This window comes from Talpa europaea (genome assembly GCF_964194135.1).
Source record: "Talpa europaea genome assembly, chromosome: 15".
Taxonomy (NCBI): domain Eukaryota; kingdom Metazoa; phylum Chordata; class Mammalia; order Eulipotyphla; family Talpidae; genus Talpa; species Talpa europaea.
The window spans coordinates 53,052,758-53,196,936 of record NC_140083.1 but is presented as its reverse complement, the minus strand read 5'-3'; the positions used below and the strand labels follow the sequence as shown (position 1 = coordinate 53,196,936).

At 39.7% G+C, this 144,179-nt stretch overlaps 1 protein-coding gene and 1 pseudogene across 10 annotated transcripts; both read right to left on the bottom strand.

The window, feature by feature from the left end:
- Positions 1 to 52,777: 52,777 nt before the first annotated feature.
- LOC311185120 (GTP-binding nuclear protein Ran-like) lies at positions 52,778 to 53,400 on the bottom strand (annotated as a pseudogene). The gene has a single exon. The product of its transcript is annotated as a GTP-binding nuclear protein Ran-like (transcript).
- A 31,663-nt stretch (positions 53,401 to 85,063) lies between these two features.
- BCAT1 (branched chain amino acid transaminase 1) lies at positions 85,064 to 143,975 on the bottom strand (the record flags this gene model as incomplete). 9 transcript variants are annotated; one of them, XM_084255601.1, is made up of 11 exons in its annotated part: positions 85,064 to 85,105; positions 95,427 to 95,501; positions 98,610 to 98,750; positions 101,491 to 101,576; positions 106,304 to 106,446; positions 113,965 to 114,128; positions 129,089 to 129,208; positions 131,727 to 131,837; positions 134,422 to 134,622; positions 142,609 to 142,680; positions 143,757 to 143,975. In XM_084255601.1, 11 exons carry the CDS (start codon positions 143,973 to 143,975, stop codon positions 85,064 to 85,066), a joined length of 1,374 nt encoding a protein of 457 aa, XP_084111727.1. The 9 variants fall into 9 exon arrangements, with proteins under 9 accessions (XP_084111727.1, XP_084111732.1, XP_084111728.1 ...); XM_084255606.1 differs by having other exon boundaries at positions 143,781 to 143,852; XM_084255602.1 differs by having other exon boundaries at positions 101,491 to 101,573; positions 143,757 to 143,798.
- Between the last annotated feature and the right edge of the window lie 204 nt (positions 143,976 to 144,179).

Here is a 144,179-nt window from a genome sequence, read left to right as displayed (position 1 = left end):
GACCCAGGAGACTTGCATCTCCTACCAGCATCTGTGATACTATGGCAAGCTATCTTGAATGCTTGCAAGTGGGGTAAAATCCCAGCCCCTTCACAATGCTAGGCAGTTTTAGAGATGAGAATGGGATGCTGAGAAAGTTTTATGTCAGAGGAAGGGTGGGGGGCATCAATGATCAATTAAAGGGATTTAAGGGACGTTCATTCAAATCAGTAGTGAACATGTTGGTCCAATTTTCCTGGCATTAATGTTCCTCTTCTTTATTGCTTGTTAATGAGAAGGCATTTGGAAAGTGATTGAAGGCTGAATAGGAAGTAGTTCAAAGACAATTGTTGCCAACTGACCTCCAGGTTGAGGGTTGAGGGGATGGGAGTGAAGGACTTCATTTCAAATCTGGGGTCAGCCTCAGGTTCTCCATGTTGTAAGAAATAGCATGAATATTCTCCCATTGTACCCCCTTTCGAACAAGAATTGCAAAGACACCTACATTAAGCATGAAAGGAGGGGAATTTTTTTTTATTTTTAAATGTATTTTTTTTCACATTTTATTTAAATTTTATTTTTTATATTCCCCATACAATTACAACCCCCTTATTTTGACCCCAAGCCCTCCTTTTCCCACCCCTCACCCCCCTTAGAGTGTCTCTGGTTCATAGTTGTTTGTTGATGTTGATATTTTCTTTCTTACAGTTATTCTTTTTCCTGGTCCCTTATTTAAGTTTTCTAGATTCCTGCTATGAGTGAGACCATCTGATATTTTTCTTTTTCTTTCTGGCTTATTTCGCTGAGCATGATCCCTTCCAGCTCCATCCATATTGCTGCAAATTGCATGTGCTTATCTTTTTTGAATGCTGAGTAATATTCCATGGTGTATATGTACCACATCTTCTTGATCCAGTCATCTATTTTTGGGCATTTGGGTTGTTTCCAAAGCTTAGCTATTGTAAATAGTGCTGCTATAAACATAGGGGTGCAGGTGCTCTTTGAAATTGATGTTTCTTTGTCCTTTGGGTAAATACCTAGGAGTGGAATTGCTGGATCATATGGAAGCTCTATGTTTAGTAGGTCAAGAAATCTCCATACAGCTCTCCTTAGTGGCTGGACCAGTTTGCACTCACACCAACAGTGCAGGAGAGTTGAAAGGAGGGGAATTTTTAACCACAGATAGAATCTGGGCCCATCATTAAAATGTGGGCTGCTATACTTAGGATCTGAGAATACAGGGTACATAATACCTTTTAAGGAAGAGAATGGCTACAGTTGTTTCCTCTGATGGCTCACCTTCTGCTGTCTTGCCAACCTTAAATCTAGTTGGAGATGACAGAAACTTCCTCAGAGTTTTTTTTTTTTTTTTGTGATAGGTCCTGGTTGATAAAAGGGATCTCCGGACCATTTAAGGAAGTTTCTCTGAGACATGATTCTTTTTGCCATAATAGACTTTCAAATGCTATTAAAGGCTATCACTAGACAGTGAGAAACTGATGCCTCTGAATAATCCACATCGATTCTTGTTGTCAGCATTTTTGCCTTGGAAATCTCCTCCAGTCCTTAGCATGGACCTGGGAAGAAACTAGAGATATTTTCTTGGTAAGAGCCAGCAGCTATTACTTGCCCAAAGTTAGTGGATCCTCAGGGAAGACTGATGCTATGTAAGGCAAGCCCGACTCACCTAAAGAAAGCCAACCCTCAGCCCTGATTGAGAAGCAATATGTCTGTGGCTGCAGAATCAAGGGGTCCTCAACACTGAAATGCAAGTGACTATTAACAGTGGGCTTACCACTTCACACAGGGCTTTCAGTATAGCAGACACATGAGAAACTTTTTTTGGTTGAGCCTTTAACTCAGCCATAAGCTACAGGTAACATCTCCCTTCAGAACAAAAAGCTTGCATATTTACTGTCCATTATAAAAGATCCAGTTCTCCGCATGTGAGCTTCCTTCCTTTAACAACCTGCTGGGCTGAAGTTATCATCTAGCCTTTCTTGTGTTGTTGAAACAACATGCCAGTTCTCTGGCTTCTGGAAGTGTGAGTATAAAATGGTCTTTCATCTCTGACACCAGAGTGTTGTGTCTTCTGCCAGCATATATACAGTTGTGATGGGCTAATGTGTTCACCTGCAAGTAGAGTGAACTCCCACTTCCTTGTAACTCTGGACACCAAATCTATGGCCTGTAAGGATTTATGAATTTGAATAGATTCATGTTTCATGGATATATTCTATTCTGTTGTTCAGGAAAACAAACAAAACAAAACGAGATATATTTTGTGAAGATAAGTAAAATGGCCAGAGGGAAAATGACCGTGGAATATAGCTTTTCTCTTGGAGTTAAGGACTTTCTTGTTCCATTGCCTTACAGTCCACCATTGCATTTCCCTCTTTTTAGGTTAAAAACAGCAACTGGTAAACATAAGTGTTCCTGAGAGTGGAATACTAGGCTAACTAGTAGTCATTCACACTTCAGGATAATCAGAACAATTTTCTCTCCACATCCAGTTGGAATCATTACCCAGAAAGAGTGATAATCTGATGCGTTATAGGGAGTGGGTGAAGGGAGGCAGAATAAAAGGAAAAGAGTGAAATGAGAATCATATCGAACCTGCATTACCCAGGGTTTGGGCAGCCAGATTGCTGCATGACTGTAGGTCACAGTGAGGGAAATGAGCAACAAGTGATGGTGGAGGCTCACCAAATACAAACTACTTCCACCTCCCTACAGGTAATGCAGAGAGTGTAGATGTAAAGTGGCTGGAAGGTTCAGTGACATAGATCTGCCACCTTCTCATTGCTGCTCCTAAAACCATTTTTTACTTCTTTTTGAAGATGAGTTATGTAGTAAATTTGGTATCCACATTTTTTCTTAATCACCTTCAACCTCACTTTTAAAGTATTGACATAGTCAAGGGGTTCCATTTTTAGAAAAGTTTTAATGAACTTTCTTTGGAAAGACCAGACTTAAGAAGCCACATTTTGACAGTTAAGGTAATACAAACTTTGTGAAATTAAATCTATAAGTACAATTGCTAAATGAGTCACTTAACTGTTTTCCAGCTGAGAAGACATAAAACAGTATTGCTTAGAGACTTTGAAAGATATTACTAGAAGGAATAGGTTTATAGATCTGTTATACACCAGTCTTCTGTAACTTGTAGCAAAAATATTTCTTTCAGATCATCATAAAATACAGTCTGTAAAATTATCTTTTAAACATAGTACCTCATTGGGGCCTCCCTGGTTGCCCAAGGGATTAAGTCTCAGCAATATCCAGCTATTGCCAGCAACTGCAACATGAGTTCGATCCCTGCCAGAGAACTAACCCACATATGGTGCAGCAGACCTCTCCTGTCTCGCCTGCTGTTCCTCTCAGCAGTGTATTTTAGTAGATTTGCCTGTTTTGCTCCCCACTCTGTCTCCGGTGAATCCTCTCACCCCCCCATACCTTTGGCCTACAGCCAAGTTCTTATATGCATAAATAAATAAAAATAAATCTTTTTTAAAAAATGAAAAAAAAAAATAAGTAAACTTAGTGTCTTGTTTTCCCCCAGAGATCAAAACATTGCTTGGCACATAGAAGACTTTAGTAAATATTTGCTGATTTAAATTGAAAGCAATTTGGTGTACATTAGATCATGTACTTTTCTATTCTACATGCCCTCTTTTAATGTGTTGCCTTACCAAAATAAAACTATATAAAATTTCCTTGGTTAGTGACTTCCTGGAACCTACATGTACTACTTTGTTATCTAGGATCCTTTAGCATTGCTGTGGATTTGATGCCTGCCATGTCAATAACTAAAATGAATATTCTCTTGATTTCCAGAAAACCTCTATTTTTAAGTATAAAAATGTAAATATCTATGTAAGTATAACAGATATGTGTATGTATATGTATAAAATTACATATATTAAGCCTCTCTTATCCTTTAAGGTAGAATGAGCTATTTGAAGTAGCCAAATCTAGGAAAGAGTGGCCAGGTATAGAATATGGCCTCAGAATGCTCTTTAATTTCCCTGACCTTTACATTAATGCTGCATCTCTGAAGATACTGGCTGTGGTCATATTGTAGAGTGGCATCGTATGGGGGGAGGGGAAGGAAAGGAGGGGAGAAATATTGAGAATCAAAAGTTAAGAACTATAGGAAATAGTTTGCTCAGGAAGCCCAATGAATGTCCAGATCTTTTACTCTTCCTTCTTATGCCATGTGGCCCTCAGTGACAAAACTTCATCGGGGTTTTCAATTCTACCCTTTAATGCCACAGACCACCCACTGCAAATACACAGACAGCCACATGGGCACATGGAAGACACATAAAGACATAAAATTGCCTCAGGAATACTTTCCTACTACAACAGGATGTGAAGTGGAAGGACTTTTCATTGTCCAAAATTGGAGCTCAGGTTCAAAGCTCAGGGTAAGGCAGTAAGGTAGCCTTCAGTCCACAGATCGCTGCCTCGAAGCATCCAAAAATTGGGGTCAGGTGTCTCTGAAGAGACCAACTAGGCCCTACTACCAACAGTCTTCACTAACCCCACTCCCTGTGCTGAGTAAGAAAATACCTGAAGATAAAGTGAGAGTATGGACAGTCACCTCATGGAGAGAGCACACTGGTGAAAGTTACTTCTTCCTTTTCTCACGTCCTCTTTACTGGATACAAATTGAAGGAGCTCAACTGGGAAGAAGAAAGAGCATCTAGAACCACGACAAGCCTTCCTCTCTACTTTAAACTCCTGACATCATAAATATAGGCTGCAACCAGGAGGGAAAGGACCTTTGAATTGGATGTGAGGTTGAGATTTCAAATAGACCTAGACAAATTGTTAACAACTGTAATTGATTGGTAAAATTGTACAGCATACACACAAGATCTTAATAGAAAGGGGGAGTTGCTATAGTATAGTGGAAGCAAGATCTGGTAAGATGACACTTGTTTATATGTATACCCTAACAATTTAAGGCTTTTTAATCAGCTATTACACATTTCAGGTGAGTCAAAAAATGTACTAAGTGTTATATTGGCCCCAGTTACTACACTCACAGAAAATGTAAAAGATATCTGAGAAATAGGATCAATTCATAGATGCATTTCTCTTCCTGCTGCTGTTGAAGCATTTGTCTAAGCCGTGGCTGCTGTTTTTATGAGGATGCTAAGAACTAGAAGATCTTTCTCTTTTATGGTTTCAACTGAAGGTGGGGCAAGAGCATACTCATCTGCACATGATGGGGCTTGAGCGAACCAAGGAAAGAGGAAACTGAGGTGTAGACATTTAATCTTAAATGTAGACATTTAATCTTCAAAATGCCATAGATGTATAGGTAGATAGATGATAGCCAGACAGATGATAGGTTGATAGGTGATGATAAATCATAGATGATAAATAGACAGAATTGATTACTAGAATTAAATATCAAAATATCAGCTGAAAATATTCCACTATGGAGAATTTAATTTTTTCAAAACAAGGACTTTTTAATCTGACACTTTTGTGAATATAAGAACTTTCTGGGCCTCCCCAGTGGCACAGCAGGTTGAGTGCAGTGCTGTGAAGCTGTCCACAGCCTCTGCAGCACAGGTTCAATTCCTGGCTGGCCAGGAAGATTCCCACATGGCGTGGCAGACCTCTCCTGTTGTGCCTGCTGCTCCCCTCAGCAGTGTATTTTGGTCGTCTGCCTGTTCTGCTCCCTGCTCTGTCTCTGGTGAATCCTCTCACCCTCCTGTGCCTCTGGCCTGTACCCCAGCTCTTGTATAAAAATAAATAAATCTTTAAAAAGATTTTTTTCCACTATTCTAGTCACATAAAACTAAGACATGCTGGCAGAGCCACTTACAAAGACAAGTATGAAACTGGCATGAAAGAAACATCTAAGTTCTATTTCTCTTTCTTGACAGTTTCCTCGACTAGAAAATGATGGGAGTGGGCTAACTCTCTGAGGGATATTCAACTCATATAGTCTAAGATTTTAAAGGGGAAGGATAAACTAAAAATGTTGAGTTGTTTGTACAAAGCAAATCTTAACTACCCGGGTCTAAGGTTATGTCCACACAGTGTCAATTAATCATTTGAAAAGTGAACATTTCCGCCAAACTGTAGGTGTGCAGTTGTTTAGTAGACCAGCGGCACTACAAAATAACAAACAAAACAAAACAAAACTACCCTATTTTGCACTTTAAAAAACTGTATGTAGATATGACCTAAAATCTCTGAGATTTCTCAAGTCCCACAGTCTTTCCGATAATAAACAGTTCCACAACAAATTCCCTTCTGGGGTGCAGCCACTGTACAGACCAAGTGGCATTTCCTCTGGACCCTTTCCCTGGGGAGCCCTTTGAACTTCAGCAGTTGGGGATTTCACCAGCCTGGGTTAAGCCCATGCTATGTTAGGGCTTCAAGTAACTGACTTCTAACTCCTTCTTTTTAAAAATGAGAAATCCAAGGCTCAAGGACTCATTCCCTCACAGGCACCAACACTACTTCCAGGGAAGCTTGCCATTCCATTTTCCTCTCCTGAAGATAATTCCCTCAGAAAATCCAAAGTACATTCTGTTTCTTCCACTTAAGATACTTCCACAAAACTATCACATTTATTTTTTTAAAGACTTTTTTCCATTAAAACCAGAAATGATTAGTTGCAGTGGAGGAGAAAGATGTGGAAAGAGGAAGCATGATAAAGAGTAGAGAGGGGTTTTTGGTGGTTTTGATAAATTTCTCATCAGGTGATTTGTCATTTGTTGAGCTGAAGGCAATAGAAGCATAATTTCAAACTCCTTTAGGCTCCACATTTGACTTAAAATAAACCAAAATATATTTGAAAACATAAGTTCCTGAAAGGATACTTTGTTCTTTCCCTCTGAAGTGAGTCCAAAATCAACAACAACAAAAATGAAACTTCTAAAGGATGGAATGTCTTAATCTGGATTAGTTTGGTCCCTGTTTAATTCAATTTCATTTCTCTCAACAAACATATTGAATATGTGCTGTGTGTAATGCGCTGTCTTTTTTATTTTCTTGTCCCATTACTATGTATTTGAACTTTCGAAGTTAATTGAATGGGAGGGGACAGAGTGTGTAAATTAGAGTTCAGGATTATATTTGGCCCTTAAAAAACTAAACTCTGTATTATCTTGATTATCTGGTTCCTCATGGAGTTGTGTTGCTGGAAAAGTATGTGGCCACCCCAAAAGAAAGGCAGTGCTGTTAGTGATGTTGCATTACTTATACTTTGCTGAGTGAATGACCCTGTCTTTTAGTATTCCAGTAGGATTAGAATATATGCACATGTGTATGAGTGGCGATGATGGTGTTGGGGTGGGGAGCCCATTCTTTTTGTTGCTTCAGAGCCATGGCTCAAAAGCTACATCTAAGTTACTCAGAGAAAAGAGAATCACTTCCCATTCGTGTGTGCAGTGCAGTTTCATGTAAGTGTTCCCACATTTATAGGAGAAGAAGCACAAATTATCCTTCCAGTTCACTCATCTTACTAAGGCTGGAAAGTCTTTACTAAGGCTTTAAAGTATTTAAAGGCTGGAAAGTTTACATGCCAAGCACTCTAACTTTGGGTTTACAAACATAAGGCAAGAAAGGCAAAGAATATTCTTTTATTCCTGAACTTGCAAGTTTGATGTTTATCATGTATATTTTTTTTTATTCATTCATGTAGGTGAGCAACACTATCCAAGAAACCATTGAGTTAGAGTTTTGCATTTTACGTGAACTCACTAATGAAATAGAATTTTTTATAAAAAGTTAAATTTAGTTAGCACTTTTTTCCTCCTAAAATATCCAAAGGCTTTATGGGATTGGCTAGTTAAAGCTCACCTAGCCACTGAAGCCCAAGAAGACCAAGGAAGATTGGTCCTCATTTAAGAGATGGAGAAAGAGAACCAAAAGACGATGACTAGTCAGGCCTGACAATAAGCGGATAGTGCATTATAGAGATGCTTGGGAACAAAGGGAGAAAGCCCAAGTTCCCTACCGCAGCACACTGATGCTTCTATCCCCACTGAGTGTCCAACCCTATGTCATTGTCTCAGGTTCAAGAGTTCAAACTGGGGTGGGGTGGGAAGTGTCAAAGGACCTAGTTGGAACTAGTTCTTACCAGTTTGGTGCTTGCTAGCACAAAAGATAAGGACAGAGGAAATCTAAGGCTAGTCTTAATGGCACCATCAACAATTTCCTCAGTGTCCTGTGGGGGTGCCACATCCTACAGATGGGGCACCCAAATATGAGGGGGCTTTCTTTGGATGAAAGACTCTCTCAGCTGTTTGGTGCTAGTGTTATTAGTGCATACAGCATCATGCAAAATAGAACTCAGAGTCAGAGAAACAAACCAAATCTTGGTTCTGTACCCTAATAGCTGTGTGATATGGTAAGAGATACTGCCATAGCAAATTTGTTTCTTTATCTGAAAAACTGGCATAATAAATCTCATGTCACAGCATTATTATGAAGATCAAATGGTATAAGATTTTTTAAAAATTTGGAATATAACTAAGAAAAATTTTTTTCCTTCTAAAGTAAGAGACTTTTTTTTTTTAAGATTTATTTATTCATGCATACAAGAACCAACTGGGGCATAGGCCAGATGTGTGGGACGGTGAGAGGATTCACCAGAGACAGAGCGGGGAGCAGAACAGGCAGACTGACTGAAATACACTGCCGAGGGGAGCAGTGGGTGAGACAGGAGAGGTCTGCCATGCCATGTGGGTATCTCCCCAGCCATCTGGGATCGAGCCCATGCTGCAGAGGCTGCAGACAGCTTCACAGCGCTGTGCTCAACTGCCTGTGCCAACAAGGGGGCCCTAAAGTAAGAGACTTTTTTAGGGGCATGGGGTAGGACAGGCGGGGCTGTGTTTGTGTAACTGGTTTGGTTGTCTGTAATTGAATTAGCAAATTCATCTGTGAAAAATGCCACAAAGAGGTACACTTAGTTCAAAAGTCAAAAACTAGTTCAGATCATTAGAAATGCAAAGCAACTCACCGGGAAATGTCCTTTGTTAGCATTACTAATTGAGAGATTATCCTTAAGCCCTGTGGCTCAGTTCAACTGGAGCACCAGTCAAGGGGAAATTGCAAGGTTTTCCCAAAAATTCAGCATCTAAAACCCAAAGTCAAGTTATGAAACATCACACAACAGATGTCACCAAAGGGAGAATATGCTATTCACTGTAGTGTCCACACCCAGAAGGGCTCTCTCCACCAGTCACCTCTTTCTCAACTGAACTTGGTTTTCATTCAAAAGTTTGGGCATATCACTCTCTGCCACACCTCATCTGCTATTTCCATGTCTTTTCACATAAAATAATCTTTGAAGTAGAAATTACCATTCCCCAGTCCTTTGTTATTATTATTTTTTGGTCATTTACCAGCTCTAGAACAGAACACAATTATTATGGGAAGTCAGAGAGAACATCAAGAGGTTATCAAAACTTTAATTTGTATTTTTTAGCTTTCATATAATTCACAATTTTGGAGTTCATTCCAAGGATTAGAGGTATTTGAAAATTGCAGGGGGAAAATGTAGAATTTCTAGACTGTAAACAGAAAATACATATTCCTTGCCACAAATGTTTTCAGAAAAATGAAAATGAATTCTGAACTCACCTAAATATCTAGTAACACAATTCTGATGGCAACTAATCAAAACAGAAAAATCTTTCCACTGTCCCATAACTAATATTCTTTCTTCAGGACAGGTGCTCAAACTAACGAAATCATTATTTAGGTTCACATGATAACATATCTCAATGTTCTGGTAGAGTTTTGGCTCATTAGTTAAAAGAAAAAACACAAAAGAAACCCAGACGTGCTCAGATCTGGCTCAAACAAACTCCCTATGTTTTCTTTGAAATGGTTTAAGTTCAGTTTACAGTTCAGTTAAAAAATAACAATAAAGTCAGGTTCACATCAGGTTTAGCAAACTTTGCAATTTTTTATGGTTTGGAATTGAAAGGTATGTTCAGGTCATGTCTTAGCCTGGGAGTTTCATTGAAATGGGCATTCAGCTTTATCCAGTGCCTCTTAAACAGGGGTGATAGGAGTGTGACCATCAGCTTTGTGGGGAGGAAAAGAAGTGCCTTCTCCTCTATCATTTACCCCCAAAAGTCACTGTACTGTGAAACCTGAGCTGTTGGCAGTCGAACCAGTATTGTCAAGGGTTGTGTAAAGGAAGAGGACGGTGGTCAGTGGCTTTATTTCTTCTCTTTATAACTCTTCCCACTTTGCACAAGATGCAAGATGCACATCCAAGATGCACATCTATGTCTACCTGTCTCTGGGTGGAGTCCTCTCCCACCCCCACTTGTGTCTTGCCCAACTCAACTTAGGGCCGCTTATCGGAGAGACTTCCCTGACATTAGATCCCCTTATTACGCATGCTGGTGTCTCCCTTTATTTTCCCCCCATTGCTCTTAATATTTTACAGTTATAATAATACTGGTATGTTTATTGTTCATGGGTGGTCTTATTCCCTAGACTGTTTGCTCCATAAAGTTAAGAAACACCATGTGCTTTTGTTCCTCTGTTGTCAGCCCTGTAGAAGAGGGTTTGGTAGGTTGTAGGTACCCAATAAACAATAACTGAACAGCCAGTTCCACTTGCAAATGTCAATCCCACTCATGAACTGCTTCTTCTATCCTCCAATCACATTTTATATCCTAAATACCTTTAGGGGGGTTACATCTTTAACAGTTAGCAGAAATAATAAAAGTTGTCACTTCTTGAGGACTTACAGGGTGCTGGATATGGGACTAAAGATACCACAGACATTTGTTCATGTTATCTCAATAGTAAAGTGCAAAAAATTATCAGTTCTAAGTTATAGGTAAAAAAAATCAAGGCTGGATTAAGTCGAGGGGCAAGGTACATCTTGGTGTGGAGTGTGGAGAGAGGTGAAAGAGATTTAGTGAAGACAGGAGCGTGCAAAGGAACACTCGTATGGCCTAAGCCACTCAGAGTCTGTCTTGTCTAGGCACTTCATAGCTGTTGCCCATGTGCATCACTGCTATCTGCAGCATTAGACAAATATCCCATAGTCAAGCCCTTTTCCCAGTGCTCAAAGGAACTGGAAAAGAGCAGATCAAAGGAGAAAGCTCAAAAGAGATTTGACCCTGCGACCCTTATTGTTTAATATCCATGAAATATGTTCTTTCCCTCTGCATCTAAAAAATTATGGCTGAGACATGGGTGGTCAGAATAGATAAGTCTCTGGACCTCGTCCAGCCCTGTGATGTACACTTCTGTGTTGCCATCGTGATTTCCCCTATGTTCTATCATTGGGCTCTTCCGTTCAGACTGAAGGTTTATCTAGCAAAGGAAGTCAGTCCCAACAACACCTAAAAGGCCTAAACCTATGGTGTCTCAAAGATATGTTTTTGGTTTCTGTTAATATGCTTCCAAAATAAATAATTAGGCACATGGCAGTTAACAAGTTAATTTGGTCAGTGGTGATGGACACACACCATGGGTATTTAGTTCTGTCTGAGCCTTGATGAGGAACATCCCTCTGGGTCAGTTATGTCCCATGACTCTTCAGGAACAGTGGGTGGGCACACAAGATTGTAAGATAAGCCCCCACTTCAGCCTCTCTCTTCCTCTTCTCACTACCCCATTTCTAGGGCTATTCAAACTATATCGATAAGGCAGTGCTTGAAAGGTTGACAATGATTTGTTTTATTGTACTGTAACCTTGCAAGAGTGGGGAGTTTCTGTTAATGAATGGAAATTAAGAAGTGTCTCAGAGAGTTTTAACTAATCAGTTAGTAATTATTTGGGCATAACTCAAAATTTTTGAATTAGAGGCTGAGTTGAGGCATGAAGACGTTTGAGGAATACTAACAGTAAATTTAGGTTTGTAGGTAGAAAGAGATGTGTTCTTTGAGTAAGGCCCACAACTCCTGAGTTTTCTAATTTGTATGGAAAAAAACTGATGAGGACAATAGCTACCTTGTTCAGGTGAAATGTGCCTGTTAGGAGAGAGATCTCAAAGTTCTCCTACTTCTGTCTCAAGTCACTTACCTATCCCCACAGAGAAGTAGAAAAGCCTAAAACTATTTTTGCAAGGGTCATATGACAATCTCTTCTCTGTCATTTTGCAGTATATTCCTCCTGTAAACCTCTGCTTATTTCTTTTTTTTTTAAAGATTTTTTTAAAATTTATTTTTATTTATTTATACAAGCACTGGGTACAGTCAGAAGCGCGGGAGGGTGAGAGAATTCACCAGAGCCAGAGCGGGAAACAGAACAGGCAGACTGAAGATACACTGCCAAAGGGAGCAGCGGGTGGCAGGAGAGATCTGAGCGCCAAGTGGGACCCTCACTGGGTGGCCAGGAATCAAACCAGCACTAGCCTCGCAACCCAGTGCTCAACCACTGCACCACTGGGGAGGCCCAACCTCTGCTTATTTCAATTGATATGTTTTAGTGAAAGAGAAAAAAAGAAAAAAAGAAATTTTGTATTATAATAATACACAAATATTACATCATCATATCTGACTTTGCATGCACTTTGGAAAACAAAAATCCATAAATGTGTCAAAGGAAAAGATTAATGGACAAATCACTTCCATTTTATCCATCATGACAACTAGCACCCACCCACCCACCCACCTGTACCTGCTCAAAGAACAGAGAATGAATTAAAAGTGAAAAAACTTGCAAGACATATTTGCAATATTAAATTCAATAAAAGTATCCAATAAACCAGGACCCTCAGGCTTAAGTGGGCTTCTTTAAATATTTTTATTTCATTATTAGTATTTAATCCAAAAATAATAGTTTTAGCACAAATTCCACTTTTCAAAGCTCACACGGCTCCAACACCAAGGTTATCTTGTTTGGCATTAGAATAGCTCATGTCTACATTAAAGCTGGAATCTTAGAAGTGACATAAACAGGACTTTTTCTATAAAGATAAAAGGCTAAGCTTTGAAGGATTTTATATTTATAGACAAATGTTTCCATAGTAATCAGTACTATAAAACTTGCTAGTGTCAGCAATCCTTTGCATACAAAAATGGCTCATATTAAAATGAGCTAGATTCAGAGAATCAAATGTGTATTCTTATGCCTTATCAAAAACAAACAAACAAAAAGATGCAAACTTTTGTGAAAAGACCAGAACTCTCCGTGGATCTTGAGATTTTTGGTCACATGCACCTACCACCCTCATGGAACACAACAGGAGTGGAGGTCTGACCTCACGAACAGCATGGATCATGATGAAAAGTAATTCGAAACAACACAATATTACATCCTCAGATGACGAGCTTGCAGCTATGCATCTTAGCGTTTCCTTGGGGCTGAGGTCAGTTCTGTCTTAGGAAGAAAGAAAGTTCAGGTAGAGGGAAAACAAAGTTCAGGAGGCAAGATTAAAAAGAAAAGAATGCATCTTGAATTGCTTTAACAATAAAGTCAGAATGCCTGCATGGGATAAATATCACCCAGAAGGTAGTATAAAACAGGTAATATGTCTGTTTTGTTGGTTTTTTTTTAAATTTTTCTGTGTAAAGGCTAAAGTTTTTGTTATTTTTAAATTTTTTCTCAAATTATATTTATTGAGGTGAAGTAGGCTTGCATCTTTGCATTTGCTCAGGAGTTACAGGTTCAAACCTTTACAAAAGTCTACTTTATACCCTTCCTTCTACCAGTACCCAACACTCCTTCACTGTGATCCATTGGGTCCCTTCCTGTCCTCATGCCCCATCACCACCTTTCTCTCTGTTTTGAGCATGTATACAGCAGCAGTAGAAACATAGGTACACCAAAAGGCATGTTCAAGAACATTCATAGCAGCCCAATTATAGCCTCAGACTGGAAACTCTCCAGGGCTCTACTCACAATAGAACAGAGCAGGAAGTTGAGGTGTATTTACAAAATGACATTCTGTAAAATGAGAATGAGCAAACTGGTGCCACATGTAAATATATAGACATAAGGTTGAGTCGAAGAAGGAAGAAGCCACACAAAAAGTACTTACCGTCTAAGTCTGTTAATGGCAAGTAAAAAAATGGACAGAATTACTCACTCGGCCAGAAGTCTCTCCTGGGGGCAGGCAGTGATTGGGAGGGGGGACATGGAGGTTTCTGGGCACTAGTTATTCTGATGTGTTCACTTTGTGCACACTAATGATTTATGCATTTTCTTGAGTGTTTGTCACCCTTGAATACAGAGAAGTGCAACTTTGAGGTGGTGTGAGCATTGTCCTATAATATTGCAAAGTTTTCCATGTCATTTTGGATACCACCTCATTTCTATTTCTGTTGGCCCAAAACCATTGGACAGTCAGACGAGATGATTTGTTGTTGTATTGACAACTCCACACTGACAAACAGGACTTGTGGAGCAAGCTGTACAATGCAGGATGCTGCCGAAAGAGCAAGATCCTGGCTTTTTATTGGTAGAATAATCACAAAGCATCAGTTACAGGGGTTAGGAGATCAAAGAGAAAGGGTGGGTGAAAACTGAAAATGTGCTTTTCTCATCTAGGGCTTCAGGGGGTGGTGAGTCTGCTGACCATATACTGATAATCTGGAATTGTATTGGAAACCATACCCCAGATTCCCACCAATAGCTCCAGTCCTATCAACAAGACATTCCACTTATCAGTCTCTGGGATGCATGGTTATACATCAGTCAATGGTCTCCAGGGCATTCCCAGTCATACTTCATGATGCATACCTGTTGTTCCAGGATGATCAAGTGTCCTGCTCTTGTTTAAATTGAAAGGAGCCTTGTAAGGTCTGATATACTACATTTTTTAGGTCAGATAACTAATTGACCAGGCTGTTCTAACCTCAGTATTGGAATGTAGAACTGCACATTACCAAGATGGTGGCAGAGCAGGCCATTTGAATCTAGCAGAACCACAACTTGACTAGGGTGAAAAATGTGTGTGTACGCTTAAACACCAGTTATCCACATATGTATCATATCTTTGGAGACACATATTCATTTGTTCTCCTGTGCCAGAACCACCCAAGCATGGGGCTTTGTGGGACTCTAAAGCAATTTTTAAATAAATAATGAAGCTATGTCTTATGAGAAGGTCTTGTCTAGGAGGGCTTTGACTTCATAAGGGTTGTCCCTGAAGCCCACAAGCTCTGAGGGTAGGTGGGGAGGTGGGGGTCAGTAGGACATTGTTTTATTGGCTCTCCTAGTGGGAGACTTTAGTTGGCCGTGCTCATGAGTGTCCAGGTGACACTCAAATATCTGGTAGGTGGAAAATTAATTAAAAAATTAAAGAATACTCCATTCCAGAAGTTTCTACACACATTCTCATTCTATAGGACTTTTGAGTGAGAGGAATACTCTTAAAAATATTCAAAATGAGAGCCTCCCTGGTGGTGCAGGTGGTTGAGCACAGCGCTGTGAAGCTGTCCGCAGCCTCTGCAGTATGAGTCTGATCCCCGCCGGCTGGGGTGATACCCACATGGTATGGCAGACCTCTCCTGTATCGCCCACTGCTCGCCTTAGCAGTGTGTTTCAGTTAGTCTCCCTGTTCTGTTCCCTGCTATGTCTCTGGTGAATTCTCTCACCTTCCTGCACATCTGGGCTATATCCTGGTTCTTGTATAAATAAATAAATAAATCTTAAAAAAAATATTCAAAACGAGAAGCAGCAAGTTACAAAGGGGGAAAGTGAAGGTGCAGTAGCAAAGGACACAGAATGAGAGCTCTAAGTGACTGAGGACCTCATGAGTACTGCTTCATCTCCAGGAGTTGGGAAATGGGAAGGATACTAGAACATTCTTCATGAGATCACCTTGGGATTAAATTAGAAGATAGAGTCAGCAGGGCATTCTGGCGTAGGAAGTGTGTGGTACATATTAGCTGTTGTGGCTGTTATATTGCTGCTCTTGAGAAATGTTCAATTTTTTCCATTGCATGGGGGTCTATTAAAAAAAATGGGATCTCCATTAAAACTTTGCCAAATACCACGTACAATCACATCCTTCCAGGGACACCAAGTTTGCAGGCAGTTTTTGTCATTGGTGAGAATTGAATCATAGGTATGGAGCTGCTGTGACAGTTGTTATATGTTGGAAGCAATCTGCAAAAAGACCACAGGATGGGCCTCCCTGGTACCACAGGGGTTAAAGACAGCATTATTGGGCTATCACCAGGCAATGCAAGCATGAGTTCAATCCCCCAGCCAGCCAGAGAGCTACCCACATGGTGCAGCAGACCTCTCCTGCCTTGCCCACTGCTCCCCACCAGCAGTGTGTTTCAGTAGATCTGCATCTTCTGCTCCCCATTCTCTCTGGTGAATCCCCTCACCCCCTGCACCTCTGGCCTGTACCCCAGTTCTTGTATCTTGTATGCATAAATAAATAAATCTTTAAAAAAAAAGACCACAGGAAAGGAACCTTCAAATTGTGGCTTTCCTTTGTTCCTCATCTTGTTCCTTGTGGTCTCTCCCATTCTTCCCTCACATCCCTTCCCTTTTCCCCTCTGTGCTTGCTTCTTGATGTTGGCATACATTTAGGAGTCAGATTGCCAGGGGAATAAAAGACTGAACTTCCACTGAAGGGGTTAGTTGTGAAAGGAAGGACAGATTAGGGACCAAACGCAGGGATGGTGTATCAGCTGGATTCATTCGTGTGCACACATAATACTTTTGGACGGTCTCCTGAGATGGGTTGCATGGCAATTTTGCTGCCGGTATTCAAATATATTTAATAGTCCTCATCGCATTTCTAATCACATGGCTCACAGGGGAATTTCTATCCTGAGACATGACAGAGACACAACAAGCATAAGGAATAAATATGGGCAAAACAAAGAGTAAAATATTTTACCTGCAACACCAGCCTTCACCTTTGACAAAAGAAAAATAAAACAAAAAGCTGAATGTGGCCAGAAGTCTCCTTAGATCCAAGAAAATGCTCATCACTAGGCTGGTAGTTTTTCCAATGTTTCTTTTCTTGTCTTTCTCCATTTCCTTTCCTCAAGTGATGTAAGGAGTGTAAGTGCTGAGTTCCTTAATGAGAAAGTTGGGTATTTTCTTTTCTTTTCAAGTCACATATTAAAAGAAGACCAATAATGGCTGGAAAACCATGCTGTATTTTCAGGCAGCTCTTTCCTCCACTTGTAGTGAGTCCGTGACTTTTGAGCTGCTCCTAAGATCCGACTGTGAGGGAGTTAACGTTTGTGAAGAACTTGGTGGTGGCTGACACTCTGCAAGCCCTGGGCAAATGACAACAACTATATTGTGACCTCCACTGAGGGTGACTTGGCTCAGTGATCTCCCCACAAGTCTTTACCACAAAGGTACCACTTGATCCAAACCCAACTGTTCTACTATCTCGGACACCTGAATGGACGAGAAAGCACAATTAAAATCCAAAGGTAGGGCCTCCCCGGTGGTGCAGCGGTTGAGCACTGGGTTGCGAAGCTGCCCGCAACCTCTGTAGCACCAGTTCGATCCCTGGCCGCTGGGTGAGGGTCCCACAGGAGAGGCGCGCAGACCTCTCCTGCTGCCCGCTGCTCCCCTCAGCAGTGTACTTCAGTCCTTCTGCCTGTTTGGCTACCCGCTCTGGCTCTGGTGAATTCTCTCACCCTCCCGTGCTTCTGACTTTACCCAGTGCTTGTATAAATAAATAAAATAAATCTTAAAAAAAATTAAAAAAATAAAATCCAAATGTAGAGAAGACCCTGAAATGACTTGAAAGTAAGCCTTTTGCCCTTTGTCCAAATGAAGGATCGAGTTCAGTTGTTTTTTTTTTTTTCAAAGATTTATTTATTTTTTGCATACAAGTACTGGGGTGTTGACCAGGGGTGCAGGGGGTGAGAGGATTCACCAGAGACAGAGTAGGAAGCAGAGCAGGTGGATCTACTGAAATACACTGCTGAGGGGAGCAGCGGGTGTGACAGGAGAGGTCCTCTGTACCATGTGGGTCAGCACCCTGGACGGCCTGAGATTAAACTCATGCTGCAGTGGCTGGTGATACCTCGAGTTCAGTTTTAAACAAATGAAGAAAGTTATGTTGACTACTGAGTTTAGAAATTGAAATTTTGTTGAATATAGAGTTATTTTAAAATAAACTTAGGAAATCACAAAAGCCAGAGATTCTGAGTGCCCCCAGTCTAGTAGGCTGGGTTTTACAGAGGGTGGAGAGAAATTTTCCTGGCATCTCTGCCTTTGAAGGCAGGTCCACTGAGTATTCCAGACTCAGAAGGGTAGAATGAGGAAATGAAAGATATATTTACATTTTCTTTTTTGGAATATATAGTTGAGTTACTTTCTGCTCGTTCAGAGGAGGGGTATGACCTCTTGCTGACATCACCACTGACCACCATGAGTCCCAATTCAGCAGACACTTTGCAATCCTTGACATAGGCAATCTTGCAACAGTATTTGTTACAGGTAAATACTGCCTCCATCCTGAAATTTTCTCTTTTCTTGATTTTTGAAAAACTACATCCTGATTTTCCTTCTATTTTCCTGGTTATTCTCCCCTGTTTTCTTTCCTGGTTCTTTCTCCTATAACTGCAATCAGAGCTTAAGGCTCAAATGGGCAGCCTCTTGTCTTCTCCAAATAATCTGCTTGGATAGCTTATCATCCTCATGGGCTTTAAGATCACTTTAATTCTGCAGACTCCAAAATGTTACCTCATTTCTGAAGTTCATACACACAACACTGATTTAAGTAGGATACTGTACAGATATTTCAAACTTCACAAATACAAAATGGAATTTTTGGTTTTTTTCTTCAATCTGTTCTGGCATCATTAGCCCAGTCTTATCAGTAAATGGCATCACCATCTCTCAGTTGCTTAAATGAGAAACATAGGGGGTCTTTAGGCAAAGGGGGTCATCCTTGATTTCTCCTTTTCCCAATGTCCCACATCAATAAAGCAAGTCTTATCAGCTCTAGCTCCAGAATGCATCTTTAAAAATTCATTTTAATTAAACCAGCATTGGTTTATAATATTATCTAGGCTTCAGGTGTACAGCACTATAAATCAACATCTGCTTGTGCTACATGCACCATTTCCTCCCCCCAGAAGTCTAGATTCCACCTATTACCATGATTCACCCCTGTTATCTGATGTGCCCCCCTTCCTTTCCAAACTCTTCCATTCTGGTAACCACTATTTCATTCTTATAATAAAATTTTTTTTATTTTATTTTGTAATTGTACCTTACTACATGGATTATTTTACATGGACTATTTTAGATTTTATTGATCTACATCTTCCATTTTTATCCTTTATCAAGGATAAAGGATAATATCAAGTTATGCTCAATATGATATTATTCATTCATTTATTTTGTTTATCTACCATATGAGTGAAATCATATGGTTTGTTTTTCTCCATCTGGTTTATTTCACTAAGCACAATACTCTTTGGTTCGATGGATATTATTGCAAATAGAAGAATTTCATCTGTTTTTTTTTTTTTAAATAAATGAGTAGTGTTCCATTTTGTATAACACCATATATTCTTTATCTACACCTCTGTCAGTGGGCCCTTAGGTTTTTCCACCTCTTAGCTTTTGTGAATAGCACTTCAGTGAACATGGGGATACATATTTTTTTAATTACTGTTTTTGAATACTTTTGATAAACACCCAGAAATAAGATTGCTGGATCATATGGTATATTTCTGCTTTAATTTTTTTGAGAAATTACCATACAGTTTTCCATAATTTTCACACCATTTTACATTCCCATCAATAGTACACATCCTCACCAAAGGTTCTTTCTTTTTTGTCTTTTTGATGATAACCATTTTCATGGGTGTGAGGAGAATAATGATATATTACCTCCAGAATATGTTTTAATCAGTTCATTTTTCTTTTTTTTTCTTTTTTTTTTTAATCAGTTCATTTTTCTACATCTCTTATCTTTCCCCTACCCTTAGACTAGTTCACGGTATCTCATTACATAGACTATTTTAGTTTTAATTGATCTACATCTTCCCTTCTTTTTTCTTCCCACATCAAGCTCAATATAGCAACGATCATTATATTAAAATGTAAATTTTGTTTGAAGATTGTTTCAGAGTCTTTCCCTTGAAAGGGGACCTTTGAGGGCCTACCCAGTGGCACAGCAGTTGAGCGCTGGGTTGCGAAGCTGCCCGCAGCCTCTGCGGCACCAGTTCGATCCCTGGCTGCTCCCCGACCACTGGAGGAGGGTCCCACATGGCACACAGACCTCTCCTGCCGCCCGCTGCTCCCCTCAGCAGTGTACTTTGGTCCTTCTGCCTGCTCTGCTCCCTGCTCTGGCTCTGGTGAATTCTCTCACCCTCCCGCGCTTCTGACTGTACCCAGTGCTTGTATGCATGTATGTATAAATCAATCAATAAATAAATAAATCTTAAAAAAAAGGGGACCCTTGAAACAAAATCCATAGCTCCTATGATCTATAAGGTCCTGTTTGCCTCCTTCCTCTCAACTCATCCTGCCTCAAACTTAGTATGTGCTAACCACTCTAGTATCTCAGTTTGTTTTTGTTTTTGTTTTTTTAATATAGAGGCATGTTTTCTTTCTTTCTTTCTTTCTTTATTTGTTTGTTTTTGTTTATACATGCACTGGGTACAGTCAGAAGCGCGGGAGGGTGAGAGAATTCACCAGAGCCAGAGCGGAGAGCAGAGCAGGCAGAAGGACTGAAGTACACTGCTGAGGGGAGCAGCGGGTGGCAGGAGAGGTCTGCGCGCCATGTGGGACCCTCCTCCGGTGGCCGGGGAGCAGCCGGGGATCGAACCGGCGCCGCAGAGGCCGCGGGCAGCTTCGCAACCCAGCGCTCAACCGCTGCGCCACCGGGGAGGCCCTCAGTTTGGTTTTTGATGTACCAAGTCCTTCCTGCAAGTACTTCAAATGGTTGCCATCTCTGCTGGAATGTCCTCATTCTCTGGGCTAAATATCACCTTCTTTGAGCTTTCCTTCTTGATCGCTCTTATTAAAGTAGGTCTCCTTATTTTCTACCTTAAGCACCTTTCCCTTACCTTCTTAGTACTGAAACACAAACTGTAACTATTTTGCTTATTTGTCTGTTTGCTATTTTGTATTTGTCTCCTTCTCCAGAATATAAGATTCTCCAGAACCAAGTCTTCATGGATTTATATATGTATTGGTGTATGAGAGTGCAAGATCAACCCTAATGATAATTTTCTAATTTTCCTTCTTCCCATGATATTACTTTCCTTTGGATATGAAATTCACTATAAATAATTTTCAGAAAATTTCCCACCATGCTTAATGAAAGGGAAGACCACCTGTTACCATCTAAGAATATATTTTCTGTGTCTCCAATTTACCAGTAAGGTAAAGCATGACCATCATGTTCCTTATTATTTTCCCAGAGTTTACACAGGGCCTAGCCCATAGTAAATATTTAAAAAATATCTACTGATTAATTGGTATTATTATAAAAGAAATCAAGTTTATATCCTCTTGCCTTTGCATATGTATATGGATGTTTGTGTAAGGGAGAAAAAGAAAATTTTGTACATACATAAGCATACACATTCATATCCAACAAGATAGGGACTGTAGTATATGCACCTTTTGATATAAAGGTGATACAGAGATAACATGTACAGATATATCCTCTGTATCTACCTGTGAGACTTGTTAAATAATGATCTCCAAAGTTCGTCTTTCTGCCTGTATCTCTGAAAAAAATCTTTAAAAAGTTTTGCCAACCTTATCAAGTGAATGACTCATTGTGACCTGATAACATGCCATACTGTGGTAGGAACTCAATTATATATATCTTTAGTGGATTCCTAAAGGCTTTGTTTTTTTGTTTTAAATTATCTTTTTTTTTTTTATTTTAAAGATTTATTTATTTATTTATACAAGCACTGGGTACAGTCAGAAGCGCGGGAGGGTGAGAGCCAGAGCAGAGAGCAGAACAGGCAGAAGGACCAAGGTACACTGCTGAGGGGAGCAGCGGGTGGCTGGAGAGGTCTGTGCACTATGTGGGACCCTCGCCCGGCGGCTGGGAATGGAATTGGTGCTGCAGAGGCTGCAGGCAGCTTCACAGCCCAGCACTCAACCGCTGCGCCACCGGGGAGGCCCGGATACCTATAGGTTTTGAATGTCTATTTGAATTTTAGTTTTTCACTTGACTAGTTTCATTTGGATATGGCTTACTTATTTCAAATTTTGAACTAAGTCTTCATGGATTTATATATATGTTGCTGTATGAGAGCACATGATCAACCCTGATGATAATTTTCTAAATTTCCTACTTTCCATGATATTACTTTCCTTTGGATATGAAATTCACTATAAATAATTTTCAGAAAATTTCCTACCATACTCAGTGAAAGGGAAGACCACCTGTTACCATCTAAGAATATATTTGCTGTGTCCCATGACAGGTCCTAGAGTGGTGTCTGCAGCCAGTTTCCATACCTAACCTTCTTTGGGAATGTCCCATCTCAACACTTACCCTACTCGGTTTATGTGATTTTTACCTTTATGTGTCATCTTGGCTGAGTCATGCTACACAGATATGTGGCTCCACATTATTCCAGATGTTTCTATAAAGGTCTGTTTAGATGAAGTTAACACTTAAATCAGTAGCCTCTGCATTAAAGAGATTACCCTCCATACTATGTATGGATTGGTCTCGTATACTCAGTTAAAGAGTCTTAGTAGGAAAAGATTACCTTCCCCCAAAGAAGAGAGAATTCTTAGAGCAGACGACCTTTGGATTCAAACTACATTACCTCCAGGTCTATATTGCAGATTTTGGACTTGTCAGCCTCTAGTTCCATGAACCAATTTCTTAAAATTTCTCAATAGATTGACAGAATCATAGGTAGATCTACTTATACACACACGTATTCTATTGGTTCAGTTTTTCTGAGGAGCCCTAACCCTAAATGGGTTTCCATCACCAACACATTTTCAATTTACTTCCCATTTTTAACAGTATGGTAGCAGCTACTAACAAGACTGAGACTCATTTTCCAGGTTTAAACATTTACAGAAAACAAGAATAGCTGTGATTGAGATAAGTAGAGGGACTGCTGTGCAATAGAGGTCATTATTCTCTGTGGCCTCAAGTCTCACCCTATCACCCTTCACACCAACTCGAAGGTTTTAGGTTCTGTAAATGCTGTCATGACTGAGAGCTTGGCTATCCAGGCTCTCAGCTCTCTGCTTCTCTTTAGACCAGCTCTATTGACTTTGGTCAGGTGAAAAGCTTTTCACCACTTTAGTTTCCCCATCTGTTTGTGTAATGCTTATTCCTCCAATATTTTCAATTCCTTCCATAAGCAGGTGCCCCAGAAAAGCAAGTATGGTTATTGATCTGGTGCTGTCCCCAGAGAGGCTCAAATAACACATCTCAATCCATTCCCCGCTTTGTCATATATTAAAAAGCTGCAGATTACCCATATTTGGTTTGGGTTGTCCTTTGAAAGATATGACTATAACCACAAATATGCACAAAGCACTCACAGAGGACTCTTGAATCAGAAAAGGTAAGTCCTTCCCTCTTCTTGCCACAATCTTTGATGGCAATGAAGAGTGTGTTTACTCAAGTTCACAAAAGGGAACTGGGTTTGCTCTGTTTCAGCAACAGATTAGGATTTTCAAAGAAATACTAGCAATATAGGTCATTTTTATTTTTTTTTTGAAAGAGCTTTGAAGCCAGGCTGAAATCTTATCAGTGTGTCAAGATTTTAAAATTCCCACCTACACATCTCCCTCCCTCGAACTCTTGAGCGGCTGCCGTCTCCTCTGTTTGTGGATTATGTGTGAACAGAAGCAGAGCACACACTCAGCCCTAGGCACTAGAACCCAGTAAGTCATTTCCATCTCCTTGTGGCCTATCTGGTAGGTAGATTCAAAGCAAACATGAATTCCTAGGGATATATTACAGATATATTACGTGATTAAATTGTGCTGGCTCACCTGCAGTGGATTTGCACTCACTCTCTCTCATAGCGCCCATTTTTCCAGCAGTAATCTTCCCAAAGGGAAGCCCTGCTCACTGGGCTCTTGTTAAAAGGCGTGCAAATCTCAACACTGCAACCATTTGATGCCACAAATGTGATTGTAAAGAGAGCACAAGAGAATGAGAATATTGTATTTTCATCACTCATCAACAGAAGGCTGATACGTGTAATATACCCACTGCAGTCCGGTCTAGTGTGCATATTCATCTGTTCAGGAAACACATCAAATTACTCCCATTACACAACCACGTAAATCAGGTCACAAATCAGCTCGGAAAGTAAGGTATGAAGAAAAGGTCCTCCAGAAAAGAATATGCCTCTTGTTCTTTTGAGCATCATAGTCTGACTTTTCTAATTTCTACATAAACCAACCAAAAAAACTCTGGTTTTTGCAATGACAACTCACTCCTATAGGATGCTTACATGTGGGGGCATTCATGGAGCATGCGTGCAGTCCCATTGTAACTTCAGAGCCTTCTTTCGGCTGAATAGGATTCTTCCCCAGCTCTCTTCCCATCTGACCCTAAGGGGCAGGCTGCTGAACTTCATGCCCCATGCCAGCACACTAAAACCAGAGAATTAAACGCAGAGAGAGTCACTCAGCAGGGCTGGTGGACAATAAACTTAAGTCACACCTCTGATCTAACTTAATGTCTTCATATATTTTCAAAAGGGCAAATTTTGAGCAAGCATGGAACATTATCTGCCCCCTGGCCCACACTGCAGTGCTTCTCTTCTGCTCTCCTGGAAAGTTGGAGCCAATTTTTTTTTTTACCAAATAACACCCAAGAAGAACTTGCTGTCTACGTGTTATTTTCCCAGCTCAATGTCACAATTATTTAGTGTGTGGAGCACTATACGTCTTTTAATTTCCTATAATCCCTACCCATAGTAGAATGTGGAATTCCATTTATTCTATTTTAAAAGGGATGAAGTCATCCAGGGTGGAAACTATGACCTGATTCAAAGTACTGAAATGCAGCTATGTCTCAGACTGGGCTCTGGCACATGGAGAAGTATAAATTAAACTCTTCTGCAGACATTTGATCTCTTGCTATGAAAAGGAATATTGTGTTTCCTCTGTTTAACAGTCTCCTCTGTCCACTGTGAAAAGAAGCCTGTTTGCTTAAAAAAGCGTGGCATATTTTTTCCACCACGAGTGGCATTGCCAATGAAATCACAGCACCCACCTAATGTGGTTCTGCGAATCTATCAAGAGAAGCCAATGTTGAAATCGTGGTCACTTAATAGGAGACAAATAATGTAATTATAGGATGACTGGTCACAACCACATCTCTGGATGCCAGAACTGGCAGCTTTTGTTCTGTGCTCACTACCTGCAGACAGCGCTACGCAAAGCAAGTGAAACAGACAGCCTTGCCTCCTTGTCCCAGTCCCCCTGGCTGCACACCAGAGGCTGCCCGCACACAATGCTGGGATAGCACCACTATCCACATTTTCCTGGAAGTGCCTGCTCACTCTATCAGTTAAGCAGAAATATTCTCTCTTCTTTTGCTGTCTGCAGATCCTGTGTACGTTGTTAACATCATCATCACTCTTTGATAAAAACTCTGAAAATTTCTATGCTTGCCTACAATGAAGATGCCCTATGATAAACCTTTGGTTGGTACCTGGTATGGGGTAGGGTCTGTGTGACTGAGTGAAGCAACACTTTTATCCTGGAGGAAAACTCTCGCAGAGGCTTTCACACTCCGTTCTGCCCTGTGGAGGTGTTTTGGGAGTTACCAAAATCTCGTTTTTCATATAACATCAGCTCTTTGTTACTCTCTTGCCTTGAACTATCCTCTCCTACCCCCAGGGAAGCTGGTGAATTACGAAGGTGGAAAACCTCATAAACATCTACCTCGATCCCTCTAGCCCCTGTGGAAAGCATTGCTGCTCCTCTTCCTTTAAGTACTGGGCTTTTGGTGTCTGACTGCTAGAAATATAGTCTGAAAACCATTGCTGGCAAGCATGTTTAGTGCCTTCCACATATTTTATTTTTAATGACTTTTATGCAGAGATGTTATAGATGAGGAAGAATACTTGGTGGGTACCACATACCCCAAAGATGCCCTTCATTATCTCAAGCATGTAAAGTCTGTTGGAAGAAACAAAGGATGTATTTTTCTTAACTAAAACACCAATAAAAATTTATTTCAATTTGTAATGAAAGGAAAATATAGGCTGGCCCACAAGTTTGTTTTTTTTTTTTTTACCCCAATCTAATTGGCAATACTTTCTTTAGTAAAGTGATCTGGAGACCCCATAAAATATTTGGCACTGTTACTTTTTATATTGCAGTCATTCCGTATGCTGAAGGGGCCTACAAAATGATAGAATATGTAATCACAACTATTTTCTCATTATTTTCATGCTAAGTTTCTGTATGATAGTGTCCCTCTTAGAGCTTAATAATCTATGGTGAGTTGAAGAATGATGCCTTGCTCAGTTAGCTCAATCATTTTTGTGATGTTTCTCAAAGTTCCTTGAATATCAAGAACATCTGGAGCTTTTGACAGAAACAGATTCCTAGGTCCAGAACCACACCCATCAAAATGTATAGGGGCATGTGTCATTATCTGCCTACCTAACAAGCACCCAGGATGATTGTGAACCTCGTAGAAGTGGGGAGAAATAACTGGAGCCTGGCCTCAGTGAATACGTGCACCCCCCATTCCACCCTCTCTCCCTTCCTCCCATCGTCCCAGGGACGATCCTACTCAGTCTTGGCAACTGCACACAGCAGTCCTGCCAAACCACCAGAATAGCTGAAGTGATCAGTTTAAGATCAAAAGTGAAATACGTTCCATCTGAGTGACATACCAGATATGTAAAGAAAATGTGCTTTTCCCATATAAGTAACTATAAGAACATTAGCATCTCCCAGATAGCCCCTTCATCTTAATGCATTTTAAAGAGAAAATAACTGCAGGGTCTGACAGCTGAGATGGGGGAGCCTACGCTGTGTTTATCTAGATTTTGAAAACTTTCATTGTGCAGTTTTGCATTACCCCCACGACTCTGGGGGATGTTTCTGAGTTTTCTTTAAATTCCTCATAGCTACTACTCCCCAGATGCTAAGGTACTGGAACGATCACATACTTACCCTTTTGAAAGTCCTTCAATGAAAAGATTGGTGTGTGTCTTTGGGGGTGACAAATGACCTTGCTCAATAAATGAGGCACTCACTTTCCAAGAAAAGTGAAATATTGAGTGGCTATCTGGTGAATTCAAACAGTGTAGACAATGAAGTGAAGAAAGGCAGGTCCAGAAAATATATATTACCAGTGTGATGAGATTCACTTTGGGACCCGAAATGCACAACCGATTCATCACTTTGGACTTGGAATTTGCAGACTGGTTAGTGCTCTGCCTGCCCACTGCTCAAAACCCTTTAGAGACTCACAGTCTCCTACAGGATCAAGTCCAAACCACTTACTGCAGCACAAGAGATGCTCTGTGGATCCAGCTTTCTCTCCGCCTCGACCTTTTTGCAGCCTCAACCTACATTTGTTAAGTCAGCCTCTCCAGATCCTGCTATTTTTTTACCTTTACTGGTAGAATCCCTTCTATCTGGAATTGCTGTTGCTGCCCTTGTCTTTAAGACACAGCTTAGGGCTTGTCTTTTTAGGAGTCAGTCCATCCTTGAAATCATCAGTGTCATGATAATGTCCAAGTACTAAGATGTGAGCATTGGGAGCAAGGATCAGAGGTAAGAGGAAGCTGGTGGCCTGTGTCTCTCAATGTCCAGTGCAGTCTGGCCCACAGAAGGTTCTAAAAAAGATCATTATTGACTCAAAGGATGTCAGTCAGTCTTGCGAGTGTGTGTACATAGTTAAAACAATGAGACTAGATTATTCCTGCTAATATTGTTTTTCTATTGTCTGATGTCCTTCAAAAATGACCACAGTAATTTTTTTATTACATCCTTGGGAAGAAAGCCAACATTTCAAAAAAAAAAATCATTCCATTCATTTTGGATATAATGTATTTGTTTGGTATGCAATGCAATTCTCTTTTTGCCTATTGAATGTACATGTAAAAAATTAGTTGCACCTTTTTCTCTTGAGGTGCTTAGTAACCGTGTTGTTTCAGATACAAAGGCCTACAGAGCAATGCCCACTGCCCCGTCAATGGGGCCTTTGTTCTCAGCGCTGTTTTGGTAGGAAATGGTTGCTATTTAGGTCTCCAAGAGGGAATATAAACTATGCTCACCTAATCAAACAGACCAGTAAATACAGCAGTTAATCTGACAACTTCAAATTCCTGAGTTGCATTCTGTGAAACAATTTAACACCAACAATCATTTAAAGCCTATGTAAATCATAAGCCTTTGGTTACTAAGAAGTTTATTGTATTTTATTCCATTTCATTTCATTAATTACTGCAAATGCCTGGTTCTAAATCATATTTCGGCATGGAGATTTCTTGTTGGTGGAAAAGAAAAGAAATCACGCTGGAAAATACAGCATTAAAGCTCAAAAATAAAACATGGCATCCAGATGTCAAAGAGAGGAGGGAACAGGATGGATAAATATATGAGAGCAAAACATTACCCTATCATATTGGAATGCTAGAAAGATTCTCGATCCCAGGACAGGAGAAACCCTACTGTAGGTCTACAGGGCTAATGAGCTAGCTTGTCCATTGTTTTCATCTCTTCAGAGTTACTTCAAACAAATCTGTGGCTGTGAAATAAAAAGCAATACCTGTTTGTTCAAGGTATTAACAGGTTTACAATGCCCTCACCAAGTCACCTTGAAGGGTTACTTAGCACTTGAAGAACAAAAGTACTGAAACAATACTTGCATGAAAAAAAAAGTTCCACCTAGTTCTGAAATGCAATATATAATACTTTAAACCCAAACAAAAACAACCACCAGGGGTAGAAATACCACCATTTAGAGCCTACCCAGCTGTTCACAATGGCAATAGCCTCTTAAAACTATGTCCTTGCAGTTTATCAGGGAGCAGAGCCCAAGTACACACAGCATGTATTAAAAGCACTATCTGAACTATTCCTTTCCTCTTGAAAAAAATCTAGTGTTTCTGGTTTTTAAAGGCACCATTGTCACTTGTGGATGAATGTTTATTTTACTGTCTCCCATACAGTGGAGGGAATTCCACCTATAGTGACTGTAGAACACTGGGACAATTTGAATACTCTCATCAATGATCATTAGAGTCAGAATAAATAAACTTTTATGGCACCAGGGTTCCTACCCTTCATGGAAATTATTGTTAATTTATTGAATCAATAATCTTAAAACAATAAATCATGATGTCTTTTGTTTTACTAAACCTCTTCACAGTGTGTTAAAAAGCAAGGACTTTATAAATATTGTAACAGGCTGGAAGGAGATTTTTTAACCAAGTCTTTGTATGTGGTCAGTTATGCAAGAGATTAGACTGGAGAAGTTAAAGGTGTGTTTGCTGGGGGGGAGGGCGTAGACTTGAATATGAATAGAATGAGTAAATTCTTAAAAAAAAAACAAAACAATTCATAATAATCCCTATACCATTTAAAGTGGCTGAGCCAGGAATCTGGATTCTTTCTCTCTTTAATTCTGCCCCTGCTTGAGGTGATTTGTTTTTATTCTTCAGTCGTCTGAGAATTATTTCTTCTACAAGCATATTTATTACCAATCAAGGAGAAGGATTTTTGGTGGATACAGGCTGGAAGCTGGCTGTCCAGGAGGAATACTTGTTCTCAATATTTTTCTCTTACCCACATTCTCATGTTTAATCTGTTCTCCACCAAAACCCTTTAGGAAAAACAAAACTTGGAGACTCATTTTGGATTTCAAACCTCCTAACTCTCTTGATATCTTAAGGATAAGATCCAGTGCCTATAACAGTGTTTGGCACATGGCTGCTTCTAAACCAGATATAATATTCCTTCTCTGGAGCCACTAACCCCTCCCCTCTATCCCCCCACAACACACAAGCTGAACAGGTCATGAGAATTGTATCCTCGAAATCTTTATTAGTTTTCTCATTATGTTTTTACCTTTCATAGCCATCAAAGTATCTTTTGGGTACCTATTCATCCTGTTCCGAAACTGTACCCAAATGCAAACTCTCTGGCTTTAAAAAATAAAATATAATGGAGAAAAGTGCACATTTGGGGTAATATCTACAGATGAGACATTACTGTAGAAGCGATGTCCCAGAAGCACCCACTATCCAAAGCTTTCTGTGTAGATTAAGCTCCTCTAATGGCTCTGCAGCTACTATCTACAATTATCTGCACGCTAACAGCATCCCTTAAAACATACGTAAGGGATCTTTGAAGTCGAGCTCTGCATACCTTAATTACGGAACCAATTTGGGACACTATTTGTTCCAACATTTTTTTAAGGCCTTCCCTCGATTATAAGAACACATCTAATTCAGGTTTATTTTTTTGTGCTTGGAGACCACACACTTGAATGTAGGCACTTGGAATGGGCCCCTCAGGCACCAGTGTTTGCCCCACACTCTGCTGGGGGTTTTACAGTTTTTGTTACAGGACTGACCTGAAACCAGAAATATTATGCCCTGAAGCTGAACTGGTAACATATGGAACTATAATAATTTAGTACCTAACGGACCCGCCAGGGAGACTAGAAGTCAGTCATTCATGGGATTTCCACCAATCATTTCCAGCAACAACTCTGAGGAATTCCCTATGGGTTCAGTAAAATCTCGAGGACTCTTCCAGGGATTCTGAAGAGTTCAAGAGATAAGCCTGGACCACAGATAAGTCAGGAGATCCAGTGTGTACTGAGTACCTGCAATATGCCATCTCTGACACAAGGTGAACTGAGTCCTCCAAGAGCTGAGCCTTTGGCAGTCACCCTCAGAGATCCACTTGTAAGAGATTGCTCCACCCAAGGAAATTCTTGGGCCTGCTTTCATTTACAGGAAGACTGGCTAAAGTAATGATTCTAATTCAGTGCTAGCCCCCCAGATGTCACAAAGCAGCTCCAGAGCCCTGGAATCTGGCTGCGGAATAAGGAAGAGCCAATTCTATGAGTATTAATTACATTCAACTGCTGACAAGACTCATTAGGATTTCAGGCCCTCTGTGAAAACTGTCTCTAATAAACATAAAAGCTGGCTACAGGAGTAAAGAACTGGCAACTATGTGGTGAGCACTGGCTTAGGAGACACACATAATTTCATTTTGAGTTCTTATAACAGCTATAAGTAAAGTGTTGCAATTTAGATTTTAGAAATGAATAGAGCTGCAGAGGAGTTTAGGGATTTGCCCTCTCATAAAGAATCAATACCCACTATGTAAGCACAAGTTTCACAGAATTCATTCATAAATTGGAAGCTTCGATATTGATTTAACATTAGTGGATCTATTAATATTAAAGCTAATTAACTATGTCCAAATTTAGTCTTTTAATGTTTATGCTCATTAGAATAGATTCTGTCTTCAAGTTGAGATTAAAGCTACCTCAGGAAATGAGAGGAAAAGATGTTATATAAATATATACACATATATATATACCCACTTATATATGTCCATCTAGATAGTTAGCGAGCTGGTGTCTATTAATGTGTGTATCTGTCTGTCTGACATTTATCTATCCATCCATCCATTCATCCAAAAGTGAATCTTAGGGAAATCCAGCAACAATCATATATATGGTTTTCACACAACTTAAAAACATGAACGATCTAAGTCACCTCTAGAAATTGAGTTATTTTGTTGTTTTGTGTTGTGAATACCAGTTTTCAATGTTCAGACACTCTTTTAGGAGTGAGGCTCTCATCCTCCCACCCAACCCTTGTATGTCTGGTCCTGATGTTTGATAATTGAGACCCTCTCTAAGAGTCACCACTGACAAAAGGGAGCTACCTTGCCCAAAGTTCCACACACCCTAGGGGAGGTCCTCATGAGGTTGGGCCCATGGCTCCATGCACAGGTACAGAGGCTCTGCCCCTGTTTCACTCAGTCTTGGCTTTGGGGGGCACTTCCAGCTCCAGGGCTCCTATCAGATCAGATGAGGACCTGTTCTCAGATCCAACTGAGTTCAGTCTCTGCCTAATACTGCTTTTCTTTCTCCATTACAGCTGATTTCCCAGGAAACCCTTCCCACCAAACCTCCTAAACACAAATCTCAGAGTCTGTTTCCAGAGACTTGAACTAAGACCCCTCCGAAGGCACAGAAGCTGATGAACTCTTTCCTGTAAGTCACTTAACCCTGCTCTGCCTCTGCTTCCTCTGTTCTTGTCAAGGCCAACCAAAATCATCACCCTGAACAAATGCAGTTTCTTTCTGTCTCATGGCTTCTATTTGTTATGGCTTCTGCATACCCATAACTCAAAGCTTTAATTTTCTCTTGGTCCTCCATGGCTTACCCAGCATCTGCCTTGGTCAGGCAGTTTTGGTTTAAAGTAGACCATCATTCTACATGTCACAGGTCATACAATGGATTTGGTTAATTTGGGCTAAGTTGTCTGCCAGTCTTTGGTATGTCTAGTTGGAGGTGATCTAAGGTATAAAATATGGCCAGCCTTCTTAAGAAAATGAATTTTTCTTAGTAAAGAGAACCACATATGACATTTTTTCTTAAAGGAGCTGGACTTGGCTGGCCATGTAACTAACCTATCCAGTGCACTTGCTTTGGATATTTGTGTCTCCCAAAAAATGCATACATTGAAATCTGAACTCCCAGTGGGATGATACTATAAATTGGGGCCTTTGTGGGGTAATTAGGTATTGAGGGAGGAACCCCACAAATGGGAGTAGTGCCTTTCTAGAAAGAGGCACAAAAGGCTGCCACTCTCTCTGCTCTCTGCAATGAGAGCGTGGAGGAGAAGATGCCCATCTGTAAAGCAGTGAGCCCTCCCTAGATATAAGAAAGTGAGCCCTCCCTAGATACAGGGTCTGTTGCACCTTAATCTTGGTCTTCAAAACCTCCAGAACATTGAGAAAGTTACAGTTATTGTTTAAACCTGCCCATCTATGATAATTTGTTAGAACAGCCCAAACAGGCTGAACCAGCATTCATAGACCAAGTCTAACTCTAATCAATATATCAGATATGTAGGAATTAATTCAACAAGTACTTATTGAGCACCTATTAGTTAGGCTCTATTTTAGGTAAGGCAATAGAGCAGTAAACAAAATGACAAAAACTGCCCTCATTGAGTTCACATTATAGTGTAAATGATAGAAAAAAAAAAAGTAGTTGAAATCCAAAGGGAGTAACAACAAGCAAGTCCAATCAATTTATACCTCTTCACTGAGAAAACTTCCTTCCAAAAGAAAAGGCAAGTAAGTCAAGGGTACCTTCTACCTTCCTCTACTCATCCTTTCCTTAGAGTATTAATGGGCAGGGAATAGAAAAATAGAGGTTAAAAAAAACCCCACAAAGTCTTAAATAATCCACTTCACTAATAAAGTTATCTGGTATAGGACAGTAATAAAAATCTTAGCCTGAGAGAATTCTTTTGTCTGTATTCAGACCATTTTAGCCAGTCATTTATAATTTTTAGCAACATTTATATAGCATTTTTATGGTTTAGAAAGCATTCCCCTTAAATCATTCATTTGGTCACTCACGCAGTAAGAATTCATCATTTAATAATGTGTGTCAGGCCTATATTTCATCTCCTTTCTTCCACATACAGCTCTGGGAGGAGAGTAAATATTATTAGCATGCATACCTGTGTACCAGATGAAGTTGGAAGGAGAATAAAGCCCTCGGATAGATCACAAATAGAATAGAAAAACTTAGGCTTTAGAGCCACTCTGACTTAGACTGTATTTTTCCATATTATATGTGCCTATAGGGCTATCCTTGCACATGCAAAACAAAATTTTCCTGAGGTCATGGACAAGAATGCATGCAGCATAGTAAGGTGAAGTGAGACAAGTGGATTCAAAGAAACTTAGGGAGGAAGGATAAGGGTAGGAGGAAAGCTGAGAATAGGCAGCAAATTCAAACACAGGTATGTATGTTAAGTGTGCTAACAAGAGCTTTTATAAATACTAAAGTTGGGCTTCAAAACTTTTATGAACTTTGTGGCTATTAGGGAAAAGATGGAAACAGAAAAGAAAATAATTGTTTTTCAGTGAATACATTGCAAGACAGGAAAAGAAGGAAAGAGGTAGAATTTATAGGTCAAAAGAGGATTAGAGACACACTGTGTATACCCTTCTGGATCCTGACATAAGCAAACCAACTGTAAAAACCAATTTCTGAAACTACAGGGGGGGGGTGGTTTAAAAAGATTTATTTATTTGTGCATATAAGAACTGGAGTACCCGCCAGAGGTGTGGGGGTGAGAGGATCCACCAGAGACAGAGTGGGGAACAGAACAGGCAGAGCGACTGAAATACACTGCTGAGGGGAGCAGTGGGCGAGTCAGGAGAGGTCTGCTGTGCCATGTGGGTCGCTCCCTGGCCGGCTGGGGATTGAACTCATGTTCAGTGGCTGCGGATAGCTCCATAGGTTGTGTCTTAACCTCTTGTGTCATGAGGGAGGCCCCCAATTGGGGGGATTTTAAAGTGACATCTTATTAACTATTAAGAAGCTGCTAAATTACGTGTGATGATGGTATTAAGCTGCTCTTTTTAAAAGAGGTGTCACCTTTAGGATACATACTGAATTATTTACAGTGGAACAGAAACAAAAAAAAGAAGGTTCCTGTTCACATTTTTGCTGTTACTTTGTGCCAGTTACCTTATGTTTTTCTCCTATAAACTGAAAGAAATGCAAGCTATTGCCTGCATTTTTTTGTGAAGATTAAATGAGACATGTACAATTGATCCTTATGATTTGTGAATTTCCCTACTCACTCTCCTTCCAATTTTCATACTGTAAACACGTGTCCTTTTCATGGTTGGTTTAATGTCATTTTTTTTTAATTTTGTTGTTTTTTTGTTGGTGATCTGACTGTTAACAATGGCTACATGTGTGATACTGAAGTGCTAGCTAGCGTTTCTTAGCACAAGAAGGATGTAGTGGGCCTTCCAGAGAAAATCTGCATTTGTTTCTTTTTCTTAAGCTTTTTTTTAATAGAAGAACTGGGGTGTACGCCAGAGATGTGGGGGTGAAAGGATTCCCAGAGACATGATGGGGAGCAGAACAAGTGGATTTACTGAAATACACTACTGAGGGAAACAGCAGGCAAGACAGGAGAGGTCCGCTGCACCATGTGGGTAGCTGCCTGGCTGGGGATCAAACTCAAGCCATAGCTGTGAGAGCACTGAGACTAAATCCGTAGGCCAACAGGGAGGTCTGAAAATCTGTGTGTTTAATAAGCTTTGTTCTGGCTTCAGTTGTGATACTGTTTACTGTGAGTTCAAGGGTAGAGAATCAGTATAGCTTAAATAAGGTGTCTTTAAACAGGAACACACATAAAACAAGGTTTTATGTATCAGTAGACAAGTTGTGGCCAGAGGTTCATCAGAACTGAACCTTGTATTTCTCCCAGGAGCAGTTGTGCAGTATTCACTAATTCAGTATTCATGGTAACTCTATAAATATAACTACCATTGATAACAAAAATAACTGCATACCTAAAGCTTAGGTCCATGCCCACTTAGAGCAAGTATTCCACAGATTTTTTTTTACCTTTTCTCTTATGTGATGGAGATCAGCTCCAAACCCCCTTCTTCAGACTCATTTCCTGGTTTCTTTATTCTTGACTTAACCTCTAAGACTGTGAGTAAATTGTCATGTGTAGAACACACAATTTGATCAAATCAACCTTTATCTAGACATAAGTTTTCCAACCTTTAGTCAAATTTTCTTTCTTGGGGGTCACCCTGGTCAACAGAAAATGCACTGGATTTGGGGTCAGAGAGCCTGCACCTATTTCTTGCTCCTCAATGAACTGTGTGACCTACAGTGATGTCTTATACACCTAGTAATTCTCAGAGATAATGACGTAAAAGAAAATAGAATAAAACTCCATGCTCTTGTCGGAGCTTGGGAAGAGAAACTTAGGGCACACATGGAAAGCAAGTTTGAAGCTACCTTCCTTGGTTCTGCATCATTGAATGTTGCCTGTTCCCATCATAGGGGAAAGCTCCTAAGCAAGTGGAATATCCCTCACTATGATTTCAAAATAAGCATTTGTTTCTGGGATTCTGAATGAGTATGTCAGGACGACTCAACTATAAGATCAACATGCTGCCTGGCATAGCTATTTACTACAATGTTCACTGAGAAGAGTAGGTTAAAATAAAATGTACTCAGTAATCAATCCAAAGTTCTACTTAGAATGATGTTGTTCACACTTTTGGTATTCCATGGCTCCTCCTTGAATTTCAACCAGACAGTGAAGGGCAGTTCTCATGTAAGTTGATGGCATCCTAGCCTAAGTGAGTGCCCACTGTATCTCTCGATTTTCTGCCACAAGCCTTTTCCCTAAACCTCAGGAGCTTGATCAAGCTATGAGTAGAGGAGACCCAGAAGTGCATGCAATTAATGCCTGGGCAGAATCCATGTCTAGCAAGTCATGAGTGCCTAGCTCCCTGTCCTCCAAGGCAACAGTTCTGAATAGCAGTATACATGCTTCCTTGGAGGGTTGAGCTCTGGTTCCTATAACAGTAAGTAGCTCAGTGATTTATCCTTTATTGAATTTTCACCTTCCTGTTTCATTCTCCCTACTCTCACCTTCCCAATAAACTCCCTGTACCCAAATCCTTGTCTCAGGCTCTGCTTTTGAACGTAAGGGGAACCACCTGGCTGGAAGAGCAGACTTGAGCTCCATTGGCACAGCTGTTTACATTAAAACAATCCCATTGCCTGTTTATAGGCACTGAACTGATAACAGATATGTGATAAGTACGAGGACAAAATGCTCATGTCTAAATTAAATCAGATGTCAAAAAAATTTTTTTATGGTAGCTATGTTGCCCTAAACTCCCATCTATTCTTCTGTCTGATTAAGGATCTTGAGTGAGAAAAAATAAAATAATTCTAATCTTTATCATCAATATTTCTCACTCCCATAACCAATCAGGAGTTGACTGTTACTGAATGACACTGCCAAGACATATAAACTGTGTCTCAGCAGGTGGGGCTTGGAGGATGCTTTAGTGTTTAGCTCACTTGCTATGAACTTCAAGGGAATCCATGTCATGAGGAGAGTCTGCCCTTCTTGTCAGGCAAGAGAAATGGGAGACTGATTCAGTGACCTGGATATAGTCACAGTACAGAAATAGAGCATAATCAACACATTAACGTATTAACACAGAACACATTGACATAAAATTAATTTTCTTGAAAATCTGATTTAAAAAAACTTGTATACACTAGGTATGTTGCTGTTATACCTTGGAAAATTTCAGGAACTGCTTCTTTAAACATTACTACTACAGGGCCTCCCCAGTGGTGCAGCGGTTGAGCAATGGGTTGTAAAGCTGCCCACAGCCTCAGCAGCGCCAGTTCAATTCCCCTGCCACCGGGCGAGGGTCCCACATGGTGTGCAGACCTCTCCTGCCACCCGCTGCTCCCCTCAGCAGTGTTATGTCGTCAGTCTGCCTGTTCTGTTCCTCGCTCTGGCTCTGGTGAATTCTCTCACCCTCCCGCGTTTGTATAAATGAATAAATAAATATTTTTTTAAAATTAAATAAATATTTAATTAAAATTAAATAAATAAAAAATTAAATAAATATTTAAAAAAAATTACCACTACAATGAAGGTCTTCTTAAACATGAAAAATACTTGTTACATTCAAATTGGATAAATATATGTATTTGGATACTCTTTCCTTAGAAAAAAGGCAGATATACTGTTGTTGCTGCTAGGTGAAACTGAAGAAAGGAGCTGAATAAAAGGAAATTAGTGGCTGATTTTTAACTTTTCAAAAATATTTATTTATGCATACAAGAACTGGGGTGCAGGGCAGAGGTGTGGGGGTGGGGGGGTGAGAGAATTCACCAGAGACAGAGTGGGGAACAGAACAGGCAGATGTACTGAAATAAACTGCTGAGGGGAGCAGTGGGAGAGACAGGAAAGGTTTGCTGTGCCATGTGGGTAGCTCCCTGGCCAGGGATTGAACTCGTGCTGCAGTGGCTGTGGATAACTTCATAGGTTGCATCTTAACCCCTTGCGCCACCCTGGAGGCCCTGATTTTTAACTTTTAGTAATGTCACGAAAGATCAGTTTATACCTATTAAGAGATTCCCTAGGATGTCCTGTGCTAGACTCTAATCGATCACCCTTCAATTGATAGTATAATATCAATTGCTTAAAATATAGTCTTCTCTGAGTTTTATGAGAGAGTTGCAGTGCTGGTTTTGGCATGGAGATCTAGGTTGCTTTCACTCTACTGAAGTTCAAGAAAAGCTGAATTGTTTGTACAAGACTTCCATCCTCATCCTCGCTGGCTTGGATTTTGTTTTGTTTGGAAAGGGGTGACAAATAAACAAAACCCTCTATCAAAAGCAATGAGGAAGTCACAGTTTACAATATATTCTCTTTAAAAATGTACCATCATAGCTTTTATTCCTTATATGGCAGTGATGTGTCCATCCCTACATCCTCTGAATGTGGAAGACACGGTGGTGAAATCAGTTCAGCTTCCTATTGCCAAGATCAGGCAACACATGAATGGCCCAGTTAGGAGTATATTGCATGTGTTCTGTGAGTTTATTGTAAGTTGGTGCTGGATTGGTTTTGTCCCCTCCTCTTCTAAAATACTAGAGACTGATCCCAAACACTGCTTTTTGATGACCCAAAAAAAAAAAAAAAAAGTGTGGCTATGCTGCTTTTTCCACTCATCCGTAGGTTTCTTCTAGCATGCTCTGATTTTATGCAGTGTCTAAGCAGTGGCCTTTCACAAACCTGGAGAATGGAATAGGTGACATAGTCACCACTACCTACATGCACCTGCTTTACATTCCAGTAGTTTCCTCCATCACCAGAAACCCAGACTCCTTGGCAGCAACTCAACTGACTGGTCCAGGAAGAATTATATAAATTGTTTTGGCATGACTTCTCCTTCTTTAAAATGAGGGAGAAGCCATCTGAAGTTCAGTGCTTCAGCAAGGATATGTCACCCACACTGATAAACACCTGAGCATAAACACATTGCTTTGTGAGTGAAAGCAGTTTGAAAATGGTAATGTATGTTCCATGTAAATGTGCTGATAATTTTACTTCTGGAATGTTTCATTGCCCATTGGTGGTCAGGCCTTAAAGTGTCTTGCAGGTCTGTTTGATGTGAATTGGTGGATAGTTGTTCATGAACCCTTCACATACCTCCCTCTGCTAAAGGCAGTACCAAGTTTTCCATGTCAAATTACTGAGAGAATAGTTTGATGGCAGAGTGACATTATGCATTATACATTTTTTTAAAAATAGGCTTTTACACAGAATTCAATGAGAATTATAGTCTAATGTAACACATTCATTCCTTCATTGACCCATTCATTGTGCAAACATTTACTCACCACCTACTATGTGATCCACACTCTATATGCCCTGAAAATTCAAAAGCATCTAAGATAGCTTTTTCTTTAACAACTCATGGCCTAACAGAATAAGATGATAAGGGCTCATATAGGTGTACAGAGGGCTAGAAGTATGGATGATGGATGGTGCAGCAGTTGTATTTTATAGTTCTGTGAGAAAATCAACTTGCTTTTCATTGCCTCAGATCCACTTGGCCTTCCTTAAAATATCTTCTCTGTAAACTAAGAGAATTCAATAAGAATTTCTGCCTTTTAAGACACAGGTGCCCTAGCGTAGGGAAGAAAAGGAATATAATCTATTTTTGCACACATGGCTGCTGGATGGGCCATTGCCGTGGTCAGAGTAAAGTCTGAAGCATAAATCACCGTTCTTTCTGCAGCTGCACCTAAGCATCTGATGCTCACGTGGGGAAGCAAAGAGATGATGAAAATCTCTTTCTAGCTGAAAAGTAGGAAAGATAAGCTTTCTCTAACTTTAAACTTATTTTCCTTTTTTTTTTTTTAAGTTTTTTTATTTATTTATACAAGCACTGGGTACAGTCAGAAGCGCAGGAGGGTGAGAGAATTCACCAGAGCCAGAGCGGGGAACAGAACAGGCAGACTGAAGAAATACACTGATGAGGGGAGCAGAGGGCGGCAGGAGAGGTCTGCACGCCATGTGGGACCCTCGCCCGGTTGCCGGGGATTGGACCGGCGCTGCAGAGGCTGCGGGCAGCTTTGCAACCAGGCACTCAACCTCTGTGCCACCAGGGAGGCCCCCTAAACTTATTTTCCTTTTTTGGCAAATTCTAAGAAGAATGAACTATAGTCTTCTCAAAAGGCATTATTATGCAGAAAGAGCATGGAAGAAAGACTAAGAGAGTGAAGAAGGTAAGGGAGGGAAGCAAGGAAAGGTAGCAAAAAGGGAGCAAGACAGGGAGAAATAAAGACTTGCAGGATAGGTACAGTATTTATAATAAGAGAATTTTTTTCCTACTATAAAAAATAACCACAAGTCATATTAATTAACACAAGAAGTAAAAAAAATGTTGGAGAATAAAAACCTAGCCCACAGTCCTTCCTTAAATCGACTTCATCACTGGACACTCATCTATTATTAAAGGTACTGGGTCAATCTTCACTTGCCTGCCTGTCTACCCATTAGCAAAAGCTGCATGTTAATTTTCCTGCATCTGATTCTGGTGTGCAGAGCATGCTGGCCCACTGTAATAATAACTGGGTCTTTGGAAGCAGAGAACTAATGACCACAGCATGTAGTTCTCCTGGAGTGCAGAGCACAGCTCACAAAAGCGGCAGAGTGAGACACAATCACATGAACTCCTGGTAAGGATTATAGAGGTCCAAAGACTATCTCTGAAATAAATCCCTTTCAGAATACACCTCCCGTCTTCAACATTCTCTTGCATCAAAGCATTTCTTGACTATAGTCAAGCAAACAAAAATTAAAAGGGCATTAACATGCTCTAAGGGAGATTCTAACTCTATTAAAATAAAAGACAGGTCTCCTTTCTTTGCTTAATATTTATTGAATGTTTCCTAAGACATGCAATTTGCTACAATTCTCTCAGGTTTGTCACAGTGATGAATTAATACAGTTGTTAAGCACATCAAATAAGATTTTTTTTCCTGGAGGGAAATCACAGAGGAGGAGAATTGTCAGGAAACTGTTCTTGAAGCTTATGCTAAATTAGAATCATTCATTGTTGCCATGCAGTTAAATCATGAAATTTAAATGGTAACAACTTCTCAGTATTTTCTTTAAATTGGTATTTTATTTTGGAACATTATCTCTAAGTAGGAAAATAACAACAATCAGTCATTCAATCAACATTCAATCATTATCAATGACCCACTATGTGCAACTCGCTGTTCTGGGATCTGGGGAACAACAGTGAGTAGACTGTGTGGAATTGACTTTCAACAGGGGGAGACGGACAATGCACAAACAAATAAGTGATGATAGAAGGTACATACATCTAAAAACTCTCCCAAACATCTAAAAGCACTGAGAAGGCATTAAAATACAGCAATGGGATAGAGAATGGCTGAGTCAGTGTGGGACATGGGGGTCAGTTTAGTGTGTTAAAGGAGACCCCTCTGAGCTAAGACAGGATAAAAAGAAGGGAGATGTGTAAAGAGCCTGGGAGTGAGGACTTCAGACAGAGGGAACGGAAGTGCAAAGGACTTGGTGCAGTGAAGACATTGATATTGGAGTGTGTTCTGTGTGGCTCGACAGAGCTCAGGCACATGCATGTATACTGTTTCCCTCAAGCCTCACAGAAAGCCTGGAGCAAGGGTTCTGCCAGTGGCACTATTCTCACCTCACCTATGACAGATCAAACACCTAGTGGAAGATCAGATGAGGTCTGAGATGCCAGTGCTCTCGGACCATGTGGATGCTTCTCTATGTTTCAGTGATGATGAAAGACACACTCAGCATCTGAGCAGGTGGTTTCATGCCATGACCAGCTCCATTTTTTCTCTCTTTCCTGTATACAGTGGATAAAGTTTGAGCTCTGAGTCCAACAGATCTTCATTTTACTCCAGCCCTGCCTCAGTTTGGTCCCTTCCTGCCAGTTAAATAGATTTGTCCATTCTCCCATTAGAGCCAAACCCTCCACTTGGACACTGGGTCACAGTCCCTCCTGCCTACTAAAGAGATGTTCTCCCCTCTCCCCTCCACCATAAGGTTTTCTTTCTTTTTTAAAAAAAAAAAAATTATTCATGCATACAAGAACCAGGGTACAGGCCAGAGGTGTGGGAGGGTGAGAGGATTCACCAGAGACAGAGTGGGGAGCAGAACAGGCAGATTGATGGAAATACCCTAATGAGGGGAGCAGCGGGCGAGACAGGAGAGGTCTGCCATGTCAAGTGGCTGTCTCACCGGCTAGCTGGGATCGAACCCACGCTGCAGAGGCTGCAGACAGCTTCACAGCGCTGCACTCAACCACCTGCACCACCAGGGGAGGCCCCACCGTAAGGTTTTCCCCCTCAACTGGGTCATCCCCACCAACCTGTTTACATGTGGTTATTTCTCTCATTAGAAAGAATATTCACCTGTCTCCATATCTCCTGTGATTAGCTTGCCATTTTGTTGCTCTTCTCTTCATTATTTATGCTCCAAAGAGTTGTTTATACTTACTGTCATCAGCCCTTCTCTTCCAATTTCCCGTAGTCTCTGTATTCCCACTGATCAGGATGAAAACCTTAACTCTCTCATATAGCTCTTACCTAATCTGGCAAGAAATTTAATTAGTTCTACCTTCAAAACACATCCAAACACTTCTTACCATCTCCATAGTTACCACCCTGGTCCAAGTCCCTTATCTTTCACTGGAATTATGGAGAGTTTCCCACCAAGCCTGCCTGCTGCTATGTTCTGTACCTGGTAAAGCATCCAGAAGGATCCTTTTCAGAAGTAAGCCAGGAGCAGACTCTTCTACTGAAAACTCTCCAAGTGGTTCTCAACTTGCTCTGATTAAATCAGAGGCCTCACAAGAGCTTATGAGATCCACTAGATCTAGGTCCCGCACACCCCTCCCGTGACCTTATTCTTATTTCCCTCCCTTATTCGCCCTGACCCCTCTGTTGGAAAACAAATTCCGCAAAGGCAGGGGTCTTTGCTCAGTTCACTCATGTAACCCAGGATCCTGGAGCAGTACCTGGCACAGAATAGACATTAGTGATGTACCTGTGGAATGAATAGTTCTGAATAGTCCCTACCTACCTAACACAAAGTTGGATGCAGATTTGCCTTCTGAATATAATGAGTATATAGAATTTCCTCCAACTCATATCACATCTCAGTTACTGAATCACTTTTTAAAGACATAAAGATGCAAGGTACAAACTTCCATTTCACTCTTGGCCCTTCATTAATATCTTTCCTATATGGAAAGGCTGTTACTTTGGCTTAGTATAAGGGTCCTGTCTACATCGAGAGGAAAACTACTTCGTATTTTTCAAATTGCAAGTGCACCAGTTCTCCAAGGCCTAGAAATAGGAATCTACTCAATCTACTATTGAGTTTCTTTTTGAGTCAGTGAAAACCTCCATGAGAACATACTATATTTCTTAATTCATTCATGTAAAATAGAAAATGTTTCCTTATAATATAAAAACTGAAATTTTCCTTTTAACATACTTTGTGGTTTAGTAATTGGATTAGGATTTTCTGGATTCATGAAAAATCTTTGAATACACATCAGTGACGATGATGAACACTGGGGTGCTCAAGTTATACCATCATTTTGCAAGATATGCATAAATTATCATGCTTTACACCTGAAATTAAGCAATATTCTATGTCCCTTCTATCTCCATTTTTATTTTTAAAAAAGAAACAAGGGTTTTTAAATATAGGCATGGTAGAGACTAAAAGTAATGTAACTTAGTCAAATAAAAATATGCAGAAACTAAAGCCTTCAGCTGAATCATCAGACATCAATCTCAAAAATATCATTGCTCTGAAGTGTCCCAATTCTTTAATTCAACAACAAAAACTGTTAAAACAATGGTATTGGGGTGGGGGGTTGGTCTAATGGTCTAGAGTTAAGTGCACATTATGAGAACTTCCCTATCTCTCCTGTCACTCACATGTCTAAGATTATTTTTAAAAAATCAATTTATTCTCAACATGTATTTTACCCACTTCAAAATTTTTCTTCTTGGAATGCTCACAACTTTGAAAACTGGTTATTAGTCCTGATACTGCCCCCATTTCATTCTCCTGCAAGGAAAGAATGAGTAAGGAGATCACAGACCCTGGGTACAAGGCAGATCTTCCACAGCCACTACAGCTCAGCAGCTTTTTAGTTCCAGGGGTGCAGCCTCCTTAACCTCGAGATCTCTGCAGGGGTTGCTTCTTTTGCTGTAGAGAGCAGGATTCTCCATTTCCCACAATCTCTACAGAGGTTGTTACAATTGGGGATCGAAGGAAACCCCCAACTGATTGTCAAAGAAAGATTATGGGTGATCTAGTCTTCATTCAATTCCTTACAGCTCAGTCCTACAAATATATATCTGACTTGCAGACTTGGCACCAGTACCAGTGTGCTGTGCTGTTCACTCAACCTTGCAATTACGAGGAAAGATCTGGACACACTCACTCCTAGACCGACTTTCAAACACAAGTGAGGTATAAGAGGGTGGAAAGGGCATTCACAAACTTCATGAGTCCATTTTTAATGATTTAGTTAAAAAAAATTAGAGAGAAGGGAGTTTGCTTGATATGTGGTATGTTAAAAGATCCTGGATTATCTGTGTAAGTTTATTTTTGTTTTGTTCACCTTTGCTGAATTAACTTGGGGTGTGGTGTAGGCACATATTTAAAATACTTGATTTAATTTGCCTCCTATGGTATAAACTTCTTCATAAAAACATTAGTTACCCTGATCTGAGTTTCAAGAGTATAATTAATATATTCTGGATTAAAGTAAAAATGCATTTGAACTCAGTTAAAAGACATTTAGTTTAATAATCAGTTTAAAAATTTTGACTGTGTGAGATTTTTAAAGTGAAGTATTCAACTTGAGGATTGTTTACCAATATTGGAAGAAATCCTAACTTTTTTAAAAAATGAGGCCTGGATTGCAATTTCTTCAGCCCTTTGTTAGTTTGTCTTCCTTCATACACCCACTGTGCTTATTTCTATAACATATGGAACTTTATACATTAAAGCAATGCTGTGTTTGTAAAAAAAAAAAAACTACTCGTTTTAAATTCCAGTTTTTATTCCACGTATGCTATACCCTGTTATAAAAAAGTTACAGATCATTGCTATTTTTGCCTAAATTTCACCCTACAGACGTCTCTTTATTAAGAAAGGAGAGTTAATGAAAAGAAAAGTAGGGCTTCTGTTTATATGGCTACAAATATCACTAGGGAAATATTTCATGTTTACATTTTGCTGAACTATTTATAGCGAGGACACATACTACAGTAAAACCCTCTTTTCCCCATATAATGGATATCTTTGTGCCTGAATTCTATATACTTATATGGTTTACATTTTTATCCAGTCTGACCACATTTCACTCCACATTACTTTGTTCTGTAAGCCCAGCTATATTATAGCAGCACCTTCTGGCAGAACTGAGACACTGGAAATCTGGTGAAATAAAACGGTGTCTGCCTAATGGTGTTTTGAATGATTATCAGGGAACTCAGACTAAATGTAGCTATTTAACAAATCTCTCACATGGATGTTTAGGGACTTCTTGTTTACCCCCACTGGTGATAGGTGAAAGCTCTCAACTTTAAGTAGCTGAATTTCTTCCTCTAAATTAATGGCTAATACCCATTGCTGTATTTTAACTACTTAGCTTGGTGTGTTCATAAGTGTAAATCTTTGATATGTTTTTTGACTGAAGTACAGTATCAGTGAATGAACATTTGAGTCCCTCTCATGGTCATTTAAATCGATGTTAATGAAACTGGTTTCTCATAACCTCTAAGCCCCCAGCCTCACCCACTCTGCCCCACCCCTAAGCATCATGACACATAATTCTTCACCCAGTCCTATTAAGTAGATAAATTCAACACAAATAATTTCTATACATTCTAACATCGGAGGATGAGAACATTTTTGCTCCTGACATTAGACTAATTAAATGTTCTCATGTTCTATGGCTCTGCTGTAAGTTGTAATTATTGCCAGCTTCCATTTCCTCCATGGGCTCTGATAGCTCTGCCTTCTCCCTTACTTAAACAGACTGCAGAAGTGAATTTTTAATTAATTTATTTCTTCACTTGCCTGATCTATGATGACTTCTATTTCTTTTTGGTTTCCTGATTGAGTCCCTTTAAATGTTCCTTTAGTTTCACTAATTGAAAAGCCCAAGCAGAAAACATTTTATTCAGAATACACAGTAGCTTGGAGGTTCCCTGTGCAAGTATACTGTGGCTCCTACATCTACCTACTTAGGGATGAAGTCTTCCCATGACTGGCCCTTGTGTGAAAGAGGAGGCTTTTGAATAGACAAAGCCTTGAATTGTTCTTAAAGGTGATTAAGAAGTTATTTATCTAAACAGAAATGAGATGTCTTTTTCATATTATAGGTTGTCCCCTTGACATTTCTGCTATTATTCATGTTTCTAGTTGATGATCTCAGAATTTCAGAGCATTGAACGTCCAGCTCCCACACGTGTGTGGTTTTTCTGCATACAGACGTATCATCTGCTTTCACTCCCAGTAGAAAGATATTCATTCTTAAGGACTTTGTTTGTTTCTGTGCAGAAAATGAGTTTATTTAATTTGCTATTTAGAAAAGGAAAGGGATGAAAGTTGTGATTATACTGATATTAAGATCATAGAGTGCTCCTTAATCTTCCTCTGAACACCTCTGAATACATAATTTTCCTCTTGTTCGAATGGGTTTGCTTGAGTATCAAAGTGCTACGTTATGCAACACTAGGACCCCAGGTGTTACGCATATTATTATATTATACTGAAGAGAACTGAGTACAGAGCTGTAGTCCAAAGCATGATCACAACACTACTCATGCTTTAAAAAATAATAATAAATATAAAAACCTACATCACACATCCTTTAGACTATCAAAAAAAATTGTCTAACAGATGTAACCTTGTCCACTAGGAGCTAAATATAAATAGCTTTGCATTTGTCCAAAGTCAACACTAATAAGAAAACATAGAGTGAATAATGTGCAAGAAAAACCATGAATGGCATCTTTCACTGCCTTTCTTAAGTGTCACACTACACCACCTATGAAAAACAAGCAACAGTGCATAACCTCGTTTGCAAGTATCTTTTCCCTGTAGTTTCTTTAAGTCACTTTCATATACTGTGTGGCCTCAGGGTGCTCAGTGCTTTTGAAGGGGGATTAAAGTTCACATTTTAATTTTTTAAGGAGATGTAAGCAATTTGATATACGAGATAGAAAGTATGTTTCGTTGTTCTCTAAATTGTTAATAATAGTTACTTTTGAATTAGAGCAACCAAATCTTCTATGTCCTGGAGTTCATCATGACTGATGAAGGTTTTCTGAATCTCAAACTATGTGATTTGTAGACTTTTCTTGAGTAACTGTTTCAACCGTTGTCATATGGTCCTAATTATTTTAAATTGAAGGATCTGGCTGACAAAACTAGAAACGTGGATGCTTAGCACCATCTATTGTTCAAGAACAAAACAACTGTATGATAAATAAAGGGGAAAGTCACTTGAGAGGCAGGAAGTTTAACGAGAAGATTCCTATTCATTTTCTGTGACTGCTGTAACAAATTATCATAAAACTTATTGGCTTGAAACAACATACATTTATTATATTGAGTTTTCTAATTTCAGATCTGCAGCAAGACTCTGTGCTAAAATAAAGGTGTCTGCAGGCCAGCATTCCTTCTAGTGCAGAGTCCACTTCTCTGCCTTTCCTAGCTTGTTGAAAACATCACTTTTAGAAGCTACCCATATTCCTTGCCTTCTAGCTCCCTTCCTTCTCTGTCAAAGCCAGACACATTGCATCTCTCTGACCTCTGCTTTTAAGTCACATCTCCTCTGATTCTGACCTCAGCTAGGAAAGGTTCCCTGCTTTTAAGGATTTATGTGATTAGGTTGAAGCCATTCACTTTGTCCATCCAGAACAATATTTGAATCTCCAGGCCCTTAACCTATCTGCAAAATCCCTTTTTCTACATAAAGCAACCTATTCACAGGTTCTGGGGATTAGAACCCAAACATCTTTGAGGAGACATTCTTTTGCCTGCCACAGAATCTGAGAGAGCATTAATTAATATCCAAAATTTAAGTCCTTGACTTTTGGGAGAGGCCGTCCAATAGTGGTGGTATGTTATTTGTCACGGGAATATTCCAATTGCAACATTTGTCATGTTTAACATTTTAGTTCTTATGAACTCAGGCTACAGTTTGTTAATTTTCTCTTACTAATGCATATCATGTAAGCAGTCTTAAAGTGACCATCACTTAGTCTTCTGGATAAGTTTAATATACCTAAAATAGTAAGTCCACAATAAGTCCTTATTTCCTCCTAACTCCCAACACCAACCTTTGCTTCTCACACTTTATCATTTCTTTTTTTTTTAAAGATTTATTTTTATACAAGAACTGGGGTATAGGCCAGATGCGCGGGAGGATGAGAGAATTCACCAGAGACAGAGCAGGGAACAGAACAGGCAGACTGACTGAAATTCACTGCTGAGGAGAGCAGCGGGCGAAACAGGAGAGGTCTGCTTCGCCATATGGGATTCTCACCGGCTGGCCAGGATTGAACCTGCGCTGCAGAGGCTGTGGACAGCTAAAACAGTGCGGAGCTCAACTGCCTGCGGCACCAGGGAGTCCCCCTTTATCATTTCTTGACCTGGTCACCAATACAGATGTGTGCACGCACACACAGGTATATACCATCTATACATATCATTACACCCAATAAGGATTGTTATTTTTCTAGGGTTTAGTTTCTGTTCTATCAAGAGATTCTGTTTTGAATGTCTCTTCTAGAACATAAAGATAACTTTCCTACCTGCCTTGTTACACCGAAATGCCACTTGTCACTATTCTTATTCATTTTCTTTAGCAATGCTATTAATATGTTAGAGTACTCAACTTTCAATTTTATTGTATCTATGACAGCAATATAAATACATGCTCTGTTGGGCTCTCAGGATGTTGCTGGCCTTTCATGGCTAATCTAGAAGGAAAAAGGACAGGCATTAGAGAAATGCCCAATAGTCTTGCTCTACCCTAACTAAACCCTCATTTGGAAGGAGATCTTGGGTGTAGTTGGAAACATGATGTCATCACTTGTCACTGACCGGCAACATCATTCATAGTCTTCATTGTGCTGACCCTTAAATATCTGTGGGGGGACAGAAAATACCTTAAATATCTGGGGGGGGGACAGGAAATGGTAAGTTCTGGCCAAACTTGGTCTGGGATGTGTTTGATATTTCTCACTTTGAGATGGGAAGAATTTTATAATGCCTCAAATGTAGTAGTAAAATTAAGGAACTAAGTTTTTGAAAGGCCTTGAAAACTTATGTCACCATTCACATCTATCAGATCATCACTCGCAAAGTAACTAGAATGTATATAAAGATTATAATTTATAAACCATGTTCCCAACCATCTAACTTGAGAAGACACTAACCCCCAGAGACAGTTATTTGATAGATGAAGAGACTAATGCTCACATCTAATTGACTAGGATGCTAAAAGAACATGTTTGCTGACAAGGACAAAGAGAATTATCACTATGATATAATGCTGGTGGTAGAAGACTTGTTTTTTTCTTCTGTCAAGTATAGCCAGTCAGGTTTAATGTCAGTGCCCATCTTATTAGTAAGTAAATAGTAATTTTATGGCTAAATCTGAGACTCCAAGCAATGAACTTATACAAGCTGGAAGTCTATTTCTATGACATGGGTTGGCTCTGTTTTGGGTAAATCCTGAGCCAGGGTGCTGTCAGCAACACAGGCTCCTTCCATGTTCTGCTTTCCAGTCCCTAAGACAATGGTTCCCAAATTCTACTGCACATTGGAATCACATGGATTTTTAATAACACTGATGTCTGGTTCCCATCCCAGGTTATTGATTGGTCCATAATGTAAGCAGAGCTTTGGGAGTTTGAAAAGCTCCCTAAGTACTACTAATGTGAAGCAAATTGATCCAACTTTTCAGAGGGCAGTTGACAAACAAAACACTGAAACATGTTTTTTAATAAAAATTTTTGTTCCATCTTAAATAACTAGAATTACATAGTAATGGAATATGTGTGTCTATTGGGCACTGCACAACTTCTCAAAAGCTAGAATCGTATGGAACATCACCCCCCTGTTTCTTGTTCTATATTGATTTTCATATGGTACTTAATTTTTATTACTGTAATCACTGAAAACCCAGCTTTGCAAAAGTATGACATCATCAACAGGAATGTAGCACATACTAATGTTGTAATTGTAACTGCCATAGCTATAGTTTATGATGGATGCCAATGGAAATAATGTTTCTTGAGAATGCTTATAGTAACTGTGGCAACCCAGGTGTTTGCTACAGTGCACAGGGGTGTCTTGGCACATAGTTTGGGAACCATGAGTCTAGGGGAGGAGCCAATGTAAACAGGGATTTGAACTTAGTTGCCTAACTCTTGAGCCTGTATTTCATATGCTTAATATAAATCTTTGATATAAATTTTATACTGTAAATAATGTATTTTTAAGGAAAAGTTTAAGATGGTGAACAAAGGTTGAAGTAAATATTCATCTGAAAGTTGTTTATGACAGCAATAAATTGTAAAATCTATGGCAGAAATGGCAGGATATTCAGCAAAATCTATTTCCCCTGTTTCCCTGGACATACACTGGTTTGCATTTCCCAATTTTTCTGCTGATAGAGAGGATTATAAGACTGTGTCATGGGTGATGGAATGTGATCAGAGTGACAAACATCTTCAGGTTCTGGTTCATAAATACTTCCCATGTGATCCTTTGTGCTCTTTTATCCTGATTGGTGAGATACCAAAAAATCCACTGAGGAATCTCAAAGAACTAGATGATAATAAAAGAACCAGAGGAAAGAGCGGGGTCCTTCCATGGAGTGACCATGTGGAAGACTATACCCCACCAGGAACATACATTCTACTTTGTGTGAAAAGAGATAAAATTTTACTGTGTCAAGACATTGAGATTATGGGCTACAGAGCTAGAGTTGATCCTAGTACATAATTTGGATGTCTAGTAATAGCTAAAATAGTCAAAATTAAGTGACTTTCTTGCAACATAAACTTACTTTGATGACTTGTTGATCACAATCTGGGCAGTAGCTAAACCAGAGCAGATATAAAAGTATGCAGTATTTATATTCTGCTGTATTATTCAATTGTAATCCCAAACTATTGAGTGAGTGCAGTACAACTCAATTTGATCGCAACTTTTGTTGCCTGACTTGGGATCATTCTGGTTTAAATCTCTGGTTTTGACCCTATAAGTAGCAAATTAAAAAAAGAAAAAAGAAATTCACCAGGAACTAAATCCTTAAAAAAAATAAAACTACGCATCTTGACCAGTGCCTTCCCATGGAAGCATATATTTGTAGAATTAAGATGAATTAGGGGCTGATTAAGCCAATCACTTGGTGGCTTGAATTCTAGACACAATATGCAATCAAGGAGTCATCCATTTTTTTCTTGAACATCTCCAATTCTGGGAACTCAGTGAAAAGAGGCTAAAAAGCAACTTGGGCTTTCTGTATCTATTTTACAGAACTAATAATAAAGATAAGAAGATAAAAGTGGGCCAAAAGGAAAGCTAGTATTTACTCAATGCACTTTGACTAGGTCCTGTAATATCCATATATATTATTCAATCTTCACAGCAACCCTATAGGGTAGAAAGAGAATGGTTTGCAGAGTGTGAGGAAAGGCAGTGAAACTCTTTTAAAAATAAATCCTATGGGATCCATGTATAGCAAAGCTGAGAATGGTGTTGGTGTTTGAGGTGGGATATGTGGAACTTCGTAACAAATTTCTCCTCTGCAAGAGCCTAGTCTTTTCAGACCAGTTTGGAGATCAGTACCTCCTTGAATGCATGGTACATGGGGTGCTTGTTGAAAATGCAAATTCCCAGGTGCCAGTCCAACCATTATTATTCAGAAAGACTGATGTGGGAATGTTGATTACTGAAATGCTCTCCTGGCGATTGTGATGTACAGCCAGGTTTGGAGTGTGTCAATGAAGCTACCCAGAACAAGCCCTCCAGGCTAAGACAGTTGAATGAATTCTACAAATAATGTATCTCTCAGGTACCTAACAAAGTAGGCCACATCATAGATTGATGGATGTTCTCTATTTAGCAACAGAATAATGTGGCAATGATAAGGGTTTAAAGTTATACAATTATAGGATGACCAAAACTTGGTCTGGGAATTTGGCAAAAATGAAAAATTCATTTACAACTACTGTAGAAAAAGCAGAGTAGTAGCCCATCTCCATGCACAGCAGTCATAACAGAGGCTGCTAAAATTGTGGACTCCTCGGTGAGTTTCTGTGTTTGATTCATGCCCATTGATTTAGCTGTTTGCCCTTGATCAAGTTTCTTTTCTTTTCTTTTTTATTTGAAATACAACTTTATTCTGATTCTAAATGAAAAGGAATGGGGATGATGGTAACAAGCAAGATTTCACCACTGAATATTGTGATGTGACTGTAGCAGACTTACATTTGAAACTCAAGAAGGAAACAATTACATTCCAAAATAGCTAAATCTGCAGGTCCAAAAAATGAAGGTTTTTTAACTGCCACATTCACTCCAAAGTCCATTCATCTCCTTCAGCATCCCAAAGATTAAGCACATGTTCTGCTTCATTATATAATAGAGTGGCAAACAGGCTCCACCAGTGACATCACAGGATTGTTGGCATTAAAACTAGACTCCTGATGCTGTACGCTAGCTTCATCCTCTCACAGGTCACTGACCTCACCTGGGAGTGCAGTTGTCTGAACATTCCCTAAATCGTGCTCATACTGCGTTGCCATGGCTGGGTCCATGACAAACCTCTGGTGCAGCAAGAGCAGGCATGGCAATGAACTCCAAGTTAGGGTCTCCAATTAGTTTTCTAGCAAACCAGAGGAATAACTTTGCAAAATTGTAGTTACTTTTAGCAGAAATGTCATAGTACTGAAGATTCTTCTTTCGGTGGAAGACAATAATTTTTTGCCTTAACTTTCCTGCCCTTAATGTCCACTTTGTTGCCATACAACAAATGAGGGATGTCTTCATATACTCATGCCAGATCTCTGTGCCAGTTAGGCACATTCTTGTAAGTAACTCTAGATGTTACTTCAAATATTATAATGGCTCACTGGACTTGGATGTAATCTCCAACCCTCAGTCTGCCTGACCAGCTGTATCCCACACATTGAACTTGTTGGTGTGGAACAGGAGGGGATGGACCTCGACACCCAAGGTAGCTACACACTTCTCAAATTCATTGGCAAAGGACACTTCACTTGGTTTTCCAAGTGCCACCATCACCCTCCAACACAAGTTTGAACTGGACCTGCATCTCTCCCTGGGCAGCCATTGCAGTGTCCCTTCCAGAAGCCTCTCCAGACCCATCTGACTGAGGGCTGGAAAGATGACAGAAGCACAATCAAAACATCTGGCCAAGTTTCTTACTCAGAACATAAGGAAGGTCAGAGATCTCAGGACAGCTGCCACCATTCCCAGCCACCTGTAGTACTATGATGGGGAACTCCCAGGAAGACCTCAAAAATGCCTCCGTGGATATGTTCAGCAACCACTGGGGAATAAAAGCTCTCCCTTTCCATACATTGCAAACCTCATTGTAGCAAAAGCTTACCCAAAAGCACTTGGGATAGAGATTCTGAAAAGTTTATCTCCAGAGTTCTCTGCTGCAGAAGGAGAAGGTAGAGGGGCTGGGTGAGCTGAGTTGCTGACAGACAATCTAGGGTAATCTCTCTTCTGCTGCCATTTTTGCAAGGCTATTCAGAGTCCAAAATTTGTCACAGCAAATGTTTGCAACTCCCTACCACAAACACAATCACTACAACAATCTGGCAAGTGGGCAGCTGTAAAGAAGAGCTACCACATGCAGTGTGGTAAGGGCTCATGACCTGCTTTCTATGACTTCTGCCAGGACTTGTGGGCATGTAGCGATTTCCCCAGCTCACCTACACTATTCTTTTACTCTTCTCAGGCAGAGAGAAGTGGGTTTTGAGAAAATGTTATAGCAGCATCACCTCGGGCCACTTGAACCATTTGAGTCGATGGTTTCTTGACTTTGTGTAATCAGTTAATGACTTCACTCGCTCCTCTGTGCCGTCCCCACTCTGCCCCGACATTACACAAATTCACATCATGACAGTCATGTTTGGAAATGATAGACATTATTTCATAAGCCTTATCTGTCCCTGGATCCTTATTCAATATAAAATGGAATTAGAATTAAATTGATATCTCACCCCTTTGGAAAAAGACTTCACTGAGTGTGTGTGTGTGTGTGTGTGTGAGTGTAAAGTAATTTGTACAAGTTAGAAATATGTCTAGGAACTCACAAATCACATCAAATTTCTACCTAATCAGCTGGCAATTAAGTGTTCTTAGGAAATGATAGATTTCCCATGGATATTTTAAGAGTATGGACATAAAAAATAAAACCATGAGAGAAGATAAGCCAAAACATGTCAATATTAGAACTTTCAGATATAGTAATGAGCCTAAGTGAACAAAGTGTTCATGTATAAAGCTTCCAAGATAAATTCCTCTCTAGACTTTTTCACCAAATATTTTTAAAATTGAAGGCATTTCTAGATACAAGAGCCTGTGGAGCCTGGGCACCGAAAAAATTATAATGTCGTATAAGATGTTCCAAATTACTACATCCAATTAAAAATGTTTAAAAATGTTTATAAAAATGACTTACATACTGTATAATAAAAGAGAACACACCCATCTTGAAACCCAGCTAATGAGGGGAGGATTCAGAAGATGAAATTCTTGTTTTCAAGCATCAAACAATGCACGTTAATTTTTAAATGCTTAACTTCTTAACAGCAAAAAATTGCAGTCTTCTTCAATCACTCAAAGAATGCCACTCCTTTGCATGCAATCATTGCTTGCTTCAAAGGATTGATGATGGCATTTTCTTTGGTCAAGTTGTCCTTATTTCCACCCCAAAGGTTAAGCATTATCAAATCACTTGAGAGGTAAGATCATACTCTTTAAAAATTCGCTGTATTTTTCTTTTTCTACAAATGTGCTGACAACTTGATATATATCGCATCAAAATTGAGTTCAAAAATGATCAAATATTGTGTCTTGTAAGTAAAGTCATTTATATAACCCAATGTTTCCATTTTCCCATTTACTTCTACGTTGATAGAGACAATGGCTGTCACTGCAAGGAGCAAAACATTACATTTATTGGTCACCAAAGAGGGGTCAAATGTATCCTCTTTAGCTGCCTCCAGAAATTCATCAGTATCCTGTCTTTTAGTTGAAATATCTTCACAGTTCCCTCATGATCCAATTACTTCTAAAAAAAGATTTTTTAAAAAGATTTATTTATTTCTGCATAACAAGAACGAGGGTACAGGCCAGAGGTGTGGGGGCAGGGGTGGGAGTGAGAGGACTCACCAGAGACAGAATGGGGAACAGAACAGGCGCATCTACTGAAATGCACTGCTGAGGGGAGCAGAAGGCAAGTCAGGAGAGGTCTGCCTCTCCATGTGGGTAACTCCCTGTCCAGGCATCGAGCTCATGCTGTGGTGGCTGCGAATAAACTTCTAAAAAAATTTTTAAGAAAGGGGGCGGAGCAACATGGCGGCGAGGAGACCTGCGAGTAAGATCTCCCATTAAAAAAAGTTAATAGGGAGGAAAAGCGGCAGGTCCCAGTGAGAACTGGGACACGGAAGATAAACGGACGACTCCAGCAAACTGCCCGAAGAAGAAAGTGGCCATAAAAGAGGACGAGAAGGGAGGGAAGCGCAGAACCCTGCTCCCCTCCCCCGCCCACAGAGGCGGCACTCTCCGACCGGCAGAGAGGAGGAAAACAACAAACCAAAACGCCCAACAAGAAAAACGGACGCAGCAAGTGGGACTGTGAGTGGAAAGGAACTATTTCAGCCACCACACCCCGTGAAAGGGAGCTGAGGCAAACCCTGCAGGATCCCCCGCGGAGGTGAGCCCCAGACGCCATTAAAGAGAGCCCCGCCCCCCCGGAGGAGACCAGCACCAGCACACAGCCCCGGCCGCCCGGTAAGCTTGCACGAAAGCGGCGCTCGGATTGCAGCTGCCCAGGTCCCCGCGCCTGTGACCTAGGCTTGCGGGGAGATGGCGGAGGCCCTCCCTGAGTGAGCAGGAACAAGGTGCCCAGGCAGGGGAGCGGGATTCAAAAGGCGCCATTCCCGCGCCACTGATCTGGGCTACAGCCCGCGTCCTGGAACTGAGGGCTTTGGAACTGAGACCCGGGCGGAGGCCCTCCCTGAGTGAGCAGGAACAAGGCGCCCAGGCAGGGGAGCGGGATTCAAAAGGCGCCATTCCCGCGCCACTGATCTGGGCTACAGCCCGCGTCCTGGAACTGAGGGCTTTGGAACTGAGACCCGGGGCACGAAATTAGGGGCGTGGGTTCCCCACGACGGTGGGGCACAAGGCAGACACAGCACCCCAAAGCCGTTGAGGTGTACCCTACCATCCCCGCTCTGCTCCCTGTCCCACGGGGTGGAAAATCAGCTCCCCAAGGGCTCTAGGAGAGATCTCTGGCGCCACCTAGCGACTTGACCCCAGCACAGGCTACTGAAGGAGCTAGTGGCCAGCTGGGGAGTTAGCCCACACCGGGCCCCTTCCGAACAAGTAGTCTGAGCCCACAGGGAGAGCGAGCACCCACAGCCGGGGCAGACCAGGCGCGCAGAAGAGTGTGCCTGAGACCAGAAGCGCAGGGAGTGTGTCCCACATCACCATTTTAGAACAGGGACATTTCTTCAGTAAAGACTACCTGCAGAAGGCTTCCTCAGGAGCCAGAGGTGAGCGGGGGAAGTTCGCCCACGCCAGACCCCCTCTGGCCTGCAGTCCAAACCCAGAGGGGAGCAGGAACCCACCGCCGGGGCAGACCAGGCGCACAGGGGAGTGTGTCCCCACATCGGCATTTTAGAACAGGGACCTTTCTCCAGTAAAGGCTGCTTGAAACTGACAGATGACTCCTGGAAGAACCAGAGGGGAACAGAGAAGCCCACCCAAGATGCCGGCCAGTCCCAACAACACAGTGTCCCAACGCATACGGCAAATTAGAAAACAGACAGTAGGGAGGAGAAGAACCACACGCAACCTAGCAACTCTCCAGAGAAAAAGCACACCACAAAAAGAAAGCCAGCCCCCAGATTGCAACGACAATAACTTGGAAGAATTTCTGAGCCTTCCAGAAAGAGAATTTAAAATTGCCGTGATTAAAAAACTGACAGAAGTCATAAAGGAAAACAATGATAAGGGAAAAATAATCAACGATCAGAAGAATGCAATTGAGTCCCTAGAGAGGGAAAACAATGGTCAGAAGAAAGAAATTGAGTCCCTAAAGAGGGAAGTAAAAGAAATGCAGGAGATCAAAGAATTAATGGAAGAACTAAAGAATTCTGGGAAAAGCAATGAAAGCAGAATAGATGAAATGGAAGAATGAATAAGTAATCTTGAAGAGACAGAAATAAAAAGAACCAAAACAGAAAAGGAAAGAGAAGTACGAAGGAAAAAGAACGAAGAAAGACTTCGGGAACTATCTGACTCCATGAGGAAAGGAAATATAAGAGTTATAGGAATACCAGAAGGAGAGGAGAGAGATGTAGGAACAGAGAAAATATTCAAAGAGATAATTGAAGAGAACTTCCCAAATGTGAAGAAGGAGCTGAAAATTGATATACAAGAAGCAAGAAGAACACCAAACTTCCACGACGAAAGGAAAAATACAGCAAGACACATAATAGTAAAGCTCCCAAGAATCCAGGACAAGGAAAAAATAATGAAGCTGGCAAGAGGGAAGAAACAGATAACATTCAAAGGAAAACCAATCAGGCTGACATCAGACTTCTCCGAAGAAACACTACGGGCAAGGAGAGAGTGGAGGGACATAGTCAACAGACTCCAAGAAAACAGATGCCAACCAAGAATACTCTATCCCGCAAAGCTCTCCTTCCTCTTTGAAGAAAGAATATGGACCTTCCCAGACAAACAGAAACTCCGGAATTTCATTGCAACTAAACCCCCACTCCAAAAAATACTACAAGGAGTCCTAAAGCCAGAACCTCAGAGCGACGAATAACAATGAAAGAAGGCCAAAAAAAAAAAAAAGTTATTAAAAGAATAAATAAATAAAATCAAAGGAAAGACAAACACAATGGCAAATACAGATGTTAACATATCAATATTAACTCTAAATGTAAATGGACTAAACTCTTCAATAAAAAGACACAGAGTTGCAGCCTGGATTAAGAAACAAAACCCAACCTTTTGCTGTCTCCAGGAAACACATTTAGCTACAAAAGATAAAAATAGGCTCAAAGTTAAAGGATGGAAAACAATCCTACAAGCAAATGGACCAAAAAAGAAAGCAGGAACAGCTATACTTATATCAGATAAAACAGATTTCAAACTCAAAAAGATAAAAAGAGACCCCAATGGTCACTACATTATGATCAAGGGGACAATACTTCAAGAAGAAATAACACTCATTAACATATACTCACCAAACGAAGGAGCACCAAAATATATCAGACAACTGTTGTCCTCTCTGAAAACAGACATCAGAGAAAACACATACGTAGTGGGAGACTTCAACACACCACTATCAACAATGGATAGATCAACAAGACAAAAAATAAGTAAAGAAACCAAAGCTCTAAATAAAGACCTAGAGCAATTGGGCTTAACAGACATCTATAGAACACTAAACCCCAAAAAAACGGAGTACACATTTTTCTCAAGTGCACACGGATCATTCTCCAGGATCGATCACATACTGGGGCACAAGACAAACATCAACAGATACACCAAGATTGAAATCATATCAACCATCTTTTCTGACCATGAAGGCATCAAACTAGAAATAAACCATAAAAAGAAGGCAAAGAACTTTCCTACCTCATGGAGATTAAAAACCACACTACTGGAAGACCATTGGACTAATGAGGAGATCAAAGAAGAAATTAAAAAATTTTTTGAATTGAACGACAAGGAGGACACCAATATCCTAAATGTATGGGATGCAGCAAAAGCAGTAATAAGAGGAAAATATATAGCAATAGAAGCTCACATCAAGAAACAAGAAAGAACGCAAAGAAACAACCTAATCTCGAAGCTCAAAGATCTAGAAAAAGAACAACAAAAAAACCCCAAAACCAGTAGAAGAAAAGAAATAATAAAAACCAAAGCAGAAATAAATGAAATTGAAACTAAAAAAACAATCCAAAAGATCAATGAAACCAAGAGCTGGTTCTTTGAAAAAATCAATAAAATAGACAAACCCCTAGCCAGGCTCACAAAGGAAAAAAGGGAGAAAGCACAAATAAACAGGATCATCAATGAAAGAGGAGAAATCACAACGGACACAGCAGAAATCAAAAGAATAATCAGTAACTACTATGAACAGTTATATGGAAACAAGTTTAACAATCTAGAGGAGATGGACAAATTCCTACAACTCTACAATCACCCAAAGCTAGATAAAGAAGAAATAGAACACCTAAACAGACCAATTACAATTAGCGAAATTGAAATGGTAATCAAAAACCTCCCCAAAAACAAAAGCCCAGGACCTGATGGATTTACAAATGAATTCTACCAAACATTCAGAGACGAATTAGTGCCTATCCTTCACAAACTCTTCCAAAAAATTGAGAAGGAAGGGACAATACCAAACACGTTCTATGAAGCCAACATTACACTAATACCAAAACCGAACAAGGACAACACAAAAAAGGAAAACTACAGGCCAATCTCCCTAATGAACACTGATGCAAAAATCCTCAATAAAATTTTAGCCATCAGAATCCAACAATGTATCCATAAGATAATTCACCACGACCAAGTTGGATTCATTCCAGGGGCACAAGGATGGTTTAACATCCAAAAATCAATCAACGTTATCCAACACATCAACAAAAAGAAATATAAAAACCATATGATAATATCAATAGATGCTGAGAAAGCTTTTGACAAAGTGCAACACCCATTCATGATAAAAGCCCTTGAAATTCTGGGGATACAAGGAACATACCTCAACATCATAAAGGCCATCTATGACAAGCCAACAGCCAGTATCATTCTCAATGGTGAAAAGCTGAAAGCAATTCCATTAAGATCTGGAACAAGACAAGGATGTCCACTCTCACCATTGCTTTTCAATATAATACTGGAAGTCCTAGCCAGGGCAATAAGACAAGAGAAAGACATCCAAGGAATCCAAATAGGAAAAGAAGAAGTCAAACTATCACTATTTGCAGACGATATGATATTATACATAGAGAACCCCAAAAACTCCACAGAAAAGCTAATTCAACTCATCAATCAGTTCAGTAAAGTGGCAGGATACAAAATCAACACGCAAAAGTCAGTAGCCTTCCTATACACAAACAATAAATCTGAAGAAGAAGAAATCAAAAAGACCATCCCTTTTGTTATTGAAACAAAAAAAATCAAATATTTGGGAATAAATCTAACAAAAGAGGTAAAGGACCTATACAAAGAAAACTATAAAACACTGTTAAAAGAAATAGAAGAAGACACAAAGAAATGGAGAGACATCCCCTGCTCATGGATTGGAAGAATAAACATTATTAAAATGGCCATCCTTCCAAAAGCAATATACAGATTCAATGCTATTCCAATCAAAATTTCAATGTCATTCTTCAAAGAAATAGAACAATTATTGATGAAATTCATATGGAATCACAAAAAACCCCGAATAGCCAAAGCTCTCCTGAAAAAAAAAGAAGGGAATGGAGGCATCAGACTCCCAGACTTCAAACTATACTACAAAGCCATAATCATCAAAACTGTATGGTATTGGAACAAGAACAGACATACAGACCAATGGAATCGAATAGAAAATCCAGAAATAAACCCACAGATTTATGGTCAACTAATCTTTGACAAAGGAGCAAAGAATATGCATTGGAGATTGGAGCAAAGAAAGTTTGTTCAATAAATGGTGCTGGGAAAACTGGGTCGCTACATGCAAAAGAATGAAGCTTGACCACCACCTCACACCATACACAAAAATCAACTCAAAATGGATTAAAGAACTAGACATAAGACCTGAAACCATAAAATATATAGAAGGAAATATAGGCGAAACACTACATGATTTGCACATCAAAGACATCTTTACAGACACATCACCCAAAGCAGTGATAGTGAAGGCAAAGATAAACAGCTGGGACTACATCAAATTAAAGAGCTTTTGCACAGCAAAAGAGACAATAACAAAAACAAAGAGAAACCCCACCAACTGGGAGAACATTTTTGCACCCAACACTAATGATAAAGGACTGATCACAAAAATCTGCAAAGAGCTGATGAGACTCAACAACAACAAAGAAAAGAATCCAGTCAAAAAATGGGCAGAAGAGCTTAAAAGAAACTTCTCTGAAGAGGAAATGCAAATGGCCAACAGGCATATGAAAAAATGTTCAACATCACTTGTCATCAGGGAAATGCAAATCAAAACTACCATGAGATACCATCTTACACCAGTGAGAATGGCACATATTAAAAAAACTAGCAACAACAAATGTTGGCGAGGGTGTGGAGAAAAAGGAACTCTTCTGCACTGTTGGTGGGAGTGCAAACTGGTCCAGCCACTGTGGAGAGCTGTATGGAGATTTCTGGACCTACTAAACATAGAGCTTCCATATGATCCAGCAATTCCACTCCTAGGTATTTACCCAAAGGACACAGAAACATCAATTCCAAAGAACACCTGCACCCCTATGTTTATAGCAGCACTGTTTATAATAGCTAAGCTTTGGAAACAACCCAAATGCCCAAAAATAGATGACTGGATCAAGAAGATGTGGTACATATATACCATGGAATATTACTCAGCATTCAAAAAAGATAAACACATGCAATTTGCAGCAACATGGATGGCGCTGGAAGGGATCATGCTCAGCAAAATAAGCCAAAAAGAAAAAGAAAAATACCGGATGGTCTCACTCATAGCAGGAATCTAGAAAACTTAAATAAGGGACCAGGAAAATGAATAACTATAAGAAAGTGAAAATCAAAATCAACAAAAAACTATGAACCAGAGACACTTTTAGGGGGGCGGGGGTGGGAGGGGAGGGATTGGGGTCAGAATGGGGGGGGCTGCAATTGTATGGGGAATATAACAATAAAATTTATAAAAAAAAAAATTTTTAAGGCTAAATTAAGTTGAGAATAGTGGTCATATAGTTATGAGCTTGGACCTGTTCGGTATCCATATGATGCGAAAGGTCTTCAAAAAAGAATCAAGAAAACAGTCTGGGCCTTAAAAGATGCAGGGAGAGAAGACTCCTAAGGAGAGAATATTTTAATTTCTGTAGAGAACTGTTTATCTCAAATATTTTGTTAGTGAAAACCCACAAAAGAAAATACTTCCTTTTGAAATATTTACCCACAAAACATGTATCTTACAGGTATGCATAAAATGTTGTATGCATAAAATGTTGTATGCAAGGACTTACTCCCATTTTGCACAAAAGTAACCAGTAATTTGGTTAACACGTAGCCTAAACTAAAAAAAAAAAAAATAAAATATAAGGACCCTCTTTTTAAAATCCATCAACCTCCTTTCTAAAACATTCTCTCCCTCCCTGCGTGGCCATTATTCCATGTCTCCTCTGTCCAGTCTGACATCCTTTTCCTTTCACACCTGAGTGTGACCCTGGTGACCTGTCTGTGTCCCTGGCACACCACTGAGAATCCCAAGTGGAACATCTGTGGTCAGTTCTTTCTGTCGTAGCCATCTTTTTTTCAAACCAAGAATGAAGGGAGTTCTTCTCAACTAACATGAAGTGTCAAAGTCACATGGCTAAAATAAGTCATTTGAATGTCTCCGCATTTCCAAAGAGGATAACATATGCATATACATTAAAAGAGAAGGTCTCCATGGCCAAGCCATCTGCTGCAATCAAATCACATATCTCCAGTGCCATATTAGGGTTGCAAAATCGACATTGATAAATAGAAGAAATAGGTCCAGCAAGCCTTCTACCAGAATGAGGAAGTCAGACATCCCTTATCTGGCCAGCTGTACTCACATACTATAGCTGTGAAAGCCTCCTGGAATAATCTTACCCATTGTTGACAAATGAAGGTAATATTTGACTTTCCGGGCCTCCCCTGGTGGCGCAAGGGGTTGAGCGCAGCACAGTGAAGCTGTCTGCAGCCTCTGCAGCGCCGGTTCGATCCTGGCTGGCTGGCGAGGGGCCCACATGGCACAGCAGATCTCTCTTGTCTCGCCCACTGCTCCCCTCAGCAGTTTATTTCATGTCTACCTTTTCTGTTCCCCATTCTGTCTCTGGTGAATCCTCTCACCCTTCGGCGCATCTGACCTGTACCCTGGTTCTTGTATAAATAAATAAATAAATCTTTAAAAAAAAATATTCGACTTTCCCCTACCCTTCTTCCTCATACAAATTGTTCATTTCTCAAAGAAAAGACATCATTTTCTGTTTACTACTGTGTAGAAATTCTCAGGAACTTGCTGTCAAGGACTAGAACTTTAAAGACAGAAAAAGAACATTAGTGATTCAGCATCAAAACAAAAAGCATGAGCTGCTGGAGACAATGTTTTCATTCAGAACAAATGAGAACTAACCCCAAATATGTGGATTAAGCTGATGAAAGAAACAATACTAACTAGGAGAAGATTTACATTCAGTGGTCAGGGTTACTTGATTGTGATTTAACTTCTGTTTACGCTAGGTGGGTACCTGCCATAAATACCTGGTCTGTCAAACATGTATTTAAAACCACATTTTATGATTTTCAGACTGAGAGTAGACATTCATTTCTCTATCCTCTATAAAAATTCCCTATGGGAGCTTATTCTCATCTTTGAATTCAAAATACTCCTAAGTTTTGCTTCAATATAACTGCTCCAAGAATACCACAAACATGTCCATGCTGGAAACTTTCTGTCAGAAATGATCAAGGAAAAAGGAGCCTGGTGGACAAAGTTCTTCTGAGGAGGGAGCAAAAAAAATGCATGTTATTACAATGCTTTGAAGCTGACTGAGAGCAGCTCTTTATCTTAAACTTCTATGCAAAATGAACATCCTCAGTGGGATGAAAAAACATTTCCCAAACTTTCATACTTGGAAATGCCCTTGTCAATAACAAGAACTAGAAAGTTGGATAGTAAGGACATCCCCAAGATACAGTTGTTTGTGTGAACAAAGTGTTTTAAAAGTGGGGAATGTGAAACACCTCTGCTAACGTTGATCCAAGGAAGCTGTTTCAAATATACAGGCCATCTCTGTGCTGAGATGTCCTCACTCATTGTTCTGACTCACAGACATCTGAGGCACTGAATCCAGGTAAGCCAGTCTTCAGCAGAGCCTGGCATTCCATTTTATATCTGAACATTTTATTTGGGAGAAAGCTGCTAGTAAGAACCCCTTGTTGAGCTTGTGAATGCAGAGTTGGTGACCTGCTGGAAAGACATTTGTTCAATGCATCAAAAGGTTAGGTCTTAGGCAGCATGGTGACCTGCTGTGGCTTATTGAGCTTCCCTTCTAGAAGTTTTGAGCAGAGATATTGAGAGGCTGTTTGGTAGTGATCATGACTCTAAAGTGCAGAAGTATAGGAGGGAGCACAAAGCAGTCAGTCCCAGACTTGTAGGTTCAGACCATGGAGCACTGAGGCACTGTTTATATATTTTCCTTCCTAGAATCACAATACTTCAGATCACCACAAACAAAATAATTAAAAATTAAAATAATAACATTTAATTCCCATCTCATATTCAAATTACTCCAATTTTCCCCAAAGGCCTTGACAGTGATTATGGCTCCCTGCTTGTTGCCAGTGACCTGATACACCCTAGGTCATCCCCAACACCACCCCATCCACCCTGACTTAATTACTTTTATTGAAATTATTATTGAGATAATTGTAGCTTCACATGCTGCTTGTAAAAAGTAGAGCAGAGAGATCCCAGGTATACTTTATTCCCCGTGATAAGTAATCGTTTATGTCACTGTCGGGATATTGACTTGGAGACCATGCACTGTGTTCATTCACATTTGATTTTCAGAGTTTACTTGTATATTTGGGAGGGGGAGATGGGTGGGTGGGGTGTTTAGTTCTATATCTGCATTCATTTCAACTAAACTGAATGGGAATCCTGCCATCTTCCTGCTGTTGTTTTAAGTCATCTCATTGTGTAATCTCACTGAATACTATGGATTAAGTACTATTCTTATCCCCATTATGTGGCAGTGGCAGAGCAAGGCCAGTTCACTTAATGATCCCTCCCCGCATCTCTACTACCAGTTGTGTCTCCATTGTCTTGTGAGCTACACTATGACCTGAGGGGATGAGGCTGGGAACACACTTCTAAAACAACTGTGAAAGTCACAGCCTCTTAGGGAGGGGGGTGCGGGTGTACATTAATCTGTATGGTGCACTTATGGTGGATATGTAGCATTATGTGTATGGGGGCTTTGGCGGTGGATGTGATATGATAACATACCTCTGACGAGGTGTCAACTGTTCTCTACCTCCAAAGACAAGACATTGTTGTGGACCAACGTTAACTCAATGAAATAAGACAATATTTTAAAGAAAACCCATAAAACTGAACAACACAGAAAGTGATCCCTAAGTACAGTTTGGGTTTTAGTTAATAAAATGTCTTAATATTTGGTTTACTGACGGAAATAAATGTGCCACACAACCGCAATAGGTTAAGAATAGGGGTTGGGGGAGGAAGTATATGGGAACTCTCTGTCTTCTTTGCTTTATTTTCTAAAATAGCTCTAAAACACAGACTTATAATTTAAAAAACATGTTAAGTTAGTAGCCCTTTCCAGTGGGTCAAGCTAACAAAGTAACTGAAAATACTTTATCTTTGGAATTCTCCAAACTGTGGAGAATTTGTTTTTCTCCAACTGCCTTATGTTATCCAAAGTGGTAGGAAATTAGTGACAAAAAGTGAGGCACTTAGAGGATGCCCTGGGGATGTGTGTAGCTTTCCCCCCTTTTTCTCCCCTGCACCAACCTCAGCAGCTGAGCAGAGTGAAGGCAAACAGAGCAAATTGTCTGTAATTCCCGTCCATTCCTGACCCCCATGGAGTTGGAACTTATGCTCACTTATGCATTGTTACTAGAACATTAAATCTTAAATGTCAAAATAGTCTTCAAGGCAGAGGGAGGACTTTGACATGGTGTCCACAAATCTCTTTTCCATACTGTTTGGCTGCTCTGAGAGAAAATTTGCTACTGCTTTTAAAAATACTGTTTTAATATTCCTGTGGAAAATAACAAAGGGAGTATTATGTTGAATCTTTACCACAAGCAGAAATACTTATTTCTGATGGAAACAATATTAGCCATGAATGGCATGGAAAATATTATCTAAACTTTACAGTGGGTAAAAAAATTCATCTTGTATCTCAAGTGTATTGTTCACATAGAACTATCAGGAAAGTTGCCAAAGACTCCCTGCCTGGGAACGCGTTCCTTCAACAAACACCATGGTCCTGGAAAGATTGTACCAGGAACCATTATCACATAAAACCAGAGAGGCAAATTAATCTTAGCAGTTATTAGGAGGAAGATATTTGAACATACCTGACCTTCCTCCACCCCAAATCACAATCTAGTATTAACTGGAAATCCTTTTCATTGACTTTGGAAGTTGTAACCTTTGAAGATAATCTATGAATATGCATATGGCCTTTAGGCACTTGAATTGCCATTTCACCCAATTAACAGATAATTAAAAATACTTCATGTGAGTGCCTTTTCCACATTTCTTTAACACCAAAGAGTGAGCAGTGCCTGTAAGGATGTCGGAAGCAGCACACATCAGTGGCAGGTGCCAGGGACTACCAGAGCGAACACGGCCAACTTCCTTCCCGCTTTGTCACCTGACCCGCCACCTTTGCTTTCTAATGATCTGCCATTCTCCTTTAACTAGTTAAATAGCTCTCTTTGATTTTCTTTTTTACTTTTACTGAAGTATCATTGGTTTATAATATTATATATGTTCCAGGTAATCATGATAATTCAAAATCTGTAGGTACAACATTATGATCTCTACCAAAAGTCTAATCTCCATCAACAACCATTCAATTGACCCCCTTTACCAGTTGCCCACTCCCCATATCCCCTTCCCTCTGATCTCATAATCTTAAGAGCCTGTTCTTAGTTATCTGGTTTTGATGGGACCAGTCATGAGATGTTTCCAAAGTTTTAATATGTTGCTAGTATCATTTTCATATACAGTACCATGGATGGATTATTTTCAGAGCCAACAAGAAATAAATCATATTTACAGCTAATTGGTAGTAAGATCCATTTGTAGATCATGTTTCTATCTTTTCCACACTCATCAATAGTAGGAAAAGGGCACACGTAACCTCAAGAAATAGAACTGGACTTGATATAATAATCAAATAAATATGTTTTAATGGATTTTTTTTTCTGTAACAACCAAGATAGACTACATTAACCTATGATAATAAATAACCTTCTCTCTCAATGAGTCCATCCAGGTTTATTTTTCATTCAGGCAACATATTCAACAAGGTCAGACTTGCATGACAGAGGCTTCATGCTAACTCCTAGTCCTATGATGACTGGAACAAGGAAAAGGAAATTTGCAGTTGAGTGCACCCATTAAATGCTTCCCTTTGAAATGATACTTGCATTTCCACTCACATATTAGTGGCTGAACCAAGTCATTGATCAATCTTAGCTTCAAGGGACAGGAAACCAGCAATCTTTACGAGAGCTGGACAGGAAAAAAATAAGAATATTTGTAAAGAGCTTTAATTGTTATCATACTGCCTATTCCTTGTGACTTTCCCATGGGGTTCAGTAATACAGTATAGTTGGGTGAAGATTGAGAACATAGCATTGAGTGTTTTCACAGTATGAATGACCCTGAAAGTACAAGGTATACTGCCAGCCGGAAGCAGCTGTTGAGCCCATGAGTTCACTTCATGGTTCTGTTTGCCACTGGGAAGGGAACTGAAAGCATAGAACTCATATATGACTAAAGAATTTAGCTCTGGGAAGATAGGCAAGTAAGATGTAATCCCTGAAGAGTTTCTCATTAAGAGGGAGAGGCAGGCACTGCCATAAACCATTATTTTCATCGATCTCTACTGTAATTCAGAGGAGGTTATGAAATCGGTATCTCATATGAGAACACTTGGTTTTCTCTTCTAAGAACTCGTCTTTGTTTTATGAATTATGAAAGCCTTTATCTTCCTCTGACAAGTTGTTATGCTTCTGTTTGTAAACAATTAGAATCTATTGACTTTGCAGAGAACCAGGTTATAAATTTTTTTTAAGATATATTTATTTATTTTATATAAGAACCAGGGTACAGGCCAGATGCGCGGGAGAGTGAGAGGATTCACCAGAGACAGAGTGGGAAATAGAACAGGCAGACTGACAAAATACACTGCTGAGGGGAGTACCGGGCGCGACAGGAGAGGTCTGCCATGCCATGTGGGTCCCTTACCGGCTGGCTGGGATCGAACCTGCGCTGCAGAGTGGCCAGGATAGAACCGGCGCGGCAGAGGCTACGGACAGCTTCACAACGCTGTGCTCAACCTCCTGCGCCACCAGGGAAGGCCCCAGGTTATAAATTTTGAATGAGCCCCAAGAGTTAACATATTTAACTTTTTTTCTCCTTTGTAATTAATTTTTAAATGGTATTATATTTGTCCTTTTAATAAACTTCCTCAAATCCTTTTTTTGAATTAGATGGGGAGTGAGTGAAAATTAAAGTTATAAAAAAGTCCACTTAGGATAGATTCCACAACAGATAAAATTCCACAAAGCAATGAATACCCCCAAAGAACACTTTAGAGGATACCCCTTGCTCTGGCAAAACAGAGATCTTGCCCCAAGGTTGCATGCCTACCTGCATCCATGAAGCCATCTCTTTTTTTTTTTTTTTTATTTTCATTTTTTTATTTTGCAACAGGAATTTATTATTTTTTTAATTTAAATTTTATTTTTATATTCTTTTTCTTACTAAGCCTGCCCCTTTCAAAAGGCATATTCCTGCCCTTTAAGAATTCCCCATTTGTACCTGTTTTTCCTTTTCTCTTTTTAATAAACCTGCCCTTTTAAAATTCAAAAAAAAAGAAAAAAGAAAAAAGTCCACTTAGTTAAAATCAGAAGTTTTCCTGGTTACAATGTTGTATCATAATAATGCAAGATGTTACACTAGCAGAAACTGAAGGATATATAGGATCCCTGAGTATTATTTCTTTTCTTTTTTTTTTTAAAGATTTATTTATTTATTTATACAAGCACTGGGTACAGTCAGAAGCGTGGGAGGGTGAGAGAATTCACCAGAGCCAGAGCGGGGAGCAGAGCAGGCAGAAGGACCGAAGTACACTGCTGAGGGGAGCAGCGGGTGGCAGGAGAGGTCTGCGCGCCATGCGGGACCCTCCTCCGGTAGCCGGGGAGCAGCCGGGAATCGAACCAGCGCTGCAGAGGCTGTGGGCAGCTTCGCAACCCAGCGCTCAACTGCTGCGCCACCGGGGAGGCCCCTGAGTATTATTTCTTACAACTGCATATGAATCCATAATTATCTCAAAGAAAAGTTTTTTTTAATGAAATCTACAATAGTCCCCCCCAAAGTGGGCTGACTGCTTGTACTGATACTGTAAGTCTTCTTAAAAGACTTGAAAAATGGCAAGATTCTCTTTCAGACCAATAGACCATCAATATACCAGGCAAAACATGAGATTGTGTCAGAGACCTGGAAAAACAGACAGGAATTAGTTCCATGAATTGATAAAAAAAATTCAAAAGATTCATAAATCAAGTCTTTCCCCCCCATCCTCCCTGCCTACCTCCAGTGACCATTTTCTCCAGCTAGCACTCCTTCTTTCCTGCCTTTCTTTCTCTTTCTTCCTCTTCTTTCATTTGTTCTTACGTAAAATACTCTTAAATCTCTCCTATTGCCAAGGGCTATGGGAAGCAATTGCTAAATAAGACAGAAAAGCTATCTGCCCACATAGTGGTATATTTTAATGGAGGAGATAGCAGTTGAGATGTGTGCCTTGAGGAACACTGAGAGAGTGCACAGATGGGGTCGTGGGGATGAGGGGCCACCTTCAAGTGGTCACCTGAGGAGAGGAAGAGAAAGGACTAGAGTTATGAAGAATGGGATGGGAGCAGTGCAAGCAGAAGGAACCTGAGCAAAAGGCCTTGACTGGATCTTCATGAATCTGAGATTCTGGTAGTTGGCCAGTATGACTGGCAGGTGGTTAGTCAGGAGAAGTGTTGTTCCAAGCGTTCTTGTAGGTGACTTTCAGCCAGGATTATCACAACCACTTACATCTGTTCTAAATTAAACAAATTTGTTGTTGAACTAGTAAACTTAGAGTAGTTCTTTGACACAACTGCAGTATGTATGTTTTTGTTGCCATATTCTTCCATATTTGATGTTCATTGAGAAAACTAATGAGCAAGGACATCAGGCAAATCGGAAAGAAAAGTAAAAATTGTAATTGTCGCTGCAGTTCTACATATGTAAATAAAGCAAAAGAAAAAGAAAATCCATTTTTTCATATGCTTAGGACAAAATATTGTCCATTTTTTTTTATTTCTCCCCTTAGGTCTTGTAAAGTCAGGAACGGACACAGCGCAGGTTTTCTATGATCCAGCAGACCGGGTAAAGGAGGAGTCAGAGTCCTCAGTGGCTTTTTGCAGGCTTTTATTGGGATTTACCCGGTACACAGCAGGCAGGGTGCTGGGGGGCCGGGAGGCTGGCAGGCCTCCCAGCCCCCAGCAAATCTTCACTCTATCTGGGCTCTCCGGCGCTCTCTGCTTCTCTCTTGGCTTCTGCTGCTGCTGGCATCCCGGTGACGCCGCCCTTAAAAGCCCAGTCTTAGCCCAGGTGAATCCCATCTACCTCTGCCCACACCCTAATCCAGGTGTCCGCCATCAGGTATGCATTCAGGACCACAAGGATCCAACCTCTATTTTGATGGCGGGAGGGCAGAAAAGCCTGACATTTTTTCCTTACCCTATAGGTGTCATCTCCTTAATTCTTCCACTACCATAGCACCATGAACCATCACCATAGTCCCTGTGCTGTTCCCTCTCCTGTTTTGACCCCTCTCCTGCCCCCTCCCTGCTGTGTGCCTCAGATCTATGGTTTGCCTGCAAGTTTTGTCTTTTTCCTGATCCTTTGTTAGGTTTCCCTATATTCCCTCTATAAGTGAGACCATCCAATATTTTTTTTCTTCCTTCTGACTTAATTTGCTTAGCCTACATTCCTATGTTTATTGCAGCACTATTTACAATAGCTATGAATGGAAACAACTTAAATGTCCTAAAGCAGATGAATTAATCAAGAAGATGTGGTATACATGCACAATGGAATACTACTCAGCGATCAAAAAATAAACTCATACAATTAGCAGTAACATGGATGGAGCTGGAAGGGAAATAATATCTCTTGCAAGGGTAGCACTATCACCTAAATTTACATTGAAGACTAAATGACTCTCCTGGAGAGAGGTTATCTCCTAGGGCCTACAGGGAATTGCAATAGAGGAGAGGATTAAACATTAATGGTAGTATCTTTTTTATTAAAGTATAGCATGGGTGCATGGATGAGGAAGGCATTCATCTTTATAATGTTTTGCTTTTGTATATATTTCTTAATAGCTTAATTTTTTAAGTAGTTGATTATACATTTCTTACACTGTCTGATAGAATGTTCCTATTTGGTTTCATTTGGTAGTTTTTTTTTCTTTTTTCCCTACATGGGAATCCTAGTACCGTTCATTTATTTGGGAACATTTTTGAGCATTCCCAGCCCCAATGGCAAACTGGAGAAACTGTATTAAACAAAGATTGTGAAGGGGAAGAGAAAAATCACCTTGGTTGAAAAGAAAAAGACACCAAAGAAACAACTGCATTTGATTATCCATAAGGAGCAAAGCATGTGGTTAAAAAAAAAAAAAAAAAAGCATAGTATCTGGAAATAGAAAAAGCATGCCTCTTAGAAAGACTGTGTCCCTTCTGTTGACCAAAATATTACTAAAACTCATTGTCCACGCCTGGAAAGTGAAAAGTGAAAATAAGCAGAGAGCTGTGAGAGAATTCTTGGTAACCGAATAATATTATTTCATCATATGGAAGGATGGGATATGGAGAAATTTAGGTTATCTTCAGTTTGCAGATGTTTGTCTGTATATGGAATATAAAAAATGTCTTTGGCAGCAAAAAGGATTTAGACTTTAGATTTTTAAAAATACATCTTAACACTTTAGACATTAGAATGATCTCCTGAAAGGACCAGCTGCATCTCCTATTCTGGTGATAGTTCAAAAGGAATAAATTTCCCATCGCTATGTCAGTTTAGATGCAATCCAGCCCCCATATAACAATTACTTCTGGTCTAAATAAAAACAAGGAACCAAATTTCTGGTAAAAGTTAAACCAACTGACTTGACTCTCAACATTTGAATGTCAAGTTCTTGAAACCCTACTAAATTCAGAACTGGGGGAAGAAACACATTGGCATGGGTTGGGATTCATCACTACACCCCAGTACCATTTAGGACAATTGGAGTTTCACAGGTTATCAAACAACCAGCCAGTGACTACACTTCATTAACCTCAAATTTCAATTTAAAGAGAGTGCTTACTTAGGTAGGTCTTCCAAGAAACATAACAGCAGCCGCAACTTGGCTGGGAATCTCGTTTATCTTTCTAATTGTGCATTTATGCCCAGCGGCTCTCCAGTGACTAAATATAAAGAATAAATAGTGTGCAGGAATTCAGTAATTAAGACTTTCCTGTTGTTTCCTGTGTGGTAATTTTCACAGAGACCACCAAGATAATTTATTCACATCAGACTGAGATAGAAAGGAAGTGCCAGGTGAAAACTCAGAAAGAATTAGTAATTTAGGAAGCACATTTCATAATCAAGTCCACGTATGTTGGGTTGTAAGCAAGTTCAAGATGACCTTGAGTCCGATGATGTAAAAATCACTTCCATTCCAGGACTGAGTATTTATAAAATTGATTCTGTTTTTTTGAATGAATCTTATCTCCAACCTCACAGTAGTTTCTTTGTATCAATAGTACCTTCATTTGATATGACTTTGGTCCACTGAGATGTCTTAAGATCTGCTCTTTCAAATTTGAAGTTGCAGATCAATCATCTCATTCAAGTTCAGAATCTGATTCTATAGGTCTGGGGAGGGCCTTAAGAGTCTGCATTTCTAACAAGTTTCCAGGAGATGCTGCTGGTCTGGGAACGGATGCTTTGAATAGCAGGGTTTTAGATCATTTCTAAGCCCAGCAGGTGCTGTTTTGGACTTTAAAAGACATGTTCAGAAAAATTAAATTAAATTAAGCCCAGGCAACAGGAAGCTAGGATGATTTTCAGTGCTAAATGGCTACCTCCTTTTGCCAAGAGGGAGCTCTTACATGTTGAGACCTCAAGAGCAAGCTGGCAGATGAAAGCAGCAGCAGGCAAGCCTCCATGCTGTGGAGTAGGAAGCGATCAGTCCAAACCACTATGTCCAGGGGCTTATGGCAAGCTCAGGCCTAAGCAAGGCCATTTTCGATAACAAGGCAATACTATCTGGTTGATGGGGGTAAGGGTCCATCCAACAATAACCATAATCAAACAAGGGACTGTGATTTTGTTCCAATGGTGTCAATCTAGATTGAAACTGGACCCCTCTATACCTGAATGGGAAGAGACAAAGCCCAGGCTTGAGAAGGTGGTTGGACCCCTGTCAAATGGGCTGAGGCTTTGAGCAGGGTGCCTCTCAGAGAACTGTATCAGGGAAGAAGGTCATCCATTGGGATGAATAGATGCTCAGGGTGAGCATGGGATCAGATCCAGGGGCTCATCTGAGAAATACCAGATGCTGGTATTAGGGTGGCAAAGCTAATTTCATGCCCTTGACTGTCAATGCACTAGGAGACCTGTTTCCAGGAACTGGAACTCATGAATTGGGTGAAACTGAGCCTGCAGACAAGAAGTCTTCCACACTTGCAGCTAAGTGGTGCTTAGCCTGCTAGAGGCTTGGTACTGGGAAGGGGGGGAGGTAAAGGCAGAGTAGATATATTACCAGAGAATTTTGATCTGGGAAGATAGGAAAGTGAGTAAGATGTAATCCTTGAAGAGTTCCTCATCAAGTTCCTATCAGCAGCCACTGCAGCATGAGTTCGATCCCCTGCCAGAGAACTAACCCACGTGGCATAGCAGACCTCTCTTGTCTCACCCGCTGCTCCCCTCAGCAGTGTTTTCAGTGGGTCCACCTGTTCTGCTCCCCACTCTGTCTCTGATGAATCCTCTCAACCCCCACACCTCTGGCCTGCACCCCTGTTCTTGCATGCATAAATAAAAATAAATCTATTTTTTTAAAAAAGAGGGAGAGGCAGACACTGATAAAAGCCATTGCTTTCATCGGTCGTCTAGACTGACCAAGTGTGAAAGCAGAACTGGCTAGGCCTTCCTGCACTTGACTGAAAGCAAGCCATCCAATTAGTGTTTAGTAAGAAGAGGTCCTTGTTGAATAGTATCAGGAGGAGGTTTACTGCCTTGAAGCAAAGGTTGCATCAGACTGAGGGAGAGGAGAAGGAAATACTCTTGCAGAAAATGTGAATATTAACCTTGCGATTACCATAAAAGCAAGTCCAAGAAAAGTACTGTTCCTTCCCTTCTTAGGAAATATGAGATCACCTTCTCCTTGTGTGAGAACCACCTGGTGAGGAGCTATTTTGGATCATCTGTCTCCTCACTTAACCTCATTTGGCTTCCTATTGCCTCTTAAATTGCCTTGTCAGATCTCATTGGAGAAGCCGAACAATTTACTCCCTTTATTCAAGAGTTTACAAAAACTGCCTTGTGGAATACAACTTTGATATGTGGAGATATGCAGTGACTAAAACTCCAGTGACTATAAAGAGGATTCCTAAATTGAGTGTGCTTGTGAGGGCGTCATTAAGTCTGGTGGTGATCTGGTGGTGGTGCCATGTGAGGTCAGCAGGGTCCAGGTGACTCCTGCGATGGTCAGGCAGCCTTGCATGTAGTGAAACTGTGAAACAGGGTGACTGCTTACCTGACAAAAGAACCTGTGCCTTCACTATAGCAAAAAGAGGGTTCTTTTCATTTGCTGTTGATATTCTCAGTGCATAGATTCAGACCAGTAACAATAAGCTGGCAATATCTCATGGAACATTCGATGGTCCAATATTGTATCAGAAATACTTCCCTCACTGACAGCTGAAATTTCACTTGTGACATTTCCTCTCTGAGTTGGTTTGAGTTGTTTAACCCTGCCAATTCCAACTGCTACTAATCCCTTACACAATGAATACTTTTCTGAATACTGGGCATGCCTTAGGTTAGATAACTGAGGCAAAGGGAATAGTATGTGATTTTCTTCATTAAAAGAGGAAACTATAAGTGAGAATGTTAAGAATGGTCTTTGTTGCTGTATTATTCAGAATTCTGTAGAGAAAGAGATCTCTATCTATCTATCTATCTATCTATCTATCTAAAAACTGTATGTACATATTATATGTAATATATGTTACATTACATATTATATAACATTAAAATATAAATATACAGTATATAATTAATTATATTAACTATTGTTAATTGTTGATATTAATAATAGATTTATTTAAAGAATTGGCTCTTCTACTTATTGGGCTTGGTCCATCCACAATACACAGAGTAAACCAATAGCTGAGAAATTGAGGTAAGTGTTGGTGCTTCTTGAGTCTGAAGTTCTCATGGCATGCCAGGCAGGCTGGTGGCTCAAGCAGTTTCTGTATTGCAGTCTGAGCCCAAACTCCTTTTTCTTTTGGAAATCCCTGCTTTCACGTAAGCCCTTCACCTGATTACATGAGGCCCACCCATATTATGGAAGGTAATTGGTTTCACTCAAATTCTACTCATTTAAATATTAATCACATCTAAAAGAACACAATCTGCACAGCAATATCTAGGCTAGTGTTTGTCCAAACAGCTGGAAACTGACACCTAAAATTAACCTTCACAGGTATATTCATGTGAAAGATGAAACATCATTCATATTTCTAAGAAGTAAAAACATCAAATTGCTTTTCAACAATTATATCAATCATTCCTTAATCTAGTCCCTGACTTTAACTTCCAGCCTTGAATGGGTCACACATTTCTAACTTACCCTAAGCAGGGGGTCCTGGGGAGCTACATGATGTCACTCATCTTGAAGTATTTGTGCACTGGAACCAAGGACACCACCTCCACTGGCCATACGAAGAGCTGGTCACCATAGCATCTTCAGTAACATTCGTGTGAAGTATCCAGTAGCCTTTCTCTCTTTGGTTTTATTTATTTATAAGAAATTCCATCAGTTCATACTTTACACATGAACTATCATAAACTTTTTACAACATTAATTCATTGATTCTTATAACTCATGAGGTTGGTACTGGGATGATGACCTATTACATATTTTGTACCACTTTAACTAACTGGTTTAAGATCCCAGGATCAGTGGGTGGCTCTTAACTAGTCTCCTAATTATTAGGCAATCTTCATGCTAAAAAAGATGTTTGGTTACAGCCAGCCATGGCTTGGAAAAATCAGATTAGAGAGACTATCCTCCACCTCTGCTTCTCATGAATATTGTTACTAACAATGAGAAATGTTTAATATAATAGATTAGTATAGCTATCTTTGAAGCAAATGCATCTCAATCTCCTTAATTAGCCCAATTTTAAAATAGGTCTCTTGTGTTTGGGATACAATGAGCCTGAATCTTGCAACTCTAAAATATTTTCATTAGAGAATCTCATAGGTTTTCTCAAAAATTCTATTGACCCAGGGCCTCCCCGGTGGCGCAGCGGTAGAGCGCTGGGTTGCGAAGCTGCCCGCGGCCTCTGCGGCGCCGGTTCCATCCCCGGCTGCTCCCCGGCCCCCGGAGGAGGGTCCCACATGGCGCGCAGACCTCTCCTGCCGCCCGCTGCTCCCCTCAGCAGTGTCCTTCGGTCCTTCTGCCTGCTCTGCTCCCCGCTCTGGCTCTGGTGAATTCTCTCACCCTCCCGCGCCTCTGACTGTACCCAGTGCATGTATAAACAAAACAAAAAAAAAAAACAAACAAGCAAACAAATAAAGAAAAACATGCCTCTATTAAAAAAAAAAAAAAAATCTTAAAAAAAAAAAAAAATTCTATTGACCCAATAGTAAAGACCTTTGGAGACAGTGACCATGGGTTTGAACCCACACTTTCCCTGTTGTGTCGGGACAGCTAGAGAAGGAAACCAGTGACCATTAACCCATCAAAGTCTACGTCTTAGTGTGGGTTTTTTGGTTACAGAAATATGATCCCAAAGTCATCAATATTATAAATAAGTTACAATAACATTTCATCTAAAGATAAGTTATGGTGTATAGCAGCTAGAATGAGTCATACAAATGGGGTATAGGCCAGAGGTGCAGGGAAGGGTGTGTAAGAGGATTTACCAGAGACCGAATAAGGAGAACAGGCAGACTGACTAAAATACACTGCTGAGGGGAGCAGGGAGCGGGGAGCGGCGAGACAGGAGAGGTCTGCTGCGCCATGTGGGTAGCTCCTTGGCAGGGAATGAAGTGCTGCAGTGGCTGCTGGATTGCCCCATAGTGCTGAGACTTGATCCCTTGTGCCACCAGGGAGGCCCTGGAATCTGATTCTTGATTGTAAAAACTATTCTGGTTCAAACTGAATCAGCTTAGCAGAAAAATAATTATAAATGTTGAAAATCCACCCCCCCACCCTTTTTGTTTCTGTTAGTAAACTGCAGTAGGAGAGACACTTTCTGCCCTGAAGGAGATGGCTGTCTTAGCTGGTAAGTCATGTGAGCGGCAGTGGGTGCACGTTATCCTGTTCAGGCATGACGGCTCCATCTCTCTCATTCCTGCAGGATATGAGTGTTGACACTGTACAAGAACTTGACTAATAACCTTCCGTGGACCTTCCAAACTATATTTTCTGGATAAAAATCTTAAAAAAGGTCAATATTTTCATGGGTTGACAGGGTCCAGAAAGAGAGTCACTAAGTACTGCTGAGACTAAGTTCAACATATTGAAAATCTTTAGAGGTTTTTCTCTACTCACCATCACCAAGACAGTAAGTAGGAAAATGAATATTAGCTATGTGACCCTCAAAGAGCCTGCACATGACTTCATTTTCTCAAAGGCCTGTGTAGGAAAAAAAAATCTACACAGGCTTGGTTTGACTGAAAGGATGCATCTCACTGGTGTTCTCTACATTTAGATTGAATGCCTTTCACTTTACTTAGTTCTAAAACTAGTTAATGACATATGGGGCCTATTTTATCAATGGGGTAGATTCACTGTGACAGTGAATGGGAAAAAGTATTCTATTTCCCTTCGGTGCAAAATTCAAATGACCAGGCTTAATTTTACTGAGGACACTCCCATCCTTATCCAAATGTTTCAAAATATGAGACTCTCCAGTTGAATGTTTGCAGGTTTATTTGGTGTGCTCAATTCTTTTCACTCCCTCAATGTCATTTTGGTTTAAAAAAGCCCCCATTGCATTTACATCCCACAACAGAAACCTTGGAACATCATATAAATGTCTATTAAACATTATTTCATACATCTAACAATGTTGATTCAAGAGACTACACAAACAGGATTCCTTTAAGTTGTTTTATTGATGACAGGAACAGAGCATAAAGATTTGATGAGGAACCTGTAAACAATACAGTATGTGAGCAAAATACAGTTATTCAGGTCCTTCAGACTTATACAGAGTTCTTGCACACTAGATGTTTCATCTATGACAAAGACTTTTAGAATGTTTAATTGTGCTTCCACAAAACCTTCCCAAAATGAGGTAGTTTCCTTTGCCCTCTATATTTTCCACCATTACACGTTCAGTGAGCTTAAATCCTTTAACATAACATGAATACTTTTTCATGAAAGTCAAGCCCTATTTACAAAATCTCTTTCAACTTCATTTTTCTTATACAACTACAGACATGTGAGATTGGCATCAATAAGTATTAAACTTAGATGCAAGACAATACAATCTAAACACCCAAGAGTTACACAGATTCTTATCTTCTCTCAGTCATCATATTTTGTAAGCATAAATTCTTCAGAACAGTGGGTTAGGCTCCTTGTGTTAGCTAATTGGGAGCATGGTGGGTTCATTTTCCTAAGTCACCAGGAGACATTTGCAGAATTCTTAGGTCACCAAACAAGTGAAACTTAGGTACACCAGATAGGTGAAGCTTAAGACTTGATCCAACATCTTCTCATAGCCAGATTCTTAAGAGAATGACTGTATTCTTCATGAACTTATCAATGAAGTTGGAACTGAGTCAGAATTTGTATTCCTTTCTTAACCCAGAGAATGTCTTTAAAAACTGTTGTGAAATTAGCTGGAGGAAATTGCAGTATGTTGTTGCACACTTTAGTTTAAAAACTAACTATAATATTCAACTCATTCCCAGATTAGTTCACCTTCATCAAGTGATATGGTGGCAAATCATATTTCTAACAGAAGACTAATCACAGTCTATTTATTGTCATTCTTTTGTTCAGTCTCCAGAAGTTTCACAAATCTTTGGATAAAGGGGTTGAAAAAAATGATACAACAGATCTTATCCACTAGGCAATTATGAAATAAACTCTCATTCCAAATGGTAGTAATTTAAAGCAGTTACAATCTAATCTGACCATCATTACTTCCAGATAATAGCCTAATTCTAATATTTGATAAACTGGCTGCTATACTTATTCATTTCCTGATTGGCACTCTGACATCATTTTGAAAGGTGAAACTCTTTATGGCTGGCACAACAGGAAGCAGTTCCTCACACAATATATAGAAGCAAGTCTGATTTTTCCTCACTCTCTCATGCCTTGCTTTCTCTACTTTCCAGTTGTTCTTGAATTTTCTCCTTAATTCAATAGTGATCATAGGAGACCCAGCCCTTGTGAAAGGAATATGCAGAGAAATCTGTCAGTGAAATTACATTTTTTTTTTTACTTAATTTCCTACCACAGCTCATGGTCCATTATTAGCATCACAACAGCCAATTCCATAAGCTAAACATTATGCAAATTAAATTTTAGGCCTTATTAATGGGGTCTACATAGTGTGAAAAATACATATTTCAGACAATAAGGTTATTTTAATCTTCTGTTTTTATCCAGCAGATCTTAAAGACCACTTCATTTTCTAAAATTGAATTTCATGCCTCTGTCATTCATTAAAGCAAATATGCTTACATGTATCCGTTCTTGGGGAAGGATTTACCCCTAAAATGATAATTTTCTGTTGCTGTTTCACTATAAACTTCCCAAATTAATACTGATAACTCTTTAATGATGGTATAGGTGCTGAAGATGAAAAATAAGTCATTTCCATCTACCTTCGTATTTTTAAAAGGGCCTTTTGGCAAATGGTGAAATTGAATCTTTTTGCAATATTTTAATGGTCTTTCTTTTTTAAAAAAGATTTATTTATGCATACAGTAGCTGGGGTACAGGCAAGAGGTGCAGGGGGTGAGAGGATTCACCAGAGACAGAGCAGGGAACAGAACAGGCAGACTGACCAAAGCACACCACTGAGGGGAGCAGCGGGCGAGTAAGAGAGGTCTGCTGCACCATGTGGGTTGCTCCCTGGCTGGTCAGGGATCAAACTCGTGCTGCAGAGGCTGCAGATTGCCTCATAGCACGGTGCTCAACACCCCCCGTGCCACCAGGGAGGCCCCTGCTCTTTCTTTTTTATACCCTCAAACTGTGAAAAATTACTGTTAGGTTAAAGTTATTCTTGCACCTGTTATTTGTTTGAGTGACTGTTTCATCTTTAAGCTAACACTCTGAATAGTTTGATTTATAATAGACACTTTCAAAAAAATCTTAAGAAACACTTTTCTATTTCAATGTTATTTGACTTGGAGGTCAGAGAAGATGCTGTCATTGAGGTGTTCTTTTGTTAGTTGGACTATGATCATTCAATATTGCTCCAAAAGATGAAACTAACAAATATACTAGGTTGGTAGCTGAGAAATAAACCATGTAGGCAGTGGCTGAGTAACCCTTAAATTACAGTCTCACCAAGCAGCTTCTTATTATGGAAAGGATGTTATGGAAAAAGGACACATTTCCTTAAAAAATGAAATGAAAATGTTCATCATGATTTTTTTTTGATAAGGGATGAGCTCTGGCCTTTGTCTCCTAATTATCTAACTGTATTAAATAATGCTTTTATACATAAAGATTCATTCAAGTAATAAAAATTCTATGAGGGTAATACCAATAAATATATATATATATATGCTCTAAAACTAATTTCCTAATCGCTATTGCTGCTTGTGTTAGATGCACATTTGTGGGTATTCAATCAACATTTATCAAATTAACTGGTCAGATTAACTATAATCTCCATGATCTTTATCAATGAATAGGTGCCTCACTTTTGGAGGCAAGTATTTGGAAAACAGCTGAACATATTCTACTTTTGACAAGACAAAGTGACAGGTGTTATAAAGTGTTCACTAAAATTACCTGGCAACATTACTATTTATAACTTAAGCTTTCACTTATCCACATAACAAATTGACCTTGTAAGGAAGAATTCTTTCATCATGCTTAAAAGCAGGGCAAGAAATAACAGGCCCTTATGATTTCTCTAACTCATCTAAGCTCCTTGCTTTAGTGCACCTGAGGAATATTTTTTGCTCTCGAAATGTTAAAAACTATTATTCATTGAAAGTGAATGAATATTGTTTTTCTGCATAAGATGCAGTTTCTCTTAAGTACATTAGTAAGCTGAACATATGATTTTAAAAGGAAACTTTAAAAGGAAAAAGAATACAGCGATTAAAGATGAAAAATCAGTCACTCCCTTCTTCTTTTGTGTTTTTAAAAGCTTTTTTTTTTTGTGAATGGAATGAGGAAAATAAATAGGCTTATTTTAGCAGCTGATTTCAGACCAATTTCACACTACAATTTTGTTGACTAGATATATCCATTAATTGCTCTCAAGTGCCCAACTGTGCTCTGATTTGAGGGAAGCAGGACAGTTTGTAGGTACAAATATATCAAGCAATGAAAGTGGTAAGATGCAGCTTTACCCCAGCGTGTATACAGTAGGCTTCCCCAGTGGTGCAGAGCCCTAACATCCAGGTTATATCGATGATGTTATACTCTGCTTTCTTGCTGCTACCTCTGATTTTATTTTGCTCTTTTAGCATTCTTTTAAGTACAAAAAGAATAGAGGGTGTTTACTAGATTAGAAAAAACATGATTCTCTGTGAAAAAATTTCTCAGTCATTTATTTTTCTTTCCCTTTTAACTTTGCCTTTGTACTTTTGAAAGCAAGGGCTAAAGCAGGAATGATCCATTTATTCATTGCTGCCAGCTGTGTTCTGTGAGAGACCTTGGGACACATCCCTGAAGTCACTCTTCTTCTGGCATGTCATGAGTAGAATCACTAATAAATGACTGTAACAAGAACAAAATTTTAAAAGCAAATATCTTTAGGTGGTATCTTTAGGAAATGGACAGGTTTTCCTATGTCTGCACACATCATTTCAAAATCCACTGATATCTTTTGGTAATAGCTGACAAACTTGATCTGAGATGTAAAAACTGAAAAAAAAGTAGTAGGAAGAGAACATGCAAAATAAGTTAATCATTATCATTTTAAGTGCCACCAGTTCTGTTTATATTCATGCACATGTGAATTGCTGAATCTCATTTGATCAACCCAATTAAACATTAAATAATTGCAGCCAATTATGCAAATATCAGCAACAATATTAATTTGTTGATCTTTTTGAGCAGATTAGCCTCACATGTTCCTAATGCTAGACTATCTTACGCCTTAAATGATCAATTAGTGTTACGATAACTAAGTCTTGAAGAATGGATAATTGCCTAGTTATAATGTGCTACTCGCTGTATTAATCCACTGCAATTAAACAAATAGTGCACAAGGAAAAAAGATGTGCAGATGTTCCTTTTAAATCTATTTAATAAGTTAGTGTCAAGGTCAATTTCCTGTTTTATTACTTAAATAAGAATGACAGATTGTGTTCTCGGCACTAGGAGACTTCCGGTTTTTTTAAAGTGTATCCTTAGTCTTCACTAAGCCCAGGAGAAGGAGATTAAAATGCCCTTAAGGGTTTTAGGAAAGAAATCATACAAAGACAATGTCTAGACATATTGTTCTCTAACTTTTACATTGAACACATCTTGCCATACTAAATTTAGAGATGTAGAGTATAAAATGTATTTATGGCAAACAAATGGCTTCCATTTCTCATAGGAATCTAGTTATTATATGCTACTTGACAGGCTAAAATTACCTGGAATTCTTCTCTAGACTATGTTAAAAATGAGGTCACAAGATTTAGGCACAGCAAAAGCTTCTCCTTCGAATAGTGCTTGGTTGAACATGTGTAGAAGACAAAGTACCTAAGGTCAGGAATGAACAGACTCTCCCAAGACTTCAAATCACCAGTTAAAAGTCCTCTAAAAGATATTTTTACCATTTCTTTTCATCTTTTACTTCCCTAATTTTCATTTCACCATTCCTGTCTAAAAAGACCCTGTGGCCAAAAGTCTTGGAAAAGAATAAAAGCCAATTTGTTATATGCTGCTAAATGCCTTAAGGATTTTTTTCCCAATGCAACAAACTTTTTGAATATTTTCCCCTTGCTCTGAGAAGAGAATGAAATATGATCAGCAAGATGAAAGTCTGTAGGACTGAGCGAAACCAAAATATAATGTCTGAGAATTGACCTTCTGAGGGCAAACATTTTCTGTCAAGATTTGAATTTCCTCTGGATAAAACAGGACCCAATTTTGACTCACAGTTTCTAGACAAGGAAAACAGCATCTATAATTAATAGCTCCCCCGTACCCTTGTTCATCCAATCCCCGTTCTTTAGGAAAGAGCACCTCCAAAACCAGAGTACAAAAACCAGGGCATCCTCCCTTCTTTGCTTTCTACCAAAGAACTAAACAAGGTGATGTATTTTGTATTTAAAACTCACTGCTTGCTGTTCCATTTGGTGGGTCTGACACCATGACTTCATTCTAGAGCTATAGCTTCCATTCTAAGACAAGCTTCAATGTGACATAATTTCCCCAACAAACGGTGCCTTTGCATATCCCTAATGGCTTAGCCATCCATGGAAAATAAGGGCCATATACAGGAAATATACACCATGTCACAAATTCAAATAAAGAGGTTTCATAATATAGAAACAGAAGGTACACTTGTCTAGAAGCTGAGACCTCACTCATTCACTGAATGAGCATTCATTGGAATGCTCTTATGTGCCAGGCATTGGGGAAACAAAGATCTTTAGGGCACAGGGCCCCTCGGTCTCGTGGAACCTGACAGATCGCAGATGACACACAGCGTGGAAAGGGCAGTAGCTTTGATGTGTGTGTGTCTTGTCACACAGATGATCACAGATGGTGACACCAGGAAGAAGGGAGAGGCTTACTGTAAAGCAGACCTAGGGGCAACTGTAAGTAAGTATGATGGGAGGGATCCAGTCTTTCAAAATCTTGATTTAAAAAGAGCAAAATGCTTTCCAAGGAAGAAGCCTGTGAAATTTACCATGATTGGTTTTCAAACACAGAAAAACTCATTTGGCTTAGGAGCAGAATATAACTTACCCTAAAGAATAAACAAACATTTATGCATCTGCGTGAAGTATGGAGGGAGGCACTAGATTATTGAGGAAGATTCTATGTGTGGCTTACATTATCATCTTTCTAAGAGAAGGTAAAGTAAGCTTCTACTACCAAGTTAACAAAACACCATTTGATGATTGCAATTTTCTCTGGCACGAGGAAGTCATCACCCTGGTAACACACTGATAATACAAACTACACTAAGTATATCTACAAACATGTAGCCAAAGAAATCCATCTTCATTCAAATGCAACAGTCCGTCCAAATAGCACGCAGATGGATCCTGCATTTTCCAGTCAGGACACTGTGATTGTCCAGTCACTTTCTTCTCTTCCGTACTACAACAAAAGCAAGAAAACAGGTTTCAGTATAAAGGCTAATGGCACAGGAAAAACTTATGAATAAGCTTCATAATACAACTAGTGGTGTACAAAAGGTTCACTTCTGTTGGAACCTTAAAAGCATATCACACCAGAAATAAGATCAGCGGACCTCCCTCGTGGTGCAAGGGGTTAAGCACAGCATTATGAAGCAGTCGGCAGCCTCTGCAGCACAAGTTCGATCCCCGGCCGGCAGGGACGCAGCAGACCTCTCCTGTCTCGCCCGCTGCTCCCCTCAGCAGTGTGTTTCAGTCAGTCTGCCCATTCTGTTCCCCACTCTGTCCCTGGTGAATCCTCTCACCCCCTGCATCTCTGGCCTGTACACCAGCTCTTATATGCATAAAATAAATAAATCTTTAAAAAAGTTTTTTTAAAAAGAAATAAAATTATAGAGAAAGAGGAAAGGAAGAGAAGAAAGGAGGAAAGAGAGGCAGGTACAAGGTGTCATTACATCTTACAAAAATCAGGAACGAACACACCTAGGGTGGTAAAGAGGACAGTAGTTCCACAACTGAACTCAGTTATTTCGCTTGGAGAGCCAGAGCTAAATACAGAATGGCAATGACAAGGCAGGTAGCTGAATACAGAAGGGACCCACAGCAGCTTTAAAGAAATATGGGCCTCCCTGGTGGTGCGGTGGGTTGAGTGCAGCCTTGTGAAACTATCCACAGCCTCTGCAGTATCCACTGATTCCCAGCTAGCCAGGGAGATACCCACATGGTGCGGCAGAACCCTCCTGTCATGCCCGCTGCTCCTCTCAGCAGTGTATTTTGGTCCGTCTGCCTGTTCTGCTCCCCAATCTGTCTCTGGTGAATCCTTTCACCTCTGGTCTGTACCCTGGTTCTTGTATGCATAAATAAATCAATCTTAAAAAAAAGAAATAATTTTTTTTCTCTCATTAATTTTTTACTTTTCTTACATTGTTGTTCATTTTTGTACAGTATTTGATTTCTCCCCTCAAGTGAGGTCCCCATTTCCATTACCACATCACCTATGAACCATCACTGTAGTCTCTTCTGCTTTTCCCATCCCTGTCTTGAGCCTTTTTCCTGTCCCTCCCCTCCTTTAAATCTCAATTCTATAGTTGCCTGCAAGTATTGTCTTTTATTGATCCTTTATTCGGTTTCTCTGCATTCCTCCTATAAGTGAAATCATCCAATATTTTTCTTTTTCCTTCTGACTTATTTCACTGAGTATAATCCCTTCCAGCTCCATTCATGTTACTGCAAATGGCATGAGTTTATCTTTTTTGATTGCTGAGTAGTATTCCATTGTGTGTGTGTGTGTGTGTGTGTGTGTGTGTATACTGCATTAAGAAATAATGTTTGGAGTATATCCCCATGCCATTACCATTAGGCTCACTTGGTACCTATCAGAACTGCAAATTGTCAAGTCCCACCTCAGACATATTAAATTAGACCCCGAGGGAGGGTGCCAGCAATCTGTATGTCAATAAAGCACTTTTGGTGATTCTGATAGTTTGTGAATCCCTGCTCTAAAAATTCCCCTTCTCCACAGTGTCTTATGTTCATGGACAATTGATAAGTCCTGTAGACATGAACAGTGACTTTGTTCTGTAAATGAAAATGGCTCATTCGTGTTATGTTAGCATCTTGATGTTTCTTAATCCTTTAGAAGTTATAGAACTGTGTCTTAATCAGAATTAATATTATTTACCTCAGCAAATAATTTGCTTTAGTGAAACTAAATTTTAAGACTTAAAATGGAATTAAGTGAAACAAAACTATTCTGGATGTCAGAAACAGAAAATTAGTTTATTAGTTTTGGTCCTCATTTTGGTCGTACATTCATTCATTCAACAAACATTTCTGTATTTAGATGAGCCCTCAATCTTTGAGCAAAGTTGACTTAATGCCAACTGTGTGTTTAAGAACAGTCTAGATTTATCATCCCATAAAACCCTCACAGTAACCTCTGATAGCCCATGGCACAGTCAAGCCCTTTTTATGCATTAGAAATGGAGTAGTAGTGAGATATATTTGCTCAAGTATGCAGTCAGAAAGTGGTAGCACCCAGTCTCGAGCCAAGGTCTCTCTCCACCAATTCCATGTTCTTCATCACCCTCTCGATTCCTCTCCACAAGTTATATGACGTGTGCAGGTTGATTGCAAGAGACCTCATCCACCCGGAATAGGTGCCATTAACTCTGCCATTATGTGTTTCCTAATGCAGATGAGTTCCCCTCTTCACATAAATTGCCTTGTTAGTTCTAATATAATTTCAGTTACAATTAATATAAAATATCTGAATTTCTGAATTGGAAAAAACTTGAATAGTCATCTAAAATTCAGGGGATAAGCCAAGAATATTTTTATTTTATAAAATAAAATAAAATTTTATTTTATTTTAGAATATTTTATATCAGATTTTATATCAGAATATTTTTTTTAATTTTTTTAATAATAAATTTTATTTTTATATTCCCCCATACAACTGCACATGCCCCATTCTGACCCCAATCCCTCCCCTCCCGGCCCCCACCCCCCAAAAAGTGTCTCTGGTTCATAGTTTTTTGTTGATTTTGATTTTCACTTTCTTATAGTTATTCTTTTTCCTGGTCCCTTATTTAAGTTTTCTAGATTCCTGCTATGAGTGAGACCATCCAGTATTTTTCTTTTTCTTTCTGGCTTATTTCGCTGAGCATGATCCCTTCCAGCGCCATCCATGTTGCTGCAAATTGCATGTGCTTATCTTTTTTGAATGCTGAGTAATATTCCATGGTATATATGTACCACATCTTCTTGATCCAGTCATCTATTTTTGGGCATTTGGGCTGTTTCCAAAGCTTTGCTATTGTAAATAGTGCTGCTATAAACATAGGGGTGCAGGTGTTCTTTGGAATTGATGTTTCTGTGTCCTTTGGGTAAATACCTAGGAGTGGAATTGCTGGATCATATGGAAGCTCTTATATCAGAATATTTTATATCAGAATATTTGGGCTCTGGATTTTATATCAGAATATTTCCACTTTTGTTTTGCATATTGGGATTCCAGAAAAGATGTCCACTATAGAAAGTTTTGTTCTGTAAAAATCACACGTGAAGAGCAATGAACTTCCTCTCCTCTATCTGGCTTATTTCATTTAGCATAATCCCCTAAATGTTCATCCATGCTGTTACAAATGGAAATCTTTCATTTTTCATGGCCAAGTAGTATTCCACATCAGAATCCATTCATCTGTCAGGCACTCCAGATATTTCCATAAATTGGCTAATCTGAATAGAACAATCAACTTTTAAGCCAAGCTTCTCATTTTATATATATAAGGATACTGAGTCTTTAGGTGTCAATCACAAGCCCAGTTCTACTGACTCCATCTAATGCTGTCCCTCCTTCATCATTGTGCTGTGTTTCTCTTAAGTGACATTAAAGACATTAGAGAGCAGAATCTGTTGGTAAAAAATGCCGGTGCCAAGAATGGGTCTACCTACTGGTTGACATGAAAAGAAAAATGAAGGAAGCCCCAAGACTAGAAGTGACTTGGTTAACCTTCATCAGAAAGAGTTGCCTCACAGAGTGGGCTCCCACTTACTGACTATTGATTATTTATGAATGCTAGATAAATATCCCCAGATTCTGTCTGATTTATGTATGGTATCAAAATGACACCAGGTAACAGCAGAATGTGTTTTATTCTTTTTTTATATTCTCATTAATACATTAAATACTTTTGCCATTAGTAATGATTAAGAGTCAGCATATTGACATTTTAGCAGACCTAAGGAATTGTGATTCATGATCACTATAATTTCATCTTGAATTTCATCAATTGAAGTAAATTTGCTTTTAGTTATTGTTTTAATTTTTAGAAATAGTCAAAACCCATTTTGGGTTACTATGACAAGCAGACCATATCACTCTACGAGCCTGCATAACACTTATTAAGTTTTAGCCCCCACATCCTGTAATTTATGCTTTTTGTAAAATCATAGCCTTCTGAGATGTAACCTACAGATGTGATTATACAGGTAATTCATAATTCTAGACCTAGGCGGTTAGCAATCAAGCTTTTCATTTGACTGACAGATAATTCGATTTAATTTTTCAAGGCAAAATAATTCAAAGAAGAGATGATAGATTATAGCAGAGATAAAAATTGTATCTGTCCCTTAAGAGCATGTGTCCAGAGAAGTTTAGGTGCTAGAGAAGGCAGGTCTGCATTACGTCATTGTCAAAGTCATCGCAAAACCACTGCAGCAGGCCCATTTTATGCTTGGACAGTCTTGCTACAACTCACACTTACCTGACTTCATTCCCAGTAAACTGAGCTAAGCCTGAGGATGGTATTTTGAGCCTATGCCAAAGTCTATGAGTGTGATGTGCAAAATCATCATCATTTCACAAATCCCAGTTAGAACACTAAACCAAAATATGACTAATGACAAATTCAATACTTCACATTAAATGTAGGTATGGATGGCAAATAAATTTACTGACCTTTACTAAAATGCCTCTTACTTTCAGCAGAAAATTCTAGCCAACGCAAAAGAACTTACTCCCTACAATGCCAGTAAAAATATATTCAGTGCTTAAAGAAGCAGTGATGAATACATACAATGGAATATGCTCAGCTATAAAAAGATGAAATCCTGCCATTTGCAATGATGTGGATGGGCCTAGAGGTAATTATGCTTAATGAAATAAGTCAGACGGAGGAACATAAACACTGTATGATTTCACTCATATGATTTCACTATATGCAATAACACAGAGATCCCACGCAAACAAATGAACTAAATAAAACAAAAATATACTTTAAATTATAAAATCAAATTAGTAGTTATCAGAAGGAACTTAATGTAGTATATACTGATGTTGATTTATAATGATGCACACTTGAAACTGACAGACTGTTAGAATCCAATATTATTGCAATAAAAAAAATTGTTATATAATCAGTGCCACCCACCAGGTAACTATTTGCTATTCTTTATTCTAAATCTGATTCAACAACTGTGCAAAACTTTATAATCCCATAACATGTGTATCAGGGAACAAGGAGAGGCTGGGAAATTGGTCAAGGCCTGAGTCACCAAGGCAATCTGGAAATGTCCCCTTAGTGTGCTCACAGACAGGAGGACAGCTCAGGTCATGGGCGGGGAAGGGGTTGGACTCTGCAGCTTATGTAACTAAAAGTTACCCAGCTGTTCCACTGACAACAAGAACAATACAATAACCACTAGTGATTATGTACTCTTACTGAGCTGTGGCCACTGGTAAGAATAGAGATTTTTAAATTCTACCTGCTGCCCTGCAATCAGCACAGATCCTGCCCCTATTCCATTTGGACTATTCTTTTCCTACATTAAAAACAGCCCACTCTGTCAGTCTTAGCAGTTACTCCTTCTGCTTTCTAAAACATCAATGCCAGCACTGTTTGTTCCCCAAATATGCTGCTCTTGCTATTTAAGACTTGGGTTCTAGTTTCTATCCTATCCTGATAGCGATCTCTATGTATATCTCATCTTTGGAAAAATCTCAACCTCTGGCCTTTTTTTAAAAAAAAAATAATAACATTATTCAAGACTGTCCTCCCACCTCTTCTCAAAATGTGTGAATTTTTTTTTTTGGCATTTTTTTATTTTGTTTCTTAGTATTTGCTTGGTGTCTCACTCACCCATTCATTCCTTTATTCATGTATTCAAGAAACAAGACAGGCATGTACTCTAGCCCAAGTCCTGTGCTTAATGCTTGGGTTACAAGAAGAGAATCAGATGATTCTGATGGTCAGACAACCAGAGAAGAAATTCAAAGTCATATGTAACAACCTGAGATGCTGTGGGAGCTGGAGCAGGAAGCAGCAGTCAGAGGGTGAATTTGTTTGTGCTGGGGAAATAGATTTGTTCAAGAGACATTTAAAAGGTTCCCAAAGGAGATGAGTCTTAATTATCTTATCAATATCTTATCAAGTGGGCAAACTGTAGAAGGGACAGAAAGCAGGAAGGAAGAACAAAAAGTAGCATGAACTGGAGAACAGAGAACACCCCAAATGGTAGAGCATAGGTGACAAGGGTGGTGAGTAACTAGAATAGCAAACAGTAGTGGAAGAGAAAAGAAATGTGGGCACAGGTGTATGTTCTCCAAGTTTAAGCTTGGTGAAGTATGAACACAGAAGTGTCTTCCCTTGCTGCTTAAAAAAAGAAAGAAAAAAAATCCTGTCATTGGAAATGTTCCCCTGTTAAGAAGTATTGGTAGGGTAATCGAAGACCCAAGGAACTGAATGGATAATTAGCCAATGGGATGAATACTTAACCTCAGAGATTCCCACTCATCTACAGAAGTACACAAGTGAAATGAAAATGAAGTCTGTGGTTGAGAAGGAATTTCCCCCCTAGGTCACACTGGCATGGATCTCGAGGGCTCTTCTCCTTTTCAGGAGAACTGGTAGCAGAGTCCTTTGGAGAAAACATCTGTTTCCATGTAATGTCAAGACGAGATCAAGTGCAGAACATGATGCAATTCTATGCTTTTCTCAATAATTACTTAAATTATTTTTCTTGGAGCGAAACCGACAACCTGGTAGCTTGGCTGACAGCACCAATTTGCCATCTTGGAAGAGAATAATTTTGAAGCTTTAAGTTCCATACCCACAGGCTTAAAATAAATGAAGAAGAAAGATGTGGTCTCAGATTCAGAATGGATGGTCCTTTGTTACTTAACAATTTGGAGCCGATCTGGTGCTTGTGGTTTGTGGTTTAATTCAGAATCATTGTATTGTCAGGAGTCTTGTGACTTTTCCTGTCTTCTTTGTTCAGGATGGAGCTCGGAATGTATTATTTGTTTTAGTATTACTACCACGTACTTACCAGCTAGGACAAAAAGAAATTAACTTCTACTGAGCCACAGGCACTAAGTTAGATAGGGAATAAAGTACATAAGAGGAAAATGTTTTATTTCTTCTCATTCGCTGCTTCATATACATCTTTTTTAACCTTTTCATGTGGTCTCACATTTAAATTGAATATTATTTTGTCCTTCTGTATCAGTGTGTTTTGACTTTTCCAATTTTTGTCCTTTTTTTTTTTTTTAACTATATCTCACCAGAAGAGTCTCTGGCACACTGTCTGCCATTGATATACATATTTGTTGAATGAATGAATGAATGAATCAGTCAATCAAAAGCATTCATCTGAGTCACCTACATTCTTTGCTTCTGTAATCTTGACTTTTAAATATTCTCATTCTGAGACCTTTTATGATGGCTTCCCATCTTGACCCAAAATGATCTTTGGGCTTTCCTTAGGAGTCTGCAATCTGCAAGTATTTTGTTAGCAGTCAGTGGGGATGACACACACTTCTGCTCTTACCTCCTGATATTTCCTTCCAGTCAAAGCTTCCTAATTATGTTGGCTGAACATGCTAGAATTTCCTTCCAATTCAAATTTAATAGAGTTCAATTTTTTCCTCAGTCTATTTAACTACTTTTCTTTTAATCCTTTACAACTAAATAAAATTGTGCAAATTTTCTTATTTCACATTATCTCCAAGAAGTTACCTCACCATTCTCATTTTGTATATTAACTGTTACCGAATGAAGCATTCTCTTCTGTATAATTTGTTCAAGAAAATGTTCCAAAGTAATCTCCCTTTCTCCTTATTATAACCATACTTCCTCCTTGCTTAAAAATCTTTCAATTTCTGTTTTGGATAACCTAATCAGTCATATATACTTTAATTCTGTTTTTTTTCATTTGAGCAAAACACTATAACATATTACCTTCAGCATTTACCCAACAGCTCTAAAATATCAGTAACTGAAATATCCATGCAGAAATTTTCATTAAATGTCTTCAAATTACTGCTAGTAGTCTCTAAATACAAAAGTTGAAAGCAACTAGATGTAAATTTCAAAATTTAAGACATTAAGTTAGTCCTCTATTTAGCTTACAGAAAATCCCTATAGAAAGCCTTTGTAGAAAAGTGAAAGTAAGATAGATTCCACACCCTTTGACCCAACAGTTACAATCTAGGAATTTATCCTAAAGAGACAATCAAGGACACACTGTTCATAACAGTGAAAGAATAGCCAATGGTAGAAATGTTTGTTCATTAACAAATTTTTTTTAAAAAGTCATGGTAAATCATAAGGGAAGGGAAAGGGGTGGGCATATTGGGGCAAAGAGAATGGATGTATGGTGGAGGATGGAACTGGATTTTTAGTGGTGAACTTAATGTAGTATAGACACATGTCAATTTCCAGTGATGCATGCCTGGAACATATATAATGTTATAATACAGTGTTACTTTAAAAAACATGGTATAACAATAATAGAATTTAATTGAACTTTAAACATGGAACTGAGAAAATTATAGATATGAAGAAACTGGTAACAAATTCCACACAATCCCATTTGTTTAGAAAAAGCATCTATCTAAAAATATATAAATGTACAAAAACAAAATAATCCAGTCAAAAAATGGGCAGAAGAGCTAAAAATGGGCAAAGAGGAAATACAAATGGCCACCAGGCATATGAAAAAATGTTCAATGTCACTTGCAATCAGGGAAATGCAAATCAAAACTACAATGAGATACCATCTCACACCAGTGAGAATGGCACATATTAAAAAAACTAGCAACAACAAATGTTGGCGAAGATGTAGAGAGAAAGGAACTCTCCTGCACTGCTGGTGGGAGTGCAAACTGATCCAACCACTATGGAAAGCTGTGTGGAGATTTTTCAATCTACTAAAGATAGAGCGTCCATATGATCCAGCAATTCCACTCCTAGTTATTTACCCAAAGGACACAGAAACATTAATTCCAAAGAGCACCTGCACCCCTATGTTTATAGCAGCACAATTTACAATAGCTAAGCTTTGGAAACAACCCAAATGCCCAAAAATAGATGACTGGATCAAGAAAATGTGGTACATATACACAATGGAATATTACTCAGTATTCAAAAAAGTTAAACACATGCAATTTGCAGCAACATGGATGGAGCTGGAAGGGATCATGCTCAGTGAAATAAGCCAGAAAGAAAAAGAAAAATACCGGATGGTCTCACTCATAACAAGAATCTAGAAAACCTAAATAAGGGACCAGGAAAAAAGAATAACTATAAGAAAGAAAAAAATCAAAATCAACAAACAACTATGAACCAGAGACACACTTTGGCGGGGGGGGGGTGGAGGGGCGGAGAAAGGAGGGATTAGGGTCAAAATCAGGGGGTTGCAATTGTATGGGGAATATAAAAATAAAAAAAAAGTTTAAAAATAAAAAAAAAGTTTTTTTTGATTTCCAAATTATCTTTGAGAATAATTTAAGACACAAATACCATTAGGAAAAAAAATATATATATATATATAAATGCTTACAAAATATTGAAAGTTGAGACATTAAAAGTTAGCTGTGGTTATATCTCAGTGTTGGACTCCCAGAAAATATTAGTTTTCTTCTGTGCTTTCCTTTACTTTCAATTTTTTTCTATTATAAAAGTGTGCATTCTTGGGCCTCCCCAGTGGCGCAGCGGGTTGAGTGCTGCGCTGTAAAGCTGTCCGCAGCCTCTGCAGCGCGGTTTCAATCCCGGCTGGCCAGGGAGAATCCCACATGGCACGCAGACCTCTCCTGCCATGCCCGCTGCTTCCCTCAGCAGTGTCTTTGGTCCGTCTTCCTGTTCTGCTCCCCACTCTGTCTCTGGTGAATTCTCTCACCCTCCCGCACCTCTGACTGTACCCATGTCCTTGTATAAATAAATAAATCTTAAAAAAAAAAGTTTAAAAAAGGTGTGCTATTCTTTTAATGAGATTTAGAACTGTTATCAAAATTTATGTATGCATATTTCAATGTTATATAATTTGGAGTCCTAGACAACATTTCACTTTTTCTCCTCTTTTTTTTTTAATATGCATTTATTTATGTGTAGAAGGAATGGGGTGTAGGTCAGAGGTGCAGGAGTAAGAGGATTCACCAAAGATAGAGGGGGGAGCAGAACAGGCAGATTTACTGAAACTGCTAAGGGGAGCAGTGGGCAAGACAGGAGAGGTCTGCTGGGTCAATCTCCCTGGCCTGGGATTGAAGTCAGGCTGTAGTGGTGATAGTGCTGAAACTTGGCCCTGAGGCCACCAGGAAGGCCCTCCTTCTCTTTACTTATTCATGTATCTTCTCTTCCACTTCTGCTTTGTTTATGTGACACATACTTTCAGGAACATATTCCTTAAACTTATTGACCCCCAGGTGGGAGTATTTACTCTCTTCTTTCCGTTCAAATATGATTTGATTCTAACCTGTGATTGAAGATGAAAGAAACCCTTACCTGAATATCAGTCAGTTTCTCCAAGAGCCTGCTAGCCAGCTTAGGCCCATGCTCCATAGTTGGAATATGCAGAGTCTGTGAACATAAACCAGACATGATGTACTTTTAGAATATTCCCATATCAGTGACAAGAAGGAAGACACTCAACTACAGTATGCAGAAAGACAGCCCCACTGAGATGAGGGATGTTACTGTGAGAACCTGCTTGTATGTACTAGCTTCTTATGCCAGATTCTTTCCTTCTTTCTTTCTTTCTTTCTTTCTTTCTTTCTTTCTTTCTTTCTTTCTTTTTATTTTTTTGCATAGAACAACTGGGGTGTAGGCCCAGGAGGTGAGAATTACAGGAGGTGAGAGGATTCACCAGAGACAGAGTAGGGACCACAACAGGCAGGTTGACTGAAATACACTGCTAAGAGGAGCAGCCAGCGAGACAGGAGAAGTCTGCTGCACCACATGTGGGTTAGCTCCCTGGCTGGGGATCAAACTCAGGCTGTAGGGGTGATAGCAGCCATCAGGGAGGCCCCTCTCTTTTTTTAAAAACTGTCTTATGGGGCCTCCCTGGTGGCGCAAGGGGGTAAGATGCAACCTATGAAGCTATCTTCAGCCACTGCAGCATGAGTTTGATTCCCGGCCAGAGAGGTGACCCACATGGCGCAGCAGACCTCTCCTGACTCACCTGCTGCTCCCCTCAGCCCTGGATTTCAGTCAATCTGCCTGTTCTGTTCCCCACTCTGTCTCTGGTGAATCCTCTCACCACCCCCCACACACCTAGCTTGTACTCCATAAATAAATAAATCTTTAAAAAAAAAACCTCTTATTTTTATTGAGGTGGTGCTGGTATACAATATTGCATATGATTCAGAGGTATAGGTTCACACCTCTTCAGAAGTATGACTTTTTCCTATTCAAATCTGAATAAAAATAAACTAGCCAATGAGAGATCACTTTTTGTCTATAGGCTGACTTTGGGGCACAGCTGGTTTATATGCCAGTCTTCAGTCTGATTTGAGGAAACAATGAGATGCAAGGGGTATCTAAAATAGTGGCTAAAAATCCTACCTCTTCCAAAAGTCTGAGAACCTACAGGGATGAACAAGTGGCCACCATGTGAAACCCTCTTGTCAGAGAGTGAGAATCCAAAGCTATTTGGCCACAATTAAAATCAAGTCATTTCAGGGACTTAAAGAAAGCCAGTGTATGCCTTCACAAAGGGGGTTTTTAAACCTACCTCTGTTCCAAGCCAACCTCCAAGGCCACAACCTCCACCATGTTGGAGAAGATGGTTACATTCAGGGCTGAGAGAGATTTCATGTCCCTAATTTATACCAAGTTGTGCCCATTCATGCCTCGCTGGCTAATGAGCTTTTTGATGTTTGATTTTAGTAGACAGAGCGTGCACTTACTTTTCTTATTATGTTTTTTTAGGATAATTAGATGCACCTTTTGGCACTGACTGCCCCCAAAAACACGACCTTAAAAATATGTCAAACTTTGTAAACTTATTTCTAGAAGTGAAATAATACTGAATTTAAAATATGAGCTCATGACAACTTTAATTCATTAAAAAGGTCAACGAATAATATATTACATAGGTATTAATATATTATACTAATATATTATAACATAACATAATATATTAGTAATATAATATACTAATATAATATAAAACAGAAACTTTATAATCAGTACAATGTTGAACTATCACAGACTCATTCTCCCCTTGAAACAATGAATCTGTGGACAGACTTATGTCAGGAGCCATTTCCTAAAAGTAAGTTAAAAAACCTCAACAATAAAGCAGTCACCATTATAATCAGCAGAAAAAGACAATTCAATCAGCTGAGGAAAAATAATGTTGAGTTTACAAAGCAATAAAAGTATACTCAATATGAGTGACATAATCGAATTCATAACTTGAGACTAAAACCCACATGTTCTTAGTTACAGAATTAGGTGATTTTTTTTAAAAAAAGATTTATTTATTTATTTATTTATACAAGCATTATACAGTCAGAAGTGCGGGAGGGTGAGAGAATTCACCAGAGCCAGAGCGGGGAGCAGAGCAGGCAGAAGGACCAAAGTACACTGCTGAGGGGAGCAGCGGGCGGCAGGAGAGGTCTGCGCAACATGTGGGACACTCGCCCGTGGCCAGGGATCGAACCGGCGCTACAGAGGCTGCGGGCAGCTTCGCAGCCCAGCGCTCAACCACTGTGCAACCAGGGGAGGCCCTTAGGTGATGATTTTAATCGTAAGTATTAGTTTTGTTATAAGGGGGAAAGCAAAAAAAAACTGACAAGAAAATAGAAGTATTGCACAAATAAAGTCAGGTTAGCTTACTGGGAAAGAGAATTTCTACCCACGAAATGTTTGAATTGTTTTGGGAAGATTTTAATAAATGTACCAGCTTTACCAAATGAAAACTTTTTATAAACTGATCTAAATAATGATGATGATGATGGTGATGATGAATATAGGAGTTGATCAAATTCATTTTGCATTCCTATTGTAGTAGTTTGGAAGTATTTTTTTTTTTTAAGATTCATTTATTTATGCATACAAGAGCTGAGGTACAGGCCAGAGATGCGGGGGTGAGAGGATTCATCAGAGACAGAGTGGGAAACAGAACAGGCAGATTGACTGAGATAAACTGCTGAAGGGGAGCAGTGGGTGAGACAGGAGAGGTTTGCTGCACCGTATGGGTCAAGTCCCTGGCCGGCAGGGGATGGATCTCAAACCACGCTGTGCTGTGCTGCAGTGGCTGTGGATAGCTTCAAGTGCTGTGACTTAACCCCTTGCGCCATCAGGGAGGCCTGGAAGTATTTTTGGAAACCAGAACCTGAAATCTAACTACCTTCCCTCATGAGTTGGTAGAAAAAAATAAGTGTGGAAATCAACTGGCACATCTTCAGTCCCTAACTTGGCAGAAGGAAGATATGATACTGGCCTAAGGAAGATACTGACTTTCCCACCTTTTTGAACATACATGAAACCGGAAAGATGATCCTAAGTAATTTGCTAACAAAGGTTCATGAAGACAAATTGCCCCCCAATTAATGGAATGACAAGTTAAAACAAAAAATTCTTTGCATCCTGGGTCCAACTAGCATGTCATTCACACATTCAAAAAATTAAGCTATAGGCAAATGTTTGGGAATGATGGGAAGAGAAGAAATGCTGCCTTACCTCACCCTTGTGCAGTATCTCCGACACTGGGCAAACCACGCAGGCAGTACCAGAGCCAAACATCTCCCTCACTCTGCTGCCCTCCAGGGCTGCAGTCAGCTCATCCATGGTGAGGTACCTCTCCGACACCTTAAATTCACCCTGTGTGGAATGTGAAAAATAAAAATATACCGTAAAGGAAGAGCCATCTGAAACAAAGCCTGCAAATTTACCCTTATCCCCATCGCCTTATTTTCCTACCTTATATTCTGACTGAATTCAGATAATGTCATAATCATCTTGGAGGGGGAAATTGGGGGAAGCAACACTATCTCACTGGAGAAAACACTGAGATGAGATGTCCCATCTACTGCAAAGTCACAGCATCTCCAAATGAGATGATCAGAAGTAAAATGTAAGATTATTCTGATAAACCACTTGGTCTATTTTCATCTATACCTGCTTTTGAGCTTTTTATTTATTGTTATGGGTCAAGTCTCCCAAGTTATGACACCCTGAGTAGTGCTTAATGTCTTCTCCACTCACACCTGAACCCTATGTTATTACAAGAGACTATATTAGTCTATAATATCAATAACTATAGCTACTATTTATCTAGCACCCATTGTAAGCCAAGTTCTCTCATTTTTCAGGTGGGTGTTATTTATAGATGAGGAAATTAGGGTTCAGGAGGCTGACTGACATCCCAAGACTATACAGCAAGTAAATTGCAGAAAATCTATTTGATCTGAGGTTTGATGAGAACTGCTTCAAATTTGGTCCTCTTTTTATTGTGTCTTTTATGGAGTAAAAACAAAAACTCAGTTTAAATATTTAAAATGTTTTATAATTTTAAATCACTGAAGGTACATTTTGATTTTACTTGTGAAAATGAATTGTCCATTCATAGACATATTGGTCAGTGGCTCAGTAATAGGAATAGTGAACTAAGATTCAGTAATATTACCTGTGAACCCTAAATCCACTGATTCAGCTGACTTTACATCATTTATCCTCTTCCTTCTCTTTTAGGATCACATAGGTTGAGTTTCAACATAGAATTTTTGGTATAATTTCTTTGCTTTTTGAATTATTTGATCATTTTATTTTCTCAAGGATGGAAAATGAAAAAAAAATGCTGATCCTTTTTAAGCTATTCAGTTTATACAATCTGTTTAATATTCATTCTGTAATCTGTTTAATTCTTATTCTTTTATGTTAGTGATTTAAAGTTCAAAGTTTGCCAACAGGCTATTTGAATTAAGGATAACAAAGAATGGATGTATTTTTTAAAATAAGAAGAACACATTTTTTAAAACCGATAAATGCACAGGAGATGAAAATGGAAATCACAGGCAAGATTCAAAACATGAACTTAAGAACTACATTTGGAAGGGCAAGAAAATATGTCTACAATATAAATAAGACTTTCTGAAAGTTTCAGCCTATCACAGTTTGCAATTGCAATGATGTTGTCCAAAGGTAAATAAAGAAATAAAGAAATAAAGCCATCCCACAAACCAGCTTGTTAACTGAAAACAAGCTGAGTTCTGTGTTCTGGATAAGGGGGAGGGGGAGAGTCTCTTGTAAATAAACAGAATTGTTTTTCCTCTGCTCACCCTTACTTATCTTTGGACAATTTCCCCTGTCTGGCAAGTAATGGTAACCCCCCACATGCCTCTTGGCATTTATGTCTCACTGTTTTAAAATAGCTTTTAAAATAAATTACAGCTAAGGAGTCAAGAAAAAACTTCCTCCATAATAACCTATTTTTCATGCTAGCAAATCATTAGTGTGGGAAGCCATTTCCACTTGCAGCTTGTCATCAAACCTTCTGTACTTGGTGGATTTTTTTTCCTTTAATAAAACAACAATTACCGAGCTTCAAAAATACATCTTTCCAACTGCAAACATATTTAGGACAGGGCAAGCTGTTTGAAATTATACCAACAGTTTGTAAATGTCATGCCCAATGTGCCAGCCAGCATGTGGCAGTTGGGTCTTGTCTACTTCGGGGTTTTGTAGGATTATTTATAGCACATTTCTTCTATTTCCAAAGCCTTTTCCAGAGAAACTGTGCTGGTACTCTCCTAGATAATGCATGTGTTTCTAAACATTTGTCCTATTAAGACTGTTTGACCACAGTCCGTCCAAAGTCTTTTCATATTCTCTAGAGACCATTTGAACACATGGGTCAAAAGTTCCAGCCAAGGAGTTTGGCCAGATAACCAGCTCATTGAGAATTCATCTTGAGTATGTTATCACGTCATTTCCAATACCAAAGGGTTGAGCACGCTTGTCTGTATTACATAGATCAGAAAGTCTATGGAAAATAACTCCTAATTTGCCTGGGTGTTTGACTTTAAAATATGCCTGAATGTGAACTATGGAGGACAAAGGGCAGGAAGGAGGGAGAAAGAAGGCAGCCAACTAATAATGTATGTTCCTAGACATTTATAAGTCAATAAAATATCTTTTAACTTCCATGACAAGCATGGTGACAATGGAATAAAGAAAGGAAGGGCAGAACTAGTACCACTACTATTTGGGAACAACACATTCAGACTTGCAAAGGTAAAGGCTGCCCTGATGGGAGCCCCTGAAGCAAAGACCAGGGGAGCTAGTAGGAGACAGCAGGCACAGCTGGAGACTAGCGCTGGCACACTCCTTTGCTGGGACAACTTGCTAAACTGGTTTCTCTCTGCCCTCCCTATAAACAATACTTATTTGATAGTCTTGCCAAGACAGTTCTTCTAAGAGAGTTTTTTTCACTCTAGTTAAGCTTTAAAGATTAGATAACATTGGTTGGAATGAGAGGATATTATTTCAACACGAAGTTGGGCTTATTTTGGTTACGTTTTGTTTCATGCTTATAAACAATGTTCAAGCCAAAGGCACCCACCCACTTGTGTGCCAGGTCCAGAATGCTCTGCCGTGTCACTCCTGGAAGAATGATGCCATCTAGCGGAGGGGTTGCCAGTTCTTCTTCTGTCAATTAGAAAATGGAATATTTTCAAACTTGAGCTGTATTAGCCTTGCCTAATATCAATAGTCATTTTTTATAACTATTTCTGGCAATTTTGCTAGTAAGAAACATGAAGATGATGTTACTGTATTGCATCATCAGATTTCCCAAATCAATTCACTTCAAGTAGGTCCTTATTTTAAAGATACATATAAATATATATGAAAGAAGAGAAAGCAAGCCACTCATTTAGTCCTCTCCAATTTAGCCAATAAAAAAGAGATAATTTTTCTACTGACAATGAAAGTTTTTTTGGAACATGCTGAAGAGAACCACGCTGAAGTCAACATTTACCATACTAGACTAGCACTGATCAGTGATTAGAATAATGTAGAGAGGGTCTTTTTAGCAATACTAGTCATTACCAAGCCTTATAATAATACTGCGGAAGAGCCCAGTACCTGTGCACACATTGCCCTTTGCTGAGACTGTCCATAATGATTTTCAGACCTGATGAAGCAGTCACATCAAATAGAAAGATGCTGACTTCACCCTCTGAGATTCAAATATAATGGTCTCAGGGTGGGTGCAATTTGCATGTGGCTAACAAGGTAAAAAAACAAAACCTCACAGGGCAACCTTGGACAACCAAGGTCAAGACTGCTAACACTGGGAGGCTGGATATCTGCAGGGTGAGTGTGCTCTGTTTGCTGTTGCAGTTCTACTTGGAAAAGATGCCTCAGGTTCTGAGCATACTCCTCGCCTCTCCACATCTGGTACCCAGGGATGTGAATCTTGTGACAAATGCAAACCCTAAATCATCAGTTTGTGAAGAAGTAGGACTTTATACAGAGGATGTGTTGCTCATCATATGTTTATAAAGGAGTTCACTTGAAGGGATCACCTGGGAGCCAAAGCTATACAGAAATCACACTGGCGTCTTTGAGCGCTTTTTGGCAGCAAAATAGGACTCACCTGTTTAAGTTCTTTCAGAATCATCTCATGCAATCTGTACATTACAGAAAAAGAAACTGAGACCCGTATCAACAAGTCACTTGATGTGTGGTTGGTGATACTGGAGGACAGTCAAGACCAGAGCCTAAGGGACCCAAAACTGGCCTCTGCCTTTCCTCTGGTCTGGGCTCAGCCACTCTGCTATGCTTACATCAACATCCCCCACGGCCAAGCCATGTGAAAGACTGAAGCTCTATTCATTCCCATATCCCTAAAACTCGGCATCATGCCTGGCCCAGAGTGGTCTATAATATATGTTTTCGAATAAAAAATAAATGAATAATCCTCTTTGCTAGGCTATAGCAGTATGACTTTTTTGAATTTTGCTTCTAAAAATCATCTGCTGGAAACTGTTTTCTGGAAAGAAGAAAATTTGTTCTTGGCAGTGTTCTTGGGGCTACTTTTTGTCATGTTTAGAAGTGTTGATCTCAAAATAAACCTGTTTTTTGCAATAACTAGCTGGATGTATACTGTGTGGATCTATATGTGTGTACATGCACAACACCGCCCTTAGAGACAAACACACGGCCAGTGCCCCAGGAAGGTCTGGGTGCTTGCTGAGCTCTAAGACCACACCAAATTAAATAAAAACAGTGGCCCTTTTGCAAATGCAGTTTTGTAAAATATATTTAACACCCAAAACTGTAACCACTAGCCTGAGGTCAAGGAACAGAACATCTGTTTCTCTGGTTGCCAGACAGAGATGATGACATGACAACATTTGGGTGAGAAATATTCATTTTCCTCTGCAACCACAAACATGCTCACAAGAGCCAGAACTAGCTCCAGATTGCCCAACATGAGGAAAACAGAGCCTACAAACGCAGCTTGTTTTTGACAGAAAAATCATTTTTAGGGGATGAGGAATGTAGAAGCAATAACAGCAGGATTCATCTGTGACTTCCCAAAGTCAGGCACTAATGGGAACCAGGAATGTGGGTTTGCATAAATGCCCTAAACACTGTCAGCACCGTTAGTCATTTATTCAACAAATATATCCTGAGTGTCTCCCAGGAGCAGCTGGCTGGTCCAAGCACCATGGATACAGCAGTGACCAATCCGACAGGCCCCCTGCTCCCTTTCTAGTGGGCAAGAGCTAACAATCATGTTAAATAGTATGTTAGATTGGTGGGGGGTGGGTGGGAAGGAGAGTGATGGAGAGTGCGGAAGGAGGGAGTTGGCGATACCACGGAGTTCTTACTGGGAATGAAATATGTGGGCAAAAGCTTGAGGGCAGAGAAAGATCAAGCGCTGTTGCCTCCGAGGGCAGAGGGCTCCGGGCAGAGTCAGTATAATGTGCCTGATGTGGGGAAAGCTAGCTCATGGGTCCTCAGGGGATTACAGTAGCATCAGCTCTCTTGGCCATGACCATTCTTCCCAGTGGGACTGAACTCAGTCACGAGGACTGGGGCTTATTTTCTGGGTAACTCATGTTCAATACAAGATAAAAGTTTTTCTAATAGTGACAAGCTAGTGTGCGCAAGTTCCATTACTCGTCTCAGAGTGAAAATGAGAATGGGGTCTCTGTGATCTTAGCACCATGCTTTCTGTTACCGAAATCAATATCCACATGATTTCCAGACCATGTGCTTCAAATCGTCCCCTCACACAGCACTATGCTGTGCACACAGATTCTCTCCTTTGTCTACCCAGCTGTTCCAAAAACAGCCATTCTGGAAAAATGGCTGGTTAAGACAACGCACTCTGCTTGTAACTCCTGTTGAAAGTTTGTTGAAAAAAATCAATATTTTGTTGATTTCTTAAAAACTAATTATTTATATGTTCCCAAAACCACATGGTATAAGTCAAGTCACCACAGAGGTGCTTCAGTGTCTGTTTCCTTTGCTCAAATGTTAGTCCTGATTTCTACTTCATTTCTCTCATGCTTTCCTTTCTCCTTACTTCAAATTTTATTTGATCTAAAGGGACATAGTCACATTAAAACTAAGGCAACGCAGACAACCATAATCTGAATAGAAACTCTTAATGGTATATATTATATAAGTCAGAAAACAAATTCACTCATTTCTTTCTGACCTTTAAAAGCAATGAAGAAAATAGTCCATGATTATTGTTTGAATAAGGGGTGATTTTTCACCATGACAGTTTCTATTTAAATCATGTAGCTTTGATTCAGACTGTGTTTAAATCTTGACATTTTCCATCCACAAATAATGATGTTACCACTTCTGTATGATGCAACTGTTTTTGTTGAGGTGCGTCTTTTAGGGGGAGAATGGGAAGAAGAGCAGGCAAGTGGGAGAATGAGTTGAATCAATCTATTGTCAGAGAGTTCAACCCTGGTCACCTTGCAAGCTTGCCTTTTGATATGTCTTATGCCATAACTCAAATTTAGAAATCACAAATACTCCAGTATAAATTTTGTTTTTAAATAGTGCCCAGTACAAACAGCAGGAATGGAAAGAGCATGGTGTGTCACCGGCTTTTCATATGCCAAGGGTTACCCAGGGCCTAACTCAGGACAGGGCGGACTCCCCACACCTTCTGTTTATTCTGCCTCTGACTGGAACCTAAGCCTCATCCTCTTAGTCTCTGCAACCGATACTCAGATTGCTATGTAACTCTGAAGTCAGCCACATCTGAATCATCATTTTCCTCTGTATGTAGCCAAATAACAAAAGAGCAATACAAGCTATTGTAACTGCTTTAAAAAATAAAAAAATTCTTTAAAATTCAATTGAAATGAATACCAAGTTATAAGTATTTGAACATGTATCATTTTACATTTCTAGTCTTCACACTCAGTGCTGTGAAGTGAAGTGAATAGCCTAGGAATGTAAACAAGTCTAAAAATGTTTTTAAAGTTTTTATGACTACTAAAACTCTAGAGGAAATGAACACACCTATCTGTATTTTTCCCTTTCATTTGTCATTTAATCGAATGCCATGGACTTTGCTAGCACCTCACCAAACCCCTCTGTTTTCTGCCAACAAATTTAAAAATAATAGCAAATGGAGATAATGGATAATAAAGTACCAAATTCTAAAGTAAACATATTAGTAGTCCTGAATGAACCAAGAGTTAAGTAAATCCCCAAATGGATCAATTTGTCCTTAAAATAGTATACTTTAATCAAACTGAGGTTCAGAGTAGACTTGGAAGACTTCTGATCAAACAGTGTATAAAAGACACCAACTGTTAGAAGAGTAATAGCAGCAAAGTACAATAAATTTCATTTATCAGCACAATTAATAGAACGACTACATTTACCACAATACCCCTTTATGCATACAGTAAAATGGTGAATGACCACTGAAATGATCTGAGACCTAGCTCCAAAGGCAAGGGATTTTAGATAGACATAAAAAAAAAAAAGTATTGGGCCTCCTCTGGTGGCACAGCCGTTGAGCGCTGCGCTGTGCTGCGAGGCTGCCCGCAGCCTCTGCAGCGCTGGTTCATTTCCCGACCGCCGTGGAGGGTCCCACAAAAAAAAAAAAAAAATGTTAAGATGACAAAGGGAGAAGGTGGCAAATCTTCTATCGTAGGGACTGAAATTTGACATCTGAGTGATAAGTACATCTAAAGCTGAAACAAACAAAAAAATATTTTTAAGTTCTATAACTTCAATTCATGTCTATTTGGATAGTAAAAGCACAGTGATTCTTAGCCTTTGGAATTTTTCTAGTTTACTCCTTCTAAGGTTCAAGTGTTTTTCTTTTCCGTTTCATTCAAATTATTGAAAGATATCAAAGAGCTGGAATCTGAGTGGATTACCTCCATCTTCATTTATCCAGTAAAGAAAAAGATTCATAGTTCCAACTTCCGTTATCTGATTGTCCTCTCCATAGAGCCACAGTACCTGCTGACACCCGTTATCCATTGCTTCACATTGGGCAAAAAGAGATGAGGCATAATTCCTTTGAAGAAAGAGGAAATATACTGATCACGAATCTACTTCAACCTCAAGCACTAAAATCCTCAAGTCTTTAATTTACATGTGGTTATAATCAATGTTCTTTCTCCTTCTCTCTCTCACACACAGACACACACACACAGAGACACACAAACACACACACACATACACACACATTAACTGCATAACATTAAAGAAAGCTCATTAGAGAACTAAGCGATCTAATTGCACTCATTTGCCATAACATAGCAAAATATTATGGAACTCTAACTTGAAAGTAGTGATGATAGATGAACACAGGTAAATAACCTAGTTAATAACAGAAGTTATTGAGGTTTTTTCACATACCAAGCAATTCTCATAAATTATTTCATTGAGACCTCCCATGAATACTATGATCTAGCCATTATGATTATATCCATAGTTCAGATGAGAAACTGGGGCTTAGAGAAGTAACTTGTGTCAAGTTATAGCAATTAAGTAGCAGAGCACAAAGCCTGTGCTCTTACTGGAGACCTTTAATACATCCAAGAAATACCCAGTACCGGATATGGAAATCCCCCCCCACCAAAAAGGGGACAAAATGGTAAAAATGCTGCTTTAACCCAAAAGTATTTTAAAAATCCCTTTTTTCTCAACCAACACTTTTCATCTTGATTATTCAAAGTCAAGGAATGTGTATACCTTTTATAAATGGCAGTACAGTTCAACAGTAGTTTATTTGGATGAAAGTATTAGATAGAGCCTAAGAGTCCTGAAATAAATAGGATGTTTGCTTGCCTCCCACTGGTTGTATAATTCACTCTCCTTGACTCTCAGAGGACTGGAGCAAACAGTGTGAACAGCACTACCACAGGACAATCAGGACTAGCAAATAAGCCCTGGACCCACATTTGGCCTACAAAGCCCCCAGGAATACATATAAATAATCAATCAAGCATACAATAATAATGACTGCAACGTATTAATGTTATCTTCTACAAAATACCCCTCGAGACTTTTAATGACCTTTTTTTACATCTGGGCAAGATTAAATGTGAAGTACTGTCTAATGGGACATAAGCACAAGAGTCATATGTTACAGAGGCTGTCTGCTATTAACTGCCATGCCTATCTGCACAACTTCCTACTCTGTTCTCTTTGGTCCTTCTTAAGAAACCAAGTCATTCTGCTTGAGTTGACAATCACAGCATCTTGCCCTGCACAAGTTAAGGGATGAATATATCATCTAAGCTGTTCACATAATTCTTCTTTGAGTTCATTCACTTTTTCATTTAAATTGAAATAACACTGCATTATATAAGTTTCACATGTGCAATCCATACAAATCAACCTTTCTAGGTACAACATCAAAGTCCAATGTTATCCTTGACCACACAGTTGACCCTTTGACCCAATTTACCCCTACATCTTTCCCCCTACTCTTCTGGTAACCATGCATTCCTCTAATAGTTCTAAAAGTTTACTTTTGTTTTATTTAGGTTGTCCATTTGGATTCCCTATATACCACATATGAATGAAATCATATGGTGTTTGTCTTTCTTCATTCTGGCTTATTTCGCATAGGCTAATACCCTCTAGTTCCATTCATGCTATTGTAATGGCAAGATTTCAACCATTTTTTGAGAAATCGCTACACTGCTTTCTATAATGGTTGCACCAATTTACATTCCCATTAACAGTGTACAAAGGGTCTTCTCTCCACATCCTCACCAACACTGACATTTCTTAGCTTGCCTAACAGCCATTCTCAAAGATGTGAAATGATATTTCATTGTTGTTTTGATTTGCATTTCCCTAATAGATGATGGAAATCTTTTCAGCTGCATAATAGTCATCCTTAGGTCTTCATTGGATTAGTGTCTATTCAGATCCTCTGCTTATTTTTTTACAGTTTATTTATTTATGCATACAAGAACTGGGGTACAGGCCAGAGGTGTGGGGGTTGAGCGGATTCACCCAGAGACAGAATGGGGAGCAGAATAGGTGGATCTACTGAAATACACTGCTGAGGGGAGCAGCTGGCAAGACAGGAGAGGTCTGTTGTGCCATGTGGGTAGTTCCCTGATGGACCTGAGATGGAACTCATGCTGCAGAGGCTGCAGATAGCTTCTCAGTGCTGTGCTTAACCTCTTGCACCACCAGGGAGGTCCCTCTGCTCATTTTTTAATTGGGTTTTTTGTTTTAGTTGTTGAGTTTTATGAGATATTTATATATGTTGAGTATTAACCCTTTGCCAGACATTAATATCTTTTCTCATCCAGTAAGATATCTTTTTATTTTGATGATAGCTTTTTTCACTGTGCAGAAACTTTTTAATGTGGTGTGCTCCCACTTTCTACTTTTGCTTTAGTTTCCCTTGTCACTGGAATCAGTTTCCTAAAGAACAGTATCAAGGAGCATGTACCTATGTCCTACGTGTCTTTTGGTTTCAGGTCTTACAGTCAAAGACTTTAAGCCATTTTGAATTAATTTTTGTCTATCTTATTAGATAGCTTTCTAGTTTCATTCTTTTACGTGTGGCTGTCCAGTTTTCCTAACTCCACTTACTGAGGTGACTTTCCTTGCTCCACTATAGGTGCTTGACTCCTTTGTCATAAATTAGTTGTCTACATATGTGTGGGTTTATTTCTGGGCTCTCAATTCTGTTCTATTGAACTGTGTCTGTTTTTATTACAATACCATGATGCTTTGTGGTATAGTTTGAAGTCAGGGAGCACAATACCTCCTCTTCTGTTTATTTCTTTTTTTTTTTTTTTTAAGATTTATTTATTTATTTATACAAGCACTGGGTATAGTCAGAAGCGTGGGAGGGTGAGAGAATTCACCAGAGCCAGAGCGGGGAGCAGAGCAGGTAGAAGGACCGAAGTACACTGCTGAGGGGAGCATCGGGCGGCAGGAGAGGTCTGCGCGCCATGTGGGACCCTCCGCTGGTGGCCAGGGAGCAGCCGGGGATCGAACCGGCGCTGCAGAGGCTGCGGGCAGCCTCGCAACCCAGCGCTCAACCGCTGTGCCACCGAGGAGGCCCTCTTCTGTTTATTTCTGTTCTTTTTTTCTCAGGAATATTTTTGCTCTTAGGACTCTTCTGCAGTTCCAAATAACTTTCATGATTTTTATTGTATTTCTATAAAGAATACTATTGAGATGTTGACAGGGATTGTAATGTTCGTATACTGCTTTAGGTAATATAGCCATTTTAATGCCGTCACTTCATCCAACCCATGGACACAGAGTATATTTCCATTTCTTTGTTTTTTCTTCTATTTTCTTTTTCAACAATGTCTTACAGGTTTCAGGTCTTTCACTGTTTTGGTTAAATTCATTCCAAGCTACATAATTTTTTTGATGAAATTGGTAAAAGAAACTTTTCCTGATTTCTCTTTCTGATAGTTTATTATTTGCATGTAAAAACACAACAGATATTTGTATATTAATTTTGTAGTCTGTCATTTTACTGTATTCTTTTATCTTTTCTAATAGTTTCTTACTGGAGTTTTGGTATTTTCTCTCTATATATTTTTATGTCATCTGCAAGCAGTGATAGTTTTACTTCTTCTATTCCAATTTGAAAATTTTTCATATCCTTTTCTTATTTAATTGTTCCAATTAGGAATCCCAATAATGTACTGAATGATAGTGGACATCTTGTCTTGCTCCAATTTTAGAAGATGTTTTCAGTTTTTCACTATTGATTGTGAGTCTGTCATATACAACCTTTATGTTGAGGTATATTCTTTCTGTGCCCATTTGGTTGAGGGTTTTAATCATAAAATGATCTTTGTATTAACTCAGTTCTCATAGGAAAGGAGGGTATTATTATAAATGAGGAAACTGAAGCCTAAAACAATGGTGTAATGTACCCAAAACTGTTAGATTTTTAATCCAGGTCTTTCTGACTTCAGAGTTTTCAGTGAAGTGCAAAATGAGTACAAGGAAAAAAAAATGGAAATGGAGGGGGGAAGGAGGAGGGTAAGAGGACCTGATTCATTTTAAAGTAAATACAAAATTCAGAGATAGTCCAGGAATTAAGATGTTCCTGTGGTTAAAACAAATTAAAACTCATCTTCTTCTAGCACAGTGCTTCCCAACTTTAGCTGCTCATTTAAAAATAGCCTGATGTGGGCCTCCCTGGTGGCACAAGTGGTTACATCTCAGCACTATGAAGCTAATACCAGCCAGCTACTGCAGCATGAGTTTGATCTCTGTCCACAGAGGTGAGCCACATAGCAGAGCAGACCTCTCCTGTCTTGCCTGCTGCTCCCCTCAGCAGTGTATTTCAGTCAGTCTGCCTGTTCTGTTCCCTACTCTGTTCCTGATGAATCCTCTCACCCTCTGCACCTCTGGCCTGTACCCTAGTTCTTGAATGCATAAGTAAATAAATCTTTAAAAAAATTAATAAATAAAAATACCCTGATGCTCAAGCCAAATAAACCAGAATCTGTGGTGGTGGGACCCCAACACTAGTAGTTAGTAAAGCTTCCAGACGATGTCATTTTGCAGCCACAGGTGAGAACCACTGTGCTGGAACTCTCCTCTAGCTGCATATCATTGTATAGCTCTTTTCATTTATGTATATTTAGAAGTAAAAGGGTAATATTATCTCTGGAGGCTTCAAAAAAGTTGAATATTCTTAAAATTTTTAAAAATGCATTGTAAATTGGTATAGCCTCTATGAAAAATGGCCTGAAGACTATTCAAAAAACTGAAAAATAGTAACACATGATCCAGCAGTTCTACTCACTCCTAGGAATTTATCTGAAGAAGAGGAAAACACTAATTCGAAAAGACATTCACACTCCCGGGTTCATAGCAGTATTATTCACAATAGTCAAGAACTAATAACAACCAAAATGTCCATGGACAAATGACTGATAAAGAAATGCACATATGCGTGCACGTGGGCCCACACACACACTCACACACATGCACACACACACACACCAGAATATTATTCAGCTATAAAAAATATGAAATCTTGCCTTGGGACATGAGTGGAACTTGATTATGATTATGCTACATGAAATAAGTAAGAAATTGAAGGACAATTACTGGATAGTTTCTCTCATATGTGGAATATATATGAGAAGAAAAAAACAACTAATGAAACGCAACAAGTATAACTTTCACATAACAAGGTGGTGTGAAAATAAGGTGGTTTCCAAAGGGGAAGGGGAAGTGGGGTGGGAGGAAAGGGTTCAACATGAAGGTGTGAATGGCACTGGAACTTTGGTGGTGGGTGCAGTGAGACATAACAAGGTGTAAGCTAAATTCCTGAAATGTATATGGTAAGTCAATAGTAACTTATTAAAAAAAAAAAATTCTCTCCCTTCCTCATTCACTTTGAAAGAAAGCAGTAAGTTCTTGAATTTATGAGAATCCATAGCTGTTTAATAAATACCAACTGACAATAGAGGTCTTAAAAAAAAGCTTGGAAGGTTACTGCTGAATTAATCAGGTTTAGAAAAGAGCAATAATACACAAATCTAAGGCTGCAGCCAAATATCCTTGGCAACTAAATTAGGTGATAATAAATGTAGGATCATTTTCTTCCCTTGCATTTCTCCAGGTTGAATGAATAGAGAGTTTTAGAACTTCTTGGAAATGATAGGGAGATGGATTAAAAATCTATCTTTTAGCGTGATCACTGCCTCCCCTCTTGTCATTTTTTTGCTTTTATTTATGAGATCCAATGTTGTCTTCTCAGAGATTTCAAGTCAACTTCATTGGCCATGTTCTACCTGAGACTAATGAGTCAAACTATTACATGTTTCAATAATAGATTTTTTATATCAGTGCTAGGTTTACAGAAAAACTGAGTAAAAACACATTTCCCCAGGTCCCAACCCTTCCTTCAGTTTCCTGTATTAGGAACATCTTGCATTAGTCTGTTATAGTATTGATACATTATTATGTATTGATACATTATTATGAATTAAAATCCGCAATAACATCAGGGTTCATTCTTTGTGTTGTAGAGAAGATATTAATTTTTAATGTTTCACTGGCCTATCATGATCATGTAGTCTGTATACTATATGATACCATCTTCATAATAAACAACAACCTACCCACATATCAAAACTCAAGAATTCCTTGCAATTTCTCAATGTCCCCCATGTTCCCTAGGCAACTAGAAAGCAAGATTTATAGCAGAATAATGATTTTAACTTATGTTTACCTCTTCATTAAGAATGCTGACTTACTATAATATGTACCCTAAAAGAATTTGAACACTAATACTAATCCATGCTGCCTGTGAGGAATTCTGAACAGTCAAAAAAGAAACCCAGAAAGTAAACAAAAATAGTTTCAACCCAGTTAGCTTAGGTCACAGTGAGGAGGGAAGGTTCCCAACCGGAAGGAAAAGAAAGTGACTGTTACTTGAATGAATTCCATTAGGATTTTTCTCCCCACACAGGAAATGGTTGCTGCAATTCCCACCAGGTATGATGGAATATAGAATTTTATTTTATATAAAAGTTTGTAGAAAGGAAACAAAAAACAGAAGACCATGAGGGTCGCAACCCAGCTGTCAATATCTCTCTCACACCTATCAATGTATCATTCTATTTCCCCAAATCTACAGTTTGCCACCAAGTCACCTTCCAGGATGTCACTGCCCAGGGAAGTGATACCCATCAGCACTTGATACACACAAAGGAAAAGCCCACACTGGATCATTCAGCTCTTCTTGTTCTCCCATAGGGCATTCCCGATACACAGCCAAGTCCACCCTGAAATTGTCTAACACTTTTCAAATGTGCTTTTATTTCTAGCCAACTACATATGGCCTATGAGACTGGCCTGACAGAGCCAAGGCGGGGCTGTCCCTCAGCCAGTTGGCAGCAGGTGCGGCTGCAATCTGTGACAATGAAGACAGCACTTCAGAGGAGCAGGCACCTTCCCCAGACGACGCTTGGGAGCCGAGTGACAGCCCCGGCCTCGCCACCAGATGCTCCTCTATGCCAAGCGTCAGCCAGAGGACCAGACCCCAGGGCACTGCATTCAAAGTACAGTTTTATTTCTACTTTATTGACTTATTTTAGTGCTTGCCTAGTATAACTCAGTGTTTCTCCCTTATAAAGGACGACAGGTTATTTTTGAAACAGCTAACGTGTTTTAATGCTAAGCAAAATAAGTCAGAAGGAGAAAGACAAATATGGGATGGTGTCATTTATACATGGAATATAGAGAAACAAAACAAAGGGTCAGACAAAACCAAATCAGTGACAAACCCTAGAAAATTGACTTTGGAATCGAGATTACAAAAGAGGGAGGGGACACCATGGACTGTGTTGGAGGATGCGGGCACCTTGGAGGGGTGTGATGTGAGGTCCCGCATCAGAGGTATGATCTTATGCCTCTGAGTCAATACAGTGTTGTGAACCAGTGACTCCAACGAAAAAAGAAAACCAGCTAGCACATTTAGAACACTGACAACTCAGCAGGAAACAAAATGAGCACGGCAATTTGCAAACTGACATATATACTTGTATGGAAGTAAAAAACATTAGCAACTTACCCTCCCATCTTGCAGTCCCCAGTGCCACCTTTCCAGGCTCGGACGTACTTGGGATTGGCCCAAAGGGACACCGGATTAAAGGTACCACTTGAAAAATAAGGTCCCACAGGGCTCAAGATGACAAAAAGTAGGGCTTTGGTAGGCTTCTTGACTCCAAGAGAGGGCTGCAGGCAAGGAAAATTACACACAACCATTCATTTAAATGGAGACTCCAGTCTTAAAATTTAGGCTAGATCTATAACTATCTCCTGGGGTGCCACCAAAGGCAAGAGCTGGCACTTCTAAAATTGAATTATACAAAGCCTGGTGGTCTGTTAAGAGAAGGGAGGGCTTCAGTTTGATTTTGGTTTGCTTTCTGGGTTACTATGATTTTAGTGGAAAAGTAATTGTATACATTTTTATGTTTGTAGGGCTTTTAGAGGAATACCATATTTTAATGACTACCTGTATGAGACATTTCAAGGTTACAATGATAGGAACTGAGAAATGGGAGACCCCAGACCTATGGTTTTAGTCTTTGGGGGTGAAATATGTCGACTTATCTAATCTTCCTGACGCAGGTTGTCAGACTCCAGCAGGAAACGGGCTCCAGTGAGGAGTCACTGACTGTGGCAGGTACTAGAAGGCTAGAGAGTCACTTCCCTAAAGGTGGAGCCACCACACCAGATAAATATCCCCAAATAAGGCAGAGGATGATTGACTCCAGAACCAGGATCATGAATGGCAGAGAAGATAGACCTACCCACAAACACTGGAAAATCATGTCATCACACAAAACCATACAAATGCCTCCAGCACAAGAGCAACTAACTGTAAGTCACTGACTGTTGATTATCAGGAGGAAATTTGTGGGACTGAAATTATTGAGGCTTACATATCAATTGCAAAGTCATAAAGGGTGGTTTGGGTGTCACTCAAGACCCCAGGAAATCAGAAGACAAGGCAGAGCTTTAGCACTGTGAGTCCTGGGATGAAAAATGAGGGTCCAGACTGGACCTGAGGGTTTGGTTTGGCTGGGTGGGTGGACTCTGTCACAGAAAAAAGGAGAGTAAAAAAGGAGGTTCATTTCCAACTGATTTTGAGCTTTCATCATGTTTGATTAAACTGTCTGAAGGTGTATTTGGAAATTATTTGGTCCTGACTTTTAATTATATCCACCCCCCTGCTACCTACTGACCCACAGCCCCTCGGCCCCCACCTGGAATCAGGTCATCAAGAATCAGACAGACAAAATATATCCATAAGCATTAAGAATGTGTTTGTACATGTGCATGCTGAGGCCATGGAAAAGGCATGCACAGCCCTCAAGGCGCGGGAGGATGATGATTCTACCACATTCCATGTGGTCAGGACACCACCAGGCTTGGGTGGCACAGAGAGAACAGATGAGGGCTGAATAGTCGATGACAGACAACCAAGTGAGAGGAATGAACAAGCAGGCAACAGCAGGTTTTGGGGTTTTGCTTGTTTCTGTTTGTTCTTCAGTGGAGCTGAAGAGGACTTTCCAACAAATGAAAAGGAACTTCATTTGCCTTTTTGGGTTTCATTGTTTGGGAAAGTAAACCTCCAAATAATACACATTTTTACCTTTCTTCCCAACTTTGATAAAATTGACTATCCTATATATGCACTTTTACTTACCTATTAGTTAAGGAAGTACAATCAATACCTTCTCAGTGCTTGAAGCTGAGTGTTTTAAAATTTTTTATAGAGTCTTCTGAGGAATTAAGGAAGTTTCTCAAGGTGATTGAGGAATACAATGTACAGGACACCGACTCAATAATTTACAAACTTCTAAGTGTCTGAATGAAAGAGTTTCTTGATGGACATTTTATTAGCCACCCCGTGAATGCCTGCACTTCTCGAACTCAACTTGTGGTTTTTTCAACCTGCATAATACTAAAAATAAAAAGCAATAACTCATCACCATTGAAATGGTCTTCGGAGATCCATTTCATCTTATTCATTTCCTTCCCTGATTTTAACTGACAGTGAGCTTGCATTTTTCCACTAGGTGGTGGTAATGAAAGCGCAGATGGAAAATGGAATAATTCTATGCATTAAGTCTATTTCTAGAGAAAAATCTCAATAGCCCTTAAATGATACTTTTTTTTTTCTCAGCAAGCAGGCAAATTATAGAGTAGAATTTTTCAAAACCAAGAAGAAAATGTGTTTATTTGTACTAACATCTTATTTTCTGAAATTAAAGCAAGTTCCAACCATGTTTTACAAGCATCTCAAGTACTGCAGTTTATCACAGCTTAGTCACCTTCATCCTAAAATGGTTACTTATGTCAACTGTCTTTTCATCAAAAGAACTCTGACTTTACCAAAAATAGCTACTCTGCTTCAAGAGTGAGAATAAATAAAGTGTAACTGTGCTTTGGGGAGGAAGCGTGGAGTTTAAGTCTGCTTTTAGCCTCAGGAACCACTATTTGTCCTTTGTCTTAACTCTTCCTTCTAATCTAAAAGTTGTAGTACTGCTATAGTTAAGAATATATTGCTCATTGTGAAATGTGAGCCTATGCCCTTAAATCATACTCAGTGTTGTAATGTTGTAACTAAGTGTTGTTGAATGAATCACAAAGAAAATAACCACAGTGACAGAGCTTCTGGTCAAATGAAGCAAAAGCCATTCAAATAAGTAGAAAATATGGAAGAACAAGGACTCAGATTCAATAAACCTTATTTTGATTTTTAAATTCTACTCTAATAAGATCTTGGATATCTGAATACATAAGGAAATGAATAAAGTTAAAAAATAACATAGAAAATGTGGAATATAATATCTCAGAAGCAAAACATGTAACTTCTCAAGGGACCAGCTGACTTTGAAGTTGAAATGTTGATGTATTCAAAAAAGTAAACTCTTCATACTTTACAAATGATGTCTTGCAAGCAGCAAATACTTGGTATTACCTACTTGGCATTAAGTATGTGTATATTTTGCACAGAAGGATAAGAAACTTGTGTGTGATGGAAAATAAACCAGTTTTTTGCAGCAAAAATGATCACTTCTTTCCGAGTGAGCTGGAAAATGTCTTTATAGAAAGGCAGGATTTCAGAGGATTATCTGAACCAAGGCAGAAAGCAACTATGAACTAAAGAAAGTAACATTAGCCCGTGTTTTGGCTGGGACGTCTGGAAGCGCACTGGCCATGTGGAGTCTTGAGGATAATTCTGCTTCAACAAAGCAAATAAGACACTGAAGGAATAAGGTAACCGGGATAACGAGAACAGTTTTCAAAAAGAATCGGTGTGACTTTTTTTTTTAACTCCAAAGAACAGCTTAATTTTTTAAAATCCTGTCAATTCCTCAAAAAGGAAGATTAGTTAAAGAGAAAAATTATGAAGACCATCAGACTGAGGGACACTGGATGGAACAGTGCTCCACGTAGGGAGCTGAGTGTGAGTCACAATGGAGAGACCCCAATTTCATGCTGTGTCATTAGAGGAAAAACTAATCAGTTGGGTAAAAGATTTTTAAAAAACAACCCACATTTATACAGTACTTTTTGGTTACTAAGCCATTTCACATAACTAAGTTATTATCTAATCCAACAATCCAGGAAGGTAAGCATTATAATTCCTATTTTAAAATTGGAAAAAGTGAGGTGCAAAACAAGTGGTCTTCCCAAGGTTTCATTATTAAGCTCTAGACCTTCTATTCTTTTTTTAAAAATGTATTTATTGATGCATATTTTACATCATTGTTCTTTTTGTATAATATTTGATTTCTCCTCTCAGGTGTAGTTCCTGTAAAACCCCCACCACCAATTCACCTGTGCACCATCACCATAGTCCCTTGTGCTCTCCCCACCCCTGTTTTGACCCCTCTCCCTCCCCCTCCCCTGCAGAATGTCTCTGATCTATAGTTGCCTGTTAATATTTTCCCTGATCCTTTATTTGGTTCCCCTATATTTCTCCTATAAGTGAATTCTTAACTTAGAGCTCCTTTTCAAATACCAGTTTAAAAAAAATATATATATATATATCAGTGAAGTGCCCCGATATCCTAACCTGGAGAGCATTTAAACCAGCATTCAGCTGTTCCACCCTCAGCTTCAGCTTCATGTACCCCAAGCACAGACCACACTGAGCCTTTCTGTCACCCTCTGGTCACTATCTCCCCAGAGATACTTCCTGCACAGCTGCCTCTACCAGGAACACTCTATCCCCATTTTTTAGGGCTGAAATGTGTGTCTCACCCTTTCCCTCCAGTTTATGGATTGAAGTCCTAACACCCTAAGTGACTGCATTTGGAGATGAGGCCTTTAAGCTATGGAAACAACCCAAATGCCCAAAAATAGATGACTGGATCAAGAAGATGTGGTGCATATACACCATGGAATATTACTCAGCATTCAAAAAAGATAAACTCATGCAATTTCAGCAACATGGATGGCGCTGGAAGGGATCATGCTCCACGAAATAAGCCAGAAAGAAAAAGAAAAATACCGGATGGTCTCACTCATAGCAGGAATCTAGAAAACCTAAATAAGGAACCAGGAAAAAGACTATAATAAAGAAAAAATCAAAATCAACAAGCAACTATAAGCCAGAGACACACTGGGAGGGGGGAGCAGAGGAGGGATTAGGGTCAAAATAAGGGAGAGGGATTGTATGGGGACTATAACCAAGATGAAAATGCATACATTGTGCATAAATGAAAAATGATGTAAACATATATAAAATAAAATAAAAATGCTCAAAAAATAAATTTTAAAAAAAGAAAGTTAAAAAAAAAGGCACTTAAAGTCAAATGAAGTCAAAAGGGTGGGCCCCTAACCCAATAGGACTAATGTCCTTCTATGGAAGATCAGCAAGGGTACTACATCCAGTCCCCGCTCACTCCCTCCTCCTATTCCCTGCTCCCTCTCTTTCTCCCTAGCCCCTTCCCCTCTGTTTCCCTCCCCTAATCTTCCCTCTTTTCCTCTTCCCTTCCCTCCTCTCTCCTCTCTCTTCCCCTTCTCCTTCTTTCTCCTTCTCTCCCCTTCTCCTTTTACCCTCTCTCTGAACAGAAAAAGCCACAGGAGAACACAGGGAGAAGCCACCCACTAGTCAGAAAGGGGAGTTTCTCTAGAAACCAGCCCTGTTGGCACTTTGATCTGGGACATCCAGCCTCCAGAAAGAAAGGGAAGAAGCATCCGGGAAGAAGCATCCGATGCTTAGGACACCCAGTCCATAGTGCTCTGTAATGGGGCACCAGCCCACTAAGATATCCTGCCTCTCCTCAGGAAAGGCACACCCCTCTAGTGCCAAGTAAATGTCATTTAAACATCAGTTCAGGAAATGAGCACTTGACAAGTTTAGGTCCTTGTAATATGTGCTGTTGTGCCATCCAGTACACCCTTAAGTTTAGATAAAATACCCATGTTTTCTTACAGCTCTTAGGTAATTCTCTGCTCTTGCAAATCTCTAAAACAACATGAAGTACATGACCCTCTTTGTCCCCTAAACACAACATCCTGTGTTGCACTGCTAGGTGTTCACTATTTTTTTGAAGCTTCCATCTTAATAAGATATTGTTGATAGCTGAGAAAACAACCCTTTCCTAAGATGGCTATTTACCATACTTGAATTATTTTGTTGTTGTTATTGTTTTTAAATCTGACACTAATTCTAATATATTGTATTGAAACCATAGAGAAAAAATGTTCCTTTGTCTATTGCCTGCATAGTGCTGGCCTTTGGATTAATAAGTAGCTAATATGTAGACATATTATGAACACCATAGGACAAATAAATATTCTAAGACTTGGTATAAAATAGATGATAGAGTTTATTTGTCAGCCTTGCTCAAAGAGAAAGAAATTATATATTTAACACTTGGTAAAAGAATGAGTGCTCTACACCCAAGGCCTGATTTTCTTCAAGCATTCAACAAATAACAATTGTTAGTACTACTTTTATAAATAATAACTGATCACAGTAATAACTGATCACAGTAATAATAACTGATCACAGTAATAATAATTTATAAATATTATTATTTATAAATAATAACTGATCACAGTTATTATAAATAATAACTGATCACATATAGATAACTTCAATATGTACGGATATAGGGGTTTTAGGATGACATTAAGATGATTGTAGCTGTGACCACAGAACTGACATTCAACATGCAAGGTTGGAATCATAAAGAATGGACACTTGGGAGAAAGATAAGGACCTGGGAAATAGAGGTTGGTGAATTTGAAATCAATCTTAAACAGACATTTCAGCAGGGATTATTAAACATGTGGTCAAGAACACTTGATGGGGAAGTACTGGGGAAACTCAAAAATGATTCATCCTCAGAAGAGTCATACTTCATTTTCTTGCCTGAAGTGACCCTATATGCGGGGTCAACAAACTTCAGCCTATTGCCTGTCTTAGTGTGTGTGTGTGTGTGTTTTAATTTTATCAGAATACACTCACTTATACATTGCTTATTGCTGTGTTTACTCTACAAAGCAGAACTGAGTAGTAGCTGAAGAGACTGTGAATATTTACCAGTTGGATCATTATCCAAAAAATAAAAAAAAGATGTGTTGGTCTATGCTCTAGATGACAGGAGAAAGCTGCGAGAGGGTTTTCCTTGTTTCAATTAGGGAGAAAAACAGAATCTCCTCTCTGGGTCCTGATCTAGTCTAGCACTCAAGAGTTTGGCTGTGTGTTTCCACCCAGTTCACTAGCTACGCACAGCACTGGGTCTGGAATAGAGACCCACCAGGGAGCTGACAGCTGCAATGAAGATGTACCTTCAAGAAGCCATTTCTGACCATCACTGGTCAGGAAGAGGACCCTGAGTGGACTGATCCAGGGGAAGGTAAGAGTTTGTAAAAGACATAAGCATCGATGCAACTACCGTGCATACTGGGTAAAGATGAGAACTGTTATTATATGAGGACCTGGGAAATCCAGCTGGTGACTTTAAAACCAATCCGAAGTAGAAATTTTAGCCTGGTGGTGTGTTTGGAGATCCCTTCTTCTCATCACACATCACTGCCTGCCTAGGCTTCCACCTCAGAAATAAAACTGTGATAGAAGTAGAATTTGGGAAATGTTTCACTGTTTCAACAACCTTTTGGCACTTTCTATTGGATCATTTCCATCAGCTTATAAATATGTCAGAATATCATACACTTAAATCAAATATACCAGTTTACATCCATTTCTCTGCTCCACTGTAGGGAATTCCTTAAGAGATTTGCACTTACCTACCATCCTAACTTCCCTCCTCTCAGTCTCTTTTTGTTTTTTTTTTTTTTTTAAAGATTTATTTATTTATATAAGCACTGGGTACAGTCAGAAGCACTGGAGGGTGAGAGAATTCACCAGAGCCAGAGTGGGGAGCAGAACAGGCAAAGGACCGAAGTACACTGCTGAGGGGAGCAGCGGGCGGCAGGAGAGGTCTGCTGGAGGAGAGGGGATCGAACCGGCGCTGCAGAGGCTGAGGGCAGCTTCGCAACCCAGCGCTCAACCTCTGCACCACCAGGGAGGCCCTCTCTCAGTCTCTTTTGAATCCATGACATTCAGGTTTTAAACCCCACTGAAATCAAAGCTCATCAAGGCCACCAAGAAACTCCAGGTTTCCAATACTAGTAGTTCTCAGGTCTCATCTCACTGTCCTGCGGGTGGGATTTGTCACCGTTGCTCATTGCTTCCATGTTCTTAGCTGGCTTCCAGTAAACCCAGCCCTCTGGCTTCTTTCTCTGTCCTCTCAGACTCCTGAGCTGACTCCTCTTCATCATCCTTTCTTCTACATGCTGGCATGTCCCAGAGGTTGGTCTTTTCATAGCCATCTACAGTTCTGCCTTTGATATGGTCATCCAGGTCCTTGGCTTTTGAGGCATTTTATTTTTTGACTGGGGTATGGTTGGAGAGGTATGACCTTTATTGAGCTTATTCACTACAATGGAAATCATGTCTAAACAAACCTAAATGTTTGTTACTATAACTTCTGCATCACAATTAAAATTCAAACAGCTTTTTATAAAAGCAGTCAACTCAATCAAAACCTACTACTTCAGCATCAATAGCTTCTTTGAAGCCACAGTAACACTAAAATATGGTTACGATGCAAATGCAGACATTTGGTTGTTTGGAAAGTTAATTAAGCTTCCAACTTGCTCAAATAGAATTACAAAAAAGGCAAACTTGCGTTTATTACAGAGATACAGTCAACTGGACTCACCAACACTGGACAACTGTTAGAATATGTAGAATCTTGAAATAATAAGGAATCCAGGCATCCTTCAGATAAGTTTTCTGTGGTCCTTTCTTCCCAATCAGAGATTTGTAGTTGTATGGAATGACAACCATAAACAATTGTAGCCTTGGGCCTCCCCAGTGGCGCAACGGTTGAGCGCTGGGTTGCGAAGCTGCCTGCGGCCTCTGCGGCGCCGGTTCGATCCCCAGCGGCTCCCCGGCCACGGGAGGCGGGTCCCGCATGGCGCGCAGACCTCTCCTGCCGCCCGCTGCTCCCCTCAGCAGTGTACTTCGGTCCTTCTGCCTGCTCTGCTCCCCGCTCTGGCTCTGGTGAATTCTCTCACCCTCCCGCGCTTCTGACTGTACCCAGTGCATGTATAAACAAAAACGAACAAACAAACAAATAAATAAATAAAACATGCCTCTATTAAAAAAAAAAAAAAAAAACAATTGTAGCCTTGATAGCAGAGTCCAATTCTTCATCTCCATGAATAGCCAGTTGCAAGTGATAAGGGGTGATGTTCTTTACCTTTAAATCCATTGATGCATTTCCTGCTAATTCAAGTACTTCTGCGGTAAGGTTTACAGCACAATGGTGGCACCCACACCAACAAGGCCATGTCTGGTGGTCCTGGACTTTAGAGTCAGTGAATACAGCCCACTGGGAACAGCAAGCCGGCCCACTATGGGCAGGAAACAGCCTTCTGCATCTTGGCTTTCCTGGTGCCTTTCCCAGAATTGCTGCCAGGCATTTTGAATTCCACTAAAGCTCAATCAAGCAAAGCAGAGAAAGGGCTGGTTTCATAGGAAAAGACAAGCTGTTCTCTTGAGGCATTTTACACTAATATCACTTAAACTCCAAACTCCCCTTGAATTCCAGGCTTGTACATCCATTTGTTGACTTGATATGACCAGATTCAGAACTGAGCTCATCATTCCAACCATCATCACTCCAACAAATAAATGAAAACCCTTCTCCCTCATTTTTGGCACAACAAAGGTCACAGTCAAGTTGCTATGACCCGAAAGGAAAACTTGGCATCTCTCCTCTCACATCCAGCCTATCAGCAAATGGTGTGATCTACAATGAGTATTTTTGGATACGTGTCTTCATGTGAACTAAGAGGTATGTCTATAGTATAAATTTCTTGGGGAAAAAACCTGCATTTTTAAACTTCCCAAATTTACTTTTCCTTCTTTCTGTAATTTACTAATAAATACCAGTTCTAAGGTGTGTTATATAGGCAACACGATGGTTGATGAACAGGACAGAGAGTGTGTAAATTATGCTGTCATAATTCACAGATTCTGAGATGCCCATTTCCCCCCACATTTAACACATATGAGAGGTGGACTCAATATCTTAAAATACTGAAAGTACTTCCAAGTGCAGTCGTTGGTGATGGTATACATGTTGACATTGCTATTTAAGTCTTCAAAAAGTTATGGTATGTTTTGGCATGGAAAAGAAAAGTTACAACATAGAAAGGCATACACACACACAAAAGAAGTAGAATATATACTTGATATTAGTGAAACAAATATTTGTAATAACATTTAAAAATGAGGGCCTCCCCGGTGGCGCAGCGGTTGAGTGCTGGGTTGCGAAGCTGCCCGCAGCCTCTGCAGCGCTGGTTCGCTCCCCGGCTACTCCCCGGCCACCGGGTGAGGGGTCCCACATGGCGCGCAGACCTCTCCTGCCGCCCGATGCTCCCCTCAGCAGTGTACTTCGGTCCTTCTGCCTGCTCTGCTCCCCGCTCTGGCTCTGGTGAATTCTCTCACCCTCCCGTGCTTCTGACTGTACCCAGTGCTTGTATAAATAAATAAATAAATCTTAAAAAAAAAAAAAAAAGAATATGTTTAAAAAAAAATAACATTTAAAAATGATATTCAATTATTTTCTTGCAAAATAACAACAAACCAAGACTTCTAATGGGTCACATTGTTGGTAGAGATCCCTAAGAAGATAAAGCCTTGTTACTTTTGTTATTAAGATATTGGAAAAGGGGCTTCCCTGGTGGTACAAGGTGTTAAGAATGCAACCTATGAAGCTAACCTCAGCCACTGCAGCACGAGTTCGATCCCCGGCCAGGGAGCAACCCACATGGTGCAGCAGATCTCTCCTGACTTGCCCGCTGCTCCCCTCAGCAGTGTATCAGTCAATCTGCCTGATCTGTTCCCCACTGTGTCTCTGGTGAATCCTCTCATCCCCTCCCCCCTGCACCTCTGGCCTGTACCCCAGCTCTTGTATGCACAAAAATAAAATAAATCTTTTAAAAAAAAAAAGATACTGAAAAAAAAATGTGCCTCTCATTGGCCAACTAGTGCAACTGATGACAAAAGAAATGACAGACTTCCTCAGAAAACATACATTTCAAAAAATCTGAGGCCAATATGACTAACTCATGAATGACTCAGAATTATTGGGAAAGCATTGTGTCATAATTTAATTGGTAATGTTTTCCACTTTGGTACATAAAATACCACTTTCCACTTTTGGTACAAAAAATGGCATGCTGTATTTAATAAAGTATATATGTATAATAGAATATTTTACAACTAGGAAAATTAAAAAAAATAAAGATAGATCCAAATGGACTGATATGGAAGACTCTCCAGAGCACACCATAAATGTGCAAAAACAATAACACAAAAATGTTCATAGCATGGCTTCCATTTATAGAGAGGAGAAGAGAAGAGAAAACAAGACAAGAGAAAACAGCTCTCCTCCATTGAAACTTTATATCCGCAGCTGGTGTTGTAAATCAGGAAAGGGTAGGTCACACCAAAGTAGTGATGGTACAATTTGGAATCCATATGGAAAAAAATAAAATCAAGTCCTTAAGCTCACAAAAATTCATTTCCAAATGAAATACTGGATTTCAATTTAGTAGAAAAAGCAAAACTTTAAAACAGAACTAAAGTATGAACTTGGAGTAAGGACAGATTTCTTTAAAACACATAAAAATCACAAAATATAAAGAAAACAGGAATTCATTTACATGGAAATTAAGTACTTCTGTTCACCAAAAGATATCAATAAGAGAGTGGAAAGGAAAGATACCAACACAAAAGCAAGTCACAATGGTTTACAATGCAGTTATCCAACAAAGGATTTGTGACAGACTGGGAAGCTATTTGTGATATATATATATGTATATATCTGAATATATATATGTATATATCTGTATATAGATATATGTATATATCTGAAAAAGGATTTATACCCAGAATATATAAAGACTGAAAAAAATTAAAATGACAAGTCATTTTTTTTTTAAAATGGCAAAAGACTTGCAAAGGCATTTCACAAAAGGAATTCCAATAGGCAGTAAGCAAATGAAAAGGAACTCAACTATTTGTCCTCAAGGAAATGCAAATTAAAACCACAGGGAGCTAAGACTGCATGTATCAGGGTAAGAAAATACCAATGTTAGCATGAATATAAAGCAAGTAGAACCTTCCTATATACATTGCTGGTGGAAGAGTGCATGACCTGAGGATATGATTACAACCAAACTCCAAAGAATAAAAATAAATATAATAACAACAATTATCCCCTATGATAATACTGAAATGGACAAGAACAGTCTCAAGAAGATGTCCATTAGTAGGAGAGGTCTGATAAATAACAATTGGATCATCACAGGCTAATCACTGCAAATAAGCTGGATCTTCAAAAGGCAGACAAATTTTAAGGATAATAAAAAGGAGCTATTAATATGAAACTCATTAATAGTAGGCAAATGCAATTTAATATTGTTTCTAAATAGTGGAATGAATATTATGTGTGTGTGCATGATTACAAAAGAATATATTAAAACTGCTGCTGTAATAAGTAGTTTTCAAATTCTGTTCAGATTCATTTATGGAGCTTAATTGTGAAGGGAAAAGATGATAAGATTCTAAGTATAAACAAAGACAAAGAATGAAGGTGATTCTCTTCATAGAATGGTTATGATTACAGGTTAAATTATATGGGTAATATAAAGATTTTACAAGGTGATAAAAGGATTAGACTTGTCTATGAAATTTGTATCTTCTTACCTCCCTGTGGAATGACCCAGAAATCTACAAGTAGATTGTTTTGCCAGTAGGTTTTTAAAATGTGAGCTCTAATGAAAATTTCATACTGAAAGACTTCCAATGAAACTGTGAGAGGGGAAACTGCTGATGTGAAATGATTTTAAATGCTCTGCATTGTTCAAATTGTATTGCGTGCATTTGAGACTGGTATTAACCAAAAGCAAACTGATTCTGTAGTGGAACTGAACTCCAGAAATTTGTTTAAAGCACTCCAAATGTAGAAGTACAGAGATAACTAAATGAGAGAAATTAACAAACCTCCACATGAGCCAAGGCCAGTCTGTCTTTGAGTGGCAATGGCATGCAGCTCTTCAGGGGACAGCCTGGGGCCTGACCAGCGGGCTGGGCAGCCTCTGTCCCAACAGCCTCTAGGCCTGTGTCTACCATCAGACTCAACCCTTCTCAATGATACTTGTTCTCACCACTGATGTAATTTAACAGTGTCTCACTCCACCACCTGTCATACAAAGTAGAAAGAAGTAGGATGTGGTAGAAGACTTTCAGTGCCTTGGTCATGGGTGTGTGTGGTAACAACACCTCTAAGTCATAGATAGTATTGTGGACCAATGTTACCGCAATAAAAATTAAAGAAAGAAATAGGACTGAGGCAAATGGAGAAAGTGGAAGACTAGGGCCAATAACCAGAAAGTGGAATCTCAGAATGTGTGGTTATGCATATTTTTGCCATTGACCATGGTCAAGGCACCTGTACATTTATGGAAATCACTGATTAAAGTTGTGTATATGTGTGTGTGCACGCATTCACACATATTCACGTGGCTGTACCTCCCTGATGTTACTAAATAAGGCAAGTTTGGATAGAATAGATGACTTAAAAACCAGCAAAACCCCTCTTTTGTGGATGTAGTAGTATTGGGTATTCAGTGTTGAAAATGACAGTCACATGATTTTAGTTTCTTATCTGGTAAAGTGAAAATTTGAGAACTGTTCCTATAAATGTTGCTTTTTATTTAAGTATTATGACTTTATATTTTACCTTCTTTTCCAACTGAAGTAGTTGACTTACCAAATGGTAACAGTTATTTCTTTTAATTCTTATGACTTGGACAGCTAACTTTAAAGTATTGATTTTGAAGTCCAAAGCATTATATGTAAGTTGAGAGAGTGCAAGAAAAAGAAAGTACTTGGCAGTGTTTTTAGTAGAGTTTTTTGTATTTGGTGGGCATCAGAACCACCACCCAGATCCATTCAACAGAGTCTTGCAGGATAGGGTTAAGGTGTGGATCTTAAACAACTATAATTGTGGAATGCAAACACTTGAAGACTATCAACAGAGAGGGTTATTATTGATTACAGACCAGACTATAAACTCAGATTCAAAACCTTATCTCACTCTAGATTCCAAAACTCTGGAAGTCTAAAGAATTTACTAAATCACAGCTCTAGACATGTTAGATGAATACAGACTGCTATCTTTCATAAACTGACATGGAAATTCTTAACAAAATAATACCATAAGATATAGAGTCAATTCACTATAATCAAGAGGGATTTAGCAGAGGAATGCAAGATATTTTATTATCCAAAAATTAATTAATTAATATAATAAAAATAAAAGATAAATCCACATAGTCATATCAAGAGATTTGAAAAAGTGTTCAACAAAACCCAACATCCATTCTGACAAACTCTCTCAACTAATGAGGAACAAAAGTATCAGATATTAGAGAGGGAAGGATCCTCAAGGGCAACTGGAGGCTAGTGCTTTCAGATCAGTAATGATGTTTTAACAAAATTTAAAAAATGTCTTCTCCTTGTCATAAAGTTTAAAAATAATATTAAAATGCCCAGGAATATTAAAATATCAGAAACTTGCAAAAGAGTAGATGACTTTTGAAATTATTCCAATTCTTTAAAGCTTATTAAGGAGACTACAATTTATGAAATTCATTGTCTAGATTCACAAGTCTTTGAAAAAGCATCAGAGGATACCAAAGGACCACTTAGGTATTTATACCATGGCCTGGTATATTTCCCTACTTCTTACACTCATATCACCTGGTAGAAAACCTGGTAACCACACAATTACCTAGTAGCACAAAGTAACTAGATTGCAGTAAAAGAGATGTGTCTCATGCTTGCTGTTCTGAGAGATTCCCTTATGCTGCATCCTCTTCATATGCACCCACATTCAATTTCCCCCACATCTGTGATTCCTCATTCTCCTCCAAGGAGAAAAATACAAATGACAAGTCTTTGCAGAGCACACTCACCCACACAAGTGGCCTCGCTTCCAGTCATAACCTTCTTTTGCAAAGTCACTCAACTAACAGACTGTCACCTCGTAGGCAGTCCAGAGGTAGGGTTGTTTAAGCCTTCCATAACACCTAAGTAAACTTTATTTTCAATATTTTCTATAGGGGAATTGGACTCTCTACTCCTAATCCTTTACAAATAATTGCAAGACTTCAGGAAAATGAAATGAAAAGGTAGCATCTCTCCTTACCCTAAATTTCAAAGCCATCATCACTGCTGCCATAGTGATAGGCTGTCAGGAGGGAAGCAGTCCACTTAGACCAAGGGAATTGTGGGACGCCTTGGTCATGGGAAGGCAAGTGGTCTCTCAGTGTGTGCTGCTCTTTCATTTACTCTTTTACGTGTGTATCCATGGCTGTTTTGTACCAGTGCCCCCCAAATTCTAAAATATTTGCTATCTGACCTCTAAAGAAAATTTTCACCGATGTTTTGTCTTGAGAACCAAGAGAAAGCAGTCATTTCTGGTGGGGGACTGTTTCAGAGTACAAACTGAAATTTTCCCAAAAGGGTAAACAATGATAACTTGCCCACTGGAACACCCCCACCCGGAGTCTCTTTGTACCTCAGTTCCAATGAATGTAGGACGGATATATAGACTAGCAGATGTTGAATATGGAACCCATTCTTGATCCAGCTTCACAAGTTGCTGAATACATTCTAAAAGCTCTTCCTTGTCAAATCCCTGAAAGAATGAGAACATAACAATAACAAATACTGGAATGTTTTTTTCTATTGTAGCAATAAGAAATGATCTTCATGGAAGTTTTAGATTGTTAAAAAAGCAGTAATAAAAGCAACATGAATTTTTTCCATGATTTTCCTCTCAAAATTGTGATGGGATGATGGATTATCTATATGGAGAAGATGAAAATGTGGGTCCCTACTTCTTGCCATACCCAAGTATCAACAGTAGTTGGATTTTACACATAAATGTAACAAAACATTAAGACATTTTGCAAAAAATACAAGTTACCACTGTCTTTTTAAGGTAGGAAGTGATTCTTAAGTAGAGACAAAGAATGAATCATAAAGAAAAAAACTAGATAACAGTTTGTTGAAAACTTAAGGACTTCTGTTCTTCAAAGGACATAAGAAACCACAAGCTGGGTGGAATTATTTGTGACATATATAACCAACAAAGCTTAACTGGAATATGTTAAGATATGTGGAAAGTCAGCAAGAAAGAGACAGATAATCTAATAGGAAAGTGGACAAGAGAAAAAGGGTTTTATATACTAGATAGGTGATAGTTTGCAAAATAAGTAGGCTCTACTCAAATGGCTAGGCAGAGAAACAGATTTTCAGAGATGTGATGGGTTAAAAAGGCAGAAAGGCATCAGAAACCCCTCAACAGAACTCATAACGTTGGGATTTGACTGTCTCTATACAGCCTCTAAGTGCTATCAGAGTAGAGCTGTCACAGAAACCGGGTTTGCCATCTGCAGGACGAGGCATCAACCTGTATCACTTGCTCAGCTCTTTGGTACTGCTTTCTAGAGATAAGACTTAGTGGAAAGAGAACTTGACTAGGAATCAAAAATTTGCATCTAATTTTTTGCCCTGTCCTTTGCTCTGTGTGACTTCAGGCAAGTCACTTAACCTCTCTGGCTTGAGTTTTTTCTCTGTACATAGGTGCTATTAAATTTACAATATATACTGTCTTGACAATGGCTTACAATTAGGATGAAATAGAGGAGGAATGTAAAAACCACTTAACAGTCTATAGCAGAGCTGATGATAAATGCTGCTTCTCCTTCACCACATTTTAAAATGTTTCCTCATGATCTGTCTGTAATGGTAGAAGGGTGAAACCAGGACTATTCCAAAAAAATTTCCCTTCTGCTACCATGTTGAAACCTGTAAAGGAGGCATTTTAAAAACATGGGGGAGAAGGTAGAGTGGCTAAAATGGAGTCATAACTTGGATTTAGCTGGGGTTCTTCAATGCACAGCTTGGGCTAGGTTCCCAAAGTCTAGGTACACAGAAAAGCTCAGAAAGCCAGCCTGGTCCTGTCTCAGGGAATGGAAGTGATTGAAGTTACCTCCTGCCGAGAACCTTAGGGTCTGCACCCAGCCAACCTTGTAGGGAATTCTCCATAACAAACAATGCCTTGGCCATGGTCATAAGAAGCCTTTTTGACATCCCCCCTTTTTTTTTTTTTTTAAGATTTTATTTATTTATACAAGCACTGGGTACAGTCAGCTTGGGAGGGTGAGAGATTTCAAGAGCCAGAGCAGAGAACAGAACAGGCAGACTGATGAAGTACACTGCTGAGGGGAGCAGCAGGTAAGACAGGAGAGGTCTGTTGAGCCATGTGGGTAGCTCCCTGGCCGGCAGGGGATTGAACTCATTCTGCAGAGGTTGCAGACAGCTTCACAGGTCTGCGCGCCATGTGGGACCCTCGCCGGTGGCCGGGGATCGAACCGGTGCTGCAGAGGCTGCGGGCAGCTTTGCAGCCCAGCGTTCAACTGCTGCACCACCGGGGGAGGCCCTGGCATCCCCTTTTTAAAAATAAAACATGGAGTAAAATATCAAAACACTTAATTAAATCACTATGTGCCTGCTGATATCTAAAGCAATCAGGCCAAATACCTTTATAACACCCCATATTTTAGCTTTTAGTACTTTAATTGTACATGGTCTTTAAATTTTATGTGTTTGAGCTTGAGGCATTTTTTTCCCTTACACTCTTATCTCCTATATATATATTAACTCCTCACACTCATAAAGAAAGAGTATGGGGCCTCCCCTGTGGTACAGGAGGTTCAGCGCTGCACTGTGAAGCTGTCTGCAGCCTCTGCAGCACCAGTTCGATCCTGGCCTGCCGGCGAGGATCCCATGTGACATGGCAAACCTCTCCTGTTGTGCCCGCTGCTCCCCTCAGCAGTGTATTTCGTCAGTCTGCCTGTTCTGTTCCCCGCTCTGTCTCTGGAGAATCCTCTCACCCTCCCGCGCATCTGGTCTGTACCCCCCGTTCTTAAATTAATAAATAAATAGATAGATAGATAGAATTGCTAAAGGCAATTGTTGGTTTCTTGTGTTTTTACTTGACTAATTACAAAGTACACCAGAAATAACTTGTATCCTTATGGTTTGTACTGAGTTTTGATCTACCTATTGAGAAGTGATTTGTCTGATGGTATATTCACAGTGACCCACTACATGAAAAGAAATAAAAATACACTCGAAAATGTACATACCGGCAAAGTTGCTCTCTTAGCTGATCGGTACATTCTCTCCATGTTGAGCTGTGGCCGAAACAGTCGAATTTTATTATCTACTCCTCGGAATGCCTTCAATCCTTCAAATAACTGAAGAAAAAGAGAAATAAAACTTAGGGCTTAACAAAATGAAAACAATCCCTGCGTTCAAAACATTGTGGGTGCTCATCTCCTTCATCATGGAGGACAGGACAGGATAGGACAGCAACCAGAGATCCCTAAATCTAGAAAAGCCAACCACTGACCAGGCTGCTTAGAATAACTAGGATAAAAAGAAGTCCTCGGATTATCAAAATATGGTGGTAATTCAGACCTACCCGCTAAGTGTCCTATCAATGGCTCCACCCAAGAAAAGCATATCTACACAAACTGTTTCAGCTATTCGTACAATGGAGCTGGAGCCAGAGACCCAGGGCACATTGCCCCCCTCCATACCCATGTCTCTTCTCATTTATCTGGCACATTCAAACTCTGGAGTGTAGGGAACCTAGATGTGACCAGAACTGGTTTAGTCCCCAAAGGCATAGAAACCAAGAAGATCAAGACCGTACTATGGTTTGGCTATGTCACCTTTCACAAAGTACCGCCCCCAATAAAATGCAAGGAAGGAGTGAAAAGACTTTAAAGGAGGCATGCACAGAGAAAAAACAGTAATTTTAGTGGGGAATTTTGAAACAAGCGGTCTAAATAATTAACAGAACAAATGGGCTAAAACACAGAAAAGGTATGAAAGATTTAAACAATAACAAGCTAATCCAGTGGACACACACAATCCTGCACATACCACATGTTCTTTTCATGTGTTTTCCAACACCTACATAATATTGAATTCAAACAATAGGAACACACACCCTATATAATTTGACTTCCACATAGTCCAAAAAAGAGGCAAAACTGTAGTGTTAGAGACAGGTAATCTCAAAAGAAAAGCAAAGAAGTGTTTGTGCAGAAATAAAGATAACGGTGCATGAGAAGATACAGGATGTGTTATGTGGAAGGGACACTGGACTAGATATGACAGTCAGGTGGTCTACTACTTTACTAGGGTGGTTGCTGGATGAGCACTAGTTTATAAGTATTCATTACAAGTGATTTCCCATAGGCCAGTAGTTCTGAAAATGGGGTGCCTGTAGCAATAGGATTAACCTGACCTTGGAACTTAAAAAACTGAAACTCTGGAGATGAAGTCAAACGATGCTGATACAGGCTGACACTGCCCTAGGCTTTATTATATTCCTTCTTTTAAATTTATAAGCACTTTCTTACTTCCTTTGCGCTTCACTATCCCTTGTGAAATGGGAAGGGCAACTACCATTCTTATTTTGTCATTGAAGAAACCTGACTTTGGAGTGAATTGTCAAAGAGCTCATCCAACTTGATACAACAAGTTTAGAAACACAAGTTGCAGATGGAAACATAGATTCTCGAGTTTGACATTTGGTGAACATAGTGGGGCAGGAATGTGTTTCCAAATTATTCAAATTTTTAATTCTAAACAAGCCAATGGGAAGGTCTTTGTATTTGTTGAGGGTTATGTCATGGGAATAGGAAGTTAGCATTTGAACCCTGGCTTCTCCTTACAGCTGTGTAATCTTAGTCTAGAAACAACTTTTCTGAAACTGCTTGTAGGCAGGTTGCTTCTATTATGATACTGCTTCAGTTACTAATAGTCGTGAACAGCTGTCATTATGATGTATTGACATTATTGGCATAGTTCTGTATGCTTAGATCAAATGAACTTATTTTATTCTTCTAATGACTCTTTGAGATAGTCGTAATCACCACCTCAATTTATCGGTAAAGAAACTGAAGCACAAAATTATTAAATCAATTGTTCAAGTCATAGAATTCCCTGTAAAGAAAGACAGAACAAAAGTCTGACTGTTGCACTTAATGCTTAACCATATTCTGTCTCTCTTAAAATAGTTAAATGAAAGGACCCATTATAATGCCCCTAGTATAAGGCACATACATGGCAGGGATTCATAAATAAAAGTAGCTATATTATTATTATGAATATTGACTAATATTATCTTTTAGCCCTTAATAGGTAGGTAGGGATTATTTTCATCACCCCATTATTCTGGGAAAGATATCTGTAACACATTAGAGATACAGAAAATGAAATGGAAATCAAGGGAATAGGAATGTAGTAAGTATCTGGCTAAGTGTGTATCCTGAAAAAAACCAGAGAAGGAATTCTCTAAATATTTAACATTAGCTCATAATTATTCCACTTATGCCCGAAGGAGCATATTTAATTACATGTGGTTAATACACATAACTACACGTTATTGCTGGTCATAAAATCATGTCATTAGTATTAAAATCTAAACATAAAACATTGTATTCAGTGACCCCTTCTCAATCGTTAAAAGAGCTGAGAAAAGAGATGGTTTAAAGTATTAGCCATATCGATTGGCTTTTTGATTATTCATTTTCTTCCAGACTATCCTTCCTATTTGCTCTAGATGACTTTTATTGACATTAGAGGAAAGTCAAGTTTATCTAAAATTTCATTTCTAAGACTTACCTTCAATCCAACTGTTAATAGGAAAAGTTTTAAAGGCATTTGTGACTTTCTTGAGTAAATATGATGGAGGCCCTACTGCCCCCATGCTGTTCTAGATAGAGGTGGGCAAGCACCTCAGCATCTTTAACCCCACGTACTCACTTCCACTGCGTAGTGGAAAGCTGATGAGCCTGGATGCAGTGACAGGTTTTGAAGGGGCTTGATGTGTGGTTTCTCCCATCCAAATTCTGAGGACCACTCTACTGTCAACATGTGGTCCGTGAAAACAGTTCCAAATACCAGACTACTTGGGTCCGGTTTGGCCTTCAAAACAGTAGCTTGTGTGATGATTAGATCTTTAGCCTGGGGAAGAGAAATCAGCATCATTAAAGAGAAGTAACTGAACATCACCTGGGTGGATGATACAGAGGGTCAAAGGGCCACTAAAAAGTGACTTGACTTTTTTTGGTCCTGTCCCCAGAACGTGTTTATCTTATACCTGGAAGCTTGTATCCTTTGATCTCCTTCACCCATTTCCCCCACCCTGATCCCCACTTGATTTTTAAATATTGGCAACTAACTCAGAAATGTAGCAACACTATGTGAGCCAAACCAACCATGTCTGCATTAGGACTTGTCCTGTGGTCTGAGATCTCTGCCTAATAGACATTAGAAGCAAATGTCAGCGATATTTAGAGAGATGGACAAATAGCAGGTGGAATCAACCGATGCAAAAAGAATACATCCCTTTCTTGACTCCCATCAAGGACTCATGTTGAGCATTTAGAAAAGAAGAAAGAGGTGTCTTCTCTAATGCAAACAACCACTTATAAAGAATTGTTAATTAATGTTAACGTCTTGAGAAGTGAACCTTTTGGCCATGGTTACACTCCAACTCCCCCAAAGAATTCTTGGCATGAACCTTCAAAACCCCCTGGGTGCTCTGCAGAAGAAATGAACAGAGGGAACCAAATGTTTTGCCCTTTGAAAACAGAGACATAGAGAACGAACACTAAGATATCAATCCTCTGTTCTGTGTTGAGGAAACAGTGAACAAAGAGCCTCTTATTCAAAGACCGATAAATAAGAGTAATGGAAACAACTTTGCACAGCAGTGTCTCACTAAGTCTCCACAGAGCCAGCTTGCCCATACAAATGGCCAAACACATGAGCGTGCAAAGCACAGACAACGCCAGCACTACCTGGATAACATCCACAGAACACAGACAAAAAACACAGGGGAAAGATCTTTTTGACCAGTAAAAACCAACATAAACCAGGGCCAAGATCCACCTGTTGAAGTGTTATAAGGAGGTGAAACTTCACTGTTTTTCAATACACAGAAACCCTCACCTCACCCCCAAATCAGTCATAGAACATCATTTTGCATCATCAGCTCTTATTGCGAATTTTTTAAAGATTTATTTATTCATGCATACAAGAAGTAGGGTACAGGCCAGAGGTGAGGGGGGTGAGAAGATTCACTAGAAACAGAGTGGGGAACAGAACAGGCAGACTGACTGAAATATACTGCTGAGGGGAGCAGCAGGTAAGACAGGAGAGGTCTGTTGAGCCATGTGGGTAGCTCCCTGGCCAGCAGGGTATTGAACTCGTTCTGCAGAGGTTGCAGACAGCTTCACAGTGCTGTGCTTAACCCCTTATGCCACCAGGGAGGCCTCTTACTGCTATTTTTTGAGTGATCTAATTACTTCTGATTAATTCACTGCCTTACGGCTGTCTTAGCCTTATGATTTATTATCAATGACAATCAGTTTTATTTTTAGAAATAATTTTCAAGGTTGAAAATATGTTCTGAAACAACCAGAGAGCTCACATTACAATCAAACATCAGGCATTAAGGAGAGCACATTACTGTAAGTTTAAGGATAGTTTCGCAATGCTACTTTGCAATACACAGTAAAATGCTGAATTGGAAGAAATGGACCTTTTTCTACCACTAGTACAAGTAAGCCAACTTAAAACCATTTTCCTAGTGCAAAAAAATGAGTTGATTTAAAGGAATATATTCTAGGTAAATTGGTTTGATCGATGAATTTCATTTCTCTCTCTTTATCCTCTAGACCAGGTAGGATGTTAGCCAAATTCACCTACAGGCCAAATGCAGGTGCCAGCCTGTTTTGTAAATGAAATTTTATTGGATTACAGTCACAGCATTCTTTTACCTTTGTCTGCCATAGTCTACCAGTGACAGAAATCTAATAGTCCTCAAGCTTAAAAGTTTTCCAGTTCTTCTAGTCTGTTTACTCAGGATTTGAGTATTTGTAGTTAATTCATCACCCACTGCCCCAAAGCTGGTCTCATCAGGAAGGCAAATGCATGTGTCTTTAACTCCACGCACTCAGCTCCACTGCGCAGTGGAAAGTTGATGAACCTGGATGCAATGACAGGTTTTGAAAGACCATGCCCTGCACACATGATGGTAAAAGTTCTCTTAAATACTAAACCTAATGTTTGTCTGATTTCAGATGTGATCCCTAAGAAATGACAGACTCGTGGGAAGAGGTTGGCCATGATAAGTTCAAGTGAGTACAATTCCAACACAATCTTTTAGGACATGAATGGCTCCCCAGAGTACTTGCACTATGAAGCACTTGTAATTTTTCTTTACTTTGTTTTAGTGCTTGGGGTAGCAGGGGGTCCTGAGCTAAGCAAATTCTTGAATCATGTAAATATAGTGAGACAGACTTCGTACAAGTTTTCATTATTAAGACTACTAAGGAGGGCCTCCCCGGTGGTGCAGTGGATTGAGTACAGTGCTGTGAAGCTGTCTGCAGCCTCTGCAGTGCGAGTTTAAGTCCCGGCCTGCCAGGGAGATTCCCACATGGTGCAGCAGACCTCTCCTGTCTCCGGTCTCGCCCACTGCTCCTCTCAGCAGTGTTTTTGGTGGTCTGCCTGTTCTGCTCCCCATTCTGTCTCTGGTGAATTCTCTCACCCTCCCGCACCTCTGGCCTGTACCCCAGTTCTTGTATAAATAAATCTTAAAAAAAAAAAAGACTAAAGAAAGTTTCTTGGTAAACGGGGAGGTAATAAATAAAAAACAAAGAGAGGAGAGAGAAGGTGAAAAGGGAGAGTAGAGTGTGAGAATAAGGGGTGAGACCTGGTTGAATTGGGGCTATACCTTAAATATTGCAAAGTTGCAGACCTCAACTTTTTTTCAATAACAACCTTTTGGTTCTGCAAAAGGAACATAAAAGGTGATCCTCCCTGCTATTTCTATCATTAGCTAGTTAATTCCATGAGTTAATCAACAGAAAGCCAATAACACATCATCTTAATACTTTGAAGGATTTTTCAGCTCTTCAGTCACCTGCCTGTAGGGAAACAACAGACAATAAATATAGACCTTATTTCGGTGACAATTCACTTAAGAATGTTTTAAACAAACAAGACTCCGAGGCTTTCCCTCATTATCAGACAATTGCAGGATGATTCCTTGTTCCTTTCATTCTCATCTACTTTGTTCTGAATACTTGCCTTCATGTTCACTCAGTGGGCACTGGCTCCATCAGCACTGGGCTTGGACGCTGCACTACATGAGCACAGGAGGAACACAGTCAACAGATACATGTTAGGGATGACTGATGCTGTAAAAAATGAAAGTGCAGAAGGGGAAGAGTGGGAAAGAGAAGGCTTATTGGAAAAAGCAAGGCTGACATTGGAGTGCCCTTGAATGAAGAAGGCAGGCCAAGCAGGTATCAAGGAGCAAAGAATTGCAGGGCAAGGAAACAGTGCAAAGACCATGAGGTGGGAACATGACTGGCATGTTCAAGAAACAGCAAAGACCGTGGATTCAGGAAATGAGGTGGAAGTGGGGTGGAAGAAGATAAATGCTCAGAGGCACTGAGGCTTCGGAGTAGGGAGAAGTCTGAGAGGACCAGGAGGCCATCATACACCGACCTCCCAATGTACAGCCAAGATTTTATCCCACACCCCTTACATCCCAGGAATCTTGACATAGTTCTGCTGGCAATTCAAGGAGCCCCGGCTTATCTCTCCTTTCCAGGCATCCTGAAGGAGTCAGTAAGAATACTACTGAAGGCATGACCGCCTTACTGTAATTTCCTGCTGTATGAAAGGTACAAAGGAGCGCAATGGGGAAGCTGAGGGGGACACTATAACTGGTGGTAAAATGTAGGAATCTGGATAATTCTGAGCTTCTTCCCTGAGTATCACACTTGCCCCTCTGCATCAGTGAATCCAACCTGGACTCAAATGAGGGGGAGATTTAAAAATACTATCTGAACCCCATTCCTGAACCAGAATCTCAAAGATAAGGTGTGAGGGGGTGGTTCCTTGTTTGGTTTCAAGTTACCCAAATGATTCTAAGTGCACAGTCAGGGCTCAGCCTCTCTCTCTCTCTCTCTCTCTCTCTCTCTCTCTCTCTCTCTCTCTCTCTCTCTCTCTCTATCTCTCACACACACACAAACACACACACACCCCACCTTCCCTATAAAGGAATGGTGCCCAGCACTAGCAGCTAAGTTTATGACAATGCTCACGCCCAGCCTACAATCAGTGCATGAAAAAAGACACCCAGGAGTGGGCTCCATGACGATTTGTTTCAAGTTCTACAGGGCATGCCAGTCGCAGGAAGGGCTTATGAGATTCAAGTTGCAGGGATTTGTGAATTCTGACACTTTACTCTTTAGTAATCCTGCGACCTTGCTGATGTCAAATCAACTTATCTAAAAGGAAACATGTAATATTTCCTTCCAAACTAGGTGCCTATTTCTGGTATCACCTTCCTTTCTACTTTACTTCTTAAGCCTTCATCTATTAAATGAGAATAATATATGTTTATTACTTTACTTTAAAATTCTACTGTAAAGAAAGGGATGACAATGAAAAGCAAATAATTCCCATTTATACCTGGCAACAACATCCCCACTTCTCAGAAATAAGCTCCTTTAACAAATTCATGGTGGCTTTTCTCTATATTTTCTTTGCATCTTTCTTGCTTTCAAGGTCATGTATCATTCTTGCAACATTCTTCCAACCCTGCTTTGCCAAGTCAGTCACTGAATTCATGCTTTCAAGTCTCTCTTTAATAACTCTTACACATCACTTTCTACCACTCCCTCAGTTGTGAATATCCTATATCTTTTCCCGTTAATCCCTCATGAATATAATCACGTTTGATCATGACCTCCAGGGTCCATGAAATAGCACAGTGGCTACACATTCCATCCAAATATTTTAGCCCAACTGTCAAAGATCCCATGTATGGCACTGCCTTTTTCAATTCTACTTTTCAATTATGTTTTTTCATAAACCTTTTACTTATCATTTAGCAGCAAAGTTAATCAAAAACAAATTGGAGTGGTTTTCTCACATAACGAATTTAGAAGAGTTAAGCCTGGCAACACCCATAAAGTCAAGGTCAGTGATTTTCTTGACCTTTTCCTAATGGTCAAAAGAAGATGGTTATAGTTGTAGCTTCCATTCTAACAAGCTAATCAATGTTAAAAGAAAGAAGAAAAGGGCAATACCAGACACATCTATTCCCTTTGACCACAGAAGCAAATTTCCCCAGGTATCCTTGTATCCCTCAGTGGTTAGGAAGCATCAACAGGGTCCCTATGGCTGCTAGACAGGCTGCAATGCAAACATGCCACCCAGGGCTGGGGGGAGCCCTGCAGACAAAATCTGGTTTTGTTAACAGGAAACATGGCTGGGGTTGTATTCAGGGTACATATTTGCCAGCATCAAAACACCAATCAACACTTAAGCAGTTTTGTTTCCATGCACTGATGTGAAAGGAAGGAGACAGAACAACTTCCACCCTTTCTTGTTCTCTCTCTGCCCCTTCTACTTGTAACACTGAGCAATTTTATCCATGCTTTTTAAAAACCATTCTCTTATTTTACATTTCCTTTCCAAACATGGGTAAAAATAACAGTACTTATAAAATCATTCTTGTCCTGCATAATTAGTGTCTTTTTTCAATTGATCCTTCATGTTTTCTGATGATTTCAAAGTCATACCATATGTTTATAGAAAAATTTGGAAGACTTCAATGAGTGGATTATGAAATACTGATAAAAAACCAACAAGCTCCTCATCAACCTTCGTGGTGGGTAACCATTTGCTCAGAAATGGGGGACTCCCATAGTTGGTAAATCCAGCTTGGATGACAGCACCGGAGCACTACTGTAGCCAGTGTCACCAAGCACACCACTCAATATCACACCTGTACTTCTCTGCATTGACCATAAACTTTAATGTCTCGAAGATCACCTCTGCATGTCACTGCATCAAAAACTGCATCACTCTCTTTTGCAATTATTGCATTTTTCTTGCTCTATTTTGGAAAGCCTAAGGAGCTATGTTTGTTATCTTTTTTTAGAGACTCTTTTAAAATGTAATAAGTAGACATCAAGAGGAGATTTGGATTATCACATTCTGTGGAGATCTATCTATAGGAGGAATTGAGAGAAAGAGAGGGCTCATCACTTTTAATCAAAGAAGAATCTGGAGTCCAAGAATGATTCTCTAGGATAGAAACACAAAGTGTCTCATTACTGGACCCTGTTGGATATGGCATACTCCCTTTAAAATGAATGCCTCGGGCCTCCCCGGTGGCGCAGCAGTTGAGCGCTGGGTTGCAAAGCTGCCCGCGGCCTCTGCAGTGCTGGTTCCATCCCTGGCTGCTCCCCGGCCACCTGATGAGGGTCCCACATGGTGTGCAGACCTCTCCTGCCGCCCGCTGCTTCCCTCAGCAGTGTACTTCGGTCCTGTCCTTTGCCTGTTCTGCTCCCTGCTCTGGCTCTGGTGAATTCTCTCACCCTCCCACGCTTCTGACTGTACCCAGTGCTTGTATAAATAAATGAATGAATGAATGAATAAATCTTTAAAAAAATAAATAAAATAAAAAATAAAATGAATGCCTCAAAATTCAGGAAGAGGGCCATATGAAAACTACCCATGAGAAACCCAAAAGACAATTTAAAAATTATAAATGGGGGTGATCATAAAAGAGATAGAAAAATATATCAAAAGCAAGATGGTCCTCTAAAAAAGCCATCAATTTCTCCTCCCAAGCTATTGATTTCATTTCCATGTGCCTTGCACAGATGGACTGTGAATACAATCATCATTAGCTCCCATTTTGATATGTAATAGACCAGAACCAAATGTTAGTACACCATCCCTTTAATGAAAACCTAATCCATAGAAATCTTAATATCAAAGAGATTATTGATACTATGAATTAATTCTTCATTTTGCAAAAAAAAAAAAATCTTCTAAGTAGAGTCTTTTAAGGAAAAATTGTATTTATCTATATTGAGGAACTTACTCATTATATAAGATACTTAGGGATATAAGTATCAAGTAGGAGTCCTTTTTAACTTATTCTTTCAAAGACCCACATCTCAATATCTAAATCCCCAAAAGGCATCAGAGCTTAGTCTTTACAGACTAGCAGAGTAATAGGCTATAGGGTTATAGAGGATATTGCCTTTAAAGGTCAAGGAAAAATAAAGACAAAACCCACAAACTTATTTTAGGAAGGAATTTAACTCTATTTTAGTTAGTTTTTTTTTTTTTATTTCTTAATTTTGAGAGCAGAGACCTACCCTTGAATTTAACTTTGAATTACCAATGCCTAGTACAGACCCTGGCACATAGTAAAACCTGTGTGTGTGTGTGTGTGTGTGCAATTGATGAGTCAAGTTCTCCCCCTCTCTGAATCCTGCCAGGATGTGAGGTCATTAGGACACTGTGTGCTGTGGATGACAATTGACAGTGACTGAAGCAGGCAGCAGGAGGGCAGACTGAGGCATAAAGAGAGAAACAAAACCCTCCACTGGTGAGGCAGGAGAATGATTTATTTATAGAGAAAATAATAATGCACCTTACACTTATATTTTTATAACCTCCAGTGTATTTTAATAAGATTCTTTCTTATTGCTCTTCACTATTCCCTTATGAAGTATAAAATTATTTAATACATATTAAATCCAATTATTCAGAGAAAAAAATACATTTACTGTAAAATGTTAGGCACTGCTTAAAGAGAAAAATGTAAAGAGAAGTTTTATACAATCAGATAAACCTCAAGGTTAATATTCACAAATTGATTATTTTATGAGAAAAAATTATAATTTATAAAGTAAAATAAGCAATTAGCTGCCAGGTAGTTTTAGATGTGACGAATGTACTTCTACTCCCCCAATGATTTTTCTCCCGATGGGTGGAATTTAAAATGCATGGCAGCATAACTAAATACTGTATAACCCCCACGGTGAAAAGTGCCCCAGATCTCACCAAGAAATGGATTTATTCAGTTGAACTGTTGTGTCTCTTAGCCTCTAGCAAAAGGCTTACCTTAAACGTCTCCACCACCTCTTTGGATCCTCCTTCTCCGGTACATTCCGCCAAGCATCCGTTATTGCAGTCCTTAAAGAAGAATTAGATCCAGTTAAGTATAGCTTGATTTATGATTGAGGCCTAGGGTACCCACTATCACTCACCATTACACTGTGCGCTCTGCTTTGGTACCACGCAAACAGGAAAAGGAGCTCAAACACCCAGGCAGCAGCCCAGAGCCCAGCGCCCTGGGAGTGCGGCCCTTGCCTTTCTTCTCTGCCCGAGGTCGCGTCGGTTTCTGTCCTCCACCGCTGGCTGAGGGCAGACTGGTTAAGTTCCAGGTTAGCCCTCAGAGCCAGGGTTCACCAGCCAAGAACAGAAGGCGATTGTCTTCCTTATATCCGAGCAAATAGTCTAGACTAGGGTTTTAAGCCATTTATAGAAAAATCTCCCGGGCGCGCTCAGCCTCGTGGTCTTGTCAATCACGCGCGCACAATAGCGAGCCTGGAAAAAGAATCCGGACCAGAGTGAACCATTTTCTCCACCGGCGGGGTCGTGCAATGCAGACACATCTAACCCCACGCATTAAAGGCAAAAAACCTCTTGGAATTAGGTTGTAATTTAAAAGCTGTTTAATGACACAATGGAAGCGGGGCCATTGGGAAAAGGCGCGCGCGCGCGCGTACACACACACACACACACCCACGAGCTTATTCTGCTAAATTACTACGGGGGAGAAGGGGAAAAAAGCATCCAAGGAGGCAGAAGGCTGCGGTCAAAATATTTTGGGGTGGCGAAGGCACGCAGGATGTGACTGTCAGTTCTGGAAGCCCAGAAATTCCTCTCCCTCTCCCACACCCCTACCCCCAAAGCGTCTTCCATGGCGACCCTCACGTCCCGGTGGCAAAGGGAGCCTCTCCAGGGCGGATCACCACCCGGTCGGCTGGGACCTCTTAGAGGCGGAGGTCACAAGCTAGGACGCCAGATTTGGGGCAGGGCTGGGGTGGGGGGGCGGAAAGGAGAAGCCTGGGTGGAGGCGGAAAGGCAGTGCGCGGCTAAAAAGGACGGTGCAGGAAACTGCAGCAATGCCCTGGGCCCGGCCCGCAGGTTTCTGAGAGCTAGGGTCCAATCCGCCCCCCTTCTGCAAATGCCGGGGCTGGGGGTACCTGGCCGGCGAGGGTCCCGGCGACGCGGAGCGAGCTGGCCATAGGGAGGCTCCGGGAGCGCAGGGCTGCGGAGAGACGCGGCGGTACGCAGCGCGCTGCTGGACGCAAAAGCCGGCAGCTCGGCCAAGCCCCGGCGCACAGCCCGCGCTGTGCCGCCTGCCACCGCCCGGGGCCCCGCGCCAGGGCCAGGCGCAGGGCGCGACGCAACTCTTCCAGCATCCCTCGGGTCGGGGCCTCTAACCGTCTGATTCCAGGCGTTCTTCGGTCGGAAAAGCAAAGCCGCAGTCCCTGCCACCAGGTCCGAGAAGGGCCGGAGAGAGCGCGCCACGAGCGAGCGCCTTTCCAAGCTCAGGCACTTCGCGAGAATCATTCTTTAGCAAAGTGCTCCTGGGTGAGCAGTCAGGAAACGCCTCTGGCCAAGGG